Here is a 121,896-nt window from a genome sequence, read left to right as displayed (position 1 = left end):
CACACTTGAAATATTCACATTTTCTCAAAAGTATATACATTTTTCTGTAGGTTCAAAAATGTATGGTCTAGTATTGTACATTCTCTTACAATATTTTAAACTTTACTTGATAAATGAATGAACTTGAATTCCTAATGTGTTCTCCTCCTTTTTCATGACCATAGTTTTCAGATTTTTTTATATTAATCTCTCAAAAAATCTTGTTTTTGATTCCTGTTGTCTGAGGAGCCCTTACAAATAGCTGAGAAAATAAAAGACACAAAAGGCAAAGGAGAAAAGGAGAGATACACACATTTGAAAGCAGTGTACCAAAGAATAGCAAGGAGAGATAAGAAAGCCTTCCTCAGTGATCAATGCAAAGAAATAGAGGAAAACAGTAGAATGGGAAAGACTAGAGATCACTTCAAGAAAATTAGAGATACCAAAGGAACATTTCATGCAAAGATGGTTGTAATAAAGGACAGAAATGGTATGGACCTAACAGAAGCAGAAGATATTAAGAAGAGGTGGCAAGAATACACTGAAGAACTGTACAAAAAAGATCTTCACGACCCAGATAATCACGATGGTGTGATCACTCACCTAGAGCCAGACATCCTGGAATGGGAAGTCAAGTGGGCCTTAGGAAGCATCACTACGGATGTGAGGGCGATCTGGTTGCGACATCTGTCACCCCACTGATCGCCAGGGTTGATTCGGCTGATCTGGCTGGCTAGGCGGGTGTCCCCTTCCTCCCTCACCGCTCCATGTGCGTCCCTCCGGAAGCTGCGCGCTCGGTCGAAGAGGACGACCATCCCCGATAGAGGAGGACCGGTCTTCGGTCAAGGGTATACGAGTAGCTGCGCTCCCCTGCTAGAACCTCCAAACAAGCTCTCAAGGAAGCATCACTACAAACAAAGCTAGTGGAGGTGATGGAATTCTAATGGAGTTATTTCAAATCCTAAAAGATGATGCTATGAAAGTGCTGAACTCAATATGCCAGCAAATTTGGAAAACTCAGCAGTGGCCACAGGACAGGAAAAGGTCAGTTTTGATTCCAATCCCAAAGAAAGGAAATACCAAAGAATGCTCAAACTACCGCACAATTGCACTCATCTCACATGCCAGTAAAGTAATGCTCAAAATTCTCCAAGCCAGGCTTCAACAATACGTGGACCGTGAACTTCCAGATGTTCAAGTTGGTTTTAGAAAAGGCAGAGGAACCAGAGTCAGATTGCCAACATCCGTTGGATCATCAAGAAAGCAAGAGAGTTCCCAAAAAACATCTACTTCTGCTTTATTGACTATGCCAAAGCCTTTGACTGTATGCATCACAACAAACTATGGAAAATTCTGAAAGAGATGGGACTACCAGACCACCTGACCTGCCTTTTGAGAAACCTGTATGCAGGTCAAGAAGCAACAGTTAGAACTGGACATGGAACAACCAACTGGTTACAAATCAGGAAAGGAGTACATCAAGGCTGTATATTGTCACCCTGCTTATTTAACTTATATGCAGAGTACATCATGAGAAACGCTAGGCTGGATGAAGCACAAACTGGAATCAAGATTGCCAGGAGAAATATCAATAACCTCAGATATGCAGGTGACACCACCCTTATGGCAGAAAGTGAAGAACTAAAGAGCCTCTTGATGAAAGTGAAAGAGGAGAGTGAACAATTTGGCTTAAAACTCAACATTCAGAAAACTAAGATCATGGCATCTGGTCCCATCACTTCATGGCAAATAGGCGGGGAACAGTGGAAACAGTGGCAGGCTTTATTTCTGGGGGTTCCAAAATCACTGCAGATGGTGACTGCACCTATGAAATTAAAAGACCCTTGCTCCTTGGAAGAAAAGTTATGATCAACCTAGACAACTTACTGAAAAGCAGAGATGTTACTTTGCTGACAAAGGTCCATCTAGTCAAAGCTATGGTTTTTCCAGTAGTCATGTATGGATGTGAGAGTTGGATCATAAAGAAAGCTGAGCGCCAAAGAATTGATGCTTTTGAAATGTGGCATTGGAGAAGACTCTTGAGAGTCCCTTGGACTGCAAGGAGATCCAAGCAGTCCATCCTAAAGGAAATCAGTCCTGAATATTCATCAGAAGGACTGACGCTCAACCTGAAGCTCCAATACTTTGGTCACCTGATGTGAAAAACTGACTCATTTGAAAAGACCCTGATGCTGGGAAAGATTGAAGGCAGGAGGAGAAGGAGACGACAGAGGATGAGATGGTTGGATGGCATCATCAACTCAAAGGACATGAGTTTGAGTAAACTCCGGGAGTTGGTAATGGACACAGGGAGACCTGGCGTGCTGCAATCCATGGGGTCAAGAAAAGTTGGACATGACTGAGCAACTGAACTGAACAGAACTTACATTACAAGAACTTTTGATCACTCAGTGGTGGTTAGAGAGAAAGTCTTCCAAGATCCAATTCACAGAAAATCCTTAAACACTTCTGCGCTTATTAAATAAGGCTTTATTTAGTAACACTTTGACTATTTGGCTTGTGTCTTATCCAACGTAAAAAATAATCATTACTGTCATTCATTTATCTCTTTTCCTTATTAGATGGTGAGCTTCTTGTAGTTAGGGACCATGTCTTACTGATTTTCACAGTCTTTGTCACACGGTAAGCTATAATAATAATAACTAATACATGCTGTTGGAAGGAATGAGGGAAGTGAGAAGGGAGATTGCAAGGGCAAGAAAGAAGGGCCAACTTGAACAAGATAAAGGAGTTAAAATAGGGTTTTCAGACATGCAAGTTCAATGAAGATTTTACTTCTGTGCACGAATTTGATTTTCAAATAGTGTGTGGTCCATGATATAGAAGAATCTCCCAAATTACTCACATATAATAAAACTACAGAATATAAATATGTTGTTAAGCAGATGCTGTCAGTGTTTGTAGGTGCCAATTTTTACATGTCCTTTTGTAACATTATTCATGCCTCTTTCCTATGTGCTTCCCCCCCCACAAAACAATCCATTTTTCTTAAATAATAATAATCGCTAGCAGTCCAACTATAATAAACAACCCTACAATAATGTCAGTATGTGCCCATACAGAGGAAAGAGAAAGGATTACTTCAGAAAACAGATGTCAGCTTCAAGCTTCCAAGGATTTATTATAAACAGAAATGAGTAAAGAACATGAAAAATACTTTGGCAGTGTTATTTGAATACAGAGCTAATGAAAGGCTATATTCACCATCAAATATATGCTAACAGCCAAATTGCCAGAAAATCTACTGTTTCATGAGTGGTCTATGCCAAAACACAGACTACAATTATACATAAAAAATGGTTAAACAAAATGTGGAACAGCAGGATTAACTTTCTACTGGGAAATCTGTTTCAGTATAATTGCACTCTGTTGTGACAAATAGGAAATATATGCAAATAATGAATTAGAAATCAATTATGGATAAATAAATAATGTTACAGAAAAAAGATATTGTAAGATTAAAATTTGTGAATTAGCTATTATTGTGAAGCACTTTTTTCTTTTTGCTATTCATTTCAGTCAAATAACAATATATATGTAAGCCCATTATAGCTTACTCTGAAAATTCTTTTAACTTTTTTCATTCAAATTATTTTGCTATAAAAACAAAATACTAGGAATAAGCTTTAACATTTTCATTGGAAAAATTTAATATTTTTAAAGACACAAGCCATCTAGGAAATGTTTTAAATAAAATAAATGTTTTATGTTTTGCAATTTTGTGAATCTTACTATTTGATTTTGTTTTTTGAAATTGTTATTGATGTTTTGAGTAACAATCAAGTGATACCATAAAAAATAACTTTATAACTTTCAATCACATGTATTTCAAGTATCAAATAGACTATGTGAGAATACATTGTTTAGAGGACCCTGTTATAATACATAACAGTGTGGGGTGAGATGCTACATTTATTTTAAGAGAGAGGAGAAAAAAAAAACCTGTGTTTCATTTGTTACACTGCTAACTTCACTTTAGGTAATTGCATTCAGCTTTATTATTGCCCAGAGCAATAACTGATTGTTAGTTATTGAAGTCTGAAATGATTTTCTCATTTCCCAGGGGACTCTCGAGATTTACATGGTGCACAGCAGTAACTAATAGATATAATCTGGTCATAATGTAGCTATACAATGTGTTATTTACTTGTGGAGAACATAGATGTTCAACATTTTAACATTTCCTCAAGAAGAATGGGATAGTTCATTCCAGATATAAATATTAACTGTATACTGCTCTACCAAAAATTGACCAGACATATTTTGTTAGAATTTATAAACCTATGCATGTTTATGGACATGAAGTAATATATAAAGAGGTTTTTATCTTTTGTGATTTTTTATTTTTATTTAAAGACTTTTGAAAAAGTATATTATTTTAAAAAACCCTCTCCAAAATTCCAGCATATTTCTAAGATCCCAGCTAAATTATAACATTTAACATATAATCAAAGAAAGACAATACTGCAAAATAAATTTAGTGTGTGGTTATTCTGCAAAAATATTTTTTTATTTTTCAAATGGTCTATTTTTCCCATTATATCTTTTTAGTTTTATCGTTTTACTAAACCCTCACTCAGCAAGTTAGATAAGCATAACCTTTCTCAATTTAAGGCCAAAAGTTTGAATAAAGATCTTGGAACCTGAACTAGCAATAACACACACATAAACCCAGAACAGCAGAGAAACAAGCCCGTTTTTACCAGAATCTTCAGTTTCACTGTGCAGAAGACTGTCTTTGTTTGACATGAGGGCATTGGTATGTTCTCATTCTTTGCAAGATGTATGTGATGCAAATTTATCGCATATGATTCTTGAATAAATAAAATTCTAATGGTAGCATAGTGTAATAGGGGCAAATGTTTTATTAAAGGAGATTTTTCTTTTCTTTTTTTTTCTATCCAACTGATATAAATGTTTTATGAAGGTTTCAGAGTATTCCTCCTGGAAACATTATGGAGCCTGTACTTCTCACAAAGCAGGAGAGATTTTTGCATCTTACTCCCATTAAGCCTAATGAACGTTACCCACAAAACACCTTATATATCAGAAACAAAAACATCTTTTTTCCAAATAAAACTTAATAAAATAAAGCAAAACTTCCCTTAGCTATGCAAACAGATTTATATTCCTCAGAACTTAATTTATTATGTATACTGTACCCTAAAAACATATTAATTCCTTTACTAATTCTGGAAATCCTCACTGAAAACTAGTGATCTTTAAGGCTTCTCAGCAAAGATTTAATAGCATAGAGCTTTAGTGAGGACTCATATTACACAGATTATAAGATATGGTATAAAGTATCATTATAAATAATTTAAACTAGAGTACGGCCATCACAATAAATGAACAAAGTATATTTTTCAAAGCAGTGCCCCTTATTTAAAACAAAATGCTGCCCACTTGGTAATTCAAAAAAGATTTTTTTTTTTTTTTGCTTTTCTGTGTGCTTTCTGGCATTGATCTCACTGAGGGATTTTAAATCAGGGGATATTTTAATATTCTAAATAAAAATTATTCAGTGTGACATGATAGAAAAGAGAGTATGAGCTGAATATTTGGCTTCATTACCAACTTAGCTTTTCTAAACTAGTCTTGGAAAGACAAACCTACCAACAATGGAGAAAAGCGTTCTTGTAATTTTAATCTCGCTGAGATGTAACGCAGAGAATTTAAAAATGAACCTTGCAAATATTTCACTTACATAGAGACTCAATCCAGCTTAGAAATACTTTCAAATTCAGGCCTTGTTTCTGAAATGTGAATCCCTATGACCTGGGCAAGGCAACGGCCTGATGCAGATTAGGAAAGACTTCCTGAAAGAAGACACGCCTGAGCTGAGTCCTAAAACCTGGAGTCAGTCCAAAGGCTTAGGGCATGGTGATGGGGGTGAGCTGAATACAGGCAGGTATTTATGGCAGAAGATTCAACAGACGCAAAGGCAGAGAGCCTAGTACACTGTGCATCAGAAACCGAAGGACACCTCGAGCAATGTCAGAGGCCGAAAAAGAAGTCCCACCACAGAGGGAAAGGATGAGAAATTTGTTGCATTTATATGATACAAAATTATACAGTTATTACAAACTAGCTATACATAGATTAGCATAAATAAAATTTAATAACAGAACTCAGTGGAAAAGGAACACCCTATTCAGTATATATCATATAGTTTCTGCTTTTCTTGTTCAGTTGCTCAGTTATGTCTGACTCTTTATGACCCCATGGACTTCTGCACGCCACGCTTCCCTGTCCTTCACCATCTCCTGGAGCTTGCTCAAACTCATCTCCATTGAGTTGGTGATACCATCCAACCATCTCATCCTGTGTCATCCCCTTCTCCTCCTGCCTTCAATCTGTCCCAGCCTCAGGGTCTTTTCTAATGTGTCTACTCTTTAAATCAGGTGGCCAAAGTATTGGAGCTTCAGATTGAGCGTCAGTCCTTCTGATGAATATTCAGGACTGATTTCCTTTAGGATGGACTGGTTTGACCTCCTTGCAGTCCCAGGGACTCTCAAGAGTCTTCTCCAACACCACAGTTCAAAGGCATCAGTTCATCTGCGCTCAGCCTTTTTTATGGTCCTACTCTCACATCCATACATGACTACTGGCAAAACCATAGCTTTGACTAGATGGACCTTTGTCGGCAAAGTAATGTCTCTGCTTTTTAGTGTACTGTCTAGGTTTGTCATAGCTTTTCTTCCAGGGAGCAAGCATCTTTTAATTTCATGGCTTCCATCACCATCTGCCGTGATTTTGGAGCCCAAGAGAATAAAGTCTGTCACTGTTTCCATTGTTTCCCCATCTATTTGCCATGAAGTGATGGAACCAGATGCCATGATCTTAGTTTTCTGAATGCTGAGCTTTAAGCTAGCTTTTTCACTCTTCCCTTTCACTTTCATCAAGAGGCTCTTGTAGTTCCTCTTTGCGTTCTGCCATAAGGGCGGTGTCATCTGCATATCTGAGGTTATTGGTATTTCTCCTGGCAATCTTGATTCTAGCTTGTGTTTCATCCAGCCCAGCATTTCTCATGATGTACTCTGCATGTAAGTTAAATAAGCAGAGTGACAATACACAACCTTGACGTACTCCTTTTCCTATTTGGAACCAGTCTGTTGTTCCGTGTGTGGTTCTAACTGTAGCATGTTCACCTACATACATGTTCCATATAACATGTGGAACACATGTAAAGTTTAAAAATACATAAACTAATATTCAACTTTTTATGGTTATACACAAATATAGTCAAAAAACAAAAGACCACAGACCAGAAGAATATGTACTAATATTAGAAAGCTATTGCTTTTGGATGATTGAAAGAGAGATATTATTCAGAGTATTTGAGAGATCCCAATAATTGACTCTCCCCTTTACTAACCTCAGGATCAGTTAACAAACAAACAAAAAAATATGACAACTGAAGAGCAAAATATTGCCTGTATTTTGATGAAATCTAGGTTGAGGACACTGTGGTGTAGAGATATAGAAAAATAAATTTCATAATACTGAAAATAAATTTAGACAAAGTTGACCACACTGTGACTAGCAGCTTTGGACATAAGTTTATGTTTATCAATACACCATAAGTATGTAAATAGATCATTCTTGTGGGGTCAAATCTTGTAGGGTCTTTCTGTAAAATTCTTGTGCTGTGGGAGAGCAGTATTGTGATTTTACTGTCTGAAGAGGAGGAGCTGAATACCCAAGCCCTGTTTTTTCTCTCAGATTCACCAAAATAAGCAGCCCCTCCTCAGAAAAGAGATAAGTGTTTGGAGAGGCCAGTATTGCTATGCTAATGACAGTGACTTCTATGTCTAAGGAGACAGCACTGGTAGGCGGTAAGATTTCCTCTCTGGAAGACTTAAAAATAGCTTACAAAGAATGCAAACTTCCCATTTGCAGCAACTGCAATCAGTTTTGCTCCCTGATCAATCCTAAACACCAAGAAGAACTGCTGCCCCACAACAGGTGCTCAAAAATACTCGCTAAATGAATGAAGACCTTATTTTCTTTAAAAAAATGTTCTGAAGAAAGCATCACTGGATGTTAACACTTATTTATTTTTGATGAAGGGTACATGTGTATTATGATACTTGTTTGATTCTTCTATAAGTTTGGAATATTTCTGTACACAAAGTATGAGGCTAGAGATAATCTTAGGAGTAAAGGTAGACAAAGAACAGATCTTGAAAACACTCAAATGCCTTGTAGATGGGTTAGGGTCTCAGAACAACTGACAAAAATTTATTGAAGCCACACTGCTTCTGAACTTAATGAGTCTAGGTCCATTTCCTGGATTAAGGATCACCTGGAACAGAAATGAGGAGAAAGAAAAGAAATCAGGTAAAGGAAAAAAAAAAAAAAGGCAAAAACTACAGTACTATTCTTGCATTCTTCCTGCTTTGACATGTTTTGATGGAAAATCCCTCATGATGGATACCATGAATGGAGAGGGATGTTGCCCCAAAGCATCTGATTTCAGACAAAAATACTGTCAGTGTAGCCAAAGTCCATTTTGTATGTGGTTTACTTTTGCTGCAGAGTTTCTTCTAATATCCAAGATTCTAGTGATGGTAGGAGAAATAATCTGATCATTAAAGAGAGTTTTTTTTTTTTTTTTTTTTTATCCCCAAAACAAGAAAGGCAGATTTTTATAGTAAAATAAGTTGAATAAAATGTGTGCCTTTGACAATTTCTTTTATCTTTGCCTTTCAAGTAAACTTAAAGGTGCTTGAGTGAAGTCTTATTGGCATTGTATTTAACAGATTTTGGAGTCCTGATACTACACAGAGATCCCGCCCTCCATAAGACACACACAATTACATGGATAGCCTTGCTCACTTCTGCTTTCCTCAATTGTGAGAGCTCAAAATGGACCTGGCATCAACTTAACCAGAGTAAGCTTCCCTTCCACAAGTTGAGGAACACAAAATCTCTACTAATACAAGATGGGCAGAGACATTATACATATATATATATTATATATATATATATATATATTATATATATATATATAAAATGTGTGTTTAATCACAAATGAGTCTCTGTGGCCCCGTAGACTGTGGCCCCCCCCAGGCTCCTTTGTCCATGGAATTTTCCAGGAAAAAATATTGGAACTGGTTGCCATTTCCTATTCCAGGGGATCTTCCTGACTCAGGAATCAAACCCACATCTCTAGAGTCTCCTGCTCAGATTCTTTACCACTAACACCACCTGGGAAACATATATGTATGTATACACATATAAGCAAAAGATTTTTTTAACAATTAAAATTAGTGAACTGTTGGTTAATAACAAAATTGATGGGAAAGTACTTTGGGTGGTGTAATGTGTATATGTGTTTAGAGTCTGAAAATAAGGGAGAAAACCCCAATCTTTCTAAAAATTAATCCTCAGTGTCAATTTCCTTAGATGTTTCTTGTCTTTTTTCTTCTTCTTCCTGAACTGTTGACCACCACGATATTTACAGGTTAAAAGAAAACTCTATTTCCTCAGCAGGATTACGTATGGAAGCAAAATCTCCACTAAAGTCAGGATAATCTATTCATTTAAACACTTCTCTGTAGAAGCTCCTACAATGGTCACATAGAGAATGGGCTTCTGGATCCAGGGTGCCTTTATAAAATCCTGGCCCCAGCACTCCCTAAGTGCAAACTGACCTTGAGCAAATAATCAAACCTCTCTATAACATAGTTTTCTCATCTATAAATAGGGTGTTTTAATATTTGCTAACTCACTGGGCTGGGATGTTAAATAAGCTAATATATCAAAATAACTTAGCAGAGTATATAACATATTAATCAGTCAATAAATGTTGGCAAATGGGTTACTGACATTTTAAATTATTAATGACAATTTACATGACCTTGCCCATTTGCAGCATGTCTATTGATAGGTGTGTACTACCAAAATACATAGGCAACAAGAAAACATTGAATAGCTAACACATTGATTTGAGTTCATGGTTCTTGACCTCCCCTTTTAGTTAATTCAGTGAGGCAACTAATTGTTTCATTTTGTGTTGATAAAGCTTCATCTGGTAAACCCCTCAAGATTTAAATCTTATTTTTAGTTCATCCATTTTATTTAATGACAGATTCTGGCCATTAGCAGTAGCAGCAGCAGTGTCAGTCACTCAGTCGTGTCTGAGTCTCTGTGACCCCGTGGACTGTCGCCCGCCAGGCTCCTCTGTCCATGGAATTCTCCAGGCAAGAATACTGGAGTGGGTTGCCTTTCCCTTCTCCAGGGGAACCTTCCCAACCCAGGGATCGAACCCAGGTCTCCTGCATTGCAGGCAGATTCTTTACCATCTGAGCTACCAGGGAAGCCCCTTACAATTTTTTAAAGTTGTCTGATGCAAAAGATAATGTACTTGCTTCTGGTTTCAATTTTGTCTGCTTGCTGTTCATGTTTCCTGAGAAAACAAGCTCCTAGAGAATAATCCCCTCTTTTATTGCATAGATTGCTCACATCAGCATATGAGAAGCTACGTTATATCCTGAAAGCGTTAGAAGTAAGAATTCGTAATTTAATAAATGGCCCGAAGCGAGGACTTCAGGCAGCAGCTTGGTCCTGGGTGGTCATGTTCTCTTACCAACTGACTCTGCGGTCTTGGCCACCATGATGTATCTGTTGGACATCTAACTTCAGGGTGTCTGGGGGCTTCTGAGAAGGGGTGAAGCCAGAGTCTTCCTTCACAGTAACACTGATTCCCAGTCTTCCTCTTGGTCGGGATTAGACTGGGAGACACCTAAAGAGGTAGCTGATTGGTGGTGAAAGTGGAGGGGAAAACATACCAGAGTGAGCCTAGACAAGGCAGAACCTGGAAGCTGAATGGGAGGGAGGGAGAGCAGGGGGTGGGGCCCAGGCAGCTGAGAAAACAGGGAGACAACTTGCATTCGCATCAAGTCTACATTCCAGTTGCCACGAGGTCTGGCTGTTCAGTCTTTCTTATTCTTGCTTAAAACACCTTTTTTTTTTTTTTTTTTCCCCTGGCTTTCCTTGAGAATTGGCTAAGATTCCTGTTTCCCTTATTTTTATAAGATTCCCTGTAGGAGGTAACCTGAATGAATCCTTGTTCCTTGCAAACACAAGAACCTATATAAGAATCAAAATAACAGAAAAAATCGTTAACTTTGGGACTTAGAGTATGTACTATATTAATGTAGTTTATTAGTGCACCTACATTCAATAATGAAAAAATGCATTTATAGGATTTTAATACTGGACAATCTTTTGCATTCTATAGCAAGATTTTTGTTTTTTCTTCCATGCCTAATCTATAGAGGGAAATGTATGAGTTTATTTCTATAAACAGTTTATATTTTGAGCACTTGTGTAGATATAATGCATTAGGGACTTATGCTAATTTCATATAGCAATATTAAAATAATTATCACAGCTTTATTTTAAAATAATGTTCTTCTTATTGTTCATATTATAGAAGTTTAAGGATATAAAATTATTTTTAAAAATCCTTTGGGCTTTAACTTTTACATAACAAAAATGATTAGTTTTTTCAGCCATTACACAGTATGCAGTTCCTGTGACTGTTAAGTAATTTAACTGTTGATGATAATTTTGATATTAGTGACCTTTGATATTGAAGTATTGAAAGCATAATAAAATCTGTCTTCGCATGCCCTTTCTTTTGTGCATTTAAATATGAAGCAGTAGGCTTGTGCCACTTTATTCCGATGGAGGTAGAAGGGGAGATGGAAGTGGAAGTCTGCCACTGAATTTGAATTATGTAGGGAACATAGCCGTGTTGTACTCTCTTGTCAATATCTCCTTCCAGCTGGTGCTGACATAATTAGGCACATCAAGCACAGAAGAAGACATTTTAAATTCAAAGCACTGTTCCAAGTCCTGTGAGTAGCTATGAAAGGTGCCCGAAGTAATCAATAACACATGGTAAGGTATGCAGTTGTAGTAGGTTATCCACCCACCTTGGGTCTATTATAAGACATAAAGAAGTAGAAAAGCCAAGATTGTTAACTTCTTAAATGTAGCCTTGTTTAAAGAGTTTGACTTATTAGAACTGTATTTTCTTTAAAAAATCCGTTAGGCTTTAACTTTTACGTAACAAAAATGATTAGTCTTTTCAGCTATTACACACTATGCATTTCCTGTGACTAAAGTAATTTAACTTAGAATTGAATCTTTCATCACCAGCATAAAGCAGATAAATGTAAACTAACTGAGACCAGAAACTTTAACTTCCATTGTTTTCTACTATACCCCAGCATCTAACAGGGTATGTGTCAGCTGGGAAGTGATCAATAAGTTATTGTCAAACAGAATGTACATATAAATGGAGAATCCTGGTCTTACTTATCCTTATTAGTCAAGTGGGAATATTGTATACATTATGGGATTGTTATGTGGATTTAGAAATAAATTTGATAAAGCCTCAAAGCATCTGTAACAGAGACTGATGTTCCATAAAGTAGGAGACTCACACAAACATATAATTGAAATTTTAATGGAGTATGGTATACATTTTGGCTTTTAAAAATATGTCCCTTGGGATGGACATGTACACACTGCTATATTTAAAAGGGATAACCAACAAGGACCTACTGTATAGCATATGGGACTCTGCTCAATGTTACCTAGCAGCCTGGATGGGAGGGGAGTTTGGGGGAGGATGGATACATGTATGTGTCCGGCTGAGTCCCTTCACTGCTCACCTGAAACTATCACAACATTGTTATCGGCTACTCTCCAATATGGAATAAAAAACTAAAAAAATATTTATCCCCCACTGTTTTGTTTGACTTTCAGTGTCTCTTCTCTCACCAGCTCCTTTCTCTTCATTCTTTTCCAGCCCTCTACATCCTAAACATTTGTTTGGCAGAACAGTTTAATTATCTCTTTAAAGCTGATCTTCAAAGCTCATGACTTGAGGGTCTCAGATGCCACTCTAAAAGGTTTCTTAAAGTATATTTCTAAACAAAGGCACTTATCTTCCAAGAAAAATTTTGGTGTCAGCTGAGATTAATTTTCCACTCACTTCATATATGTAATTTCCACTGTCATTCATAGAAAGTTCTGTCACAGTTGAAAAAATACACCATATGGAATAAGGTCTGTAAATACCTTCCTAAAGCATGGAGGGGTATAAATTTCATTTGTGATCCTAAAGAATGAAATAATCTAAATGGTGGTTTTCAGCCACAAGGTAGCATTCTAAGGAGTCTCTCAGAGAAGACAGGTTGACAGTAGAGTCTCTCAGCTCTCAAAAATAAAAATTTTATTAGCTTAATAGATAATAATATCTTTGGGGAAAAAAAAAAACCCATGCTTAAAGGTAAAAAAAAAAATTGCAAGCTGGAGGAATAATCGGAAAAATGCCACCCAGTAAAAATTCTATGGCACATGGGTGGGGACTTCACCCTGTCTACTGCAAGCTGGCACAAGCCCTAAGCCCCCACGGGCTAAAGAGCCAATTGCATAGGAAGGTGAACCCACCCTCCAGCTGACCACTTCATCAGGCACAGCATTGCAGCCACCCAGGCTGAAGAGCAGCCCACCTCATCAGTGTGGCCACCGCAACTGGCCTCACAAAATCAGAATGCAGATGCAGCCCACATAGAATAGTTCTGGGGACCAGAGGCGAGTGTGCTGCTGGGCCTAATAGGGCACTTTCTCCAATTTCAGAAAAATGAAAACAACTTACCTAACATATAGAAATTAACACAGAGAAGTAGTTAAAATTAGGACAGAGAGGAATAAATTTCAAATGGAGGAACAGGAGATAATCTCAGGAAAGGAACTCAACAAAGTGGTGGTAACAAGTACCTGATAAAGAGTCCAAGGTAATGATCATAAAGATGTTTGCGCAACTCAAGAGGAGAGTGGATGAACACAGTGAGAATTCAACAAAGGACGAGAAAATATAACAGCTGAAGAAATAATAACAAAAATTTAAAAAAAAAAACTGGAAGGAATCAATAGTAGATTAAATGAAATAGAAAAAAAAAATGAATCAGTGATCTGGAAGACAGAGTAGTAGAAATCACCCAAGCTGAATAGAAAAAAAATTTTTTCTAAATATTTGAAAATGAAGATAGTTTAAGAAATTTCTAAGACATTAAGCAAGCTAGTAATTGAATTATAAGGATCTCAGAAGGACAAGAAAGAAAGGGGCAGAGAACTTATTTGAAGAAATAATACCTGACAACTTTCCTAAATTAGAGAAGAAAATAGATAGCTCCAGGGGCATAGAGAGCATCAAACAAGAGGAACCCAAGGAGATCCACTCTAAGACGTGATGAGAAGACACTTCAGTTGTGTCTGACACTTTGTGATCCCATAGACTATAGCGAATCACGTTCTTTTGTCCGTAAGATTCTCCAAGCAAGAATACTGGAGTGGGTTGCCATGCCCTCCTCCAGGGGATCGTCCTTGCCCCAGGGACCTAACCTGCATCTACTGTGGCTCCTGCATTGTAGGCAGATTCTTTACCCCTGAGCAACTGGGGAAGTTCCCACACTAAGACACATTATGATTAAAATATCAAAAATTTAAAGATAAAGAGACAATCTTAAATGCAGCAAGAGAAAGGTAGCTAGTTATATTATGTGCAAAGGAACTATGAATAATTTATAACATAATGAGTTTATTTTTGAGCAGAAATTTTGCAGGCCAGAAAGGAATGGCATAATATATTTAAAATCCTTGGCAGAAAAGCTATGACACACATAGACAGCATATTAAAAAGCAGAGACATTACTTTACCATTGAAGGTCCATTTACTCAACGCTACGGTTTTTCCAGTAGTCATGAATGGAAGTGAGAGTTGGACCATAAAGAAAGCTGAGTGCCAAAGAACTGATGCTTCTGAACTGTGGTGTTGGAGAAGACTCTTGAGAGTCCCTTGGACTGCAAGGTGGTCAAACCGGTCAACCCTAAAGGAAGTCAGTCCTGAATATTCGTTGGAAGGACTGATGCTGAAACTGAAGCTCCAACACTTTGGCCACCTGATGCAAATAACTGACACATTAGAAAAGACTCTGATGCTGGGAAAGATTGAAGGCGGGAGGAGAAGGTGATGACAGAAGACGAAATGGTTGGATGGCATCACCAACTTAATATACCTGAGTTTGAGCAAACTCTGGGAGATGGTGAAGGACAGAGAAGCCTGTCATACTGCAGTCCATGGGTCCCAAAGAGTCGGACACGACTGAGTGACTGAAGAGCAACAAGAACAAAACTGTGTAACATATCTGAAAACGAAATCGCCTTTATCTTCGCTTTCACAGCATAATTTTTCCCTGCAAGTAGTCTGCTCGAAAACAGGGAGTCCTCCAATGAAGGGCTTTTCTTTATATGGAGAATTACATAGTTCACAGTTTCTAAAATGTTTTTTGTTACTGCTAACAAGCAGGGTTGTTATTTATTATTCTAGTAATATATCCACTTAACATGCATGAAATAATTGAGAGCCTGGTGAATGCTAAGCAGAGTATAATAGATATCATTTCTTTCCAACTTCAAAGTATTATTATACACAGAACATGCACTTAATCTAACACATAAAATTTCAGAATCCAGAGTCTACGAGACAAAGCACCTATAAGATATAAGAAACTTATAAAATATAAGATATTTAACAAGAACTTGATGACTGAAGGTACAATGAAATTATACTGTGAAATTCATAGTTACCTTGAGAAGGCACATCATACTAGACATTTTCAGAGGGCTTACACCCCTGTACAGTAGAATAAACTTACCTACCCAAGAATCTTTACTCAAAATGATGTATTTTTAAGTAAAGAAAAAGTTGAGAACTAAAAAAAAAATATGAATAGTGATTTAGCACATTACATTTCAAAAAATTTTCTGCTTTGAGTAGATACATTTGGTTTCATTTTTATGAATTTTTATATTTGATTTTTTAAGACTGTTTTCTGTAGTTTAATCTTTGTGGGTAATATAAAACCCAGAGTACAAACCACACACTTAATGATGAGATTTCCTTGAAACCAAAAATGAAATTCTTGTAAAGCACAGGGCATTTTTAACCTGACTTAAAAACATCTGATATTTCTGTTTTCAGCTAACTATATAGCTTTATAGACTGTTTCCAATAAGATCATATTCTATTAAGCTTAACAAGAAAAATTAATAAAACAAAACCATAATTTTAGAAACAGATGGTACTATGTCCTTTTTTCCAGTCATGACATATAATACCAAGGTGTTTTATAATAGCAAGTGAAGCAGAAAACTATAGTGATATTGTGGTTTTAAAATAATTCTTGTTTCAGTTCTACAGACATTTGAGAGACTGAGAGTGTCTATTATCACAATAAAAAACTCAAGAGTACTAAAATTGACCCCTACATTTACGCACAATTTCCTGAAATCTCATAAATCACCTGTAGTACCTTTTCATTTCCCTCCTGAAAGACCACTGAGGAATTAACTACAGAGTTTTAAAAGTTGAAGGAATGTTTCAACACTACAGGATTTGCACAAGCCATCAGATGCTACCCAGGTTTGGGAGACAGACATTTATTACGTATTTGTTGTCTGGCCTATTTTAGGTCTTGCTGTACAGTTTGGTACTTTTAAAATAATAGAAAATCATTACAGGTAATAATTACATGAGGTCTGGATTTAATTGATTAATTCAGGAATTAAAGCTAAAGGGTTTTTAATTGTTGTTTTGTAGGCTTTTAGAGCTTCCAGTTGCCCCTGTCAGTCCCTCAGAAACAACAAAATGCATTTTGTAGCTAAAGTGAGACTATTTCCCTGTCAAAAATTGCCTGTTTTTATTATTGTAAGAATTGGTCCACTGAACTTAGCTCAGCCTCCAAGGTCTCAGCGAGAATGCTATGATTAATGAGGTGGCCATTAATGTCAGTAGATTGAACAACCAAAATCTGATTATATTAAAGTGCTTCCCAAACATTAGGGTCACATTAACAGTTTATTGAAACAAGCTGATAAAATTTAAAATGGTCATCTAATTCCCTTGGGTTCCTAATTATTGCATGATAAATCACTCTGTAGAGAAATCTATTACAATGTTCCAAATGAGAAAATGTAATTTACTGTACCATTACTAGGGTGTTTGAAGCACTTCACTTCTTTCACTTCTTTAACAGGAGGACTTTGCTAGAATGAGAAAGAAACTGTTCATATTTTTTTGAAGGGTCTGGCCTTCAATAAAACCTCTTAATGATAAATCTTCCAACTATGAATTGAGTAAGAAAAACGATGCATTTTATGAGCCTGCATTATGTAAAAACAAATTACATTAAAGTTCCTTATGAGTCGATTACTGAAAGTTCAGCGTGAATGAGCCTTTATTGACGCTCATCTGCTCTTCAAAAGGAAATCACTGCAGAAATCAACTGTACCCTATAAACTAGCTGAAATATTTCTCCACCGTGGAAGTATGGTCAAGTTCTCTCCAGAGACTAATGCTTCTGCTTTGAAAGATAATTTTCAGAGGTACAAGCAGAACAAGTGGAATCTTTGCCTATTCAGGCTTCAGATCACATGTCAGCCCCTGAATGCAGGATTTCCAGGAATGGCCCCATAGTTCCATGTATGGTTAAGCATTTGAGATCATGTCATCACCTATTTTCTGGAAAAACCACTGACCAAGAGAGGGGAGGAGGAGGCAAGCATTTATGGGAATAGCTGGAAAAGTGGTGACCCCCATTGTTTTGGCGTAACTGATGACAAAGTTAAAGAAAAGGCATATATGCATGTGCAAATAATAGGAAATTGCTCATCTATGCAGTTTTTATGGTGAAGAAATGTTCTAGGTTTTGATACCCTAAATTCCTAGAATGATTATTCAAATTCAAAGGAAAAAAATGTTTCTGGGCAGCTTTCTTCGACATTCTATTCTCCCCAACACTGAGTGGACTTTGGGCCTCACTCTCCACAGTCTAAGTTGACTGCATAAACCTATAACAAAACACTCCCCAAATTGTATTGCAATAATTCATACGTTTATGTGACCTACTAGTTCTTCAAGGACAAGTGATTATATTATGAAATGACTGTTTAATTCTCAGCACTCTTATAACGCTGATGGACAGTAAATGTTCATGAAGTGTTTGTTGAATGCGTAATAAGTGAATGAATGAATTTTAAAAATGAATGGATCTCCAAATAGTAAAATTTGCCATTTTTTCCCCCAGTAGTCTGTGGCTATTTTACATGTTTAATTTGCAATCAGGATGCCTTTAAAAATTCCTTCTGTGCTTTGTTTTTAACCATACTTTTCATACCAGAAATGACTGTACCGATATCAGTTCTCTTTCAATTGCCCACATGTCCCACCAGGAGACTTCACAGGATGAGTTGTGCTTGTGTTAGTACATCCAGTATATTTTAGAGACTCAGAAGACAGAGTGGTTTCAGAGCGGACTCTGTGTTTAGGTGGTTGGGTAGGAGGCTGAGAGAGAGCTCCCAGTGCCTAGGGTGGGGATCACACGTGTGGTTCGGTCAGCCTATGCTCAGCGCCTGAGAAAGTGGGGTTATTGGAAAGGCTGGTTGGGCCACCTGGAAAATTGTGACAACAAACCCTCAAATTACCGCCGGTTTTTTAAATGTCCCCAGGAAAGTTCAGGTACATTGATCCCATTTTTCCACTCAATTCATAGTTGGAAAACTCTTTTAAAGAGTTTTTCAAGTGTCCACATGCACTTTGGTAATCCTGCTTTCAGTATCTTGACTTGAGGAAAGGACTGTGAGAAATGATAACACGCAGAGCAGAGAGAAATCTAAGAGCTACCTTAGGTAAAAATGGGTGAATCATACAGATGTCTTCAATCAAATATCAGACACTTTCATTTTCTATAGCAAAAAATTTTGCAAGAATAAAATATACCATATTGAATTTCAGAAGTTAAATGTTTCTGAGGTTCAAGGCTTACAGAACTGATAATGCAACTAGCAAGAGAGTGTACAGAATTAAAAAAACAATTGCATCATTTTCTTTACCTCAAAGAAACATATTCTTTGATATAATCTATTTGAAACATTATTCTCATTTAGTGGCTAGAATCTCCCCCCTCCCCATATATTACACCTTAAACTATCATAATCTTCTGTTTTAATTCTGTTGTTGACAAATACAGAGTACACATTTTTTGATAACCACAACTTACTTGTTATTTTCCTCGAGTCTTTACTCAAATTTCTTATCGGAAACTCTTTTTAACCAAAATATCTAAAACAGCATTTTTCCATCACTATGTACCCTGATCCTTTAAAAAAATGCCTTCAGAACACTGGAGATACTAACATGTTATGTATTTTTTCAGCTTATTGTCTATTTTCTTTCACTTAAATTTAAGCTCCATAAAAACAGAAAAATTATTTTTTATTCATACATAAAACCTCAGTGCCTGGAACCTAGGTGCTCATATAACATTATAGGTGCTCAATAAATATTTGTTGCATAAAACACGTAGAGGGAGCAAATTGTATTCATTACAAGGAAACTTCTGTTTGCAGAAGAGCACATTGGTTATTAAAACTGGAATTCAGAATGCACATGGGGGTGTAGTGATCCGATCCATATTTTCGAAAGCTCACTTTGACATCACATACAGAAAGGGAAAGTGAAAGTCGCTCAGTCATGTCTGACTCTTTGTGACCCCATGGACTGTATAGTCCATGGAACTCTCTAGGCCAGAATCCTGGAGTGGGTTGCCTTTCCCTTCTCCAGGGGATCTTCCTAACCCAGGGATCGAACCCAGGTCTCCCACATTGCAGGTGGATTCTTTATCAGCTGAGCCACAAGGGAAGCCCAAGAATACTGGAGTGGGTAGCCTATGCCTTCTCAGTGGATCTTCCTGACCCAGGAATCTGGGTCAGTGGATCTCCTATATAGAAAGCAGATTGTTTACCAATTGAACTATCAGAGAAGCCCAAAGGGTCAGAAACAGTCGCCAAAACCTGGGATTGAACCAGGGACCTTTAGATCTTCAGTCTAACACTCTCCCAACTGAGCTATTTCAGCCACCCATCACATACCCATTACATACAAGATGATTCATTTTTACATCAGTTTTAAAGAGTAACCATTTTTGACAAATGCGAATTACACCACTTTTGATGGAATATCAGTAAGCATTGAGTTGAAATGAGTATTAATTAAGCATCAAGAAAGAAAATAGAACAAGGGTCCTGGGTCATCCAAAAATTGGATTTCTTTTTCTTAAGTAATCAGACAACAACTTGGCTGGGTGGCATTTCAAGTTTCCTCAGTTCACATTTTCCCACCTTATTTTTTTTTTTCTTTTTTAATCTTCTAAGGCCTCAAAACTTGGAGACAAAGGCTTATATTTACTGAGGAGTCCGAAGAAGTCTTCAGAAACTTAGTGACCCTCAGTGAGAAGCTGGAGGTAAGTATGCAAGAGGGCAACTTTGTGAACTCCTTGCCATGCAACACAAGGAGCTTCCTTACAAAGACCCGATGGAATTGAAAGTCCAGAGAAAGGACAAAGAGAGACAAGAGGAAGAAGATAAAGCTGAAGACCCAAAGAGATTCAGGATGCAGGAAATGGCAAGGGAATGTTCTTTATTGAGGAGGCACTGTGAGGTTTGGAGGTACAGGATCTGGTACATGAAGGCTGCAGCAGCCATTCAGAATGCAATCCAATGGTACTGTGTCATCTAGAACAAGGAAAAAAAGAGCTACTACCCAAACATCACTGGATCGTGTTTTCAACTTGATGCGAAGAGCTGACTCATTTGCAAAGACCCTGATGCTGGGAAAGATTGAAGGCAGGAGGAGAAGGGGATGACAGAGGATGAGATGGCTGGATGGCATCACCGACTCAATGGACATGAGTTTGAGTAAACTTCGGGAGCTGGTGATGGACAGGGAGGCCTGGCGTGCTGCAGTCCATGGGGTCGCAAAGAGTTGGACGCAACTGAGCGACTGAACTGAGCTGAACTGAACTGAAGATAGAATTGAATCCAGCAAGGGACCAGAACCTGTGCCATTAACGTGGGGCATGAGTGAAGTTGCAGCTTGCCCTCTGTCTCCCATTGCTGGTGACCCTTCAGTTCTGATATCTCCCACCTCCACTCCCGCCTCCAGTCAGTAGCTCTTCTTGGCGGCTCTCTTGATGCCAGCCCCTGCGTGCCAGCTCCACTACTGCACTACTGTGGTTTTCAAGGGGCTGTACTGTAAGATCAAGAATGCTTTCTTTATTTTTGTGTTTGTTTTTTTATGTATTATTTGTGTGAAAAGTATTATAAACCTATTGCAGTATAGAACAATGCATCTGATTGTGTTAGTTTGTTGGACTTAAAAGCAAATTGAACTTACAAATGTGCTTTAGGAATGGAACGTGTTTGGACTTACTGTACTAAATTAGAAATCATTGTAAGTTGAATTCACATTTTTCTTGATATTCAGCACTTTTTCCCTCAAAGGTTTAGTCATAATTTGGGTTTCTTCTCCTGTGAATTGAATATTTATATCCTTTATCGATATTTTTCCTGGTAGTTGGTCAGATTTTTCTTATTAATTTGTAGAATTGCTTTTGATTCTATTCTGGATATTAGTCCTTGGGGTGATTATATGGATTGCAAATATCTTCTCATTTTCTTTTTAATTTTATTTTGCTTTTGAGGTGTAAACATTTCTCCTCTACTGTAGTCAGATTAATCAAACATTTCTTTTCTGATTTAGGTTTTTTAAATCTTATTTCATAAATCCTTCCTACTCTACACTTACAAAGAATTATAGATAGCTATATTCCTTGCTATCCTATCGAGAATTACAATCCTATCCCTTTCTCTGCAGACACTCTTTACCCACCCCCTACTCCCACTGGCTTTGCTTTTCTCCAGAGCACTTATAATTTTCTAATATATAATTTATTTGTTTATGTTTTTATTGTCTGTCTTACCACATTAAATGCATGCTTCATAAGAGCAGGGATTTTTGTATGTTATTTTTACTAATGTATCCCTAATACCTAGAAAAGTGCTTGGTATAAGTAAATATTTAATAAATATTCATAATTAATAAATATTATTCTTATAAAAGATTTGGCTTTAAATACCTTTGAATTATTTTTGTGTGTATGACATAAAACAGAGTTCTATTTTTGGTTTCCAAATGGAAACAGATGATCTCGGCCCCATGAATTCAATATCCCAACCGTTGCATATATGCAGCTCTTATATAATATGGGCTTCCCTGGTGGCTCAGTGGTAACAAATATGCCTGCAAAGCAGGAGACCCAGGTTTGATCCCTGGGTCAGGAAGATCCCCTGGAGAAGGGCATGGCAACCCACTCTAGTACTCTTGCCTAAAGAATCCCATGGACAGAGGGGTCTGGCAGGCTGCAGTCTATAGGGTTGCACAGAGACACAACTGAATAGCATATATATATATATATATATATATCATATATATATATATATATATATCTTCATGGATTTTATTCACCAGAATGTAAGCTCCAGTAAAGCAGAGACACAATTTTTTTAATCTACTCTATGCTCAGCATTGGAACAGTGCTTACGTAAATGGTAGATTATACAGACCATAAGAACAAATGATTTATAACTGGATACAACAACATGATTGGATTTCATAAGTACAATATTGAACAAAAGAAGCCAAATACTATGGAGTACTTACCATATGATTCCATTTATTTGAAGTATAATACAGGCAGCTCTTAGACATCGGAATAGTGCTTGCCTTTCAGAAAGAGTAGTAATCAAAAGGAACAAGAGAGAGGTTTCTGGATTGCTGATAATGCTCTGATTCTTCATCTGGTTGCCAGTTAATTCAATAAAGAATTTCAGAAGTTTGATAAATATTTATTGTGGACCTAAGTCATTCTGTTGCTTTGCCCCTTACATGTCTGTGCCAATACCAGACTGTATTTATTATTATACTTGAAAATAAATCTTCACACACAAGAGAATGAGTTTTTCACTTAGTTACTATTTATCAAATGTATATTAGCTAAAATAATCGACATTTTCCCTGCCTTTTCAAACTGTATTCTGGATAATTAAATAATAAGTGAAGAAATGTTTCTTTTTATAGAAGGGTTCTAACTAATAATGTAGAAGAATTATTATCATAGCACTAGAGTATCACCATTTTTTAATCTCATCTTTATTAATGATCTAGTCATTGATGAACAATGACTGCTAATATTTCAAAGAGAGAGGCATTGGGTAGAAGAATGCCATGTAAGTGTCTGGTCAAAAAGCAAAATAAAATGGTACTTGAGTTTTATCAAGTCTCTACATATAACAGTTTTCAGGAAAAACAGAAGGCAGAGGAAGATGTAAACTATGAGATACAGCGAACACTGTAAGAAGTTTACAAGACAAACATCCTGACTTCTACAATTAAATTGTAAAAAGAAAAACAGTAGATTGAGGGGTGGGAGGAAACATATAGACTTTATACCAATTGCAATGCATGGGCTTTATTTCAACCCTTAGTCATAAAAGGACTGTAAAATAATTATTACATTTATGAAATAATTGGAAATTTGAACATCAAGTGGGTATTTGACAATATTAAGATAGGTAAAATGGTATAGTGGTGGCTAGTTACATATTTTAAAAAGAGTAAGCTCTTATATTTTAGATATGCAAAATTATTGAATGAAGTGAAAGATATTTCATTAACTAATCCCAGTCATATAATTTTGTGCTGTGCTGTGCCTAGTCACTCAATTATGTCCAATTCTTTGCAATACCCATGGACTATAGCCCACCAGGCTCCTCTGACCATGGGGATTCTCCAGGCAAGAATACTGGAGTGGGTTGCCATGCCTTCCTCCAGGGGATCTTCCCAACCCAGGGATCGAACCCAGGTCTCCTGCATTGCAGGAGGATTCTTTACTGACTGAGCCACCACTAATCCCAGTCACATAATTTTAACATTGGCTTAAACATTTCTTTACATGAACACAAACCTGTTTGCAGTTTACTGGAAATATATTAAACTTAAAGATTTATTTGGGGAAAATTGTCATCTTTATATTTACTCTTCCTATTGTATCTGTTTTGTAGATCAGACTCTCTCTACTTATTCCCCTTTACTCAACAACTTTTTTCTTTCTTTCTTTCTTTTTTTTTTTTTTTTTTGGCCACTCTATACCACTCACTTACGGGCCTGTGGGATCTCAATACTCTGACAAGGGATTGAACTTCAGGCCTCAACAGTGAAGGCCCAGAATTAAGTCCTAATCACTAGGCCACCAGGCAACTCCCTCAAATATTTTTTCTAATGCACCCTTACAGATTAATCTTAGACTATTTTTCCAACTTCCTCAAAAACATGATTTGAACTCTGAGTGAATTCTAGTCATATATTTATTTGGGAAGAACTGAGATGTTACAAGCATTGCTTTTTAATAAAACACAAGGCATATATCTAGTCATTCAGCTGCTTTTAATAGTGTGAGTCCTGAATATCTTTTATTTGCCTTATTCCTAAACAATGCACATTTATTACTGCTGCTATGAAGAATGGCAGTACAGTGTGTGGAGCATGGGCTCTGAGGCTGGACTGCCTAGTTCCATAAATTACGGCTGTGTGCTTTGAGACAAATTGCTTAACTTCTCTATTTGAGTCTTCCCACGAAAAATGATTATGGGAATAATAATTATTTTTTCTGCCTCACAAGGTTTGGTTTCTCATTGTTGTGAGGATTAAATAAGATAATATTTAACACCTTAATTGTGACATAAAGTTTTAAATAAGGTAAAATTTAATACTTTCTACGTGTCTCCCTTACTGCCGTGACACATAGAAAGAGGTCAAGAATGTTAGTTACTAAATATTAGATTATTTATTACATTGAATGCTGACCTTTCATCGGTATTGTTTCAGTGCCTTTATGAAGAATGAGTGTGTTAAATTTCACAAAATGAATTTTCAGGTATTTATTGAGATTATCATGTTAAGTATTGATATTATGTCATGTGAATAGATGACACTACAATTCACTGTTTTTGAATGATTGAAAGAATGCACAGAAGTGTTTCCATCTAATGACTCTTATTAACTTAGATATTTCACTTCTTCAATAAATTTTGCTATCCCATTTTTCTGACACTGCAATGAGGGAAATCAGAGTAAAAGAGGAGGGAAGTCTGTTAGCAACAGAGTTGCCAAATAAAAGTATAGAACAATATATTAACTTTGAATTTTGGAAAAAAACACAAATAATTTTAGAATGCATGTATGCTAAGTCACTTCAGTTGTGTCCAACTCTGTGTGACCCTGGACTGTAGCCTACCAGGCTCCTGTGTCCGTGGGATTCTCTAGGCAATAATACTGGAGTGGACTGACATGCCCTCCTCCAGAAGATCTTCCTGACTCAGGGATCAAACCCCTGGTCTCTTACATCTCCTGCATTGGCATGCAGGTTCTTTACCGCTAGTGCCACTTGGGAAGTCCATTTTTTTAAAAAGTGTATAAGTGTGTCCCAAATACTGGATGGGACAGTATCATACTAAAAGTATTTTTTTTATCTGAAAACTAAATTTAAGTCTGTGTTTTATATTTGTATTTGCTAATTTAGTTAAGAAACTATTGTCATTGATGACAGCAGATGCTGAGGAATGAAAGTCTTTGAGAAATACGATTCTGGTGTTGAGTTTTTAGACCTTCACTCACCAACTCCTCCTAAATACAGACCGCACTCATGCCCGATTCTTCCAGAAAGAGAAAAGAGTTAGTTTTCTGTTTGTTTTCATCTCAGTACTAAAATGTTATGTCCCCAAGGCAGAAGCAGTGACTTCACCATTTCTATCCTGGATATTGGGTTACTGCAGAGGCTTGCGCTGAGAGTAACCATTACAGAAACCAAGTGCCCGTCAGCAATCGGAGAAACAGTGCCAACAGTAGCATCAAAAACCACAAGAACCTCTTGCAGTTGTGTTTCATACATCTATGTACAGTTCTCACATTTAAAATTTTACATAATGCATTTGTCTTATTAAAAATGGAAACAAAGAGAATGTATTTCCGTCCATTAATCTCCTCCAGGTGCTTTGTCTTTTTTTTCTTTGTTTCCCAGCTGCTTTTATATTTCTTTCTTTCTTTTTTTCTTTCCAGTCCTTGCATCTTTATTTGTTCTTTGAAACAAAATCAACATTAAAAAGAAAAAGGCGATTGGGAATACATGTAAATCCATGGCTGATTCATATCAATGTATGACAAAACCCACTGGAAAAAAAAAATAATTAAAAAAAAAAAGAAAAAGGCATTAAACCAATGAAAGCATGGTTATGGTTTCTGATTTAAGTGGCACTTCATTTGAATTGGAACTGCCTTCTTAAATTAATAAGATTGTTCATTTATCAGAGGGTCTTATATATCTCTTCTCCAACTGATGGCAGGTCACAAGTTTGAATTCCAGTCAACCATATAAAGCTATACCTTGACCTTGTCTGGCTGATGAGCCATCACTTGAACTAAAATAATTTTCCATTCTCTCCATTTATCCAAGTCAAGCAGGAGCTAGCAACTCAGCGGATGAGAACCACACTTATTTAAAGCAAGAGCTTGTCCTTAGTTTATTAAAAACAAAAACAAGAAAAAACTTCCCCCAAGCATTCTGAAAAAAACATTCTTGCACTATCAGGTACAAGTTTGAATTCCAAGTCTTCCATTCACTTACCCTGAGCACAAGTGGTTTATTTCACATTCCTGAACTTAGCTTTCTTTATGTATAATGGGGAAAGGAGTGCAGAACTTTCCTTTCAGCATTGTTGTTAAGCTTGTGTAAGGCAATGCCAACCTCTGTAACTTTTGTTAAACTATTGGTGGGAACGTAAAAGGGTACAGTCATTCGGGGAAATATTCTGAAAGCTTGCTTCAAGTTAAGTATACACCGGGTTTGATCCCTGGGTTGGGAAGATCCCCTGGAGAAGAGAATGGCAACTCACTCCAGTGTTCTTGTCTGGGAAATCCCATGGACAGAGGAGCCTGATTGGCTGCAGTCCGTGGGGTCACAAAGAGCTGGACACGGCTGAGGGACTAACACTTATATACCTACCTTGTTATCTGGCCATTCCATTCCTGTGTTCACCCAAGAGCAATGAAAACATATGTCTACACTAAGACTGTACACCAAGTTCGCAGAGGCTTTATTGGTAAGAGATAAAGCTTGGAATCAACACAAATGCCCAATAATAGGCACACTGATGGAAATCTGTAGTCTTGCTATCGGGAGATCTCCAGTTACCCAATGGTGGCCTGTTATCTCTAGGATCCCTTGTGCTTGATGAGGGGTATGGCTGCTTCAAGTGGCTCCCCAAAGGTAAGTTTATCAGCTTCTTCCACCACTAAAGCTGTGGGAGCTACTGCCCAGAGGCAGCTGGGCCAACCTTGGCCCACGGAGTCTGTTTGCCTGGAAACGTATCCTATAGGCTGAGGAACTTCCGCTAGCTTCTGTATAAGGACTCCCAAGGCTGTCCCCTGCTTTTCAGCCACGTGCAAGAGGAACAGACTTTTCAAGTTGGGGAGACCAAGAGCAGGGGCTCCAGTGAGGGCCTGCTTGATATCATTAAAAGCTTTTCTATGTTCCCCGTTCCAAAGTAATGGTTCTCTATCTGGTCCTTTAGTGGCTTAATAAAGGGGCTCAGCCATATGTCCAAATCCTGGAATCCAAAGTCTATAAAATCCTGCCAGGTACCAAAAGGTATGGAAATCTTTCTTCATCTTTGGAATGCTTAGGCCTAACATAGCTAGTTTTCTATCTGGAGATAACTGTTTACTTCCACGGTTTATAATATATCCCAGATACTTAAATTGTTGCTTTGAGATGTGTGCCTTTTTCTGAGAGACTGCAACTGCAAGCCCCAGGGAAATAAAGGACTTCAGTCATATTTTGATCTGAGGCCATGGAGGGTCTACATGTTAAAATAACATCTATGTACTGTGGAATAGCACCTTCTTTCAGGTGTATTTCCCTTAGTTCCTTTCCTAGCACCTGGCCAAACAGGTGTGGGCTGTCCCAAAACCCCTGAGACAACCCTCTCCAGGTATCTTGCTGCATTAGGGCTGAGTGAGGATGAGTCCACTCGAAGGCAAACAGGTCTTGTGTAGAGGAATGAACTGGGATGCAGATGAAGGCATCCTAGAGATGGATACAGAAAACCATGTAGTGTCCACAGGGATTTGGGTTAACGTGTTATAAGGACTGGCCACGAGGGGATGTATAGGGGCCACCACATCATTTACTGCTCTACGGTCTGGTACCAACCTGTATTCCCCATCTGGCTTAACAACTGGCAGAATCGGAGTGTGGCACAGAGACTGGCTGGGCACCAAGGGGCCATGCCTTAGGGATTTATCCACAGTGAGTCGTAAACCCTTCTTCTCTTCCAGCTTCACAGGATAGTCTCTTGTCAGGATAGGCGATTTCTGGCCTAAGGCTAATTCTTACAGGCTGGGTGTTTATGGGCCGTCCAGGAATTCCTTTGTCCCGAACTAAAGGATCTACAGCTTGTAGAATATGACTAGGAATAGAACCTTGCTCTTCTGGCTGGTCTGTCTTAGTCAGAGTTGAAACAAGGGGCTCCCGGAGGTTTCCTAAACAGAGGATGGCCCCGAGGGAGCTCAAAATGTCCCTCCCAGGAGAGAGATTTTCCAGGGAGCTAGAGATTCCCTCCCTCATCACCAAGTTACTGTTCAAATGCCCCCCTATTTAAAAAATGGCCAACGACCCACCATTTGCAATGCCAGAGACCCGGGTTCCATCCCTGAATTGGGAAGATCCCCTGGAGAAGGAAATGGTAACCCACTCCAGCGTTCTTGCCTGGAGAATCCCATGGAAAGAGGAGCCTGGAGGGCTACAGTTTGTGGGGTTGCAAAGAGTCGGACACGACTGAGTGGCTAACACACACGCAAGGAGAGGGATGGGACACTGAGGTACAACTAGAAAGCCATGTGAAATCAACTGCTGCTCAAATTGGCGAGTGAGAGGCCTGGTGAAATAATGGGTGCAAGGCTTTCCATCAGCACCATTCACAGAACAGATTTTGGAGGAGAGAGGTCCAGCATGAGAAATTCAGACAGAGTAAGTGGCTCCCATATCAGTTAAGAAATCCATTTTCTTACCTGCCTCTTCAAGGACTACCCAGGGCTCCTCGATCGAGATAGGTATCTCGTTGGGTGGGAGCCACAAGAATCCTCGGTCTGCATCCGTCATCCAGCATGGAGATCTTGGGAGCAGGAGCCTCCCCCTTCCCTTTGAAACTGGGGCAGTCCCTCTTTTAATAACCTGCTTCTTTGCAGGCTGGGCATGGCCCAGTGGGCTCTTGATGGTAATCTCGGGCCCAGCGGCCAGTTAACTTGCATTTGTAGCACTCCCCCTTGTTGGTTTCGCCTCTAGACAGACAGTTCGACTTCCTTGGACCCCTTAGGCTGTCCTGAGGTTGCAAAGCATGGCTGACAGCAACAGCTCTCAGTTGCGCATTAGCCCTGGCCTGTCTTTTCTCACGTTGCGTTCTCTCTTCCTCCTGAGCTTGGTCTCAATTATGTAATGCCCTTCCCTATAGCTCAGCTGGTAAAGAATCCACCTGCAATGCAGAAGATCCCAGTTCAATTCCTGGGTCAGGAAGTTTCCCTGGAGGAGGACATGGCCACCCACTCCAGCATTCTTGCCTGGAGAATCCCCGTGGACAGAGGAACCTGGCGAGCTACAGTCCATGGGGTCACAAACATTCAGACCTGACAACAATGAAGCACAGTACAGCACATTTAATACCCCAGTGGCCACACCCAGGAGCTGGGGCATGGGCGTTTGTGAGCCAAATTGTAACTTTTGGAGTTTCCGCCTAATATCAGGGACAGACTGTCTAATAAAGTGCTGTGCCAGCGGGGACTGACCTTCAGAAGTGAAGGGATCTATACTGGTATATTTCCTAAATGCCTCCACAAGCCACCTGTGGAAGCTGGATTTTCCTTTTCTTCCTGGGTCCCTCCTTTAACCAGACTTTTTTTTATATACTTTCTCATCCCTTATAATACGCATTGAATCATACATTTCCTGGCTTCTGTTCCCTCCCAGGAATTATAATTCCAGGAGGGTTCCTGATTTGGGATGGCATCTCCACCCATAGCATAACGTTTGGGTTCATCCCTGGTGAGCTGGTCAGCATACCTGTGGGCTACTGTCCAGAGTCTCTGTTTTTCTCAGGAATACAGCAGGTAGATAGACCTACTTAACTATCCTTCCAAGTTAAATAATAGACCAAAGGCTAGGGGGTGGGGGGCATGAAACCCTTCAAGAAACTTACTAGGGTCTTCAGGAAATTGACCAATTTCTGTTTGCCTTAGGGTAAGGGCTTCCCTTGCGGCTCAGCTGGGAAAGAATTCTCCTGCAATGTGGGAGACCTGGGTTTGATCACTGGGTTGGGAAGACCCCCTGGAGAATGGAAAGGCTACCCACTCCAGTATTCTGGCCTGGAGAATTCCATAGACTCAGTCCATGGGGTCACAAAGAGTCGGACATGACTGAGTGACTTTCAGTTTCACTTCATTAAGATGGTGAAAGAGACGGGCATATGCATCCTGATGTCCCTACACCGTTCGCCACTTCCCTAAAATGGCATAATTTCTCGGGTCTTGAGTGATAGGAGACTCCACTGCAAGTTACCCCAGAAGGACTAGACTCTGTTTCTTTGGGTAACGAAGAGAATGGACAGGAATAAAGAGGTGGAATTTGGGATTGATCAAAGGGACCGGGAGAAGCAGGTGACTCGGGAGAAGTAGGTGAGTCAGGAGGAAAAGGTGGCTCAGAAGAAGTAGATGACTCAGGAGAAGTAGGGATACTGTCAGGAGCAGGGGGAGCTCAGCACCCACCCCCACCCCCACCGCTTAGAGACAGGAGATCCTAGGAGGGGATCATCCAGAATGTCAGAAGAGACTTCTCATTCCTCAAGTTTTAAATTACGAGTCATGTAGAGCAGGATTTCAGTAAAGGACCATGAAAGCCTGAATATAGGGAATCTCACTCCACTTTTCCATTCTGTGGCAATAAAGATCCAATTGCAGAATGGTGTTATAATTTACAGACCTGTTTTCAAGCCATTTTTCTCCATTCCCCAGCTTTATATACAAAGGCCAAGCACTGCTGCAGTAGGTGCCTGTTGCAGTAGGTCTCCGTTTTTAAACCCTTCGATTTTAATGAATTGCCACTTCTTAAAGATACGCTCCAGAGATGTTTCTTGTGGCTTAGAAGAGGATCCTCCCATGCTGAGTAACCTGCAGCTGAGAATAAGAGTACTCTTAGAATGAAACCTGGTGTCCTGGAAAAATTTACAAGGAGGCTTTAACCCAAAGGGGTTCAGGGCATCTGCTAAATTCCCTTTGAACCTGATGGGGTTTCAAGTGTCCTCTGTCCTACCATTGATTTCTGGCTAGATGCCTCTGGTCCTCCTTGTGACCTTTTATTCAAGGTACCCAGCCTGGCACGGCTGGAGAAGGGCTTTCCTGCCAACCAATGCAGGCAGGTTGCCAGGACTTACCTGAGGTGGTATCTGTTGTCTATAGGGCTTAGGTCCTATGATACGTCTTCCTAAGCTGGAGTGATCCTCGAGACTGAGCATCTGCAAAGTTTATAACTCCGGCTTCTGGGTAGAGGCCAGCCCAACAGACTATCCATAGCAGCGTGGAGGCTGCAAGGCTAGAGTGAAGGGGGTCCCATGGATGCAAAGAGGAACCTTGGAGAAATTGGAGAGGAACCTTGAGGAAATTGGAGAGGAACCCTTGGAATCAGGCACGGTGGAAGATGGCACCATCTTCAAGGCCTGAGGGCCTGGAGGGAGAGACATTCTCATAGCAGATTTCTGGGCATAGATTGAGGTGAGAGACTACACAGCAGAAGAACCCAAAATCCTCTGCTGCCTCTTCCTGGCAGCTAAGGGAGGATTGGGAATCGTCCGACCATTTTGTCTGACAGCAGCCCCGGGTTTGACAGTGGTGGGGGTGTGGTTTAGGAGTGATGTCTAGGAAGCCATTCCTCAGAAGGGAGGGGAAATTAGAAGTAAGAAAGAGGCCTTGTTGTGCCAGTGAGGTAGGAAAGGAAGCATGGTGGAGGGTTCCGTAGGGAACAGAGAGAGGGATAGAGCGAGAGCGAGAGGGGGGCAGAGACGCCGAAGGCCCCCGCACGACTGGGAATCACGTTTCCACCGTGTTCCAGAGGGCAGCGTCGGCTCTCACCCAAGCATTATTTGAATCTGCATGGCCTGGGAAATTCCCCCGCCACCCCCAGTGTTGCGGGGAGCCATAATGCTGGGAGCAGAGATTATGCCCTGCGGGTCTTGAAAAGAAAGTGAAGAGGAGACGGAAAGAAAGAAGTCAGGAGGGAAAGTCCCTAGGGGCCTCAGGCCACGGCTGGGCGAGGCCAGGGGTTTACCTTGACTTTCTGAATTTCTGGGTTTCAGCACCAGATGTGATCTCGGGTGGCCTCAGCCTGCAATGGCTTGGAGCCGGGCTTGGGTTCCCAGCCAGAGAAGGAGACTGGATTGCGGTGAAAGCACCAGATAGCAACCGGGTTTCAGTCCCTGGCTGGGAGCCCAAAACCCACTCCAGACCATCGCAGGCTGAGGCCACCCAAGATAAGTCTATTCATACCATGTATTACCACTACTGCTAAGCAATAAAATAGAATCACCTGATGATACGTGATGAATCTCGAGATAATTATGTTGGATAGAAGAACCAGAATTATACTACCTGACTCCATTCATATTAAATTCTAGGAAATATAAATGAATGTATAGTGACAAAAAGTACTGCTCACTTGGAGATGGGGGTGGAGGAAGGAAAGGATTATAATAGGGGCAGAAGTAAACTTCAAGGGCTGATGAAACTCTGTGTTACTTAGATTATGGTAATGGTACCAATGTACTTAAGTCAAAATCATCAGAGCACACATTGCAGATCGTTGTAACAGTGTGCCTCAAGAGAACTGAAACAAAATGCAGAGTGGTGTCATCATCATTAATAAACTCAGATTTACTATCCATAAGGAAAAATGTTCTTTGATTTTTCCATGAGGAATCAGGATGGTTATTCCTGTACACATTTTGCCTGGGAATTTCCTTGATTTGTGCTATTTATCTCAGCAGATTTTGTTTTTTTTTCCTTTGTTGTTGTTTGTTTGGGAGTTTTCAAAATATTTCTAATTCACCATCATTACCGTTCTCTGTAAGAATTAGAACTCAAAAAAGAATTAAAATTCATATTGTATATGCATATGTTCCAAGTTTAACATATCAAAATTATCATCATACTTGTTACCTGAATTTCTTAGTATTTTCCTTTTTTCTATCAGGAAAGTATTGTATTAGGCTTCTTTAGAAATGAACATATTAGTTCCTTGTCTGCTGCTCTGATATCCAGAAATCTCTTCCATAAATCACTGTTACTCCCATCTCCAATTCACCTCTTCTAGTTTACCCAACACCCTTGACCTCTCTTCACACATAATTTCATCTGCCAAATGATTCCTAACCTCTGCTCCCTCACTTCTAACAACATGGTGAAGACCATGATTCCTTCTCCTTGTCCCGTAAATCCTGAGCAAAATGGCTCAGTATCCCTTTTTGCCTTTTCAGCAGCACAAATCACCCAGGGGTGTGACAGAGAACGTGCGATGGGCCATTGGTTATGAATAACATAACTTTGTTCTCTTAATGAAGTTCTTCTAAGAGGTGATAAACCTAAGTTATTAGCATATAGAGAAAAATTGAGGGAAGAAAAGGAAGAAGAACGGAAAATGGGAGAAAAGAAGAAAAGAGGAATGTAATCAAATTCAAATCCATGTTTTTCTAAGTAAACTCAGCATGTGGGTTGCTTTATGACATCAGTATCTTTCAATAGAACAGTGGTGCTAAGGGTCACACCTCCTGCCTTCCAGCACTCTCTAAATATATATATAACAGTTAGAGCAATCTTCCATGAGGATTTCACATCACTTACCTCTTCAGCATAAAACCTTTCGAAGGCCTCTGATTGCATCGCACTTGTGATGGCTTCCAGAGTCTTGTCCCTGGTTACCTCTCTAGGCTTATTTTGCGCTAACTCTCCTCCTCTCTCACTTCTTTGTGAGCAACCTCACCTTATTATTAAGCTTACATCATGCTTCCCCTTCCACCTCCGAGCCTTTGCTTACAGTGTTCTCCTCCCACGCCACCCCAACACTTCATGTCACCGACCCCCCCAGCATTCTTCAGGCAGGTCATAATTTGACAGCCAGTGTCATGGCTAGTCCATGGAGCCACTGAGTAAACACCAGTCTAAACGATGTACTCTTATTATATACTCTTGTGGAAACTGTATGTTTCCTTTCTGGCATGGATAAAAATTTTATATTGTATTTGCTGGTATGGCTTTTTGTTCAGTGTCTCTCCTTCATCAGATCCATTATGGCAAGGACTGGGAAATAATTTTTGTTAGTTTGAATTTTTGTTTTCTTTTTACTTTGTTTTGCTCTTACTCTCCGTTATTTCCAAAGCCCGAAATACAGTGGTGACTGGCACACAGTAGTTGTTCAGCAGAAATTTGTTTAATTAATAAATGAATGAATGGATGGGTGGAAAATGATTCTGTGAAACAGATTCTTGTCCCCTCATTACCTATGAGAAAACCGAGGCTTAGAGTGTTTAAACTGCCAAGGTCATTGTTCTTTGTTGCTCAGTAGCTAAGTCCTGTCCAACTCTTTCTGACCTCGTGAACTACAGCACACCAGACTTCCCTGTCTTTCATCATCTCCTGGAGTTTGCTCAAACTCATGGCCATTGAGTCAGTGATGCCATACAACCATCTCATCCTTTCGACCCTTCTTTCCCAGCATCAAGATCTTTTCTAATGAGTCAGCCCTTCACATCAGGTGGCCAAAGTATTGGAGCTTCAGCATCAATCCTTCCAATGAATATTCAGGGTTTATTTCCTTCAGGACTGACTGGTTTGATCTCCTTGCTGTCCAAGGGACTAAGAGCCTTCTCCAGCATCACAGTTTGAAAGCATCAGTTCTATGGTGCTTGGCCTTCTTTCTTTATAGTCCACTTCTCCCCTATATACATGACTACTGGAAAAGCTATAGCTTTGACTATATAGACCTTTGCTGGCAAAGTGATTTCTCTGCTTTTTAATATGCTATCTAGGTTGGTCATAGCTTTTCTCCCAAGGAGCAGGTGTCTCTTAATTTCATGGCTGCATCACCATCCACAGTGATTTTGAAGCTCAAGAAAAGAAAATATGTCACTGTTCCCACTTTTTCCTCGTCTATTTGCCATGAAGTGAGGGAACTAGATGCCATGATCTTTGTTTTTTGAATTTCAGTTTTAAGCCAGCTTTTTCACTATCCTCTTTCACCTTCATCAATAGTCTCTTTAGTTCCTCTTCACTTTCTGCCATTAGAGTGGTATCATCTGCATATCTGCATGTTGATATTTCTCTCAACAATCTTGATTCCAGGTTGTGAGTCATCCAGCTGACATTTTGGGCATTTTGCACGATGTACTCTGCATATATGTTAAATAAACAGGGTGCCAAAGTCATACGGATTCCATTATTCATAGAAGAGATAATGAAGAAGACAACAAAAAGAGGCAGGTAAAACTAAGGAAAACTCCACTGAAGGGAATAATATCCATGTCTTAAATATAAGCTTTGGTTTACTTTTAGTTGCACTGAAAATATATTTGGTTATATTTACCATTTTAAATCAAGAACCAGTGTTGATCCCTTAAAACTAGTAGTTCAGAACATGAGCTCAATGCTCCCCTGCAGGTACATTCTGGAAGTGTGGAAAGTTAATATTGTGGAACTTGCAACTGACTCACGAGAGAGTGAGTGGATAAACACCCCCAGTCTTCCTGTCTTTCATAGGGACAGTTTGGAGGTTGTTTGCCACATTAGCCTAAGAAAGTTTCCAGAGTGTCTGACCCACTACTCACAGTGGTGACCAACTCCACAACCTGTCAAACCGTTACTGAATTTCCCTCCTTCCTTGTTCCATTCCTCCCTCTGCTCACTCTTACTTCCTAGGCTCACTTCATCTACACCCAAGTTCTTGCTTTAGGCTCTACCTTGCAGAGAATCAAAGGTAAGACATCTTCATTTATTTATTTAAGTACTTAATATGGGCATAGTTGAGCACCAGAGTACACATTCAATGGCAAGCCCTTGAAAAATTCAATGTTTAGGGGGGTACCAAAAATGTACACATGACCAATTCTATTAAACCTACATTTTGTGATAGATGAATTTCAAATAGAGCTGAAAAATACAGAGCTTTTGTTTTGATGGGAGAATCAGGGAACAGTTGAATAGGAAATGAAGATTTGAGGAGTCTTTTCAGGATCAACAGTTTATTAAACTAAGGAGGTAGAGAAAAGCATGACAGATCACCAGGTTATAAAGCACACATTAAATTACAGACAGACACGCTATATGTTGGAAACAGTGACACTTTCAAAAAATCTGTAAATAAGTGCTAGTGTCGTATTGAGAACTTCAAGGTTAGTCACCAGAGGAGGAATGTTACAGGCAGTGAAGTGACAGAAATGCAGGAACGAGGGTTTTAAAGAATAAATCCCTTAATTTTACCCTGAAACAATGTGTAAGCATCAGAAAAATTTAAACTGCAAAGTTATGTCAGATCTGAGTTTTTTGAAAGAAAATTCTGTTGGCTATGAAGAAATGAATGAACTGAAATTGGGGAAAACTAGAGGCCAGAAGAGATTGTAAAGGTGGTGTCAGTGAGACTGGGGGAGAGAGAGAATTCAAGAGATATATTTTACAGACAAGTATAAAACAAACAAAAGCAATAAGCTCTGAATGTCCCAGGTATTCCAAATGTATCAAAGGGTGTTTGTTTTTCAAGAGGTTCCCCCGTACCTCCAATAATTTTCTAATTTCTGCTCCTATTCAGACTAACCAACCAAATGTTGCACATTAAACATGTGGCATGATTGTCTCAAGTTGATGCTTCTGGACTGCACTTGCATAGGTGAAGCTGGTCAGGGAGCATCCCTGTTGTCAACAGCCATGATGCAGAGAGGGAGGTGAGGCTGGGTGGAGAGATTTCAACAGTGATGCTCTCACAACAAGGGCTTCTGCCAGTCCTGCATATGGAGCTCTGAGCTTAAGTGGTCCAGAATTGCCTGGGGTTGCAACAGAAGGATAAGACCTTCACATCCCCTCCTCTAGGGACCAGTCTTTGAATGGAGAGCTGTCCCAGGGCAGGAGCAGTAGTCTCGGACTTAGCGGCTGTCTCCTTCTCAGGACAATCCCCAGAAAGGGATTCAGCTGATGTCAGAAGGAATGGGTATCTCGGGCCTAAAGCGGGGGATCTGACAGCACACCACACTGTCCACTACAGTTACTATTACCCTGGTTGAGTGCTGAGGTCCTGGTGGGTTTCAACAAGGTCAGTTTTAACATGGGGCACCCTAACTTTACTAACATCAGAGAGGATCAGCATTTTAAAGCAGAAAGACTGAATAAAGCCCTTCTCTATGAGGTTGTTTTGTTCTTGTTCTTTAGAAGATGAGTTCAGCATACTGTTGTAATCTTTACAGAATGCATAATTTAAAAAATTTTTTCAAGGTTTTGCCAAAAACAACTTATGGAAGACATCTAAAATCTTCTAAGTAGTAACATTAAGGAAGTTCCTTTACAGAAATTTTCCTTTTATTAAGTTATTGTTGGTTTCAAGTAGTGATGAATTCCAGCACTGAGAAAATAAGTTTTGAAACAAGTCACTATATCAAACTGAAACCTCAGGTAGGCATGCATAGTCAGGGGCTGCTCTAATATAAATACGTAACCAGAATCGCGTATCTTCTTCCACTCTGGTAACTGAAAAGTAGTGTTTTAAGTCAATATTCTATAGCATAGAAGTGACATTAAACTTCCTCTCCAAACAAAAATCCCCAAACAGTTGTCCTGAAGAAGTATTTGATCTACAATGCTTTCAAACATTCCGTTCTTACTTACTGATTTTCAAAGAAACTCCACTTAAAATTTTAAAGCATGTCATTCTTCTGAGACACCCCCCTCCATAGATTTTCTTCCTCATCCTCTCTTCAAAGGCCTCCCTTTGTAGCATTTTCAAATTCCGATTCAAGGTATCAATACATTTCTACTACCAATTTGGTACCAGAAAGAAAAGTCTCACATTTTTGAGACTTTGTTTTTCCTAAATATTTATTTCAAATGTTACATTTTCACAGTGGTTTTAATCCTAATGTCATCCTTAAAATCAATCATTATGGGTCCTTCATGTGATCTTTTCAGAATGCAATAAAACAGATTGTTTTTAATGGCTGTTCCAGCAATGAAAAATATCTGTGTTAGGTGGAAACAACAAATTGATGCTTTTTCAATTCCTTTTAATGGCACGAGGATCTTTGCAACCTGCTGTGAAAAATATTCTCTTAATGATAGGCCTGTGGCACAACTTAAGGAGTCATCAAGAAATAAATGCACCGCTGTCTGGCTGGCAGCTTGGTGTCCCTTAATTGAAGTGTTATAAGATTCTGTGCGGAGGAAAGCCTCCAGGGTTTCGTAGCTAAATGGCACGGACACCTCTGATGAGACATGCAGACGAAGACGTGTCAATATAATCTTCACCAATTTGCTGTAATAGCAGGGACTGATTAATTTTATAACCACGGGTGCTTCTATTAGCTAACCTAAGGAATGATTTAGACTTTATTAAGCGACTTATTTCTATCCTTTTTCAAGAGAGATGTCTGCAACATAGTTTATGTCTGAGTGCTACACGGTGGCACATTTTCTAACAAGGAGTCTCAATTTATTATTGAAGAAAGGATCGTGAGCTTGTCTTGGCTTAGATGAGGCTTAGCAGCAGCAACTTTTGGGGTCTCCGAAGATTTAAAATGCACTTCAGAGAATCTTGGAGTTTCTCAAAACTAAAGTAACTTCGTATCAGAAGCAACTGAATTGGCAACTCTTAAATACATTTTTAATGTGCAAAAAGCTGAAGTAACGGAATCAGAAGTATGTGGCTGTATATTTTTATCTTTTTCTTGATATAAAGTTGCTTTAATATTTTATTATAATTGCCCTTGGACATCTAGCATCATTGGGTTACACATAATCAGCTAATGCTCTATAATTTAGGGCTTTGTTCAATAAAAAATTAATTATCATGCTTGGGTGGGCAATGTATTTGGAAATTGAGCTACATAATTTTATGCATAAACCAGGCTCCAGTTTATATACCGAAACCAAAATTGCTATAACGTTCACAGTGCAATAAAAATTAGATACAAAGACTCATTTAAACCTACAGAAATGTGAGCTTAGGGACACACCTTTGTATTTTTTTTTTTTTTTTGGACTATGAAAAGAAATGAGCCTGGTTTACTATAAGTTGAATTTCCAGTAAATTTACTAAAAAAAAAAAAAAGACGGGAGCCCATTAAAAGCCCACTCTATTCCACAGGCAGGCTACCCAATGAGACCATTATTAGTACTTAATACTATTATAGAGCCTGGCATTGTAGAATGCCTCGCCTAGGAGATGTGATATTTGATAAATATCAATCCATATCCTTTTCTCGGGACAAAGGATGTTTCTAAACAGTCTTTGGAGGGGAGGACAGACACCACCCTGTTCCCCTCCAATGTTCTTTTCTTCTAGGCTTATGTTAGGCTCTAGAGAGACTAATGACAGTGAATCTGAAAAGATCTATAGTCTCAAATTTTATCCAATTTCCTTATAATAAACAGAAGGATTCACATCTAGCCAAAATATAGCAAACATCCTGGATATATTTTAGAATGGAGAAGTTTCATGATCATGATGAAAAAATTTCAAAACTGTTATGTGGTCCTAATTTACTTATGGAGTTTTTGTTTTCTTTTTAAAATTTTACTTAGAATTTTATTGATACTATATTGTTTCTATATTTAGTTTTTTTTTAATTTTTTAAAGTTTATTTATTTTAATTGGAGGATAATTATTTACAATATTGTGATGGTTTTTGCCATACATCAATATGAATCAGCCGTGGGTATACATCATGGAGTTTTATGTGGCCATGATACAAGGTAAAATAAAGAGAAGCCTTCCAGCCTCTAACAATATGCTGTTGCCGCCTAGTCGCTCCAGTCGTGTCTGATACTGGACAAGCTACAGACTGCAGCCTGTCAGGCTCCCGTGTCCGTGGCATTCTCTAGGCAAGAGTACTAGAGTGGGTGACTATGTGCTCTTCCAGGGGATCTTCCCGACCCAGGGATCGAACCCAGGTCTCCTGCATGGCTGGCAGATTCTTTACCACTGAGCCACCAAGGAAGCCCTCTAACAATAGAGAGAGAGAAAAAAATCATGTAACTGAGCAATTCAGACAATAAGTTAATAAACTATAAGTGATATGTATTTCCAAGTAATTTTTACATGCTATTCTCAAATTTTTCTGTTCTCCAGCCTGGTTTACTGAAAGAATATTGAATTAGGAGTTGAGGGAGTCGGTTCAAATACTAGCTTTACTGCCAGGTAGCTATGAAAACTTTAGCAAGTTCATTAAGTTGTTAGAGGCACATTTTCTCTATTAGCAAAACACCAAAGTTGGCATTAGGTCATCTTTGAGGTTGCATTTCACTGTACCATTTTACTTGCAATAAATCAGTACTGGGTTTTGCTATGCACTTTTATATTTGATAAGTATGTTTAGCAAAAAACACACTTGCAGTTCTAGTGATACTGGAGATATCTACCTCTTTCAGAAGAGCACAAATTCTAGGGCATTTCTGGTCCATGGTAAAAAGATTATCAGAGCTGAAAAAAAACAGTACTACATATGTGATTGATTACCTAATATTTATGTTTCAAGTGGGGAGTGCTGGTAAGTGATTTCTATGTAATTGCCAAAGAATGGGTAGTCATAGGAGTAAATTATCAATGGTGACATAGAAGTAGCTTTAAGTGTGGTAAGAATTTCAGCATTTCTGATCAGTACCTAACTTTACTGTTTTGAAATTAGATTTCCAATCACTTCTAATGTCAAATATATATCATCTGTTTTGAACATAAGAAATGAATAAAATTATTTAAAAGATTGAATAAAATGCAACTGGGAATGTTAGGTGTTGAAGGTGTTCAGTGTGTGTTCATCTACTTAATTAAAGTTTTCAAATTTGTAGGAAGAAGGAAAATGAAGCTTGTGTGGGGATTCCAAGAAAACATAAGATGTAAATTTAAGGAAAATTGGTAAGTATAATCAGTGATGTCAAAATATTTTTGATGATATACAGCATTGAAAATAAGTGCTAGCATGCTTCCACACAGATGAATATCTATTTATTACACACGTGTACTTCTAAAACATGAAAAACTACTAGGTCTAAATAACTAGTAAATTGTAATTAACATGGAAAAGACTAACAGAGGAAATAATGTGAGCATCACCAGGCAAGATGTTGGGTATAACACTTAAACATATGGAGTATGCTCTCTTCACAGAAAGGTTTTTATTGACCCCTACACAGGCTGAGACAGCTTCCCTACTGGGAAACATGATTTTAGAGTGTACAAGCGAAGCCAAGAAAATCAGAGAATGCATCCTTCAGAGCCAGTCATGATCTTCTCATCCATAGGAGTCAAGAGCATATTTCCATGGATAATCAGTTATGGATGACCACGCACTGTCCTTTCAGGGGCCTGCTTCTTGAACTCTGTACCAGAGAACAAGGTTATCAATTGTGCTTACAAAGAAACATATAGGTAAATACATAAAACATATTAAAATTTTAATAATAACTTCTGGGTTTATTGAAACATGTTTGTTTCAAAAGATCCTCTATGTTTTTATGGCAAGGAGGAAATGCCTCTCCAACCTTGGGTGAATAATCCACAATGTTGTCCCTGGCCTTAATACAGTGCTTGGATTCATGAATGTTGGACCAAATTAAATGTTAAGATAAGGAGGGATTGATTTGAATGAGATATTCTCTGTGACTGGGGGGGTAATAATTAGACACATTTGTGTTTATATCATAGAGATAGCTGACTGTTAGGATTGCTTAATCAAGCCCTATCTATAGCAGTACGAGATGAGGTGGTACAAAACTTAAAACTTAGTATGTTCCCTGAATAAATAGGCATCCACAGGAGTGATAAAGTCATGGCTATAATAATGATCACATTCTCCTACAATTTTGTAAGAGACAACCCTGTACTAGATGGAGAAGGGCTGTGGGAATGAAAATGAGACCATACTTCACAATTCACTCTTTAGCATGTGTGCGTGAGTTCTGTACTTGCATTTCATTTTCAAGAAGTTATCTGAGTGTTCTCTTTTCATGCATTCATTTCCTATCCCTTTGGAGTATAAAAGTATGACCTACAGCAGCAATCCTCAAAAGTTTCTCATCTCAATCATTCTTTGCACTCTTGGAAAATTATTGTGGACACCAGTGAGATTTTTCTTTTTAAAGTATTTTACTTATTGTTTATTTCGAAAGAATGATAAAAGTCCAGAATATGTTAAAATGGCTATACTTCCTTAATCAAGAAACAATAAAAAGATTTGTGAAGAATGGTATGTTTAAACATTATTTTTTATTTCTTTCAAAATCTGACTCAATAGAAGACAACTGGATTCTTATATCTTTGCATTCCAAGTGTGGAGCTATGCTATTTAGTTGAAGCATAAGAAGAAAACCCAGAGAAGGCAACAGCACCCCACTCCAGTACTCTTCCCTGGAAAATCCCTTGGACGGAGGAGCCTGGTAGGCTACAGTCCCTGGGGTCGCGAAGAGGAGGACAAGACTGAGCGGCTTCACTTTCACTTTTCACTTTCCTGCATTGGAGAAGGAAATGGTAACTCACTGCAGTGTTCTTGCCTGGAGAATCCCAGGGACGGGGAAGTCTGGTGGGCTGCCATCTATGGGTCGCACAGAGTTGGACACGACTGAGGCGACTTAGCATCAGCAGCAGCATGAAGAAAACTCTGCTTCATACAAGTTTTAGAGAAGGGAGAAGCATGTGAATAGTCCCTTCAGAAAATAGTATTTTCAGAAAATTATGGACATATCTTACTGAAACTCAGCAAATGGTGATTTCTTAAAGTTATTTTTAATATGTAATATGAGACCCCATCACTGGGTGCGATGGATTTTTTTGAACCTATTAAAATAAAATTCTTCCGTATCTCTAGTGCTTTGAAAGATTTTTTAAACCCATAGATGATTTTATAATACCCTGCATTGATAATTTGAAAAATATTAGTTCACCAACTTCCAAATATTAACATGCTTTGTTTTCACATGTCATAGCACACCATGTTCCCTTTACAAAAACTTCACGATAGCCTCATGAAAAAATGAGTGAAAAAGGCAAATATCAATAATATCTTTGTATTATTGTGAACATTGTTCTGATCTTGCAGACTTCCCAAGTGTACTGGGACCACACTTTGAGAACCACTGATTTATAGTTACTTTCTGAGATCTTGATGAAATAGCTGTAACCATCGATACACATCCTACTGCATGGGAGGAAAAAGCAGTTTGTTTTCCAAGAAGCAGGTTGGGAATCTCTTGAACAGCAACAGGGCCATGTGTCTGCCCTGGGACCTTGGGCAGAGGAGGTACTTCCCGTAGAATGTTTGTAGTCCTGAAGTAAATTTTTTGAATCTTTCCATATCAAAAAAAATATTGTAAATATGTTTAAAAACTGCTTTTTTCCTTGATTTTTAAAAAAAAAAAAAGATCCAGGAGATTAAGTTTCAATTGCTCTAAATGTGATTATGGGAAATTGAAAAGTATATAAAGGATGAAATTACTTACACATAGAGAACACAGCACTTAACCTGGTTTTCATAATTACATACAGTGGGTCTTAAAATTAGTTATTTGCCAATATTCTGATATAATTTAGCATTGATGTCTAACTCATTGCATATGAGTGACATTTTAGAGAGGTCTGGGGCATCCTTCAGCAGTGGCGGAAAGAATGTCCTCTTTGCTGCTGGGCCAGATCATGATTATCATTCTGTTATGTAATTAAGGTTTGTTGTTGTTGTTGTTTTGGGCTTCCCAGGTGGTTCTAGTGGTTAAGAACCCTCCTGTCAGTTCAGGAGACATAAGAGACACAAGCTAGATCCCTGGGTTGGGAAGATCCACTGGAGTAGGAAACGGCAACCCAATCCAGTATTCTCGCCTGGGAAATTCCATGGACAAAGGAGCCTGGTGGACTACAGTCCATAAGATCACAGGGAGTCACACTCGACTAAAGCGACTTAGCACACACGCCCATTGTTGTTGTTTAGTAGCTCAGTCGTGTCCCACTTTTTGCGACCCCGTGGACTGTAGCCCACCATGCTCCTCTGTCCATGGCATTTCCCAGGCAAGAATACTGGATTGGGCTGCCATTTCCTTCTCCAGGGGATCTTCCTGACCCAGGGATCGAACTTGCGTCTCCTGCATTGGCGGGCTGATTCTTTACCCCTGAGCCACCAGAGAAGCCCCATAATTGAAGTTATCTCCATCTATAATATTAAACACTTTTAAAAGAGAAAGGTCTGCATCAACAACTCATGTATAATAAGATTACTGTATTTCTTGACTATGGGGAAAATGAAAGAAGATACAGGTGAATGTAGAATGAATGACTGACTGAAGAAAACAGCTCTTTCTGATGTACTTTGCATGACTGGACCATTGTTCCCTTATTAATTTCAAATTTTGTAATAAGTCAAAATGAAGCCTAAATAGGAAATACAGTCAACCTCATATTAAGGTTTTGGGAAAAATACAATAACTGCCTATATTAAAATAAATGAACCTTCTTATATGATTTTTCGAGATTGACAACTGACCAAAACCTATTACATACATTACATAGTACAATAAAAATAGTGCTCTGGTTAGTCAGAAAGTCTTTGCAGCTGCAGGGGTACTTCTTGGAAATAAAGTTTGTGTTTACACAGGTGCAGCCATATTTAACAAAAAAAAATATTTTATGCACTAGGCAAACAGCTGCCTGTCTGTTTTGTTTGGCAGAGACTTTTCCAACTGAAACAATTTGTATCGAGCCCATTGCTCTGTGATACCTATGTAAACAATACAGAAAAATTCCTGAAAAAAACCTCAAGGATGAGGTTTCTCATAGTGTGACTTTTTGACAAACTATTAGAGCAGGAACCGCTTGATTGGAGCCTGCTAAGAAAACTATGCCCTTAGTGAAATACTTACCATCTAATATATGTGCATAAGCTGCTGGAGAAGCATTAAGTTTGCAGGGAGCAACTATCAGGGGCTTCCTCTACTCTAGTAATTTGAAGGCAATAATGACTTGAACATTTTTTCCTTAGAAAATCAGTATTCTATTCCAGTTTTAGTTGCATTGAATAGATTATTTCCCAGACTATCTAATTATCAAATATATATTCTTTGATTATGTTACTCCTAAGAATTAATTAGAGGCATTATGTTTGAAAAGTCACATATATTTATAAAATTATATTCAGACATAGGCGTGTGATTTATTTTCTTAAAAAACCCACATAACTTATACCTTAGGCGATTTATTCATATTGAAGTAAGAAATTTGTTTTTGTTGTTTTCTTAATTTAATTTTTAATTTTATATTAGGGTACAGTTGACTTAAATCTCTTAAAGAGATGGGAATACCAGACCATCTTACCTGTCTTCTGAGAAACTTGTGTGCAGGTCAAGACCCAACAGTTGGAACCCTGTGTGGAACAACTGATTGGTTCAAGATTGAGAAAGGAATAGGACAGGGCTGTCTGCTGTGACCCTGTTTGTTTAACCTATATGCTGAGCACATCATGAGAATGCTGGGCTGGGTGAGTTACAAGCTGGAGTCAAGAAAAGCGGGAGAAACATCAACAACCTCAGATATGCAGCTGATGCCACTCTAATGGCAGAAAGCAAAGAGGAACTAAAGAGCCTCCTGATGAGGGTAAAGGAGAAGAATGAAAGAAACACCTTAAAATTAAATATTAAAAAAAACTAAGATCATGGCATTTGGCCCCAGTACTTCATGGCAAACAGAAGGGGAAAGGGTGGAGGTGGTGACAGATTTCCTCTTCTTGGGTCTTAAAATCACTGTGGATGGTGACTGCAGCCATGAAGTGAGAAGATGATTGTTTCTTGGCAGGAAAGCTGTGACAAACCTAGACAGTTTGTTGAAAAGCAGACATTACTCTGCTGATAAAGGTCCACATGGTCAAGGCCATGGTGTTCCCAGTGGTCACATACGGTTGTGAGAGCTGGACCATAAAGAAGGGGCAGAATGCCAAAACATTGATGCCTTTGAACTATGGTGCTGGAGAAGACTCCTGAAACTCCCAGAACAGTAAGGAGATCAAACCAGTCAACCTTAAGGGAAATCAACCCTGAATACTTGTTGGAAGGACTGATGCTGAAGCTGAAGCTCCAGTATTTTGGGCACTCGATGGGAAAAGCAGACTCATTGGGAAAAGACCCTGATGCCAGGGGAGATTGAGGGCAGAAGGAGAAAGGGATGACCGAGGAAGAGATGGTTGGATGGCATCACCGATACAACGGACGTGAAGTTGGGCAAACTTTGGGAGATGGCGAAGGACAGGGAAGAATTGCAAAGAGTTGGCTATCACTGGGTGACTGAACAACAATAGTTGACTTACAATGTTGTGTCAGTTTCAGGTATACAGAGAAGTGATTCAGTTATACATAGACATAGCCATTCTTTTTCGGATTCTTTTCCCATATAAGTTATTACAGATGTTTCTTGTGCTATACAGTAGGTTCTTGTTGGTTATAAAATCAGAAGTTCTTTATAGTGTGGTGGAAAGAGTTGCTTTATTTTCAATTCCAATGTTTACGCTAAATTTTACCATCTTTTTCAATATTTCAATAGTCATAAACATGCTCCAAGCACTGTGTAGGCACTGAGAACATAGTAGTGAGTAAAAAAAGACAAAAACTGTCACCTTGAAGACCAAGTGTACTTCAGAAGAATGTTAGAAGTTAGCTGCTGTGAACTTTGTGAAAAATTAGTATAGTATAATCAGAAATGTGAATGATCTAAAGAAGAAATGATAAGGGATGAAACAGCAGTGATGAAAGGAATAGACCCAAACTAAGTTTAGCAGAGATCAAATTGCCAGCATCCTTTGGATCATACAAAAGCAAGAGAATTCCAAAAAACCATATACCCCTGCTTCATTGACTATGCTAAAACCTGTGACTGGTGGATCATGACAAACTGTAGAAAATCTTAAAGAGATGGGAATACCAGACCACCTTACATGCCTCCTGAGAAATCTGAAACAGGTGAAGAAACAACAGTTAGAACCAGACGTTGAACAACAGACTGGTTCCAAATTGGGAAAGGAGTTTGCCAAGGCTGTATATTGTCACCCTGCATATTTAACTTATATGCAGAGTACATCACGCAAAATCCTGGGCTAGATGAAGCATAAGATGGAATCAAGATTGCTGGGAGAAATATAACCCCAGATATGCAGATGACACAACCCTTATGGCAGAAAGCAAAGAGGAACTAAAGAGCCTCTTGATGAAGGTGAAAAAGGAGAGTGAAAAAGTTGGCTTAAGACTTAACATTGAGAAAACTAAGATCATGGCATTCGGTCGCATCCCTTCATGCCAAATCCATGGGGAAACAATGGAAACAGTGACAGACTTTATTTCCTTGGGCTCCAAAATCACTGCAGATGGTGACTGCAGCCATGAAATTAAAAGATGCTTACTCCTTGGAAGGAAAGTTATGACCAACCTAGATAGCATATTAAAAAGGAGAGACATCACTTTGCCAACAAAGGTCCATCTAGTCAAAGCTATGGTTTTTCCAGTGGTCATGTATGGATGTGAGAGTTGATCATAAAAAAGCCTGAGCACCAAAGAATTGATGCTTTTGAACTGTGGTGTTAGATAAGATTCTTGAGTCCCCTGGAATGCAAGGAGATCCAACCAGTCCATCCTAAAGGACATCAGTCCTGGGTGTTCATTGGAAGGACTGATGCTAAAGCTGAAAATCCAATACTTTGGCCAACTGATGTGAAGGGCCAACTCTTTAGAAAAAGACCCTGATGCTGGAAAAGATTGAAGGCAGGAGGAGAAGGGGACGACAGAGGATGAAATGGTTGGATAGCATCACTGACTCAATGGAGATGAATTTGAGTAAGCTCCGGGAATTGGTGATGGACAGGGAGGCCTGGCATGCTGCAGTCCATGGGGTTGCAAAGAGTCGGACACGACTGAGTGACTGAACTGAACTGAACTGATGACTGAGGATCCTTTCTAGTGTAGGATCCCAAGTATGGCCTCAAAAATCTCAAACACATGAGGCAACTGTGATCCTGAATTCTCTGCTATACATATAGAAATTGTAGCATGCTGAAATGCTCCACAGTGTAGAACATATTTCTGTATCTTTGTAAACATTCTCTATAAATGTATAACTGCTTAGTAGTAGAATATTAAATGCATTATAGTAATAAATGTTAAGACAATATTTAAACCTTTAGAAAACTATTTTAGCTGTTTAGAACATAGGTCTTAAGTCACTTTAATCATTAAACTGAAATTGCTCTTTGTTCAATACTGTACTGTAGTTTAAGTTCTGTGCTGTGTTGTGCTTAGACACTTAGTCGTGTCCGACTCTTTACGACCCCATGGACTGCGGCCCACCAGGCTCCTCTGGAATTCTCCAGACCAGAACACTGGTGTGGGTTGCCATGCCCTCCTCCAAGGGGGTCTTCCCAACCCAGGGTTCGAACCCAGGTCTTCCACGTTTCAAGTGGCTTCTTTACAGTCTAAGCCATAATTCTTTAGCTGAAAGTCATATGTATTCTTGGATACTTCAGACTGTTACGGTGTTTTCAGAGGGGTCCTGGCTAATCCTAAATAAACAACAAGTTTTTTGAATGTGATGAAGTCGAATGAATAAATAGGCATAAAGTTCTTCATTTTGTGCTGTACCCTAAGATCCTGCAGACATCAATTCTAAATGCTATGCTGCTAGCTAAACAGTTTAAATGAAATGTCCATCAGGAAATCCAAAACACTCACTGGCCTATACAATGTCCAAGACATACTAGCTGTGTCCTGAGGCTAATGTGGGAATTCCGGTAAGATTTTTTAAAATCACAACAATAAATCATATCACTGTCAGCAACACACATGCTAACAAATGCTTGATTTTTCTAGGCTTCTAGAACCTGAATGCAAGGGAAGTTACTGGAATATCTTTCCAGAGACTTTCAAGTTGAAACAATGAAGAAAACAGAGCTAAAATCCTACAAAGAGATTTCCCTCATTACCCTTCTTCAGAATGACTCTTCTATGATATATAGCTACTCTCTCAGGAGTAATCCACAAAAATAGCTCAAGGGAATGTGCTATGATCTTTGTATTGTTAATTACTTTTCAAAGTGTGATTTCTTAGCCAGGCCTTACTTTTTCTTGGAAATTTATTATTTTCCCATAATGAGTGTATCTCTGATTTGTGAAGAAAATGAATGAGGTTTCCATGCAGAGGTAGAAACCAATCAAGAAAACCCTCCTGTCTTTTACTCTCCCCTCTACCTTTTTTCCTTTTCCTTCCTAGTTTTTACTGCTTGCCCTGGTAATAAATGGTTTTTCTGTTCTTTTGAGTGTGTGTGAAAAGTCTTTAAAAGTAAAAAATGTATAGAGAGGATAACTAAAATCCCTAAGAATCCTACAATCCAGGGATGAATACTTCTAAATTTTGGTATATTTCTCCCTATATTTTCATGGATTTTTTTTTTTTTTAACATTAGCAGTATTAATAAGTAGCCATTCTGGGCCAAAGAGAAAAAGTTTGTTTGTGGTTCTTAATGGATTCTGCTTTTATTCTTAGGCAGACACTGACTCACATTTCTATCATGAATAAAGGTACTCATCTCATTGTAACCTTGCCGGTATTGTGTGCTTTTAAAAATATATATATATATTTTTTCCTGTATTTAAAGTTACTTTAACTTATACATCTTGATTACTAAAATGTTAGTTTTGTCACATGAAAGTTAGTTTTATTCAGTAATTATTTATATGTTATATTGTTTTTCTCACTGATTTGTATCTTTGTATTTTAATACTAACTTCATTTTCATAATGGTGGCAACTGTTTCCTACTTTTCCATTTACCTTTTAGTTGTAATAATTTGTTTAGGGGATAGAAGTTGTTAATGATTATATAGTCTAATGGGTTGATCTTTTTATTTGTGGGTTTTTTATTTGCTTTTATGTTTGTGAAAACATTATACATTCAAAGATCAAAAGAAATTCACTTGCAATTTGTAAGTTTTCTCTTATAGCTTTCTATTAGTAAAATTTAATTGCTTAATTAATCTGGAACTAATTGGGGGCCTGTGAGTTAAGGATTTGCCGTTTCTTATCTTTTTATCCTGATTTATTTTCTTCAGAGTGCCTATCACTGCCTGCTATTATATTATTCACTTTCTCTTATTGTCACTGAAATGTTTGATGCTGGAGGCAGAGCTTTTGTCTGTTTGGCCCACTGCTATATCCACAGTGATTGGAACAGTGCTTAGTCACATATGTGATCCCCAAAAAGTATTTGTTGAATGGATGAATGTTGTGTAAATAATTATTTTGTAAAAATAGCTTATTCTCCTTGAAATTTCCCACTGAAAACAGAATTTCATCATTGTGGTTATTGTAGTTGAACTGGACCAAGCTTTTGAAAGCAACTTTTCATTAGCATGACTCAAATCAGCAGAATTGACAATAATCTCATTTTATAGATGAGCTGACCAAGTTGGGAAATGAAGACCAATTCGTCACACTTGAACTCAGAATTCTTGGTCCCTATTTTTATTTAGCAATTTCAATCATTTATAGAAGAGACAAAAGACTATCAGAAAGCAAATGATCTTGTGGAAAAAAGTAGAGCCACTTTTTTACTTTTTACTTCAAATTTCTGAGAGTAATAAATTTTATATGCCAACTGTTTATCCCTATTAGAGTCTTTGAAACCAACATTCAAAATATATTTTTGGTGTCTCATAAAACTTTTTTTTCAAATTTTTGTGTAAAAATAACTTAATTATACCAATTAAAACTTAATTATATGATTAAAGCTTAATTATGCCAATTTTGTTCACAACTGTACATAAACTCAATGAATTTGTGAGCTTTTCCCCTCCTCTAAAGGATGAAAAATTATAAATGTTTCATTCAAAACACCAAAACAGTTTCTCTAAACTGTTCTTTTTCAATATTATAATACAAAAATATCACCAAGCCTTAAAAAATAGAATAGAATAAATATTTCAGATTGCTAAAGGAGTCTATGCTTCTATGAGAAAATAATCCACTTTTGCAGGTGATATAGATACTTTGTATTACAATAAACAGAGTTATATGTTCCAGAAGAAAATCAAACATAAACTTTGGATATCTGCATCTTTCAAAATTACTCTCCAAATCCAGATTTGTCCAGGAATTTTTATTCATTTTTACCAAATGTTAACTGAAGTTGTAATTCTGTGGAAGAATACATGGTGATGAACTCATTGTTAGGAATCACTTAAACAGCAAGTGAAAGACAAATAAAATCTCTCTGTAGTCTCTTAATTATTTTTTAGCAAGTTTTATTTCATTTAGTGTTGTAAACATTTTCCTCCTGGAGATCAAAATATAAGTTCTAGTTAAGAGACAAAAATTGTTTTACACTGTGGTGTGACTTAGCCATTCTTTCTGAAAAATACCTTTATATCTATCATCCAAGTCACTGCACATTACTTTAAGACATTTGTTCTTAGAACACTAAATTATGTATTTTATATCCCCACTTCCATGCCCGTTTTCTTTCCTTGTCTGAAAGTGCATGTGTATCCTGCGAAGAAAATGAAAAGCTTTAACTTTTCCTGAAACAAACTTCTTAACTTTATCTTTCCTTTGGATGAGCCAAAATGCAGAACATTTTTGTTTATTCATTTATGTGCCTGTTTCTCCGTGGAGGCACACAGGAAAAAACACGGATGCGGAGTAAAAAGCTCTGCGTCGGAACTGATGTCCTACTGCTATCACTGCCACTGCTTCCAACATCTCTCTGTATAGTTCTTGAACATATGCCAGTTGCTGTGGTAAATTATTTCCGCACTTTCTTTCCTCAAATCCCCTCAGAAACCATTCTACAGATAAGGAGCCTGAAGTTCCAGGAAATTAAGTAATTTTTCCAGGATCAGTAGCCTTTGCAAGCAGCACTGTTGTGATTAGAAACTGGGTCTTTTAAGGAATCTCCACACTGTTCCTGGGCACACACACCGAGGAAACCAGATCTGAAAGAGACACGTGCACCCCAGTGTTCATCGCAGCACTATTTATAATAGCCAGGACTTGGAAGCAACCTAGATACCCATCAGCAGACGAATGGATAAGGAAGCTGTGGTACATATACACCATGGAATATTACTCAGCCGTTAAAAAGAATTCATTTGAATCAGTTCTAATGAGATGGGTGAAACTGGAGCCCATTATAGAGTGAAGTAAGCCAGAAAGATAAAGACCAATACTAATGCATATATATGGAATTTAAAAATATAGTGATGATAACCCTATATGCAAAACAGAAAAAGAGGCACAGGTGTACAGAACAGACTTTTGGACTCTGTGGGAGAAGGCGAGGGTGGGATGTTCTGAGAGAACAGCATTGAAACAAGTATACTATCAAGGATGCAACAGATCACCATCCCAGGTTGGATGCATGATACAAGTGCTCGGGGCTGGTGCACTGGGAAGACCCAGAGGGATGGGATGGAGAGGGAGGCGGGAGGGGGGATCGGAATGGGGAACACATGCAAATCCATGGCTGATTCATGTCAATGTATGGCAAAAACCACTACAATATTGTAAAGTAATTAGCCTCCAACTAATAAAAATAAATGGAAAAAAAAAAAAAAGAAACTGGGTCTGTTTGCTGTGGACTCCTAACGCAATGCACAGCTGCATTGCCTTCTCTGCCTCCGTGGCTCATCTGTAAGTGAGAGGGTCTCTGTAGGTTTTAGGTTTGAGTTTTGTTGAGCCCCCAAATTCTTTTTGCCAAGGAACAAAAACATGAGATACAAGCTTAGTACACTGGTAAAAGCAGGGGAGGGCAGTCCCAAAGTCTTCCTTCTCGAAAGTCACTGCTCATCCTTCCCCGAGGCTCATGAGCCAACTCTCCAGAACCCTAGGGCTCCTTGGACTATTATTTGAAGACCCTGACTACTCTAGCTAGCTTTAGAGTATTTTCAGGCTCTACAAGTTCCTGATTAACTGAAGAAACACATATTTTTTAAAAAATTACAACTAATAACAGATTCACCTAAAAAAGCAGCAGTCTGGTTCACTATTCCATTTCCCTTAGATTTCCTCTTATAAGAGGATTCAATGTTTTAATACATTAACACACATATGAAGAGACTAAGTTATCATTTTAAGTTGTAACTTTCCATTTCTCTTTCTTAGAACAGAAGAAACATAAACATCATTCATGGATCATAAAAATAAGGATATAATTAAATATAAATATGAACTTTTGGTCATTAGTGAGTAATTTGTACCTCTTATTTCTCTCATTGCTTTACTGAAGTTCATGTTTGCTGGTGGCAACTCTTTGCAAGAATATAAGAAATTGAAACTAAATGAGTGGATGAAATCCTTTCCTTTATTTACAATTATTCTACTCCTGTAACATCATGTCCATCACAGTCTTGAATTTTAGTTCTCTGCTTGCTAACCTGATTGGAAAAACATGGCAAAGAGCAAGATGCTTCCAAAAGCAGTTGCAGAAACACGTGCTGTGAGTAGACGTGAAAAATTCAACTCCGCAAGTATGAGCTGAGCACCTACTATGTGCAGTCACTATGCTAGGAGCTTGCTAGGACCAGGAGATCCAAAGTCAGGGTCTCTGTTTCCAGGGGAAATGCCACATACTGCAGCAGCCACATTAACCATGAATAAGTAACCAAAGTGCTTACCAAAGCAAGTAACCAAAAACGATAGCCTGGAGGTTGAGAGGGTGATCAACTCCGAATAGCAGAATCCTGGATTGCATTTGAACTTGACCTGAAGGTCAAATGAATGTGGGAAGGGTCCCTAAGGTTGAAGACCTTTATTTGTAAGTTTGTGCTTCCCAGGTGGCACTAATGGAACTCCAGAAAGATAAGAGACGGGGTCAATCGGTGGGTCAGAAGGATCCCCTGGAGAAGGGCATGGCACCCCCCTCCAGTATTCTTGTCTGTAGAATCCAATGGTCAGAGGAGCCTGGTGGGCCACACTTCATGGGATTGCTTGGCCGCAGTCTCAGATTTCATTGCAGCACAATGCAATCATGTACCACTCTAATCATTCCTATAAACGTTGTCTTTGAGATGGCTCAAATCTGCTTCCTCTCCTCCACGCATCCCACTTCTGTGTGTTCACATTCCTTCCCATTTGAATGGCCAAAATAGGGCCCTAGATGTTCCTACCACTTCTAGGCCTTCCTGCTTATTTTCCAATATATTCTCCCCATCAAAGACCCACTCTAAGAACTTTCAAAAAGTGAACATCTGATTATATCATCCTTCAAATTTCACTGGCTTTTCATTGCCCTCACAAAGAAAAAATCCAAACCCTGGATGGCAGAGCGTGTCTGGTGTTTTACCCCATCCCTAGATGACTTTCTAAACTTATTTCTTAAAGTTCCTCAACTTACACTGTGTTAAACTTGCACAAAACTGCTCTCAAGGATTTCAATGATTCATGCTGCTCTAGATCTTTGCTCTTTCACTCCACCCCTTTACTGACTAACTCACTTGTCTCTTGGGTCCTTGTTTGGATGTTGTTTGATCTTAAAGGCCTTCTCTGACCCCACACCTAGATTAAATGCTCTTTCTATGAATTCCCACAGCCCCTATAGTTATCACTGTTGCAGTCAAATTGCTCTGTATTATATTTGTTTGTTTACTTATCTATGTCAGACTAGGACTGTGCTTTGTGAAAGAAGAAAGGAAAGAAGGAAGGAAAATAAGAATTTAGGCAGTAGAAATGGGAGTCATCCCTCCTTATTCAGAAGGCAATGCAGGAATAATATAGCAGCAGTAGACGCTACATGAATGCACATCTGATTAAGAAAACAAAACAAAACCAAAATAAACACTCTCCTGTAGATAAATATATTTCATTGGAAATTAGTTGTCAGGTCAGACTTCTCCACATTCAAGGGTTGAGAGTGAAATAAGTGTGGTATTGTCTATATGTGTTGGTTTCCCTGGTAGCTCAGGTGATAAAGAATCCGCCTGCAATGAAGGAGACCCAGGTTCGATCCCTGGGTGGGGAAAATCCCCTGGAGAAGGAAATGGCAACCCACTCCAGTATTCTTGCCTGGAGAATCCCATGGACAGATAAGCCTGGCAGGCTACAGTCCATGGGGTCGCAAAGAGTTGGACACAATTTAGCCACAAAACCACCACCATATCTATATGTATAGCAGTAAAAATTTGCCTTTAATGTCTTATCTAGACCTTATGTTGTAACATAGTATATCTCCCCTGCCCCAAGAGTAAATCGCCTAGCCCCCATAGAGAGAACACTATGTGGAATGAACCCTTGGGGTTTCCCAGGTGGTGCTAGTGGTAAAGAACCCGCCTGCCAATACAGGAGATGTAGAAGACACAGGCTCTGATCCCTGGTTGGGAAGGTCCCCTGGAGGAGGGCACGGCAACCCACTCCAGTATTCTTGCCTGGAGAAAACCACGGGCAGAAGAGCCTGGGTTCTGAATACTGAACAAACTGGGGAAAAGGTATTTGTTCTTGGAGTATGTGTTGACATTAGATACAGTTGGTAGAAAAAATGGGACACTTATACTCAAGAGGAAGAAACTTGAAACTTAGATTAAGACCTGTCCTCAGTGAAGCTCACATCCCTAGTTGGATGGTGGGGTACTTCCAGAAGTGTTAATATTTTAAGAAAATATTGAGAAACATCCATTCTCTGAGCTTTTTTCACTGAATAGGACTGCATTTAGTAGAGTTTATCACCACCCATCAAGCAGATATTATTTTTTTAAAGAATCTTTCCTTTAAAATATTTGAAAACCACCTTTGCTCTTTTCTTTGTAGCATTTGCCTAAATTCTATGACTCTTTTATTGGTATCTTTTAGCATCGAGGTTTCTAGGCCTACATTAACAAGAGGTTTGTGCTAGCTCTTGGCAGATTTTATTATGTAATTTTTTTTAACTACTCAGTGGCTTCGACTTGACTAGAATCTTAGCAACCTCTCACTGTCTCAATCGGCAATGCCTTTCATCGAGAATAAGGACATTAAAGGAGGGAAAAAAAGAAAAAAATTAAATGAAACATGTGTTTTAAGAGATTTGAATAAGATATTTTAGTAAGTCAATTTCATGTCACCATCTTGAAAATTTACAACAGTCAGCAATGTAAACATGCACTTCACAAACGCCAGCAGCTTGCAGACTGCAAAGTTCATCTACTCATTCAGTGAGGCAGATGTTTCATTTAATACTCTTCATACTATAGATTAGGATTATTTTTTTCTTTTCCTCTTTTTTTTTTTTTTTTTGAAAGGAGTGGGGGAAAAAATTCCCTGACATGCTACTAATATCATCTCACACTGCAGGCCAGATGGCAAAAATGCAAAGGCTGCAGCTTGGTTTATGTACTATATTGTGGGGGAAAAGGAATTTTGTTTCAGAATGAGTTTCTGCTTGATCATTTGTTACTCTAATCTAAACATGAGTCAATGAGTAAAGTAGTACCAGCCAAACTTCAAAAAGTTCTTGAGAGTAAGTGCTTTAAAATGCAATACATCTGGAAAAAGCGCCTTACAGCATCTCGACCTACCACATCTAGAAGAGACAGAGCAGAAGCCTTGGGAGGCTGCTTTAGTGAGAACCCTTTACAGAGACACTTGGCCAAAAAAATATTATGTTGTATTTGGTCACTTTTTTTTTTTCTGACCCCATCCTGGAGCTTGGGGAATCTCCAAGTTCCCAACCAGGGATAGAACTTACATCCCCTACAGTGGAAGCATGGAGTCTTAGCCACCGGGCCACCAGGGAACTTCTCCTGTCACTTTTCTTCATGGAAAATTTGGAAATGCTTCCTCCTTCTGTTTATAACATTGTTTGCATCACTGGCATTTAGTGTTATGACTAGCTTTGGAATGACATCCATTTATCGGCATCTGTGGTTTTTATTGTTCAGTCATTCAGTGGTATCCAATTCTTTGCAACCCCTTGAACTGCAGCACACCATGCTTCCCGGTCCCTCACCATCTTCCAGGGTTTGCCCAAACTCACATTCATTAAATCGGTGATGCCATCCAACCAGCTCATTCTCTGTCGTCCCCTTCTCTTGACTGAAATCTTTCCCAGCATCATGGTCTTTTCTAATGAGTTGTCTCATCACATCAGGTGACGAAAGTACTGGAGCTTTAGTTTCAGCATCAATCCTTCCAATGAATAATCAAGGTTGATTTCATTTAGGATTTGCTGGCCTGATCTCTTTGTAGTCCAATGGACTCTCAAAAGACTTCGCCAGCACTACAGTTCAAAAGCATCAATTTTTTAGTACTCAGCCTTCTTTAAGGTCCAGCTCCCACAACCATACATGACTAATGGAAAAACCAGAGCTTTGACTATACAGACCTTTGTTGGTAAAGTGATGTCTCTGCTTTTTAATTCGCTATCTAGGTTGGTCATAGCTTTTCATCCAAAGTGCAAGTGCCTTTTAATTTCATGGCTGCAGTCACCATCCACAGTGATTTGGAGCCAATAAAATAAAGTCTGTCACTGTTTCCCCATCTATTTGCCGTGAAGTGATGGGACCAGATGCCAAGATCTTAGTTTTCTGAATGTTGAGCTTTAAGCCAAATTTTTCACTCTCCTCTTTCACTTTCATCAAGAGGCTCTTTGGTTCTTCTTCACTTTCTGCCATAAGGGTGGTGTCATCTGCATATCTGAGGTTATTGATATTTCTCCCAGCAATCTTGATTCCCTCTTATGCTTCATCCAGTGTGGCATTTCTCATGATTTACTCTGCGTATAAATTAAAGAAACAGGGTTACAATATACAGCCTTGACAAACTCCTTTCCCAATTTGGAACCAGTCTGTTGTTCCATGTCTGGTTCTAACTGTTGCTTCTTGACCTACATATAGGTTTCTCAGGAGGCAGGTAAGGTGGTCTGGTATTCCCATCTGTAAGATTTTTCCACAGTTTGTTGTGATCCACACAGTCAAAGGCTTTAACATAGTAAATGAAACAGAGGTAGATATTTTTCTGGAATTCTCTTGCTTTCTCTATGATCCAACAGATGTTGGCAATTTACCTCTGGTTCCTCTGCCATTTCTAAATCCAGCTTGTACATCTGGAAGTTCTCAGTTCACATACTATTGAAGCCTAGCTTGGAAAATTTTGAGTATGATCTTGCTCATGTGAAATGAGTACAATTGTGTGGTAGTGTGAACATTCATTGGCATTGCCCTGCTTTGGGATTGGAATGAAAACTGACATTTTCTAGTCCTGTGACCACTGCTGAGTTTTACAGATTTGCTGGCGTGTTGAGTGCAGCACTTTAACAGCATCTTTTAGGATTTGAGGTAGCTCAGCTGTAATTCCATCACCTCCACTAGCTTTGTTCATAGGGATGCTTTCTAAGCCCCACTTAACTTTGTACTTCAGGATGTCTGGCTCTCAAAGAGTGACCACACCATCGTGATTATCTGGGATATGAAGATCTTTTTTGTATAGTTCTTCTGTGTATTCTTGCCACCTCTTCTTAATCTTTTCTGCTGCTTTTAGGTCCATATTGTTTCTACTCTTTATTGTGTCCACCTTTGTATGAAAATTTCCCTTGGTATCTCTAATTTTCTTGAAGATAACTCAGTCTTTCCCATTCTATTGTTTTCCTCTATTTCTTTGCATTTTTCACTTAGGAAGGCTTTCTTATCTCTCCTTACTATTCATTGAAACTCTGCATTCAGATGGGTTTATCTTTCCCTTTCTCCTTTGCCTTTAATTTTCTTCTTTTCTCAGCTATTTGTAAAGCCTCCTCAAAAACCATTTTCCCTTTTTTGCATTTCTTTCTCTTGGGGATAGTTTTGATCACCGCTTCCTACATAGGGGAGAAGGCAATGGCAACTCACTCCAGTACTCTTGCCTGGGAAATCCCATGGACAGGGGAGCCTGGTAGGCTACAGTCCACGGGGTCACTGAGTTGGACACAACTGAACGACTTCACTTGCACTTTTCACTTTCATGCACTGGAGAAGGAAATGGCAACCCACTCCAGTGCTCTTGCCTGAAGAATTCTAGGGACGGGAGCCTGGTGGGTTGACATCTATGGGGTCGCACAGAGTCGGACACAACTGACGTGTCTTCGTAGCAGCAGCAGCTTCCTATATAGTGTTACGAACTTCCACCCATAGTTCTTCCGGCACTCTGTCTATCAGATCTAATCCCTTGAATCATTTTATCTCTTCCACTATATAATAGTAAGGGATTTGATTTAGTCATACATGAATGGCCTAGTGGTTTTCCCTACTTTCTTCAATTTAACTCTAGATTTTGCAATAAGGAGCTCATGATCTGAGCCACAGTCAGCTCCAGGTCTTGTTTTTGCTGACTGTATAGAATTTCTCCTTCTTTGGCTACAAAGAATATAATCACTCTGATTTCAGTATTGACCATTTTGTGATATCCATGTGTAGAGTCATCTCTTGTGTTTCTGGAAGAAGCTATTTGCTGTGACCAGTGCGTTCTCTTGGCAAAACTCTGTTAGCCTTTGCCCTGCTTCATTTTGTACTCCAAGGCCGGACTTGCCTGTTACTCCGGGTATCTCTTAACTTTCAACTTTAGCATTCCAGTCCCCCAATGACGAAAATAATTTTTTTTTTTGGTGTTAGTTCTAGGTCTTCTTGTGGTTAAAAATGATAATTAATTTTACAGATTAAAAAGCTAGTTATTAAGCTCCTAGTTCATTAAACATTGATACTTGAAGTGACCAGCTCCACTTCCTATCTTCAGAGTTAAATTCAGAGCAAAATTCAGAGTTAAATTGAAGAAAGTAGGGAAAGCCACTAGGCCCCTATGACCTAAATCAAATCCTTACTATTATACAGTGGAAGTGACAAAAAGATTCAAGGGATTAGACCTGATAGACAGAGTGCCAGAAAAACTATGGACAGAGGTTTGTAACATTGTATAGGAGGTGGTGATCAAAGCTATCCCCAAGAAAAAGACATGCAAAAAAGGCAAAATGGATGTCTGAGGATGCCTTACAAATGGGAAGATACCTATTACAAATGTAGTCTATGGAAGCCTAGGAGGGATAAAAGTCTGGCAGTATGTGCCATTTCTGGCAGATTGGAAAGTAAAAGAGACAAAATGCAATCTTTTCCTTTACCTCTAGTCTAGTATGGCCCTGAAACTCCACAACTTTTCATCAGATTTTTAAATGGACCCCTGACTCAAATAAGCTTGAGAATAAACAAAAGCCTACTTGGAGAAAGCAAGGGAGTACCAGAAAAACAGCTACTTCTTTTTTCTTTGACTATGCTAAAGCTTTTAACTATGTGGATCACAACAAACTACAGACATTTCTTAATGAGATGAGAGTAACAGACCACCTTATCTGTCTCCTGAGAAACCTGTATATGGTCAAAAACAACAGTTTAGAACCAGTTATGGAACAACTGACTAGATCAAAATTGGGAAAGGAGTATGACAAAGCTATATATTGTTATGCTGCTTTTTTAACTTAAATACAGAGTACATCATGTGAAATGCTAGGCTGGATGAATCACAAGCTGGAATCAAGATTGCCTCATAAAACATCGACAACCTCAGGTAAGCAGGTGATACTACTTTAATGATAGAAAGTGAAGAGGAACTGAAGACCTTCTTGATGAGGGTGAAAGAGGAGACTAAAAAAGCTAGCTTAAAACTCAAGTTTCAAAAAATGAAGATCATGGCATCTGGTCCCACCACTTCATGGCACATAGAAGGGGAAAAAGTAAAGTGTCACATTTTATTTTCTTGGGTTCCCAAATCACTGTGGACAGTGACTGCAGCCATGAAATTAAAAGACACTTGCCCCTTGAAAGGAAAGCTATAACAAACCCAGACAGTGTATTAAAAAACAGAGTCATCACTTTGCCAACAAAGATCAGTATAAAAGCTGTTGTTTCTCCAGTAATCATCTATGGATGTGAGAGGTGGCCCACAAATAAGGCTAAAGTGAAATCACAAGTCGTGTTCAACTCTTTGCGACCCTATGGACTGTAGCCTACCAGGTTCCTCTGTCCATGGGATTCTCCAGGCAAAGAATACTGGAGTAGGTTGCCATTTCCTTCTCCAGGGGATCTTCCCAATCCAGGGATCAAACCTGGGTCTCCCACATTGCAGGCAAACGCTTTACCATCTGAGCCACCACGGAAGCCCAAAGGAGGCTAAGCACCACAGAACTGAGGCTTTTGAACTGTGGTGCTGCAGAAGACTTTTGAGAGTCCTTTGGACAGCAAGATCAAACAGATGGATCCTAAAGGAAATACACCCTGAGTATTCATTGGAAGGACTGCTGCTGAAGCTCCAAGACTTTGGCCACATGATGCAGAGTCGAATCATTGGAAAAGCTGATGCTGGGCAAGATTAAAGGCAAAAGAAGAAGGGGACAATAGAGGAAGATGTGGTTGGATGACATCACCAACTCAATGGATGTAAGTTTGAACAAACTCTGGGAGATAGTGGAGAATAGAGAAGCCTGGCGTGCTGCAGTCCATGGGGTTACAAAAAGTCAGACACAACTTAAGGACTGAAAAGTAACAACTACCTGCATCTTTGCTTTAGCTTTCCAAGAATGCGCTCATCACCTATAGAATAGAAAATAAACAGGTACATGTCAAAGGGAACACTATATTTTTTTCTAACTGAAGATTTAGTTTAATTGGGAAAGATGGGGATATTTCCATTGTATTTAAACACAATCTTTCTTCTGGGACCAAGTTTATCCACTGGGTCTTTACCCAAATATGTGTCAGAGTGCATCCATCCAGGTTGATCGGGCGGGATGATATTCTGTCTTGATAATCTTATGCCCTAAACTACCAGTGCTTGTTCTTTTGTTTGATCTTATTGTTCTCATCTTTATTATGATGTGGGAAACTTTCAATAACATTCCACTAGCCTTTCCCAGTTTTCTTCCTCTCAATCCTAGCTATAGAGAATTGTGTCTCCTACTATTCAGTATCCCCACGCTCCTTTTTCTCTTATTTGAGTTTTGGATTTTCTGGGCTGATTCTGAGTTTGTAATGCTGAATCACAAGAATGGGAAAAGAAGTACAGAAACAGAGAGAAAAGGAAAAAATGAATAAGAATTCTGGATGCTGAGTTTTGTCCAGACTTTGGTCTGTTGAAAACAATCCGGATTATTGGAATGTAGAGAGGAAATTTTGAAGAGATCCTGGAGGCTAAGATGCCTTACATAATGAAAGAACAGGAATGGGGAAAGATAGAACCATGGCAAAAGTGAAAGTTCACGTCACTCAGTCCTACTCTTTGTGACCTTATGGACTATACAGTCCACGGAATTCTCCAGGCCAGAACACTGGAGTGGGTAGCCTTTCCCTTCTCCAGGGGATCTTTCCAACCCTGGGATCAAACCCAGGTCTCCCACATTGCAGGCACATTCTTTACCAGCTGAGCCACAAGTAAAGCCCAAGAATACTGGAGTGGGTAGCATATCCCTACTCCAGCGGATCTTCCCAACCCAGGAATCGAACTGGGGTCTCCTGCATTGCAGGCAGATTCTTTACCAACTGAGCTATGAGGGAAGCCTAAACCATGGCAAGGTGCTCCAGAAAAATTGACTAGGAGCAGCTCATGAGAAGTAAACAAATTGGGGGGAGAAGGAAGTAGTTATGATAAATGCTGCTATGATTTTGCAGTGCATTACATATAACAATGCTAAGCAGATGTAAGTAAAAATTGGAAACATTTTAAAGAAAATTTCCTCTGGTTCCTATACTCTGAATACAACTCAGTACAAATACTAAGGCACATGGAATCCCACATCTAATGAGGATTTCATTTGTTCCTTTTCCCTCTTTGGCTTTGTTATCAGCGTTGTGCACTAGAGAGATTTAAATCTCTAGTTTAAATCTCTCACTAGAGAGAGATAGTGTATAGGTGTCTTCAGTTCAGTTCAGTTCAGTCACTCAGTCGTGTCCTACTCTTTGCAACCCCATGAATCGCAGCACGCCAGGCCTCCCTCCCTGTCCATCACCAACTCCCGGAGTCCACCCAAACCCATGTCCATTGAGTCAGTGATGCCATTCAGCCATCTCATCCTCTGTCATCCCCTTCTCCTCCTGCCCCCAATCCCTCCCAGCATCAGGCTCTTTTCCAATGAGTCAACTCATCAGGTGACTCAACTCACCTGAGTCATCAGGTGGCCAAAGTGTTGGAGTTTCAGCTTCAGCATCAGTCCTTCCAATGAACACTCAGGACTGATCTCCTTCAGGATGGACTGGTTGGATCTCCTTGAAGTGCAAGGGACTCTCAAGAGTCTTCTCCAACACTACAGTTCAAAAGCATCAATTCTTCGGCACTCAGCTTTCTTCACAGTCCATCTCTCACATCCATACATGACCACTGGGAAAACCACAGCCTTGACTAGATGGACCTTTGTTGGCAAAGTAATGTCTCTGCTTTTTAATATGCTATCTAGGTTGGTCATAACTTTCCTTCTAAGGAGTAAGCGTCTTTTAATTTCATGGCTGCAATCACCATCTGCAGTGATTTTGGAGCCCCAAAAAATAAAGTCTGACACTGTTTTCACTGTTTCTCCATCTATTTCCCATGAAGTGATGGGACCAGATGCCATGATCTTAGTTTTCTGAATGTTGAGCTTTAAGCCAAATTTTTCACTCTCCTCTTTCACTTTCATCAAGAGGCTCTTTAGTTCTTCTTTACTTTCTGCCATAAGGGTGGTGTCATCTAAGTACCTGAGGTTATTGATATTTCTCCCAGCAATCTTGATTCCAGCTTGTGCTTCCTCCAGCCCAGCATTTCTCATGATGTACTGTGCATATAAGTTAAATAAACATATAAGTTAAATAAGCAGGGTGACAATAAGCCTTGACGTACTCCTTTTCCTATTTGGAACAGTCTGTCGTTCCATGTGCAGTTCTAGTCTTAGAAACAATGAAAGCCTGATATAAATTCAAGGTTTTATTATCAGCATCAATGCTAACCTTTGAGTGAAACATTATTCTTTTGAAATAATTACTCACGTTAAATTCAACTCCCTTCACTGATAAGCATATATGCAAGCATTACAGCAGTTTTATCAGTGGCTAGGAGCAGTAAGTCCCTTTCAAACTGGTGAGAAGTTTTATGAAAATGTATCTATTTCCCAATACTTCACACATTCAGGCTGGTTAAACAAAGTCAGAAGCATAGGGTTCATTTAAGGCAGCAGTTTTCAAAGACTAGTTCATAATAAAATTTTTACTGGCTCACAGTAAAATGTAAAAAATATAGGACAGCATAGGAAATGTATCCAAAAGCTAAGTGCATTCAATATAAAGAACCAGATATATATAGATTTTATAGTAAAATATTATTTCTTCTGTAAATGATAATATTAGTAGGTATAACATTATTAGAGCAAAATATATGTTAATCACCCTCTTTTAAGTGGCGCACATTTTTTGAAGCTTTTTCTGAGGTATGAACCCCAGAAAGAAGCCTAGGAATTACCAATTAAGGGCTCCAAGGTTGCAACACCCTAAATGCTCCCAATAGACACAAAGGAACTTAACTTTATGAGCATAACTTCTAGTCATTGGCAAAGCTCTGGTTCAACAAATCACATTAGCAGAGATATACAAAACTAAGGGAACTATTTTTGGTAGATAGATAGTGTCTTTCCTAAGTGAAGCCATAAATTTGGAGCATAGGAAAATTCTAAAGAATAGTAAAAAGTGTTTGTATAGTCCTTTGGCTGAACTGGAAGCCTATGGAAGGCATTTTCTTTGACTATTTAGAGTGTAGCCCAATGCTCAGAGAAGTACAGTTGTTCAGTAAATATATATTTATTGAAAGAATGAACAAATGAAAATAGTTAACCTAGAGAATGTACTGGTGGTGAATGTATGGAAAAGATATAACCTGTGGATTTCATTAATAAGGTACTTTCACTATCAAAAATATTTAAAACATACATAAAGGAAACAGCAGACGGCAATTTAACAAATATCCATCTATTTAAAACAAAGAACTATGAACATTAGTATTCTGTCTTATTTCCTTGAGAACTGGTTTTCTTTCAGAATTAAGAATAGGGCTTCCCGGTGGCTCAGTTGATCAAGAATCCTCCTGCAATGCAGGAGAGCCAGGTTTGATCCCTGGGTGGGGTAGATCTCCTGGAAAAGGAAATGGCAACCCATTCCAGTATTCCTGTCTGGAAAATCCCATGGATAAAGGAACCTGGCAGGCTACAGTCCACAGGACTGCAAAGAGTCGGACATGACTGAGTGATTGAGCACGTACACGCACACACAAAGGTAACTAAACAGTATTGCCACTGTAGTTATCCTCCTGCAATGTGTTCTTTAGATGCCATTTTAAAATCTACTAATGTTGAAATCTATAAATCTAGTCAATTTATTTTAACTTGCACACAATATTTGGTAGTGTGCATATCTTTAGTTACATTACACATTGCCAAATTACTCTTCCAAATGTTTCAAAATTTAAATTTCAAACAATAGTATATCTGATTTTATGTTTCCCCACATCGTTATCACTATGAATTTTAAAACTTTTGCAAATCTAATTATTATGAATTTTTGTGTGCATTGTTTCCAAAGGTGGATAGAGTTTTACAGCATAATTCAGTCCTATTCTTGTTCATTTTTCTCAACTCCATAAAAGCAAAAGAGCCCCCAAACTATTTGTGGATCAAATCAGCTGTCAGAGCTCTCAATATTTAGTTTAACAACTTTAAGATATACAATAAATAATAACTCGAGGGTTGTTTTATATTGTCTTGTTCTTTGTTGAAGCTGTTAGAATGGGAACACTTTTTTATATGAAAACTGTAGACCACAGATAACAAATTGATTATTTTCTGTATGATTTGTAAGACAAGCTCCTAACATCTCTTTTTATTACTTGATTAAGAGATAATGGGCCAGATTACTCAAAGCAATAATAGGTTGTTTTCAGATTTTAATAAATAAAGTTATCTTAATGATGATTACTATATTTTATATTTGCAATAGAAAAGAACTCATAAATATCAAATTGTACTATTACTAACATAAGCTTCAGTTTTCTGCCAATGTAAAAATCTAGTAATTATCACTAGAATCATTCTCTGAAATTAAGAAGTACTGTAGATAAATAGGGATTAAGAATGCCATTTATTTCTTAACATTCTAAAGGCAAATATATCTACCTATTATCCTTTTCAATAACCTGACACAATGACAATGGAATAAAAGGTTGTCACAGCATAATAGACCTGGCTGAAAAATTAATACTGAGGTGAAGCTGGAGCATTTATCAAAAATAAGTGTTGAAGTGGAAGGGGAATGGTTATTTTTTTCAAAGTGAGAGACATTGATCCTGTGATAATGTTCTATGAAAATAACTTTATTTCTGTTACACCAATTGACTGATTTTGACGTAGTTATTTTTTTTAAATAAAATTTGATGGGCTATAGCTCCCAATTCATTTCTTAGGGATTTATTTGCTCACCGGCGCTTCTGTTTAGGACCGACATGCATCTTCAAAGCCTTGAAGGCAATAAGAAAACAGTTGTCAAAGCTCTCAATTGTTTAGTTTATTTTAACAACTTTCAGATACATGCTAAGTAAGAATTTAAGGCTTGTTTTGTACTATTTTGTGTCTCATCTATCAATTTCCAATAGATGAGGACTTGGAAAGGATCAAGAGTTCCACACTACCTTTTATGGTTGCCTCACTGGAGTCTGCAGAAAGGGCAATAAATACTTTTTAGCTTCACTTTCACCCCTGTTTATTGTTACAGCTGAAAATGTAGCATACTCAACGTTTAAACATAAAAATTGAGGGCCGCTTCACGTCGGCCAACTGAAGCCTCCATAATTTGTCTTTTCTAAAAAAAGTTAACAGGTTCACACAGACATCAGGATTTGTATACAGTATGTTTTCAATAAATAACCCTTCAATGAATTGCTAAAAGAATCATGTTCACAAATACATGAAAATTCTATTATTTTGTATGGTATCTGAGCAAGCTGCCTGGGATTCTGATCACTTCAGATTTTTCTTCCATGAAGCTGAAAATGTTTCTTCAGTTTGGGAATCTAGCCTAGGAAAATCTCTGGGTAAGATAGAAATATGTCTATTTTCTATACAAGGGCTGGTCTGTACTTGGATAATCCTTGCAAAGACTCTCATGGGAATCTCAATATAAATGGCCCTTGTAGATAAGGGAAATTTCAACTCTACAGACTTTCATTTTTTATGTTATAAAAGGCAATTTTCTGAACACATGAGAGAGTTCATCATGATATTTGGTTCATTCTTCCTATATTTTTATTTTTTAAAGAATACCTGCTGTCCTTATCAGTGAGGTTAAAAAAAAAATTGAGCTCATTTTTAAATTATATAACACAATTGACATTGTCCCAATAAATCTTGACCTGTTTTACATTTTATACTTTACACTGACTCCTGCCCGCCCACCCCACTACGCCCACAAGCAAATGACACAGAAATGTACTTCTAGAATTCCAATTCCAATCCTTGGTCACTTCACATGAGTAGCATTTTAGCACAAATCACACAAAAGTAAGGGACAGTCATTGGTCTTATGAAAATACAATAAAAGTATATAAAGTATAGTTTACAGTAAGACATTTGCTGTATAATACTCTACCAGCCCTTCTATCATATGTACCCAGTGGTGATCAATAAACATTAATTAATAATAATGATCACTTGAAAAAGCCATTGAGATTGCTTCAAGGAATGAAACTATAGTAAATGACTGGTATGTAAATTGCATTTCACCTGAGGGAGAAACTGGTAAACAAAGGCAACACACATTGCTTACAGGTGATCATCAGTTTTCTGTAGCTCATAAGGTGGTTTTCTTTCTTTGTACCATGGGGTTTTATATCTTGAGCCTCGCACACCGCCCACCTCCTGTGTAAAATTTACACAAGCATTGAAAGATTGTGGAATATCCAAGGAAATCATTTTTCAGTCGATTGAGTTCTTAATGGAAAAAGCTCTCTGAATGCTGTCTTACAAATTAGAAGATCCCCTGCTTTCTAAATAGTTCAATTGAAACCAGCTTTGTATTTATCCTTCAGGTCATTCAGGCTGAAATGTTGTTAAGTCTTAAGACTAAAAGTCAGACTTTAAAAGGTAAAATGTCAAGTCCTTTTAGGCTTCAGCTGACCTTTTAAACCAGATTAGGGATTTGAAGCATTACACATGGATTTCTACACTTTATATCCCCATATTTAACAAATGATCAAATATAACTCCCAAGAATACTATTTTTACAATTTTGACATTTCAGGTCTGAGAGGTGGCTGGCTGACTTTTTTTACATAAATTTGCTGGTGGGGGAATACTTTGGTTTCAGTGAACACTTTGGTTTATTCTACCCCTATTTCTTTGAAGAAACTTTGTATATTTTACAGTATGGTGGAGAAAAACCAATGCCTTAAAATAGTCACTAAAAGCCTGCAAAATGGGGAGGTCTTTGTATATCTTTAATTCAAGACCTGAAACAGTAATAATAGATACTTAATCCATTCTTTGCACTGATAATTAAGGTAGGAAAAAAAAAAAACCCAATGCATATCTCCAATCATAAATTTCTTGGGGATTCACTAATCTGTGTGTACTCCATAGGGTTTTGCCCACCAATAATTTAGAGAAGTGTTCCCCAAACATTTTGGCACCCTGGACATATATACCTTCAGCACAATTTCATATATATACCTATCACGTTTCAGACTGAAAAATGATTGCATGAACTGAAGTTAGTGAGATGTACAATTTCAAATTAGTAAAATAAGTAGAAACAAGCTAACACTGCCTTCCTTGATCCCTACATGGCTTCACACAACTCTCTGCTCACTCATCTTTTCATGATGTCAAGACAATAACCACAGTGATGGATCAAGTTTTTGCAAGACTATAGAGTTTTCTTCGCAAACTTCCTTTTTACCTAAAACTCCAGAACAACTCCATACTGCAGAAATGCTTCTGAATCTCCAGGAAAATCTCTCTCCCATAAAATGATTGTTATTTTAATGCAGGAGACTTCTGTATAAAGCATCATGGCCAGAGCAGTGTTTAAGGGTAGGAAATGAGTTGCAGTAAGGGTGAGAAGACTGTTGTTGATCAGTCACCAAATCATGCCCAACTATTTGCAACGCCATGAACTGCAGCACACCAGGCTTCCCTGTCCTTCACTATCTCCTGGAGTCTGCTCAAACTCATGTCCACTGAGTTGGTAATGTTATCGAACCATCTCATCCTCTGTCACCCCCTTCTTCTCTTGCCCTCAATCTTTCCCAACATCAGAGACTTTGCCAGTGAGTTGGCTCTTTGCATCAAGTGGCCAAAGTATTGGAGCTTCAGCTTTAGCAACACTCCTTCCAATGAATACTCAGGGTTGATTTTCTTTAGGATTGACTGGTTTGATTTCTTTGCAGTTCAAGGGACTTTCAACTGTCTTCTCCAATTCAAAAGCACCAATTCTTCAGCACTCAGTCTTGTGTGTGTCTACTGGAAAAACCATAGCTTCGACTATATGGACCTTTGTCAGCAAAGTGGTGCCTCTGCTTTTTAATACACTGTCTGGGTCTGTCATATCTTTTCTTGCAAGGAACAAGCATCTTTTAACTTCATTGCTGTGTCACCATCCTCAGTGATTGGGAGCCCAAGAAAAGAAAATCTGTCACTGTTTTCACTTTTTTCCTTCTATTTGCTGTGAAGTGATGGGACTGGATGCCATGACCTTAGTTTTTTGAATGTTGAGCTTTAAGCCAGCTTTTTTTTATTCTGCTCTTTCACCCTTATCAAGAGGCTCTTTAGTTTCTCTTCACTTTCTGCCATTAGAGTGGTATTCTCTACATATCTGAGACTGTTGCTATTTCTCCTGGCAATTTTGATTCCAGCTTGTGATTCATCCAGCCTGGCATTTTGCATAATGTACTCTGAATATAAGTTACATAAGGGAGAAAGGAAAAGATATACCCAACTGAATGCACAGTTCCAGAGAATAGTAAGGTAAGGAGAGATAAGAAAGCCTTCTTCAGTGAACAATGCAAAGAAATAGAGGAAAACAATAGAATGGTAAAGATTGGAGAAGACTGAATCACTCACAAATGGCATTATTTCTTGTAAAGGGAAATCAATAAAAAAGGACCAGTTGAGGCATCCATTGAGTGTTTGTGGATTATTTTCTATGGCTATGGCCAGACTTCTGGGGGCTACTGAAAAGTAAAAAAAAAAAAAAAAAGAATTGTTAGGAACCCAAGTTATCTGACTTTCATTGAGTGAGGGTTTGAAAGGCTCTGGTTGTGTTTCAACTTCCTATCTTGCTTAAATCTCTATGTCCTAGAGTATTGTGGATTTTTTTCTGGGAATACTAGGTCACACCTCAAAACTCTCTTTGAAATGGGTTATTCATAGTTTTTTTATGGAAAAAAAAAAGATATTCAAGTTTAAAAAAAAACACATCTGACCTGAATCTTGAAGAATAAATATAAATTCCAGAGTAACATGCAGAAATGTTTCTTTACATTTCAGGGCATGGGATAAGCAAAGAAACTTATAAGTAAACTAGAGGACAAATTTAAGAAATGAGAAAATATTCATTTGTGGGGCTATGGCTTAACATAGTAATTTAACAAACTGGAAGCTACAGAAAAGAGTTTTGTTTTACCTTGTTGGCCGTTGTTGAACAAGTGTGAATTACTCTCTGTACATATTATTTCTTTAGAAAGGACTGAAGAGGTAATCTACTTTAACACCATGTTTTTGTGAATAAAAATAATGCCAAAAATAATAATAAATGAAATACATTTTGAGAATGCTAGTTGATGACAAAAACCAAAGGCAAAACATCTAAGTCCTGAGTTTACATTTTTTTTTTTGTAATATCCAATCTCAGAAAACCAAGGTTGGCTATTTAATATATTTCTATGTCAAGATAAAGAAGCATGCTTAAAAGCTATTGTGAAAACTATTTTGAAACTGTCATTTAAAATGAGTATTATAATTGGAAAATATCACATAATCTTAATTTCTAGCAATAATAAGATGGCAAGGGCAACTCAACTCACATAAATCAGATAAATTATTTCAGGTCAATAATTACTGTTCTTATGTATTATTACTGATCTCTCTCTGAGGAATGCAGCTACTTCCATTTTTCTTAGCTTATATTCTTCTACAGTCACAATAATTTGCTCATTTGAAATACACTAAAGGATTATCATACTCAAAAGAGTATACATATGTATGTACATATATATATGCCAGTTATGCTTCCTTCCTTCTCAATTTGCTGGTTTTTAGTCACAAGTCGTATCCGACTTGTTGTGACCCTGGGACTGTAGCCCACCAGGCTCTTGTGTCCTTGCAATTTCTCAGGCAAGAATACTGGAGAGGGTTGCCATCTCCTTCTCAAGGGGATCTTCCTGACCCAGGGATCGAACTCGAGTCTCTTGCGTGGCAGGTGGATTCTTCTACACTGAGCCACCTGAGAAGCCCTTTCTCAGGTTACCTACTGCTATTTGTTGTTGCTATTGTTGCTTTTGCCAGACTCTTTCATAAACCTGAAACAAATAGACATTTCACAAAAAAATTAGTTTCAAAAAATATATTTGATGCACATAGATAGGAATATTGAATAGCTGTTAATGATCTGTTTTTAATGGATGTTCAAAGCCAAAAAATAGTTAACATCCACTTGCCTTCAGTGGGACATGGAGATGGAAATTACAGGTTAAATCTAAATAATAGCTTTCTGAAAGTTGGAGATAAACCAAATATCTGAGGGATTTTGTGGAAATTTCTCTGTTGACCAATTACACACTCATTTTTCCAGGATGATTTATAAGCAGTCTTGTCTGATGGAATATAAGAACTTGATCTCTTGAGATGCCTCTAAGAATAGCATTAGAATAATAGATGTTTCAATACTGTCATGAACTCCTACCTCCTTCATTTTCTTTGACCAGTATTAAAAGATATTTTAGATGAAAGAAGGATATTGAGATTGCTATCAAGAATGCAAGTGCCATATTATTTTCAAATAACCTATGCAAAAGATAAAGGATTTCGGTATCATATAAAAATAACATTGGGTATCTCTATGTGGAAGAATTAACTAATAATTATCAGTGTAAAGTTTCCTGCAGTGAAATAAGATAGGTGGAGGACAACTAATGGCAGGGAAGTGAAATAACTCTTCATAGCTCTCTACTTGTATTTAATGTAGTAATCACTAGGTAAATAACTATGCCTTTAACAGACAAAGCAACAGAAAATGGGAAGAATAGCCAACAAATACAATCTATGCTCTTTTCGGTAAAAAGTATGAAACAGTAAACAGAGAATTATTTTTTATTTTAAATCAAATTAACTAGTGCAATGTAGGAGCTGTGTGCTGTGCTGAGAACTAAGAACATAAAGTTATGTAAGTTACAGCTGAAACTATTGTGGTAATTATACCACACTGTATGTAAATCAAACCATGATGCTGTATGCCTTAAAATTATACAGTGATGCATGTTAATTACTCCTCAATAAAACTGGAAAAGAATTTTAAATACTTAGGCTACATTCCTTGTTCTTAAGAAGGTTGCCAACGACCAGTGGTATTAAATGTGATATTAGAAGCCCAGAATTTGAGGTTGGAAGGGGATGACTTTTCTGTTCACTACACCAATGGCCACGGGCAAGTGACTTCACACCCCTGAAACTCAGTGCCCTCATTTGCACTGCAGTTATGTGTCGAGACCGTTTCCACATACCTGGTTCTCTTCTAGGAATCTCCTGTGTGCTAATCATTTAAACCTCACAATAACATTTTCAGCACCCCGATTTTGTGGATGAGGAACTCTCTAAACTTTAAGTAACTCATTCCAGGTAGGAGAGCTAGTAAGTAATTAATATTTGAACAAAAACAGTTTACTGCATATCTGCCCCTTAGGTGAAGATAAAAGAAGGCGAGAACTCAAGTGCTTAAGTGCTTAGCACAGAGCTTGGCACAGAGTAAATACTAACCTTGAGCTCTTTGTGCCAATGCTATTACTGTTGTTGGGGTCACTGATGTTACCATGACTGCTTTCACTAATGCTCCAAATAACTTGAATATAGAAGAAAATTATGGTATGTTACATATTAAAAATACAATTGACTTCACTGAGCACACAAAACGAGTTTTTTTATTAATTAGAGTGACATTAATTTCTAGCAATTAGTAACAACTAATGTTTCAAAAGTTGATTTCATTTTAGAAATTCTATTTTCCTTTAATCCTATTGCATCCTCCTGTTTGGAGGCATTTTTATTTTAATTGCACTTTCACAGAGGAAATTTAAAGAGAGCTTGAAACAAGCAAGGGTTGAATTGTGAAGTGGTCAAGACATAGCGAAAATTATATACGTAAAGAACAAACTCAGATATGAGTTTGCTGATGTTTTCCAGCTTTCAGAATAGCCAAACATTCACATTACATAAAAAATCACCAAAGTATCCAATCAATTCAATGAAGAAGGAAGAATAATACCTTCCCCAAATTTGACATGAGTAATTTTGTGTCATTTAGCCTCAAAAAAACTGCTTAGTTCACTTATTTTAATTTCTTAGCTTGATAAACCTTATTTAGCAATTGAAAGAAGGCAGTGGTGTCTATTTCATTTTAGTGTGATAAAAACACATGTGGTCAAGATGTTCAATATTTCAGAAAAGCAATTTTTTACCTATAAAATGTAGCAAATCTCTCCTTCAAATATAGAAGTAGTGTAAATTTTAATTAAATAATATTGGATAAAATACTCTGAGATCCATGGAGGAAAGATGTTTCAGATACCAAATAATTATTTTTTTATTATTATTATGTCGATCCTGGAAGACCTAAGAGAGTTGATTTCTTTCTTGTAATAATTTCCATTCTTTCCAAATAATTGGTTTAAATGTGCTGGCACCACAGTAAAATGTTAAAGTCCCCTGGGAACCCTACTTGACACTTACATCTTCTCTCTCTTTAGTTTTTAAGCTTCAGTCTATATGTTCCCTGCTGTTTGGGCATGTGATTTAGCAATAAGAATTAAAGAATTTCATTTTATCTCTCTAATTAACATCTTTTCGCTTACTATCCTGACTAGTTTTTTTTTTCTTTTTTTTTCAGAAAACAAAGAAATTGCAATAAAATTACGTATTTATAAAATTTGTAGGAATGGAGATGATGATATTTGCATGAACTCGGAAGTTCCAGCTAAATGGGTAAGCTTGGGAGCAAGGGGAAAGGGATGTGTGGGACACTCAGGAGTGCTGGTCTGGGTGGTTCCCGGTGCTGTAGGCTGAGGGACACAGTGTCTTTGGGACAGACTTGGGAAACCAGATTCTGGGTTAAACTCTCTACTGGAGAATGAGATTTCCTTGAAAACTTAGAGATCATTTCATTGGCTATCAGTGTGTTTGTTCTAAGTCACTTCAGTTGTGTATGACTCTGTTCAACCCTAAGGATGGTGGTAGGCTGCCAGGCTCCTCTGTCCAGGGGATTCTCCAGGCAAGAATACTAACGTGGTAGCCATGCCTTCCTCCAGGGGATCTTCCTGATCCAGGGATCGAACCCACATCTCTAATGTCTCCTGCATTGGCATTGGCAGGCAGGTTTTTTTTTAACCACTAGTGCCACCTGGGAAGCCCTTCATTGGTTATATTTGAAAACTAATATTTTTTAAGATATTTATAAGTTTAAGAAATTTACAGGCCAAAAGAGATAAGCAAAAAGTAGACATCAGACTGATTCAAATTTAAGATTTCCTATAAAATGGTTACTTTGATTTTTTTTCAATACACTTTACACACAGATAATTCCAGTTATCTATATTGAATTTTATATCCATTTTATATCACTCTCTTTTACATCCGTTCTCAAACCCCCACCTACCCCCATATTTACCTCACTCCACCCCACTTTTGTTAAATACACACCCAAGACACTGTTTATCTCCATTATTGCTATGGAGAAAAGAAAACACACTTTGCCGCCAAACACCATGTACCCTGTTAATGATGCCATGCAAGCCTGCAGTTAAATTCTGGTACCACCAAACCAATTTACAACTTGAAAGTCGCAGCACAATGGGACACACAGTAACACAAAGAAAATGTTCTGTGTAAAGAAATTCTTGTGAAAAGAACAAAGTGGTTCTAATAGGCCAAGAAAAGAACTTCAGTAACTTAGGAAACTTCAGTCTCTACTAACAAGTTACTGAATATTTACACAAATGCATTATGCATTTAGAGAAACACAGATACTGGAAATGCCATCACAGAGATTTAAGACTGCAATCTGATGAGCCAAGTCCCTGTTCTCCCCAATTTTCTACCATAGTTTTGTCTTCTTGAATGTTTCCAAGAACTGAATGCAGATGCTTGACCAAAGAACAAAAGACATCTCCCATCATGGGTGATATGCAACATCATCATGATTCCATACCATGGTTTTATTTTCATACCCCTCAACAAGTGTTTTCTGATCTCATGTGAAACCTGAACATCTACCTTATTTTTCATGTGGCTGTACCCTTCCTCACTGGGTTTCTCTGAATGACTTTCATGTATAGATGGAAAGAATAATAATCAAAAGATAGCAATTATCCTTCAGTTCACAAGGAACTGAGGCAAGACTACAGGAAACTGTTAAAAAGAGAGGAAAAGCTCCTGCCAAGGTTTCTGGGATTTCCATTGGTTGGAAGGATGTCTTCTCATCCATAACAATGATGACGCATATTCTAGCTTAAGTAGCATTGTCAACTTAGACCAACTCTGCCTTCCAAGGAGCAATAACCACCCTTAAAGTACTAGATCTCTCCTCTGTTGGGGTAACTTAGTGGACATATTTAAGGTTTTTCCTAATTGTATCTGATTTCATTTCTTGCCAGAAACCATTCAAAGAAATCATGTTCATAAGTATTATTCACAGTTTATAATATAAATTAGTGATGGTTTTACATATATATATATAATACATTCCATATATATGTATATAATTCAAGAAAAATTTTTTAAAGTCTATTATCAAGAGATTTGAGTGTTTTACATATGTATGTGTGAATAAACACACTTTAGTCAAGTTTTATGCTAACAAAAATAAATCATTTAAGTAATTCTGGAGGTGGGAGGTTCTAATTATTACCTGCTTCAGAAAACTGAAAGTTTCATTTTTAAGTCTCACTTAACTACATGTGTTTCCTGAGACATGGAAAAGAGTTATTTCCTCAATGCTTCCCATTTTAATACTGACATAATGAAGTTGTCCAAATAACTGACATGCAGTCATAGATATTTGAAACTTAAATAACAACAAAAAACTGAAAGAGACAATTTATAGAATGAGCTCCAACAGCCACTGATATGTCAAAGTAGTTCTACCAACAATATTTGTACCAGAAAAGCACAAATACTTAATCAAAAAAGGTAAACTGTCACAATACACAAATTTCTAAACTTGACTTTAGCAATCTGACTTTGCTGTGTCATTCAGGATAAAATTTGATTTGGGTGAAGTAGATGAATAATGCCACATGAATAGGGTAACAGACGTCACTCTAAACTCCACAATCTGGATTCAGCTTAATGTATTGTAGTCACTCAAATAAAAGCAAAACAGTGTTTAAAAAAAAACAAACAGGAATTGTGGAAATAAGGTATGCATTGCAATGCAGCATACATAACTTAGTAATGGTGTTAGTAAAATTAAAACTTTGACATTTTCAGCAAGATTGGCTGTGATTGATGGCTCAACAGTTTCGCGATGACTTTGACTATAGAAATAGGAAGGCGTAAGAGGTGAAAATGTAAACTCCATGAGCAGGAATTCTATCTGGAGAATCACTATGTCCCCAGAACCTATTTAAGAGGTGCTTAATAATTGTTTAATTAATATATGAAAATATTCATACCAAATTTAGGTAACCTTTCCTGTTTAAGTTTTGGAGTTGTACCCTGGTTATGTAAGATGTGAAATTAGGGGAAGTTGGGTAAATGATATGTAAGAATTCCTCGTATTATCTGTGCATGTGTGCGTGCACATGCTTAGTCTGGTCCTACTCTTTCTGACTATAGCTGGCCAGGCTCCTCTGTCCTTGGGATTTCCCAGGCAAGAATACTGGAGTGGGTTGCCATTTCCTTCTCCAAGTATCTGTGCAACTCTTCTGTAAATTAAAAAAAAAAAAAAAATTAAAAACTGTTTCAAAATAGAAGATTTTTTTTAAAGTTTCACTGTGGAGAATCATGAGATGATCTGGGATAGTGAGGATAGGGCTACCTGCCTGGACACTTCTCTGAAGACTTTGTGATAGTGACAGCAACTTTTCATGAAAATCTCAGAAGCAGCGAAAGGAGCAATAAAAAGCGAAAGTGTTACTGCCTCAGTCGTGTCTGACCCTTTGCAACCCCAAGAACTGTAGTCTGAGATGCTCCTCTGTCCGTGGAATTCTCTAGGAAAGAATACTGGAGTGGATTGCCATTTCCTCCTCCAGGGGATCTTCCCGACCCCAGGATCGAACTTGAGTCCCCTACATTGCATCTTCATCGTCTGAGCCACCAAGGAAGTCCATAAGAAGTGAAATTAAAAAGCAATATCAGTGAACTATGTTCATTCTCTGAGGATGTTCAGAATATGAAGGAAAAGGTTTAATTTTTATATGAAATAAGATGGTAGATTAAGCTACTTTTATTATTTATTAATATATTTGGATATTAATTCAATGATGGCTCTGAATAGCTAAGAAATCAGAGATTCTCAGGTTGTCATAACTGATATATGGGCTCTACTCCTAGTGTAGAATGTGGCTTTTGGTTTACTAAATGTAAACCAAATGTAGGAAGAGTCAACTTTATTTGTGAAAGAAAGATTAAAAGAAAAAAGGAAGGCAGCGAAGGAAGGCGAGAGAGAGAAGGGAAGGATGGCAGAAAGAAAGATAGAGGAAAAGAGAGAGAGGGGAGAGAAAGATGATAGAAGTTCCATTGTATTCTTTCTAATAAATGATACACTCAGCTTTAGATTAGAGCCAAGGAGATAGCAGAAGATGTCATCTAAAAGGCCTTCAGCTGTAGGCCATTCATATAAAGACTTTACATCTCAATGTGGTTTCAAAAATAATGTTCTAAACACAGTGATTTTTAAATCATGTAAACATGCATATGACTTTACAGATGTGGTTTGTGGGATTAAGGGTGGAGCATTCTTTGTTAGAAAGAATTCAGACAAGTGATACTAATACCACTGGGGAAGACACTGAGGTACTTAGAACACTGAGCTTCCAGTGTTTATTTTTAATATGATTTTACAGGCATAGAAGTAATATTTGGATTTATTTGCTTTATTCATTCTAAAGGGTAATTTTCCACAGTAGTAAATGCTTTATCCTTAAAAACCAAAGGGGGCTTGATTAATAAACAAAACAATCCACAATGTCATTTTTTAGCACATGTTTTTTTTTTCCTTCCCATCAAATCAATTGATCTTTCCTTGATGAATGAAATCCCTTCAGGCCTTGGTGACACTGACATTTAGAGAAACAGTTTCCAAAGGCAATTTATTCCTAGAGACAGGAGTTTAGTTCACACTTTATTAGTCCTTTGTTTAATATTTTCCATTATTATTGATACTTTACTTTCACCATATCCTCAGACTGCTTATTGTATTATACACGACAAATACGTGTGTATGGATGTTAAAATTCTAAACTTTATATTGATTATACTGAGGGTTTGGGGTGTTTTTGTTGGTTTCTATATCATTTAAAGCAACATTTATTGTTACTGTTCAAAAACCTTAGGCTGCACTGACAGTGTAGAAACTTAATCACTTCAGGGAAATATCTCTTAGAACAGATGAGTTTGTCTAAACAATGGAGGGTGACCCCAAATAAGAAAAGCCTGGCAGCCAAAAATGAAAAACAAAACAGTCAAATAGAACAAGAAGAGAAACAAAGTGTCCACTATACACAAGAAGGTATAAGTATTAAGCGAATCTGAGGAGGGCAGAGAAGATGGATGACTGGAGTTGGCGCACTGTGGAACTGACTTCCTCGAAAAGGAAAATGGCGTCCCTTCCTCTTCCAGGTTGCAGGTCTGTACTCATCTTCCGCCTCCCCCACCTCTCCTATTCCTTGCCACTCAAATCCCAGTTTAGGTAGGTGGGTTTTCCCTGTGGAGTCCTTGCCGATTCCGTAAATAAGGGGTGTGAATCTTTGCTGGCATGACAGAGAGATTGAAGAGAAGGTAGGACTTTCTACCAAAGATGATTTACTCTGTGTTGGTTCTGTCTCACTGTGTAAGCATTACCCCTAAGGCCCAATGACTGCAAACAATGACCGGTCCTTTTCTTACAGTGTCTGTGAGTCATGAATCACGGCCTGAACTCACTGGGTCTCTGAGGCTCAGGCTGTCTCACAGGGAGTGGTCCAGACATCAGTCAGAGCTGTGATCATTTCAGGCCTTGAGGAGGAAGTGATCCACTTCCAGGCTCATCCAAAGATTCCAATCAATTATCTGAAGGGGATTATAAGAAATAATCATATAAAAATGCACTACAGAAAAAAGGAGAGGGAGCCAAATTGCTTGAGGAAGAAGGTGGAGGAACACACGATTTATACTCCCAAAATGCAGTAAGTCCTAATGCAAAATATTTGGTAGAGAAAAATAATTGAGTATAAATATTTTATCTATAAAAAGTAAGCATCCTTGATAAATGAAGTAAAGGAACCCCCAGTTTAGTTTTCTGTGAAACTAGAAAAAAAAAAATGCCTAGAACTATCTTGCATAAATTAAGTATGACAATAGGTTGGAAAGTACTGATGGTAATAGTTTGTGATTAACTTTTAATCATAAATCCTGAACTCAAAAGTTCAGCACATCCCCCATTTTAGAAAGAAAAACACTTAGGTTTTCAAATCTGAGAGCACAGGCACATCAATTTTAGTAGCTAACTTCATTAACAACATTCAGTTTCGTTACACTTTCTAATTTTGCATTTATTTTTCCAGATGGTTGTAGAATATTTATATCACAAAAGTTTTCCTCCTAATAATAATATGAGCTTATTGTTTTTATTATAATTCTCTGTGAAAAAGTAAAGAATTTAAATGGAAAACATTTCAAAATGAATGTAAACTTTAAGACCAGCTTGGAGGAAAAAGTTTTATTGCAATGAGTTTCTTAAGAAGGATGTTGTCAAGGAGGCTCTGTGTTTAAATATGGTTTGATGTCACCTAAGTAATAAAATTCAATTTGCTTTTGTGCTTTAGTATAGCACTGGAGGATTGGAAAGCTTCCCAGACTCACTAGGCTGGATATGAATTCTCACCTCCCTCAAACTTCTGTGTGCAGGGAGTGCCTTTCCCAATTAAACTGCCTTCTGACAGTAACTAACCATTACCCTGAGTGACAGGCAAAGAAAGCCAAGAGCCTTGAGGCTAAGAGAGGTAAGTGAATGTGATCTCCAATAACACAGTCAAAGAGGGCTCCTCCTAGACTTGTTCTCAGGTCTGCTGTATCAGGGGCCAACTGGTGTGTATAACTTGCACAGATGCATTGTTGAGACACAGTGAATACATCATAGGGACACAGCTACAAGGCGAGGTGATGCAAATGAGGTCATCATTTGCATTTGATGACCCCATTTGTTTTGCTATTATATCAAAACAGCAACAAATAATTTAGCAGTCATAAGTAATTTACTAATACAGTGGCAAATTTCTCCACAGTAAGAGCAAATTAGTGATTATGAAGAAAAGGCATACCTCTATTTTACTGACAACTTTCATAAGATTATTTCTAGGCAGCTAATTTTTCTAAACTTTTTTTTAAGAGTAGAGAAGAAGCTGAGGATTTTTGAGTTCAGTGTTAAATTTTACACTTTAGGAAACATTGTTATTTGCAAGGGAGAAATTTAGAAAAGCAAAAAACTGTATATATTCAAACTGAAAAATCCCCACAAAAATGCTAAAACAAAAGGTACACTCAATTCTACTTCATCCTGAGAAATTGTCTTTAAATATTAAAGTTGTGATTTTTCCCATCAAATTCACACAACACACACGCACACACACACACAAGTTACCGATAATGAACAATACCTAATTATCTGATCTATGAACTAATTGAGCCATTAATAGATTTCAGAAATATAATTGCATTTGATGTGTGAATCTGACCTTTATAATCATTTCTATACCTAATCCTTTAGTTTAGTTATTAGCTTTTTAATCACTTAATTTTTAAAAAAAAAAAAAACTACAGAAAGCCAATCTAAATGAACCATTTTTCCATTTTCAGTTATTTGAAAGTTTATTTCTGAGATAACTGAATCTTCCTTGAACCTTTTCTCCATAGTTTTTCACCTGCTGACCTGTAAAGTAAAAATCCAACAAGAGGGGAGTCTTCTAAACCAGGTTTTCCCAAAGTGTACTTCATGGAACATTTGTTCCACAAGATAGTATTAGATATTCTGAATTTAAATATGAAGCAGAAAAGTCAGATTAAATAATATTGACTAAGTTTCTTTATTCTATTGTTCTTTAGAACTTTTATTCTTATGAACACTTCTTATGAATATCCAGGAAGCGAGGACTTTCGATGACACTTCCCAAGAATATTGGGAGCTTCTCACGTGGTGCCAATGCAGGAGTAGTAAGAGATGTGGGTTCGATCCCTGGGTTGGGAAGATCCCCTAGGGGAGGGCATGGCCACCCACTCCAGTATTCTTGCCTGGAGAATCCCACAGACAGAGGGGCTAGTGGGCTATGGTCCATAAGGTCTCAAAGAGTCCAACACAACTGAAATAACTTAGCATGCACGCATGCACACACACCAGGATATTGGTTAGAAAAAAAAGAAAGAAAGTGAAGTCACTCAGTCGCGTCCGACTCTTGGCGACCCCATGGACTGGAGCCTACCAGGCTTCTCTGCCCATGGGATTTTCCAGGCAAGGGTCCTGGAGTGGGTTGCTAGTTCCTTCTCCAGGGGATCTTCCCGACCCAGGAAATGAACCCAGGTTTCCTGCACTGCAGGCAGACGCTTTACCCTCTGAGCCACCAGGAAAGCCCCAGGATATTGGTTTTGGAACTTTTATTAATTGAACATTTTAAAGGGTTAGATTTTTTGAGAAATCCATTAGATTAGGTTCAGGAATTTTTTAAGTGACATCTTAGGTAACCAGAACTTCATAACTGTAGCAGAGTGATATGCCTGATTAATTGGAACAGAAGCAACCCTAAACACAGATCACAGTAACTTATTGACAAGGGTGTGTGAAAAAATTGAGATTTTGTTTTTCTTTCAATTTTAGTACTGGCATTTCACAGAAGAATATGTTCAAACAACAAATCGACATATGAAAAAGTTCAGAAAGGAAATGCTTGTCAATAGTAGAGGTGAGAAAAACAAAAAACCTGTGGTATATTCAAATAATGAAATACTATAAAGTAATAAAAACAAGTCACAGATTTATAAAGCACTTCAAATAAAATCTCAAAAACTTAAATACATAATATAAATATATATTTATGATCTCGTTTATGCAACTATCCAAAAATCAGGAAAAGTAACCCTTTTTCTGGAAGAGGGATGCTTGCTTAGGTGTTAAAACCATGAATAAAAGCAAAAGACAAAAATAGTTAACCATGACAAGCAGAATTTTGGTCAGCTGTAGTAGGGAGGGGGCTTCCCAGGTGGCGCTAGTGGTAAAGAACCTCCCTGCCAATGCAGGTAACATGAGATGCAGGTTCGATCCCTGGGTCAGGGAGGTCCCCTGGAGGAGATAATGGCAGCCCATGCCGGTATTCTTGCCTGGAGAATCCCATGGACAGAGGAGCCTAACGGGCTACAGTCCATGGGGTTACATGGAGTCGGACACAACTGAAGTGACTTAGCATGCATGCATGCACATGGTAGGGAGGAAGAGAAGGGATGGCTACTGGGAAGAGCCCCATTAGATGCTGGGGGAAGGAATCTGGGGTGCTGGAAACGTTCTTTCTTCTCCTGGGTCATAACTACTGGGTGTTTGCATTGATATAAGTCTTAGTGCTGCCCTTTTGTGTTTTGTATTTTTTTCTAAGTGAAAAGAAAAGAGCAACTCATGTTATTTCGAGGTTAGAGAGTTCAAAACTTAGGTCCAAACAAATTTACTTTTTTTCCAAGCCAGTTTTGGAAAATCTGTGTTGTCTCTGAGTATGACCATGCTATGGGGCAAGAAGGATACAAAGCACCCTCACAAGTCAGACGGTTCAATTTCAATCCCTTCATAAAAGATTAATATGTGTAGTGACATGTAGGAAACTGCAAATTAAACAAATAGAAATGGTGGTTCTCCATCAACATCTCTTTTGTCTCAACAGTTACTACCTTCCAAGCACTGATAACGAGCAGTCTCTACAAAAAGGACATCAGGTTGTCAGCATAGTTTCCAAAGCCACTCCAAACGAAGGATGGTCACAATCGTGGAAGGTTAACATCTGTCTTTGCTTTTGGCTACTCTATCATAAATGTCATGATAAGTCACCAGTAACTGAATAAAATAATAAAAATTAAAAGACAAGACTGTAATAAGATTTCAGGGTTTGCTGATGCAACAACATCTACAATTTTTCTCTGCTCCAGAGGCTACCCCCAACAATTTCACTAGACTCCTACAACTGAAATCATGTTTCTTAATTCATCCTTTATAAAGATTTAAATCACGTCTGCTCTCCATCTCGGGTGTAAGAAATCCGAGGCCCCTAAGTGATTTTCAGAGAGTCAAATGCCATGTCATTTATAGGGTGGCAGCCAGGATTAATGACCTTTAATTTGAGCTCAGATAACTTTAACTCCCCATGGGGGTAAAGGGAATGGAAAATCTGGACAATCAGTTCCCTAAACACACTTTGGTGAGTCCATGCTGATGTGCTTGTTGTTGCTGCTAATGACCTTCTTGATAAGACATTTTAATGGAAAATATTTTAAAATTATTTATTGAGTGCTTACAGAGCATTAGGCACTTTACTGATCCCTTTGCTTCAACTATCCAATCATCCTAATAAAAACCCAGTGAAGGGGTTTTATATCCCCATTTTACAAAAAAAATTGTTGTATCTAACCTGAGTCATTAACATGAAAAAGTTCTAAGATGTTGGGAATAAAGATACAAACATGCAGTAGTTCATGTAACTGGTTTGAAGGTTGAGGTCGGTAGGGAAAAAGGGAATTAGCCAACATGGCATGGTCAGGCTCTCTTGCCCTTGCCCCACATTTTGCAAATAAAATGTAACAGCTGAGATCACTTATGGCACTGGTCACGCACCTCACCAGGTACTCGCTTGGCCATGGGCTACTTTTGTTATATAAGCTCCACCTGGAAAGCCCTGGGGGCTACATTATGTGATGTTATGGCCGCGGCTTCGGCTGCTGCACCAGACAGGAGAAGATAAATGTGCCTGCAGTTCCTACTGCTCCTTGTATCTTCTTCCAGCCTTTTAGCTCACTCCTTGCTTCTCTGGGTTCAACAAAGAGTGTGCACAGTGAGAGACAGAGACACAGTCGGCGCTCTGAGCAGGATCAGCTAGACAAGGTGTCATAGGTGGCTTTGAAAGCGCTGGCCCTCTTGGCAATAAACCCAATATGTTGTTTCTCAAACTGTGGTCCTTGGACCAATTGCATTAGAATTATCTGGGGAAACTAGGAGCTCACAGATTCTGTTTCTTTTGCAGACTTACTAAAGCAGAAGTTCTGGGGTATTAGCTAAGAATCTTCATTTTTAGCCAGTTTCCTAGGTGACTCATATGCATGCTGAAATCTGAGAACTAGTTGTCTGCACAAAGGGGGCAGTGAAATGGTTAAACAGTCAACCCCTGAACCAGCTGCCTTTAAAGAAGGGAAGTTAAATATTGCTTCACAGAAGGCATTGTAACTTCTTTCACTGGAACAGTGGAAGAGGGTTGTTGTTTCTGATATCAGATTTGGTCTAAAAGATTCTCCCAGTCCAAGGCTGATTCCCACCACTGCAGTGTTCAGGAATAAAATGAAAGAAATACAGAGACACAGCTAACTTGTCATCCCATAAAAAGCATGGAGCTCGATTTTTTGCCGTGTATTGAAATATACAACTCAGCAACTAAACAACAAAAACAACTGATATATAACTTAGGGGCCGTTGATGTAGAGTCTGTGTTCAAATACCGGTTGCTCTTAGTCTTTCCCCAGGTGGTACTGATCATCCCCAGGTACAGTGTTCAGCTGGTTCCTGTGAATGCACCTGGGTAAAGCTTCCACCTGTTCATAATGGTGAAGCTCGGCAGTTACTTTCAGGGCCATACTCTTTTCTGAATCTGCTGTGCATTATTAATTATGCTGAAGCCCAACATTTACTAATTTGTACGGAGCTCTTATTCTAATATGGGTTGTGGGAAATCCACAGTCATTTTTTGTCACCATCCTACAGTCTAGAGTTGGAGATCCCTTCAAGGAATCCTGGTGAAGATAACTGGGCCAGTTAGTTCCCATAGCTGCATCCAGGCCCTGAGGGTCAAGAAGGCAGAGTAAGTCACCAGCACCCAGAGAGATCAAGTCCTAACACAATATTTCTCTCAATATTATCCTCTCTTTTACCAACAGATCTCATAAGACTACAATTTAACTGGAGGACAAAGTGAAAGGAATAGCTTTCTCTAATTGAGTGAAAAGTTCTGTGACTAGATTCATTCCCATGTAGTTCTTAAACCCTGGCTTGTATTTGTGTTACATTTGATTTCCCACCCCAGAATGTAAGAACACAATTGTGTTAGACACCACAAAACATTGTGTTGTTCTGGAACTAGACGGTGATATATGCGGGGCACTGTGAATATGCTTAATGCCACTGAATTGTATACTTGATTAAATTGGTGGATTTTATATTATGGATATTTTACCACAGTAAAAAAAAACAATTGATTAAAAAAAGAAGAAAACACTGTTACATTCAGCCATGAAAAAGCAAATGGAACTTGCTTCTGATGGTGTCTGATAGCTTCCAGCTTGACCTCTGCATGCTGGAATTGTTACCTACTTATTCATCATTCGTTTTTTAAATTTTAATCCAATGACATTATACAGTTGGTACTTGCATGTATCATGACAAATAACTAAATTTCTATATATTCATTAAAATTATTTTTATTCATAAAACAAGTATCCGTTGAGATTTACTGTAAATGAGACACTGTACTAGAGATTGCTGAAAGGCAGAGGTGAGTCAACGAGACCCTTGCCCTCTTGAGATTTGCCATCTAACAATAGAGTAGTGAGAAAATACTTGAGTGCCTTCCACATGCCAGGCACTGCCCAGGTGGAAGGAAACAAAATGTAGGAAGACACAGTCCATGTCTTTTTGGTGAGTTCAGAGTCGAGTCTGGAGAGAGGATTTAACACATATTCTACCAGAGCGGGAGCGAAGGCGTTATAGGACACAGGCATTAGATGGAAAAAATCATGAATAGGACTGGTTTCAAGACATCATGACCTTTATTGGGAAGTGCATGTAATATGCAGACATTCATGGCTTTAGGCGAACCTGGACTTAAGCAGCTCTAGGCTATGTTCTCCTCACGCATTGGTTTATACAGACCCTGGAAAAATGCAAACAGGATGCTCAAATTTTTTTCTCCAGATTACAGTTCTAGTTAATCCAGTTATCACAGCACCAGTTATCTGACATCTCTATATATTCAGTAACAAACCCCAAGGGCTAGGCTATTCTAGGACTTCTACATACCCCTCTATTAACAGGACTAACTCTGTGAACTTGCACGAGTCATTTCTCTTTTCTGAGTTCTAAAACAATGGAATTAGGTGCTGCAAAGATGACTATTTCTGTACTGATGTATCTTGCCATGTGACCCAATACTTCAGATGTAAGGATTTAGAAAAATACTTGATACAGCTGAATGTTTCTTTAAGATTAATAATAAAAAATCAGTACTGCTACACTGGAAACTTGAGTGCCAAGGGATAAGTGGTATCTAATAATTAATAAAAAGTGGTTGTGAAGCATTTTGCAAATATAAAATGCTAGATAATTTATAAATATTTAAATAGTTGTTAAATTTAATATGAATATTACATAGATTCCATTTTGATTTTCTATGCCACTTTATTGCCTCAGAGTGCTTCTCTGATATTAATTATGTTACTGTTGGTGTTCTTGCTGTTAATTGTATGGTTTCTGGAGGGTATATCCCAGGTAAAGAAGAGAGGGAAACTTGGGTGAATAAATTAATTGTAGGATTTTATTACTGGAAGGAGTTATTCTTTTCTGTTGCAGTATATTTGAGGTTTGTCAGTTAAGTGCCTGGTTCATAAGTTTCTGTCGTTACTTAGATCTGGTTTTGACTTTGCTTCTTCTGATCTTATTTGCTGAATTATGAACTCCTCCAAGTCACACACCACTTTATTCAGCTTTGCATTCCTCCAAAGCTTCGTAGTGCAATGTCTAGTTGACTGCTTAAAAAAATACTTGCTAAACCTAAAAACAAAAAACAAACAAACAAAAAAAAATACTTGCTAAACCTTGAAAGAGAAGAAAGCTAACACAGTAAATGCTCACAGGTCCTAGTGGTTCCACTTCATAACTCAAGCAATGTTCACACATTCTCAAGGAGGCAAATCGTCCCATTTAAGAGATGAAGAAACTGATACCATGGCTGACCCAAGAGAGTTCAAAATGTATCCACTTGGTAAGTGATGGATCCAACTCCGTTTGATGCTAAAGTGCTTGCCTTTTCTTTTCGCTTAATATCTCTATAGAAACTTATCAATTAATGAAGAAGTGGAGTTGTTGGGAACAGGAGTTTGTAAGGAATTATTTCATTTTAAAACATCATTGTTAATTGAGGGTTAGGAAAGGCTTTGGAAACTTAACAAAGGAAAGAAAGAGGAAGCAGCGATGGAGAAGGGGGAAACAATAGACAGACCCTGCAAAGCAAGAAAACGTTGAAATACAAGGAATGCTGTGAACACTTGGATGCAGAAAAGCAGACAGACCAGAACTCACAGACCACCTCAAGGTAGTAACATGTGCAGGGTGGGGAGGGAGGATCATCAGGAATAGGATTTACCTAATACCCCAGGGGCTTAGTTGTGGAGGTGTGGTGGAGTCTATAAGCAAAACCACAAAGCAAGCACAGGAGAAAGTAATTGGCTTTGCTGATAAGAGGCGAGCAGAAGAGCTGGCTGCAGGTGGGCCCTGTGATAAGCAGAATGTATGATGCTGTGAAGCCTTGATTGGAATAGTTTAATAAAAGCATGTGACTCTTGCCAATTAGAAGCTAGAGGTAAAATATGATTCTGCTGCTAATTTTGCATCCAAGTAGAATTATACTGTGATCAGGCTAATAGAATGGCATTGAAAATCCGTCAGCACTGCATGGGAGACCCGCTATCTAGCAAGCAGCTGAACAGAAGCAGTAAAGCATCACTATCTCCACTTTACCTGGCCCGTGAGCGGCTCATGCGGAAACAAACTTGTGCAGAGGCAGCCTGAGAAGGGGAATAGGGGGTTCCCAATGTCCACATGGGCTTCCCAGGGGGCACAGTGGTAAAGAGTCCACCTGCCAATGTAGGAGACGCAGGAGACGTGGGTTCGATCCCTGAGTCGAGAAGATCCCCTGGAGGAGGAAACAGGAAGCCACTCCAGTATTCTTGCCGGGAACATCCCATGGACAGAGGAGCCTGGTGGGCTACAGTCCGTGGGGTCACAAAGAGTCGGACACGACTGAGCACGCACCTGAGGTACACAGGAAGAGGGCCCAAGCTTCACCACCCAGCCCCAAAGAGTCCCTGGTCGGCTGGGAATTGGGTACCTCTGGATGTACTATAGGGGCTTCTGGGGAATCTAAGAGTAGTTCTTCCACAGCCTGCCAAGTGTCGCCCTGCCGGAATCCCGTGCCTATTGGAGGCCCCTCTGTGAGATGAGGTCCTAGTGTTTTAGACCAGGAAGTTCCTGCTGGAGATTTCTCTCACTAGGGTTAAGCTTCACTTCAACTCCAGTAATTAAGAAAGAAAGCGAGCATTCAACAATGTAGAGAGAAACTAGTGTCTGAGTGTACATATAAGTGATCCAACCTGATTTAAAAATACAAAACAAACAGGATATTCTCTTCTTTGGCACAAGTTATGATTCTCTTTCCTCCTGACTCCCACTTCTCTCTTCTGTACTGTCCACACTGGGACTTGGATTAAAAGCTGATTTACATCTGCTGTGTGTCCTAATTTCCCAAGAGCGTATGCATGAATTTACAACAAAGGAGCTCTCCTTTTATTTCCATGAAATGCGATGCACGGTGTCATTCAGCAGCTAGTGACATGTGGGCTAGCAATAATAAGGCCTTGCCTTTTGAAATAATCTGTGAAGAGTCATATTTAACCGTTCTTTCTATTCAAATGAATTCAGATATTGAGATCATATTGTAGAGCATCTGAATTCTTAAAGCACCATGCAACCTGAGGTGCTATCCTGGTAGAGAAGCCACTGCCTTTTCTTTGAAACAGAAACTACTTAGCTGGTACTGAAAGAAAGATTAACACATACAAACCACACCCAACCCACAGGCCTCCTGAGGCTTTGTACTGATACTGCTTTTCCAGTCTCATTCTTCAAGCCAGGCAAATACCACCTTAATTTCCACTCTAGTATTCAAATCCAAGTAGATAAATTAACCCTGCTGTTTCTTCTGAGAGGTGATAATACTTGCTTGATTTTGGAAATACCAAAGTGAAGACCTTCTCATCCATTAAACAAAAACACTGAATTTCTTCTTTCACATCTCAACAAAACTGAAAATAGAAAACTTTTTTTTTTTAGATCAGAGAGCATGCTGATTGGTTCAGACTGTTTTTAGCTCAAGTACATTTACTAGCAACAGAGACGCACAACATAGGAGGACCATACTCAAGCCCTTGAAGTGTCTGACAAGGAACTAAATATTTGAGTCTTTATAATAATCTGATGCTGATGTTGCTGGAAAACGGGGTGCAAGAGGATGACCATGTCCCACATCTCTGGCCAATTCTTGGGAGGAGTTGCCAAGTGAAGGTCCTTGACTTTACGCAGAAAAGAATTTTAGAGCAAGCCATAGGAGAGAGAAAGCAAGTTTGTTTAGAGAGATACACATTCCATAGACAAAGTGTGGTCTGTCTCAGAAGGTTAGAGTGGTCCTGAAATACAGGGTGGTTAATTTTTATTAGTAAGTTCATAAGCTAATGAGTGGGGTGAGTATTCTAACTATCTTGGAGCAGGGGTGAGAGTTTCTGGGAATTGGGTCACTGCCCACTTTCTGGCCTTTTGAGGTTGGCCTTGGAACTATCATAGCACCTATGGGTGTGTCATTCAGCATGTGCTATGATATCACAGTGAGTGTCTAATGGGCTCCAGTTCTACTAAAAATTGAATCTTCCACCATCTTGGGCCTAGGAGGTTCTAACCAGTATTTCTGTACTATCTTCAAAGCTATGTCATCCTTCTCCCTTCCCTCCTGTCTCATTGATTTGTACATTATTGATTCTGTAGCATAATTGACAAGAAAGCTAATATGGTTAGTTCAAGAGGTCTAGTTGCTACAAAATTGCTGAGTAAATGAATGAATTACAGTAATGCATAAAATAAATGTTAAAACAATACAAATGCAAATGAGTACTCTTCTACATAATCTTCCCTTTTATATTTTATGGAAGTAATAATTGTAAGCAGTATCACTCTTGATAACTGATAATTCTTGATAGCATGAGCATTCCTCCATATATATTTTCTAACATATATAGTAGGCAAAATGATGGTCTCTCAAAGACATGCATGATGTTACTTCAGTTGTGTCTGACTCTTTGCAACCCTATGGACTGTAGCCTGCCAGGCTTCTCTGTCCGTGGGATTCTCCAAGCAGCAATACTGGAGTGGGTTGTCATGCCCTCCTCCAGGTGATCTTCCAGACCCAGGGATTGAATCAGCATCTCCTGCAACTCCTTATATTGCAGGCAGGTTCTTTATCACTGAGCCCCCAGGGAAACTCCTCTCAAAAATATTCATGTCCTAATCCCTGGAACCTGTGAACTTTACATGGTAATAGGGATTTTGCAAATGTGATTAAGTTAAGGATTTTTAGATGAGGAGATTATCCCTGATTATCCCAGATGATCTGGATCTACCAAATTAATCACAAGGGTCCTTACAAGTGCAAGAGGGAGGCAAGAGAGCCAGAGTCAGACTGGAATTTGAAGATGCTACACTGGTGCTTTTGAAGACAGGAAGGGACCACAAGTCAAGGAACGCAGGCAGCCTCAAGGATAGAACTGACATTCCTAACCTGTCATATATTAGTCTCTAATATATGATGGATGCATAACCCATTGTGCTAACATTCTTTATCAGGAGTTGTTATATTGCTGAACTCAGGTTCATCTGATCACTGCTCAAAAGGCAATAATGATGAGGCAACTGTCAGTAGAAAGGAAAGATGTTTTAGGCAGAAAGGCCAGCAGTCTGGGGAGAAGGTGGACTTATGTCTGGAGATTCTGTTAAGTTATTACAGCTTTTGAAGGGAAGGTGGGGGAAGAGAATCTCAGCGAATCATCCAGGCAGGAGGTTGGGTTCTGCATTGTTGTCTATTGTGTGCAGACTGGCTAACTCTTCAGATGTTATCTTCCCCATGTGCTCTGCCTGCAGGATTTCTTAGGGGGGCTGCTGGGGGTTAGAAAGCTAATCATTCTTTAACTACTTCTTTCCTCATTGTTACTTCTTTTTATCTAAGAAAAGAATCAACAGGTCAGGCAAGGCATGGTGTGCATTCAGGAGAATATAAGTCAGGAGTTAGTTTAAATTGCCTAGTGATCTCATTCCTCATAATTAAGTTCTTTCAAGGTTAGAGGGAAGTAGAAATGGGCAAAACAAGAAGGGTGCAGAGGAACTGCGCTCAGTGCTTGTTCATATTAAAGTTCCCGCCATCCCGTCACAATTGTCCCTCTGAAACCTTCTCACTGATAACAGTAACTCACATCCTAATCTTTATGCCAGAGATGGTACCTCTACAGCCATGCAGAAAAACAGGGGGCAGAGTCAGGGTTTCACCTTGTCTCTAAAGGACAGAAAGCTTGCTGCAAGCTGTCACACCAAGAATGACTTCGTTGAGTCCTAATTCAGGCTGAGTTAGAGTGCTGGGTGCCCTACTTACTGAAGCAAAAGTTATTGTGGACAAAATTAGGTTGCAGATACAAATCTGAGTTTAAATGTAACAAACATTAAAGAACAAACAAAAAACCAAAGGGTTAGAAAATTATAATGAGCTTTCAATTAATTCTTCCCTTGATTATGAGATCCTTCATTGTAAGGATTATGTTCAAGTTTAAAATTCTCAGAATCTGGTGCAGTTTACTGAATTTGGTAGAAGTTAAGTTAAATGTTCATTGTAGACTGTTCATTGACTGACTATACCATTAAAAATATATCTCTTATGGACATTGTTTCATTGCTCAGCAGTCTCTCTTGAAGGTTCTGGGATTTTCCCCATTAGTCTTGAAAATATAGCTCTATGACTCTTTCAAATGACATTTTCAAGACCAGTAAACTGACTTCTGCAATTTTCTTTCTTACAAGATAATATTAGCATGTCTGCATGAGTTAATGTGTTTTCATCAGAATCCTCTAGGATATAGCAAATTGTTCAACTTGGTTTTAATAGAACAATAGATAAATTAGGAAAAAATATCCATGATAAATATAGCAACTGTCCCAGGATCCAGAATACCCAACCAACAGTGATAAGAAGAATGGCCTTCTAAAATGCAAGCTCTTTCTTACAAGCACTTATAAATCAACAAAACTCACAGAAAATTACTAGAGCTCTCCAACATAAAACTTCTTTTAGGTAAAATAGCCATAACATTTTAAACCCTCATATGTACCAAAGGTATTAAAGAATTAGCAGGCAACCATACTAGATCCTGCTCTTAGCTGAATTTTATGTCAACTGGGGCACGTTTTCTAAAAGTAAATATCTATCAACTATCCCAGATTCAATATCAACAAAAACAACGCGTGTGATCAGCTGGAAAGAAGAAAGTTCCGTAAGGAAGACGTAGAGCTTAGGTCAAGTTTCGGATGTGTCTTCTTGTCCACACTTTACCTGAAGGAGTGCCTCTATGTGGTTTGACACAGGTTACGACTGAGCAAGCCAGCAGGCGTGAGAGATCCTGAAGAATCTCACCCAGGATCCGTCAGTTGCTCAGAGGAATGATAAACCAGGTTCGATAGTGGGGCTGTAGAGAGTGGAGGCGAAGGCCCGCTGAAGTCTTTCTGCGGTGACACTCTGCTCTTCCTCCTAGAGTTTCCCTCTCAGTTCGACTCCTATTCTCTTGCTCCTGGGTTCTACTTTTCTAACCCACTCTCCTTCTTTTCATCACTTTTCTTACCCTCCTTTATTTTCACATTTTTTTTTTTTCTGTCTGCTTTTTTCTTTGTAGTTAACTGGACTTGACCAGATGTTGATGTATATTTTTATGACATGATATTCATGCAATACATGTTTAAATGCTTTGCTTTTCATCTTGTCAATGGGCAAGTTGGACATTCTATGTATATTTTTCTTCTCTAAAAAAGTTATTTCATTTTAAGTTCTTCAACACTGATCATTTTCTGTATATTGTTCTTCAAAGACTGGGTTTCCATTCTGTGGTCGACAAATGCTCCAGTGTGCAAGCTTTTCTTTAGTTCCCGCACCTGCAGAGACGCGGCCCAAGTGACCCAGTATTTCAGAGGGAGAAGCAGAACGTGGCAGAGAGAGAAAACTGCTTTTCAAAAAGAAACCGTCATTAAGCTAAGATGCACAAAGAGCAATTGTGAATTTGTGTTTAGGGACCTAGAATTCTCACCACTACCCTGATGGAATATAAAGGTGAGAGGTATTTTACTGATGTGCTTTTCCTTTAAAATAAATTGCAGTGTCTAATGCTAATGTAAAAACATGATACCCTCAACTCCATTTAGATTTTTGTTACTGATAAAAATAGGAAACTCACTGATGCCCTAAAATATCTCCCTGTGGTTCAGGCAATATTGTCTAGGATAAGTTTTTCAGGATGAATTTCAAACTCTCGAAAGCACTAAAGACAAAGGCCCCTCTATTCCAATGGGAATGTAGAAAATATGAATAAATCATAACACTCTGATGTTAAGGCATTACTAGAGGTCAAGTGGACTTCAAGCTATGTGGCAACTTCTTATCTGACATTTTAATAGAATTTCATTTCTCCTAAGAAGGATAAAAAATTTTGCTTCTTGTATTATTTTCAGATCAGGGATACTCATTTGAATTAATATCAAGATGCATCCCACGCAGAATTTTTAAAAAATCATCAATCTGCCATCTTATCCACATTATTTTGTACCTTCGGGCTCTTGATGTAGTTTTTATGAACAGGATTCAAATAAATTGGCTCTTTTTCCTTGGTGGTTTCTTTAATTACTTTGTTATTATCCAAGGAACTGGCTTAATTTAAATGAACACTGTGTTCCTGCTACTACTATCCAGAGAAAACACAGACTCAGAACATGCTGTTTTGTAGTTAAAGTGTATTTCTCTGCATGGGATGCCAGAATCTGGCAGTTCAATGGCATCTTCCTGTTTTATATAAAGAGTGAATTCAATCCATCTTGTGAAATCAATGACTTCCCCCAAACACCTATTCATTTCACTAGCTACAATGAATAAGTAGTAAATATATAAAGCAATGCCTTGCTTTAAGTAAATCAGATAACATTTCACTCAAGACAAGCAATCCGGCAAGTCTATGTAGCTTTTTTCACCAAAAACATCTGTATAGGAGGTACTTTTTAAAACCAGTTATGGGCCGATGTTATCATGAGTGATCCAATGCCCCTCCCCTCAACTTCCCAGATTTTGACATTACACAGACTCTTATTGAACATTTATTTGGAACCAAGATGTTTGCAAAGGTGCAGGATTCCCTCCCTCTTTATAGCTTTGATCCAACAAAAGTATAGAACAAGTTTCAAAGGAACCTAAAATATATATACATATACATATGTATATAAACATTAAGATGTTATAAGTATTTTACAGACACCATGAAAATATAAAATTGCATTTCATTTCCTAAAATAGTTTTCAACCCCAGCTCCATCTCTTTAACCAAAGCCATGTGTGAGGAAAGCAAGTGTAATCTTCGGAAACATTCAGTTTGGGCTATTGACTGAGCCCCTACAGAAATCATGGTCTTTCTCCGGTTGCAGGTAGGATGGAGATCAGACATGCGCATCTGCTAGCAGAGGAGCCAGACACGGAGCAAAGTAAGGTGTTTCCTGCCCTGCATGTGCAGCAGGCTCTTCCTGTTTCGTTTCACATCTTTCACCTGAGAATCTACATGTCTGTCATACGTGGAGAATGGAGTCTTCTTATTTTTTAATATGCAACAGGTAAGCTAAAACATGACCCTTTGCCAGAGGTGGCCTTGCCTGTGACGCCAGGAGAGTTGGTACATGCCCTTCAAATGATGGCAGGGACTATATACGGCTATTGGAGGGAAGAAAGAGTGTCACGAATTGTAAACTTCAAGGTCAAACTAGAATGACTGTCAAAGCTCACCTTCTGAAATCAAATGCACCTAAATTTAAATGTTGCTATGTGATCTTAGCTCCTGTAGGCCTTAGTTTCCTCATTTCTGAAATGGGGATATAAGCAGTGCCTGCCTGTTTGGATGGTACTGTGGGAATTCAACGTGAAAAGGCCCCTGAGAACCTTGGCATGGCTGCTGGCTTATACTGTTCAATATCATCATCACTGCTATAGTGGGCTCAGAAACTCTCGTCATGTCCTGAAACAAACTGTCTGCTATCACCCCCGGCATTTATCGTCTTAGCTAGTGTGTCTCAAAATGTACTTCTAGGACTGCCTGCATCAGACTCTCTTAGAGAGCTTGTAAACAGTGCAAATTTCTGGCCTCTGCTCCAGACCCCAGAGTCTCTGGGTGTTAAGTTGGGACGCTCCACTTTTAACAAGCTTGCTAAGTTTGAAAACCACTGCCCTAAATGAGGTCACCTCTCAGCCTGTGCTCCAAAGCTTATGAGGCTGACACCAAGCGCGCTTGACTCAGACAGCTAGTCATTACGGACACCTGCTGGGCCCCTTTAACACGAGTGCTTATTCAGGTATGGACTTAATGAGAAAGCGATGTTAATGGAACAAACTCTACTCAAGTGCTGTGCCCAGAACCCCCTGTACCTTCCTCTTCCTGCCTTCTGTAGCTAGGTCATTTTATGTACCCCACCTCTCTTTCCTTCTCTCTGCCAGTAAATCCTGCAAACCCTTCACATCTAGCTCAGAGCCATTTCTTCAGGGAAAATGGCCTGACTGCATTCCTTTCTTCCATTTTTGGATTCCTACACCAAGTAGCATCTGTAAAAGTCTTCTGGCTAATAACCACGTGGTCCCGTTTGTACCGTTTTCTAAGGCTGGCATTGTTACTTGTGCGTGCCTTCTGCATATCTTTGTCTGTCTCTCTCTTTCTCATGAGGATATAAATCTCTTAAAGGCAAACGCTCTCTGTTAGACTTCTTAGACTTCTCAGTTGTCCTTGAGGACTGTGCATAGGGCTCTGAAGTTCATTTTCTGGAAACATCTGTTGAATGGGGAGGTGCGGATCAACATGTACACACTTCAGGTTTTCTCTGCAAAGTGTGAGAAATGGAAGACTTGATGTTTCCTCTGATTAATCTTAACTGTAATAAGTAGGACAACCAGGTAGGTTGCACGTCTCCTGATATAAGGACATAGGAAATCTACAGCATCACCTGCAAAACATCCTTGATTGAAAATTTGAACATGAGTCTAAAAAGGTCTCTAGATTTACCAGTTTACAGAGAATATGAGGGATGGAATAATTAGGTAAACTCCACCATACAAAATTATCAAACAGATTCAGAGAATAGGAGGTACTGTGACAAATGATAAATCAATGACATAGAAAAAGATTTGAGGAAGAACTGTTAACAAATAAAAGGGACTTTATAGAGATACACTATGGGCAATATGCTGAACTTTTAAGATAATGAAGGAAGTTTGAATATGGACTGGGCATTTCAATGAAATGAATAATTGCTATTAAACTTTTAGGTGTGAAAATGGCATGGTGGCTCTATTTTTGTATGCTTTTATCAGTTAGATATGCATGCCAAAATATTTACAGGTTAAATGGACTAGTGTACTTTAAAATATTCCAAAGGAAAACATAGGGGGACAGGTGAAACATGATTGGCAAAGTGTCGATAGCTGTAGAAGCCTGACGATGCATACAAGAGGGTTCATTATTCTAGTCTCTCTACTGTTGTATATGTTTAAATAACAAAAAGCTTAAAAATATTTGGGCAGAAACTTACCTCATACTCACCCTTTCCAATGGAATGAGAATAGAAATGCTTGTTTTGAATGTAAAAGTTTTCATTTTCAAAACAGATTTTTTTAAAGCTACCATTCAGAATATTTTAAATTTATTATTTATGTTATACATTTATATGCTGACTTGTTCCACAAAGGATTTGAGAAGGAAAGTTTTTGGAATGGATATAATTGCTGCAGAAAACATTGTTTATGCATTCATTCATTTAGGTCACTTAGAGGAGGTTGCAGCACCAGGGGTCTCTGGTTGCAAGTACAAAGAGAAGATAATAATCTAAGGGACCCCCTCACCTGGATGATTTTCCCATGTCAATCAGGCAAAAGCTTGATTGAACAGATGGGCCTTAAGCTGTGCCCTGAAGGCCAGCCGACTGTGTCAGAGCAGAGGGCGAAACAAACCAAGTCATATGCCTTCCCTGCAAGATCTTTTCATCCTGGCAGAAGCACATCAGTGAAGTACAGGCATTAAAGCCCTGGTTGGCTGATTAAAAATTTATTTCACTGCTACTTCCAAAGAGGATTTGAAGTAGTGTCACGGAAATATATTCTCTGGGCCTCCTGCCCCAAATCTAGGGGTGTGGGGAGGTAAGCAGGGGAGTGAGCTACATGACCACAGGAATGCCTAAGCTATGTAGGCACAACCAGAAAGCCAAGATCTTTCTCTCGCTCCAAAGCACCGGAAAATGCTTCAAATATTGAGAGTCAAGACAAGGTTGAGCTGTTTCTTAAAGGTCCAGAATCTAGACTTGATTAGTTTCCCAGAAATTGAAGAAGACAGCTCTGAGCAGCTACTGTTTTAGAATAAACCATTTGAAATTCCACTATTTGACCAGGTTGCCAAAGAATGACAATTTCACGGGGCTCCACTTAAGAATATAATTGTCAGATGAATTATGGTATGATTGTTAGAAGAAATAAAGACAAGAAAAGATATGAAGAACTAGTAGGAAATACTGACTGACAGTAAGAGAGAAAGAGGACTGTCTTTCTTTGTTTTGAGGCTGGATCCTTGGAGTTATGATTGAATCATTAACGGAAATCAGAGAAGAAGTCAGGACTGAGATGCATGGTATAATAAATTGATTAAAGATATGTTGAATTTGAGATGATAGCAAAATATGTAGGTAGAAATGTCTATTAGGCAGTTGGAAAGATAAAAGGTGATACCTATTTATTTTATTTTTGATTAGAGAATAGTCACTTTACAATGTTGCTTTGGTTTCTATCATACACCAATGTGGACCAGCCGTAAGTATACATATGTCCCCTTCTTCTTGAACCTCCGCTCCACCCCCCCACCCCATCACAGCCCTGCAGGTAGTCACAGAGCACGGGGCTGACCTCCCCGTGTCCGACAGCAGCTTCCCATTAGCTCTCTATTTTACATATGGTAATGTTAAATGTTTCAGCGTTACTCTCTCAGTTCACCCCGCCCTCTCCTTCCCCTGCTGTGTCCAAATCTCTTCTCTATGTCTGCATAGAGGTTCATCACTACCATTTGGATAGACTCTATATGTGTATGTGCTAATATATGAAATTAGATTTTCTCTTTCTGACTTATTTCACTCTGTATAACAGGCTCTAGGTTCATCCACCCCATTAGAACTGACTTAAATGTATTCCTTTTTATGGCTGACTAATATTCCACTGCAGCCATGAAATTAAAAGACACTTATTCCTTGGAAGGAAAGTTATGACCAACCTAGACAACATATTAAAAAGCAGAGACATTACTTTGCCAACAAAGGTCCGTCTGGTCAAGGCTATGGTTTTTCCAGTGGTCATGTATGGATGTGAGAGTTGGACTGTGAAGAAAGCTGAGCACCGAAGAATTGATGCTTTTGAAATGTGGTGTTGGAGAAGACTCTTGAGAGTCCCATGGACTGCAAGGAGATCCAACCAGTCCATCCTTAGGATCAGCCCTGGGTGTTCACTGGAAGGACTGATGCTAAAGCTGAAACTCCAATACTTTGGCCACCTCATGCGAAGAATTGCCTCATTGGAAAAGACCCTGATGCTGGAAGGGATTGGGGGCAGGAGGAGAAGGGGACGACAGAGGATGAGATGGCTGGATGGCATCACTGACTCGATGGGCATGAGTTTGAGTAAACTCCGGGAGTTGGTGATGGACAGGGAGGCCTGGTGTGCTGCGATTCATGGGGTCGCAAAGAGTCAGACATGACTGAGCGACTGAACTGAACTGAACTGAACTGAATATTCCACTGTGTATATGGACCACAACTTCTTTATCCATCCATCTGCCAATGGACAACTAGGTTGCTTCCATGTCCTAGCCATTGTACAGTGGTGCAACGAACATTGGGGTACATGTGTCTTTTCCAGTTATGTTTTTCTCAGAGTATATGCCTCATAGTGGGATTGCTGGGTCATATGGTAATTTTATTCCTGGTTTTTAAAATAATCTTCATACTGTGCTCCATAATGGATTTCCACTCCCACCAACAATGCAAGGGTGTTCCCTTTTTTCCATACTCTCTCCAGCATTTATTGTTTGTAGGTTTTTTGATGATGGCCATTCTGGTCAGCATGATGTGATATAACATGGTAGTTTTGATTTACATTCCTCTGATAATGAGTGATATTGAGCATCTTTTCATGTGTTTATTGGCCATCTGTAGGTTTTCTTTGGATAAATATATGTTTGGATCTTCCTCCCATTTTTAATTGGGTTGTTTGTTTTTCTTGTATTGAGTTGGATGAGCTGCTTGTATATTTTGGAGATTAATTATTTGTCAGTTGTTTCATTTGCAGTTATTTTCTCCCATTCTGAGGGTTGTCTTTTCATCTTGTTTATAGTTCCCGTTGCTGTGAAAAAACTTTTAAGTTTAATGAAGTCCCATTTGTTTATGTTTATTTTTATTTCCGTTACTCTAGGAGGTGTGTCAATGAGGATATCCCTGTGAAGTATGTCAAAAGGTGTTTTGCCTATGTTTTCCTCTAAGAGTTTTATAGTTTCTGGCCATACATTTAGGGTTTTAATCCCTTTTGAGTTTATTTTTGTGTATGGTGTTAGGGAGTGTTCTGGTTTCATTCTTCTACATGTAGCTGTCAATTTTCCCAGCACCACTTATTGAAGAGGCTATCTTTTCTCCATTGTATAACTTACCTCCTTTGTCAATGATAAGGTGTCCATAGGTGTGTGGGTTTATCTCTCTGCTTTCTTTGCTGCTCCATTGATCCATATTTCTGTTTTTGTGCCAGTACCATACTATCTCAGTTACTGTAGCTTTGTAGTATATTCTGAAGTCAGGAAGGTTGATTCTTCTGGCTCCATTTTTCTTTCTCAAGATTACATTGACTATTTGGGGTATTTTGTGTTTCCATACAAATTGTGAGATTTTTCTTTTCTAGTTCTGTTAAAAATGCCATAAGTCAGTTGATAGGGATTGCACTGAATCTGTAGACTGCTCTGGGTAGTATAGTCATTTTCACAATATTGATTCCTCCAGTCCAAGAACATGGTATATCTCTCACTCTGTTTGTGTCGTCTTTAATTTCTTTCATCAGCATCTTATATTTTTCTGCATAGAGGTCTTTTGCCTCCTTAGCTAGGTTTATCCCTAGGCATTTTATTCTTTTTGTTGCAGTGGTGAATGGTATTATTTCCCCAATTTTGCTTTCTGATTTTTCCTTATTAGTGTATAGGAATGCCAGGAATTTCTATGTATTAATTTTGTATCCTGCACACACACTAGTGTATATACATATATATACACACACACACATATATATTCATTTTATATATATATTCATTTTATGTATATATATATATATATATATATATAGAAATGAAAAATAAGAGGGAGCAAAATAATAACAAAGAGTAAAAAATAAAATAAGTTTAGTAAGCTAATAGAAATAGAAAAAATAAAAGATAATAATTTGAAAACAAGAGAAGAGTCAGAAATAAAGTTAGATGCCAATAGTTAAATATGAGTATACTCATATATTTTCACCAAGGAAAAGAATCTAAGAGAAAAACAGAATCCATGGACTAAAACACAATGAGTTAGAAGCGGAATTCAAAGAATGAGCTTAGGAAAGAAGATTCAAGGAATCAGGAAAAGACTGTATCATGGTGACTATTGAATCCATAAGCTCATAATACACAATATCTCCAGAGAATTCAAGTATGTTGAATAATGCAGTTCAAGGTCAGTTATTTCCCAGTTGACTGACCTTCTTGCCTTCACGATTAGTTATCATTTGTCTATTTGTTTATGTGAGGATAATAGTACAACCAAACTGTTTCAGCTATGGCATTGGAGGTTTCTATAATCATTCTTAAACTAAATGTATTCTCTCTTTCTCTCTCAATTTCTCTCTCTTTCTTTAATTTTGCATTCTTTCTGGACATTAAATGCTATACTTTTCTTTTTCTTATGAGTGTTTCTAACCCTCTGGTAAGTAACATGGTGGCAGACTGAGTTGCCAATAGGAGGTGATTGCAGGTCCTTCCTACCTACCCTTCACATGGCATGGTCGGCTTGGAGACTCTCAGCTGTGTGCTTGGCAGAGCCACTGCAGCCTCTGGGACATCCTCACCCTTTCATTATCTGTGTATCTGCACAGCTAGGTCTCAGCAGAACTTCTTTGATCACAATAGCCCTCATTTTCAAGGAAAGTTTTCTGTAAGTTAGAACAGGGCAAGGGCATCTGGTCCCATCACTTCATGGCAAACAGATGGGGAAACAATGGAAACAGTGACAGACTTTATTTTCTTGGGCTCCAAAATCTCTGCAGATGGTGACTGCAGCCATGAAATTAGAAGACGCTTCCTCCTTGGAAGAGAAGCTATGACAAACCTAGACAACATATTAGAAAGCAGAGACGTTACTTTGGCAACAAAGGTCTATCTAGTCAAAGCTATGGTTTTTCTAGTAGTCATGTATGGATGTGAGAATTGGACGAGAAAGAAAGCTGAGCACTGAAGAATTGATGCTTTTGAACTGGGGTGTTGGAGAAGATTCTTTAGAGTCCCTTGGACAACATGGAGATCAAACCAGCCAATCCTAATGGAAATCAATCCTGATTATTCATTGGACGGACTGATGCTGAAGCTGAAGCTCCAATACTTTGGCCACCTGATGCGAAGAACTGATTGATTGGAAAAGACCCTGATGCTGGGAAAGATTGAAGGCAGGAGAAGGGAATGACAGAGGATGAGATGGTTGGATGGCATCACTGACTTGATGGGCATGAGTTTGACAAAGCTCTGGGAGTTGGTGATGGACAGGGAAGCCTGGCATGCTGCAGTCTATGGAGTTGCAAAGAGTTGGACATGACTGAGTGACTGAACTGAACTGATGGAGTATGCACAGTGTTAAGTCCCAGAAAAGATACACATTTTGAAGATTCCCTAGGGTTTCATCATGATTTAGAGAGATGCAATTGCTTAGGTTGTTACTAGTAATCTGAAATTCTCCCTTGTTTGACTCTTGCTGCCAGGACACAAGAGGACGAAAGAGAACAAAGGGCAAAGACTAGCAAGTCTTCCTGAATGACTTACGCTGGCTTCTCATTCCACCTGACCTCCCAGCAAGAAAGATTTCTGGTTGAACACCTGGACCTGGCCCCAGCAGTTCTGGGCCCAGTCCCAGCCCTGGCACACCTCTCAGCTGCACGTGTCTTGAATTCTGTTCTCTTTTATATAAATATAACCACCCAAACTGGAGAGAGAGGCTGGAATGAGAGGAAACTAATGGGCCTTTGGAGTTGGTGGTTTTCAGGATGCCTGGAAATTGTGTTTGCCTAATTAGTTCTGCCCCACTATCAGTGTGGATAACCCAGAGAGCATCATGATTAGTTTGACAAAGTTAATGGATGATCTGCCATGAAAGCTTGATCACCAAGGAGCCAGCCGTGGTTCCAGCTGGAGGCTGAACTGGTCTTCAGTCTTTCCACACATCGTCTCACAGTTCTTGTGCCTGTGCAGTAATCCATCTTGCAGGAGACTTGAGCTTCTATGCTCCACAAAATATAAGCAATCCTCATTTTTTCTCTGTTATGCTAAGCTCCTATGGCCTACAGCTAGCTAAATTTGGAACAAGCATCACATTGGTATTTCAAGATTCCCCCTCCCCTGCCCCCCAGCTCCCATTGCCAGATAGACAACAGAAAGTTAAATATCATTTAGCTTCAGGCCATGCCTCTGAGATTTGTTCATGACATTAGTGTCTGACACAGAAAGAGACAGTGCCTCCCAGATCAACAGTACCCCAGGATCCTGTGCATAGGGGTGGTTTAGAGAGTTCACTTCTGTGAATTCTGGACTTTGTTGGATCTTGCTACCTGGCTCCTCTGGACTTGCTTGTGGTTGTAAGTGTGACTGATAAGCATATCAAACAAATCACACAGATCCTGGGGTAGCTCTGATGGTAGCAAGATGACAGAGGGGAAAATATAGAGCGCTAGAGCAATGGATGTCTACGAGCAACACTATTTTACACATTTTCTGCTTATTCCATCAGCCAGCATTTATGGAATACATACCCTGTGCCAGGGACTAGTCTAGTTTCTACAGATAAAATAGTAAACTAGAAAGAGCACTTTTCCTGAAGGAGATTTTATGGCCTAATGGGGAAAGCAGGCTCATGTCTTATGTTTTCTGCCATCCCCGCTCCATTATTCCAGACATACCATTTACGGGAAATGGAAGTAGGATAAGAAGTGGCTCTGGTTTCTCAACATACAAAGGAAAAACGATTCTCTGCTCAGTTTTACTCTGGCAGACTGTCTGGAGTGTTCAGCCCTGGGATAAATCATCTTGCAACCATAGTGGCCGGGCTGTGGCTTGCATTTCCACCCCACGTCTCTAGCTTTAATGTAACTGTAGAGTAAGTCCAAGCACAGTGTAACAACTGCAAGAAGAGACTATCACCGTTTCACCAGACATGAGGAAAATAGACCTGAAATGGTCGACGGTCTTCAGAGGTCTGGAAACTCAACTCAAATTGACAAGGGCAAAAGTAGTTAATGAGCTGAAAAGAACTGAGCTTGTGTGGTCCAGTCGTTGTTGGGATATAGGAACTCAGATCATGTTAGCAGTCTTCAGCATGTCTATATCCCTTTGTCCTGTAGTCCCTCACATTTACTCCACTTTTGAGCAAGATCCCTAAACCACTTGAGATAAGATGGCTGCTAACAGCTCCCACCTTCTATCCTTCAAGTGCCAAGTCAGATAGAAAAAAGTTCCCCCCTACTCATCCTCACCAGTACTTTGAACAAAAGTTTTGACTCTTCTCTTATTGGCATAAATTTGGTAATACTCCTAAACCTGAATCAATCATTTTGTCTAGGAAATTAACTATGTTCATTTACTGGGTCACATGACCAATATGAAGGAAAAGCTGTTCTCAGCACCATCCAAAGCCATGTAGAATAATCTCCCAGAGGAAAGTAAAGGTACCATTTTAAGAAGAAAGAAGGATAAATATTTTGAGGGAGGAAACAAAACAAAACAAAAAATACCTACAAATGTCAACTCTAAGAACTTTGATTAGGTATATGCCAAAGTGGATTTTCTGACCTTATTTCCAAAAAGCAGGAAATACATGGGATATTTGTGTAAATTGAAAAAATGTCATTAAAAGAGAAGCTAGGAAGAGTTATTTCACAATTCGTGATAGACTTTCAGAAACATGAAACCTAAGGACAAAAGAGAAGATGTACATTGAGGGCAGAAGAACTCAGTCTTAGGAAGACCTGAGACAGGTCACTGAGGGAGGTCGCTAAGGCAGGCTTAAAGCAGGGACCCAGTAAACAGAACTGGATTGCCAGTGAGACTATCTCTTAGACTCAGCCTAAATGTCAAAATTAGATCATTGCTTTGTCACTGATATAAGTGTAATGAGGGGCTGAGAATCAAAGGGTGAAGGTTAAGGTCAGTTCTGGAAACATCAGAGGGGTTCAAACAACATATAGCTGACAGTTGCATTTCACAGTTTAATTTGATGCACATCTACTGGAAGAGGGACAACCCAGAGGGATGGGGAGGGAGGTGGGAGAGGGCTTCAGGATGAGGGGACACATGTGCACCCATGGCTGATTCATGTCGATGTATGGCAAAAACCACCACAATATTATAAACTAATTATCTCAAATTGAAATAAACTTAAAAAGGAGACAATGTAAACACACACACACATATATATATATATATATTTCTTATATAACTCTGAATTCAGTTTTTCTTACAGTTTCAGTGGGGAATCAGATGTCTGGATCTTTGCAGTTGATGAGACATAGACTCTTAAGTCTGAGTCCAAGTCCATGAAATCCTTCTGGTACGAGAATCCTACTCTTTCTTCTCAGTGAGATATGACTGGGATCAATTATCTGTATCTGAAGTCGGGGATGACCTATCAGCAAGTCACAGAAGTGCAGAGACCTAGTTCCAGGCAAGCAGTATATAAGCTTCAATATGAAGAAACTTCCCATGTGACCTCAGGCATGTTGCTCTTGAGGGCAGTTGGCACTTGATCTGACAATAATTCACAGACCTGTCCTACTGGCAGTGGAGGCAGCCATCTGTCCCAGAATCTTCAGCAACCACAGTTTTCTTCTATTAGCAGCATTTGCGTTGTCCCTGGATTTTTCATATCTCAGAAAACTAAGAATAGCATCCAGCCCTCAACTGCCCATCCGTCTCTTAGGCTCTAAGCTACCTCTGAGAAAAGTTGAGTCCATTTCCCTTAGAGTCCTGGTAGCTGGAGGACACGGTTAAGTCCCCAGTTCTGTGTGATACAGGCATCAAGTGAAATCAAGCCATCCCACTAATCCTGAGTGCTCCATACCATCCAAGGCATATCTTTAAGCTAACTTCTTAAAGAGTATCTTTGAGATAATTTTGGTAGTATATGGCACTGTAAAGTCATTTGGAAAATGAATCCTCAATAAAGAAAAAAAAATAATGACAAAATTGCTGATAATATAATTTTCACAGAATTTTTCTCTTTTTCTCTTTCTTAGTCTCCCTAACTCCCAGCCTTCCCACACAAATATTATTTCCTCATTTCCACAAAAGCAGCCTATACAACGTCAGGGAGCAGAGCAACAACTTCCAAAGACATTGTGACTGTCACCTCTTGGACATAACCTCTGAGGTGCTGCTGCTGCTAAGTCACTTCAGTCGTGTCCGACTCTGTGTGATCCCATAGATGGCAGCCCACCAGGCTCCCCCGTCCCTGGGATTCTCCAGTCAAGAACACTTGACTGGGTTGCCATTTCCTTCTCCAATGTGTGAAAGTGAAAAGTGAAAGTGAATTCGCTCAGTCGTGTCTGACTCTTAGCGACCCCATGGACATAGCCTACTAGGCTCCTCCATCCATGGAATTTTCCAGGCAAGAGTACTGGAGTGGGGTGCCATTGTCTTCTCCAACCGCTGAGGTGAGATGCTACCAATTCAACCCAGGAAACTTATTCCAATTTTCCAGCCTCACAAAAACATAAAGCTGGTAGCAAATTGAAACCTGCTAAAGAGATCAGACAATGAGCTCCTCCTATAGTTAGTTTCTGGAGCTTTGACTCGCCCACTAGTCTCAGTTCCTCTTTAATGTCCAGCTGTGAATCACCTTGAAGAATGGTTTTCCCTCACATAGATAAAATCTAAAACAAAATATAAAGTTCCTTTTTGGATGTGTATGCCTATTAAAATGTTTTTTCTTTCATTTATAATTCAGGGAAGATTATTCTCTGAAGTTAGTTTGAGAAATATTTTTGGTAGTGAGTTGTCTGTGAAACTCTCCCCAGGACCAAGTTCCCTTCTGATTTACCTAGTCACTGGAGGAAGGAAAAGAGGGCTCTCAGCAGTGCCAGGACTGACAGCCATTGAGGGTTTTGTTATTCAACTCGGGAAATAGTCAGTTGTGTTGGCAGAGTGGAGAAAGGTTTTTTTTAAAATTTTGATTTGTTCAGCAACTTCTGCTAAGTGGTAAGTCACTTCAGTCATGTCCGACTCTTTGCAACCCTCTGGACTCTAGCCCACCAGGCTCCTTTGTCCATGGAGTTTCTCCAGGCAAGAATACTGGAGTGGGTTGTCATGCCCTCCTCCAGGGGATCTTCCCAACCCAGGGATCGAACCCTCATCTCTTATGCCTCCTACATAGGCAGGTTGGTTCTTTACCACTAGCGCCACATGTTGGCAGGGTTGGAGAAATGGTTTTCTTGTTGTTGTTTTTTTTTAATTTTGACTTGTTCCGCAACTTCTAGGTAACAACAATTCAAATGTGGTTCACTAATTTAAAAAGATAAATGCCAGAGTAATTATGTAATCTATCAAATTAGATCACACATTTCTTCTTTTTTCTTTATAAAGAAGTCACACAGTTGATATTCTCTAAATCTCTCCTTCTCACTTTGAAAAACGAGAGTATTATTTTGCCCTCAGTGAACTAAACCATCATCCAGCCTAGGAAGGTTTGGTGGGATAGAATGAACAAGTAACTTGCCATTGTGGCCTAATTATTTCTATCTTATCTACCCTCAATCACTACTATACTTCAGTACTTGTAGCCAGTGCATTAAAATAAAATCTGTCATTTTCTTAAACAGTTCAGTTCAGTCACTCAGTCATGTCCGACTCTTTGCGACCCCATGAATCACAGCACGCCAGGCCTCCCTGTCCATCACCAACTCCCGGAGTCTACCCAAACCCATGCCCATCGAGTCGGTGATGCCATCCAGCCATCTCATCCTCTGTCATCCCCTTCTCCTCCTGCCCCCAACCCCTCCCAGCATCACACCTCCAAATTAAACAGGTAGGTTTCCAAGGTGTAATAAGGCATCCAGATTAAGCTTTTATCATAGTCACTGAGAGAGTTCCCAGAGGTAATACAGTTTCTGACACTGAGTAGGTAGTTGGCAAATATCTGTTGAGTAGATGAACTGATTAGCATCAGTCTCAATGTCTAGTGAGCCGTGGAGAGACCGCTAAGAGTATAGTCTTCTCAACAAGGCACTCCAGACGGTGCTTGATGAAAACTATTTGCAGAGGAAGCTTAGGAATCTTTGGGGAAAAATCAGAGCACCAAGGCCCCATAATGGCAGCCATTTATTACTGTAAAGTATCTCTAATTTCACCCCAGACTGGGTTGACTTTAGAAATCATGGGCTGTAAAACAAAAAAGATGGAATGGACCTTTCTTCCTCCCTGCCAATACAGAGGTTGTCAAAGATGCATATGTGCTATGTTGCTTCAGCCATGTCTGACTCTTTGCAATCCTATGGTCTATAAACAGCCAGGCTTCTCTGTCCATGGGATTCTCCAAACAAGAATATTGAAGTGTTCTTACCATGCCCTCCTTCAGGGGATCTTCCCAACCCAGGGATCGAACCTGTGTCTCTTACATCTCCTGCATTGGAATTTTTACACCTCCTGCAGAGGGATTTTTACCACTAGCGCCACCTGGGAAGCCGTCAAAGATACTTTCTGTTGTGTAAAAAAAAACATGGTAGATATGTGTCTGCCTCTTCCCCTGAAACACTGGAATAGTCAGTGCCCTCCCAACCCTACCCAGGTAGCAAAGACTGGGATGAGGGCTGTTTGGGCTTATGAAATACCATAATGGTGTTTTCCATTAACAATCTTCCATTTATCTTCTTACCTACACCCTCCAAAAAGTAAAGGCCAGGTCTGTTATGAAAATGTGTCCAATTCAAAGCCTGCCCTGTGAGACCTTCTATGCATTTAACATTTCAGAAAAAAATGCACTTAACTGTTTGTTAACCATTTTGAGCATTTAATTTTCAACTTACTAACAGACCCCTACCATAAGTCCTTAATGAGCAAAGCTTTTGATTTCTAATGATCAAGTGAGCAGAGGCACATCAGATACTGATATTCCCAAGTCCTACCTGACATGTTAGAAAAAGCAGATCCAGTTTTTCTGAAACCATAGTCTGTCTTTCAAGCTCACTAGGGAGTGTGGCTCAGCAAATGAAAGTCATCTAGGAAACTATAGAGTAAGAAAGAATAGGAGAGTAAGAAGAGAGGAATCACAGCATCGGACTTATTGGACATAATCTAAGGCAGAAACATTTTCCCATACAAACCTGGAGAAAATGCCCCACTTAAAGGACTCAAACTGTGGTCCCAGACACATAGATTAAGATTCTAGGTTGCATCACCTCTATCTTTGGATCATTTGTCCAGTGGCCTGCTTTAGGCTAGACCTAGCTTGTCAGAAAAAGCCTTTTACACCCCACTGTTTAACCTGTTTCATCATTAAAGAAATAATAGTAGTAAGGTTTTGACTTAGATCTAACTGGAAGCTCTTTAGTCTGTTTAGCAGCAAAGTAGGACAGGGTGGGCATGAGTGGGTGACCGCGGAGGGAGCGGGAGGCAGGTGGTACAAAGTGAACCTTAAAGGACAGAAACTTCAGGAGTTGTCCATCACAGACACATGCTGTGCCGGATTGGTGATGTGTGCGCCACTCAGGAAGGGTGGAAGGACTCCCAGTGAATCACCACAACTCCCTCAAAGAAACCCATGCACCCTCTGTGATGCGCCTACCACCCTCTAGTGTTATTTCCTGCCACAAAACGGCTGATAAAGGACAAGCTTTGAAAATCGTACCGTTGTCGTAGAGAGAATACCATGGACAAGAAATGCTAGAGCTGTGGGGAGGAGGGGGCAGAGGGGAAACATCTGGGGGCCATACATGACACCGCGGTAGATTTATTCCTCACTGAGCCTGCTGTTGTATCATTTTACCCTTCCAGAAAATGGAGATAAAGTGCTCACTTATTATACCTTACCAAGGGAAGCTTCATACATTAATGTAAAATATTTTGAAAACGTCACATAAAATCTATTATAGAAATACAGGATGTTACTAGCGATTCTTTCCCTGGCAAAGACATATTAGGGGGGTGGGGGAATAGTCTCCAATAGGAATGGAATTGTAGTTTCTAGCCCCCCTTGCTGGACAAGCAATGTAAAAACATCAATTCCTTCACCTTCCAGCTGCATAGCAGATGTTGGTGGGAGAAAATTTGGGGCAGAGCAATTGGTCTGGCTCAGTGTTAGAACTCTCACTCAAAGTCTTATTTCTAGAGACCTCACCGGGCCCCCATTTCTGCTGTGGATACTTAGATGGGAAGACAGCCCTGCCTTCCTCCAAATGAAGAGAAGAGAAACAATTAAGCTCATTGATAATAATATATTCCCATTTTTAAAAATGCACCGTGGTATTTCCACCACCCACCACCCACCCCCATGGCATTTTTACAACTTGTCTGTGAAATTTTATAACCACATTAAAACAACAACAACAAAAAACAGTCTCTAATGGGATGGCAGCTTTAACACAGTAGAAGGAAAAGGGTGGAAGGCAATCACGTCTAACCAAAAACAACGGGGGAGCAGTGAGTGCAGTCAGCAAGATGTAATCACTGGGACGGAAACGTGTGGCGGGGACGTGGCGCCCTTACAACCCACGTCATCGTAGAGGCCCTTGCCTCCCATCTTTGATAATGACGCAGTCACACCCAGAAGAGAGGCCGGTGTGGGATGATTCTAACCGGGGCTCTCCGGCGCTCTCTGCCACCTTCTCGCATGTCTAAAAGAGGCTGGCGAACCGCACCTGTGAAGGACGTTTGGAAGGCAGCGGATGCAGCTTGAATGTCGGGTGGTGGTTTTTTAATGGACTTGTCAGCAGCCACGCTCATTTGCAGGAGAACTTTTCTCCCTTCCCCTCTCGCAGCTTCGTGTTTTCCCAGCGCTGTGCCAATGCTGAATAATTTACACGGGTACAAAAAGAAAACTGTCACTATCGCAGTCCCAGGGCTCTCCACTCACTCATCTGTCACATGGTCAAATGTCACCGGTGCCATTATTTGTGAGGGGCGAGATTAACGCCGCGCAGCGCCTTGCCTCCTTTCTTTATCTATTGTTAATGGTACTCAACTCCAGTGTGTGTGTTTAAAAAAAAAAATGAACAACAAACCTCCAGTGTTTTTTAAAGAGCTGGTTGCCATTTCTTCAACAAATGTCCCACCTAAGGAAATCCAAAGAACGGACTCCTCCTTCCATCTCACCCTTTCATCCCTGTTCCTCTGTTTCCTCTTATCTGGCATTGCAACCCACAGCATAAAAATACAAATTTAGTTAGAACTCTATTCAGAAAAAAAATGCCAGTGTTCAAAGTGATCCCAGTCGCTTTAGTTCTGTTGTTCTGTTCCTTATTAGGAGAGAGAGAGAGAGAGAGGCCCGCCAGTTGCCGTAATCGGGAGTCTCAGAGAATCACAGAAGGAGCCAAGGAGAGATCCCCTGCACTTTGCAGAAGAGGAATCAAGGCCATGGCTCTCCAAGGAATTACTGCAGAGCAGAAATAGGAGGATTATCATTTTTTTTTTCCTTACCAAGAGGGTAAAATGCCAGCCTTAGTTATATACTACAAAAGGAGGAGAAAGTATAACCAACATTTAATTTTAATGTAATAGAGAAAATAAATACCATGTAGTTAGAGGCTGATATTTACCTGTGAATAGTTATTGCCATGTGCTAAGCAATGGTCAGGAGAGTACCTATCCCTGATTGAAGAGAGGCTTTGAAAAGAATGATGTAGACATTTTAATAGTCCGGTCTTCAGTGTCTTGAATGTGACTATGCAGAAATACTAATGATAGTTAATATCAATTCAGTACTTAATAAGTGCTCTAAATGTATTTTTTCTCTTAATTCTTGTAAATACTGCTACTATCATTATCCCCATTTTATAGATAAGACAATCATGACACAGAAAGTTTAAGTAAATGATTAAATTCACATCTGTGTTGGTAGACCTGATATTAACCCAGAGAAGAGGACATTAAACTTATTTTTAATGCATATTTATACAACACTGAAAAATTGGAGAAAGGCTAAAAATTATAATTTACTCTTACATGCTTGAGTCACATGAAAAGTCTTGCAAAGACTACACCATTTGTTTCTGCCTCTCCTCGTTTGAGTGCCAATTGACTGAATTAAATGTTTAAGAATTAACTTGCTTCTGGCCTGTTGAGTGAGCTAATTTGAAGTGACTACAATTTATCTGCTTCCTGCTCTTGTTCATGACATATGATTGGATCGTGGCTTTGGTTAATTAACAGGTAGGCTACAGGCATAAGTTATCCTGTCCCAAGTTGTCTTCTCATCCTTCAGCACTTCTTTGTGCTCCCTTTTGGTTTGCTTTGGGGGAAACCCTGATATCCTATCTCCTGCGATACTTTAGAACAGTAGATAAAAACACAGAACAGCCCTGACTGCATTAGCTGCTTTAGAAGGGCAGAGAGGAACTGAGATTTGCTATTTCATTCACTGCCAACAGATAAGTGCTCTCACAGAGCCACAAAGGCAAAATCCCCGAGGAACCTACAATAAAGAAACTTGGGTCATCTTGTAGAGAGATTCAAGTTGAAACTCAGGAGCTGTTTTTGTGAACACATAGAGTCATCTAGAAAATCAGGCTTGACCCCCGGACACACAGGTCACTTTTTCCAAATGCCAAATAAAAACTTGGAGTCTCAGGGTACAGCTCTGGAACTTTCTATCTCTTCCTTAAAGGAAGAGAGATTGACAGCAATGCAGTCATTTGGGATGTTATCAGGTCTACAAACAAATGGATGCTGCAGGCTGAAAGGGAGACTGCAGGGGACAGACAGCACATGGACAGGACCACCCCAGAATCAGATGTTTGCTTCAACTTATCTCGCTGTGCTGACGGTGAAACAATGTCACCAAATCTGATGGGAAGTTAGCCTTGTACAGACACAACTTGGGATGGATACAGGCATGTGGGAATTAAACAAATGCTGAACATTGGTTGTTCCTTCACATTGAACCAATCTTTTCTAATTCCAGATACTTAGAGCACCAACAAAAGCTTGGAAAAAGTGGTCGTGCAAAGTCACTGTAGGAAACCACAAATGTTTGCCCTTAAAGATAGTAATGCATGTAGGCGTTCTCAGAGGGAAAATGAGTCCATTCCTACAAAACTGACAATGACTGAAAACAAAGTTTTTAAAGTGCCCCCAGCTCTTGAAGAACAAAGATGGGAACCATAGGCTTCTTGGGTTGACTCACTAAAGAATGATCCTTTGCAATGTCTTGTGGAACAAAACATTAATGCTGTTAAAACTACTCAGCCAGAAAACTCAAGCAATCTGGAAGGGCTCTTGGAAGCTGAAATTCCGAGAGCACAGAATGAGTCTGGCGTCTTACTCCATCTCCCACAGTTTCTTTTTCTTCCTGACTTCTGTTTCACTAGATTTCTTCTTGGGACTGAACTTTTCTGTTTCCTAAACTGATAAACATGAACCGATAGGGCACCAATTGTTTGAGGACACATTTTAAAGAATCCATATTGGAAATCATTTCAGGTGATCCATTATTGGCATCGTTATCCAGCAGAATCTTAACCCTCTGATGCCTCAGCGTGTGGTAATAATTCTTTGTCACACCGAGAAAATCCAAGAAAATTGCTAGTGAAGCCAACACACTGATTCATTCAACAGTGATTATTGTTGCTGACATTATATGTGAGGCACTGTGTGATACCCTGGTGATTAAAAGAATAAGACCCATCCTTAACCTTAGGAAGACTGAAGTCTTCTAGGGAGAAAAAGATTCACAAGCTTATTTAAAAAATATGTTACATAAAATGATGGAAATGGACCCAGGCTATTATGGGAAACACCAGAACAGATATTTTCTGTGATTTTTTTTTTTTTTTTGGTGGTGGGGTGGGGGGAACTGAGCTACTTGCCTTTACACCATATAACCAAAGGTATCATTTTTAAAACAAATGTAGCCATTTCTGTAAAACACCTACTTCATAGACAAAATATTTTAAAGACCCTTAGCATATTCATGTTGGCAATGGATGTGGCTTATTAACAGTTAAATTTATAATTCATTGAAGCAAGTTTGAAAAGAATGCTAATTTAATAAAGTACTGTAATTTATTACATAAATTTATATAACTCATACTCTTTCATTAATTCAAACACATTTTCCTACAAATTAGTGAAGTTGTAATACATACTTGATTTCTTAATTCAGGCATCAGTGAGTAAGGATCAGCCTACTCAGGTATGCAAACATTTTTGATCAAAGAAGTCCTAAAAATAGGCTTTTGAAGGTAATTGTATCACTGTGAAATAACTTGGGAGCAACTGAATTATAGATTTCATTTGGCTCTTACAAAAGGTTTATCTGTATTTATAAACACATATGTATAATATATATGTGTATTTACACTGATCCAAAAAATGATAAAGCTTAATATTTTTATGTGCTATGTTACCATCGGGTTCAGATCGTTCAATCTATGTATTCTTTCCCATTGTCAGACTCTGAGCCAGCACATGTGTCCATAATTGGAGTTGCAAATGTATAATATGCATTTCCAGCTATATATTGATCTATTTAGTATTAGGATTCTTTCACTGTAACAGACCAGAAGCCAACTTTATTTAACTAAAGAGAGAAAAGGATATTTATAATTAAGGCTCAGAATTTATAATTAAGACACAGCGATATTCAAGGAAACCAGATCCAGGGACTGAAAATCCATCCTGAATCCAGGCAGTTTCTCCAGGAATTTGCCTCCTCGTTTCTTTCTGATTGCTCTTTAGTCTGCAGTAGTGTGTGGATTTGTGATGGCACCCTATAGCTCCTGAGCTTAGGACTTTGCTAGTCAACAGACTTAACTTAGGTTGAAACAGAGACTTTTGGTTCCAATTCAACATCCCTGGAAGAAAAGTCAGACTGGGTGAGGTTTGGTCTGATGTCTTCTTCTAGTCCAATAAACTCTGACCAAAGGAGTACAATCCAGGAGAGCAAATACGAATCCTGAGGCAGCCAGTTATGTAAACGAAAGAAGCTTGTAAGCATCAATATAAGATATGCAGACCATCTCACATGTGCCTATGAGAAATAACTAGCACTTCTAGTATTTTTATTTTACAAAAGTGTTTTCATAAGTATTTTCAAATGTTACCTCATTTGCTCTTCACAGTGCCCTTCAGTATTTATTCTTACTCCTATATTTTGGATAAAGAAATAGGAGTTTGAAAGACCCTGTAGCTTGCCCCAAGGCTCAGAGCTAGAATGTCCAAGAGCAAGAACTAAGACTGATTTTCTGACTCCAAATTTAGTGCTCTAGAACAGCAGTTTTCTAATTTGTAAACCTGTGGATAAACTTGAAGAAACATGTTTCTGGTTATTATTTTTCTTAAAACAGGATTCTAGTCTCTTCCCTGACGGGTTCCCCTCCCCACCCCCTACTGAATATACCTTGGCATCCTCGGACGGTAGTTCCCCATGTGCTTGCAAAGCAGTTTACCAAACAGACTCAGCATGAAATGTCTGCTTTATTCAACTTTCCCTGCTGTTTCTCCGCCATCAATTTCTACTGTCCTTGAAGGGCCTGAAGACTCTCACCGTGGCCTCTCTTGGTAGGACACTTCCTGGGGAGGCTGATGGTTTTCCAAAGGCGTTCTATCTGATGTTTTCAAAGCTGCCCCTCCTTGAAGCTGGAGAGCCGTGCTGAGATCCCTGTGGATGAGATAATGGCCCTCCTGTCTCATCACACTGCCTCACCCAGGCCACAAAGCAGCTCTGCTGGAGCTACGTCCCACAAAATTCACTGAAGCAAGTTTCCTTTTCTCACCCTGACCTCTCTCCTAAGCAGTTCCAGTAAAGTGAAAGGGGACGCAGAGACAGGGGACACATTCAGGACATCCCTTGCCCCTCTCTTTCTCTTCCATTCACTACTTCCTTTTCATCTGTCTACCCTTTCATCTAGCCACTCATTCAACGGGTATTTATTTCATTCTTGTTATATGTAAGAGGGTGTGCTGGATGTTGGGAGAAACAGTGGGCATGGGAGTCTAGGTCTTGCCCCTCTTTGGGCTCACTTCTGATTGAGGGAGGGGAAAGGAAAGTAAACAACTGAACAAATCCAGCAGATGAGGTCGGAGAGTGTGGAGTTTGAAACTGGAAAGGTAACAGGGGCTAGAAGATGGGAGATCCTAGAGACCTCTAAGTTCAACCTTTAACCTAGTGTCACTGGAAAGTCTTAGAGGATTTTAATTGAAGAGTGAATGATCAGGTCATCAGATCTGTGCATTGAAAGACCACTGTGATTTCTGGGCACAAAATGAATTGGAGAAAAGCCACGATACAGGTCAGGTCAGATGTTGTTTGCAGTAAAAATCCAGAGCAGATAAGATGGTGACTTGCACAATAGTTAGTGGCAGTAGAGATATTAAAGAAAAAAAATCAACCAGAGTTAATGATTAATTGGATGTGGGGCTGGGAGAAAGGAGAGTAGGCTCGATACTGTTAAAGCATCACACTGCCATAAATTTTTCACAGTGACAACACATAGAGTTTTAATACCTCTCTGGTTGTTATTAATTACCATTATTGGCATCATTATTCTTATCACTTCATATTTTATTATCTCATTGAGACTGGCTGAATTCATGTTATTTAGAGAGACAGTATGATATAGTGAAAAGTGAGGGGACTTGGGAGACAAAAGAGAAATGGTTATGCAATTCTGGATATTTCCCATAGTAGCAAGTGAATTTGGGTAAGATGTATGACCTCTCCCAGATAGTTTCCTTACATTTTATGTGAAGATGCAATGTGTCTCTGCTAGTTGTATAGAATAAGGAAAGTTTATATTAAGTGTCTGACTTACTGCTTCATTGCCTGACAAGGAGTGGGTGCTCCATTAATAGTCGCTATTATTATAACATTCATATGGCACTTAATTTGACAAGCCAAATGACCATTTAGCTGGTTATTTTTCACAGCAGTTTTATAAAATAATGGAGAAGGTAATGAAAAGAGATGAAGTCATTAAGGTGGGGGATAGAGGGATTCATATTTTTGCTTCTACCCTGGTCTGCCAAGGACATTGCACAGTATTGGCCATATCCAGGAGAGTTCAAGAGTCATGTGCAGACTGTCCTGTCCATGAGTAAGGGATAATTAAGCAGGGTGTTAATGAGTGTTTCATGAATTTTTAAATCCAAGTTTTGTTGTCAAGTAAGTTTAAGAAATGCTGGGTTTTGTTAAACCAATTTCTTTTCTGCAGAATTTACCACCATTTTAATATTCTCAAGTGTGCTGTAAATTTCCAAGAAGGGAGATCAGATGCAGCATCTTCCAAACTTCCTCGACGAAGGAACTCTTTTGAGACTAGTTTTTCGCAGAACACAAGTCTGGGAAATTTTGCAACAGACTGTATTTTCATGAATATCTGCATCTTGTATGTATGCTGTCTTTATCCTACTTTAGAAATAGCCACCATATCTGAAAAACATAGTAAAAATAATTTTTCATGACTCAAGAAAAGAAAATGTTAAAATCATCTGATTATAAGAACTTTTATATTCCTTGACCTTGTCAGAAAATAATAGAAAGGAAGAAAAATAAAACTGATGGAAAGTATAGAAATATTAACCATTTCCATACTATCTTTATGTGTATATAGAATAAGTTAAATTGTTCCTACCTTAACAAGACTTCACTAATGTAAGGCATAAAGAAGCTTTTCCATGTATGTATTTAAACCTTGTGCATACTATGAAGTTACCAAAGCAATGAATAATAATCTTTAGAAGTATGCATCCATCCTCAACTATTTATTTGAAAGAAATCAGGTAGATATAGAGATACATGTCTAAGTAATATTGCCAGTTGCAAAAGTAAACAAATTGTATTGTAATATCACAGAAATCAGAGTAAGTTGAGCAATAGTACACAGGAAAAAAAATGCATCAGTGGCTGGTTATTAAATTTTATTTTCGAGTGACAGTGATATTAACATCAAACCTAGTATCTGTCATTGAGAAAGAACTGAGGAGTGGTCCAGTCAGTACTCTGACTCATCCACCATCCCATAATACCTTCGAAGGTGGCCTTTACTTTCCTCCTTGGTCAGTGTCACTGACAAGGCTGAATGGCCTTATTCTTGGCATCTTATTGTATAATTTTCTTGGTTGGTCTGTAGATCATCAGACATCATCATTTTGGTTTGAATATTTCAGTGAATAGCCAGGATATTTTCCACTCATTCCTGAATGTACTTTATGAAATTTATCTTTATTCATAGATAACATCACTTCTGTAAAACAGAAATGTAAATTTAATCTTTATGCTCCAAAATCATGTCCTGGATGATACAACAGGTTATCTACATATTTCTAAAAAGACACTAGTTCCCTGAAACCCACTCACCTTTTATTTTTTTAACTCCTGAAGCAAGTCTTTGTGTCCATTTTCAGAAGTATATGTACCACGCATTAGATTTTGTCCAACAAGCTCTCCCTGTGCAGTGATCCCTCGTATCATTGCTACAAATTGTCAGTGCCCCAGCGAAATGAAGATATTGATTTCGCCATAACTCCTTTCCCCACCTCCATAGGAGGCTCTTTCTTCAGATACAGAAAATGCATTAAAACCCCATGCTGTCATGAGGTAGATTAATGCCCCTGTGTCACAGCTCTCCTTGGAAACTGCATCAAACACCAAGCATTAGAACTGGATTAGGAGTCACCGAGACCTTTGAACATCCCAAGATTGCCATTCTCTTCGGTCCCTTGTGAACAATGGCTCCATTTGCAAATAGAGTCATGAAAATGAAAATGCCTGGGGACAGGAATGTGCAGATGCCCGCATGTCAGGTCCTCACACACAAAGCAGAATGGACAGCCATGGGGAGAGGGAATCAGGAGGCATCACCAAAATGAGGCAGAAAAGGCAGAAAACTGGGGAATGCCAGATACATTAAAATGCTTCTGAAATATAACACGATAATAAAAAAATTCCTAAGAAATTATTTACCTGAGTGACTCCTCGACCCATCAAAGGGGCCGTTCTCCTGAAACTTCACCTAATACTTGTTTCCTGATCTCAGCCGTCTGAGATAAGAGCGTCTGCTGCTTTCCAGTTAACCTTCACTTTTTGCTTATTATCTCTTGGAGCTTATTCTCATTCAGGGTTCCTTGATATACCACTTGGTTAATCTAATTGCTTGCTTTTTTAATTCTCATTTCTGATTTACCATGACTCTAATTTCAGTTTTTCTTCCCAGAACACTTTAAGCAGACTTGCCATTTCTATCACCATATAAACCATTTATTCCTCTTATTTATCTCCTTATCATAAACAAAGAGCTTCTACTTCTAGAGAAAGGAGCAGAGTCTATTAGGGAAAATATAATTCTGATCCCTGTGAGTACCTGAAAGAGTCTGATGAAAATCCCTTTGCTTCAATTTTCTGTGAGTGAACTTTGTGAAGGCCCAAAGAGCTCCAAAATCCTCAGACAAGAACCAAAGAACATTTATAAGGCTCCTGTGCGTAGCCCTGCAGGCTGTTTAACATTTAACCCCAAGGAGCACTGCACACAGTGCTATAGTATGACTGGTGTCCATGATAGTCATGCAGCTCATGATTGAAACTATCATATACAGCAGTCCTGCCCCCAGCCAGTCACATGATACTATGAGTGAAAGGTTGGATAGTCCTTGGAGGCAGGGTCTACTTTTTGGTGAATTTGAATTTTGAGGAAGAATGTTCCAGTAGGCATTTGCTAATTCAAGATAAGAAGTCATTGGCCTTCTCACCTAGTCTGTTTTTGGTAACAAGTCATGAGATTGGTTCTCAACATCATCGATGGAGATTGCAGCTCCCCTTAATGGATATTCATACTCTTGTATTTTCAAAGCATTTCATGGACTAAGTTCTGGCCCTAAAGGAGGATCTGGCACCCACATGAAACCCTTATTTGCCAAGTGCTTATCCATTGATCATCCCACCAAAGTGGAGCTATGGGTATAGGAGAGGTCCTTTATTAACATCTGGCTGGAAAGGCACTTCTGTTTATATTTTCTGTTGTTATGGTCTGGGTGTACAGAGACTTCTGTTATTAAAGAGGGCAATGACAGCATTCAAATACCAATCAGGCTAACCAAGACTGGGAAAGCCTAAATCCTCCCCCAAGATAACAGAAAGATTATTTTAATGCGTTTGTGAGAAATAAGAATCCCTATAAAAAGCCCAAATCTACTTAATCCCACAGTTGGCCCTAGAAGAAAGTGTGAATTAATTTTCTCACAGTTTGCCACTATCACAGGGTCATGGCTATCTTGGTTCATGGGCCTTCTCATAAAACACAACACAAACAAAAACATTTTAAAGACATTTTCAGATATGTTGAAATCTCAAAACCAGATAATTTTCTACTACAGACCCCTATTTCTGAAGGACTTTCTCTTTAACTAGAAAACAAAATACTCATGACCTCTACACACATACAATTTCTAATCTAAGAGCTGGGAAAGCAAATGTATGGATCTCCAAGATGTTTATAGGGCTACATCTCATATCAGATGATAGTCAAGACACATGTCCTTGCTCCAGTGTTTCTTCCCCCTGACTTGACCTTAGCAATACAATCCTGTTTTATGTCCATTAAGCTCTGTGATGCCAGCAGTTCTGAATGACAGGGTATAAGGAGAGGAGTGGCCAGAGACGAAGTTAGACATAAGAAGAATCAAATCATGAAGGGTCTTATATGCTCAGTGGACAGATCTGGACTTTATCCCACAGGCAAAGGGGAACTCTTGATAATTTTTCAAGCAGTAAATTAATGTGATTTCATTTTCATTTTGTAGGAATTTTACTCTGTCTGAACTTGAGAGGGTAAGATGGCAAAAAAGTGAAAATTAAAGTCGCTCAGTCATGTCCAACTCTTTGCAGCCCCATGGACTGTAGCCTACCAGGATCCTCTGTGCATGGAATTCTCCAGGCAAGAATACTGGAGTGGGTAGCCATTACCTTCTCCAGGGGATCTTCCCAACCCAGGGATTGGACCTGGGTCTCCTGCATTGTGGCAGAGACTTTAGCATCTGAGCCACCAGGAAAGCCCAAGATGGCAATGGGAAGATCCATTAGAAATCTATTACAGTAGTAGTCAAGAAATATGATTTGGGCTAAAACAGAGGGGGTAGGGAAAATGAAATTGGGGGTTATATGAGAGGAAAAATGATAGGACTAATTGGGTTAAAGGAATGTGAATAAAGAAAAGGGGAGATATTTGTGCTG

General features: G+C 38.8%; 1 long non-coding RNA gene and 1 other non-coding gene across 2 annotated transcripts; one reads left to right on the top strand and one right to left on the bottom strand.

Moving 5' to 3' along the window:
- Positions 1 to 19,926: 19,926 nt before the first annotated feature.
- On the bottom strand, positions 19,927 to 19,999 carry TRNAF-GAA. The gene has a single exon. It is a non-coding gene; the product is annotated as a tRNA-Phe (tRNA).
- A 22,307-nt stretch (positions 20,000 to 42,306) lies between these two features.
- On the top strand, positions 42,307 to 58,970 carry LOC122679455. The gene is made up of 3 exons (XR_006336404.1): positions 42,307 to 42,317; positions 45,257 to 45,262; positions 58,769 to 58,970. It is a non-coding gene; the product is annotated as an uncharacterized LOC122679455 (long non-coding RNA).
- Positions 58,971 to 121,896: the final 62,926 nt, after the last annotated feature.

This window comes from Cervus elaphus, chromosome 21, assembly GCF_910594005.1.
Source record: "Cervus elaphus chromosome 21, mCerEla1.1, whole genome shotgun sequence".
In the NCBI taxonomy this organism is placed as follows: domain Eukaryota; kingdom Metazoa; phylum Chordata; class Mammalia; order Artiodactyla; family Cervidae; genus Cervus; species Cervus elaphus.
This window is presented reverse-complemented; position numbering and strand designations above follow the sequence as displayed.